Raw genomic sequence first — 143,798 nt, forward strand, 5'->3', positions numbered from 1 at the left:
TCCTGAACACCTCCAATGACAGTGACTCCACCACCTCCCCAGGCAGCCCATTCCAATGGGCAATCACTCTCTCTGTATAGAACTTCTTCCTAACATCCAACCTGAACCTCCCCTGGTGCAGCCTGAGACTGTGTCCTCTTGTTCTGGTGCTGGCTGCCTGGGAGAAGAGACCAACCTCTGCCTGTCTACAACCCCCCTTCAGGGAGTTGTAGAGAGCAATAAGGTCACCCCTGAGTCTCCTCCTCTCCAGGCTAAGCAGCCCCAGCTCCCTCAGTCTCTCCTCATAGGGCTTGTGTTCCAAGCCCCTCACCAACTTCGTTGCCCTTCTCTGGACTCGTTCCAGCAAGTCAACATCCTTCCTACACTGAGGGGCCCAGAACTGGACACAGTACTCGAGGTGTGGCCTAACCAGTGCAGTGTACATGGGCAGAATGACCTCCCTGCTCCGGCTGTAAGAGAGGCAGAGACGAAATCTGGCTGAACATTCATTACTTTCATAAACTAAAACTTGAGAAGCTAATAATCTGAAGCCATGATGCAGGTCTTCCCCAGGGAAGCAGGTGACAGGTGGATTCTACTGAAACAAGGGAAAATTATATTTTCTTTCTTTTTTTCCCCCTCTCATATATTTACAAGATTATGAACATACATGTCAGCACTATTAGTAGAAACATAATAGCATGGGTTTTGGTATGTGATTTATAAAGGTGGTGGGATTAAACCTCATAATTTCTTTGAATTAATCAGGGTTAGAGATTGCTCTGAGAAAATGTAGGTTTAAAGTAGATTAAACAACTGGATCAGTTTAGATTTCCTTGTTCATGTTGTTGTATTTTCAGAACACAATTTATTACTGGCAAACACCCTCACAGAGTACATGGTAAACAGCTGTAAATCTAGGGAGAAGCATTATGCATATAGGAGGCATAATTTTAGTTCATAGAATCACGTTATTACTTTCATAGCACTCGAAAATGCCTTAGCAATAGAGAGTCTATGGTCATTGCCACCAAAATTGCAACTTCCACACGACTTACAAAACCAATACTGTTATGGTATGACAGCAGTGCAAGAAGATGGATATTACTGGTGTGAACACCAGAAAGACCTGAATTTTACTCCTACTTGGGTCATACACACTTTGCACAGGCTGGTATTTAATTTCCCCTCTTGGTACCTTTGCTGCTCCTCACACCATTTTCTTAGGTTGGCTACTCAGAACAGCATGCCCCCAGGACAAAGCAAACGCCAGTTGCCTCCCAAATGTTTGCAAAGCAATGCAACAAACCTGATCTTTTCAGGTTCATGACAAAACCTTTCAGTCGTCTCACAAAGGAGAAATGCTAGCACTCGGTTGTCTCCCAGGTGATGGGATTTCAAGCTCCTTTGCCAGAAATGCAGGATGGAATTAGAGAGTTACTTGTTCATTTTCTAAGTTACCAGCGGAGCCTTAATATTTGTTTTTCACCTGCAACAGGACACTGCTGCAGCAGTAATTTGGTCATCCTGGCTCAGCCTTTGTCTATTTACAAATGTAGGAGGTAGGTAAAGACCTCAAGAAATTATCTAGGGGTCAAAAACTTTTTGAAGTTTGCATGTCAGATCTGCTTTCTTTATCCCTGCTTTGAGGTTACATGTGCTGGAAAGAACTTACTGGTAGCTGAGAGACATTCACTCAACGATGACACCCTCATGGTGCCACGAAACCCAGCTCCAGATGCCACATATGCCTTTCAGATATGTGTATGCAAGTTGTTATGTACACTTGGCTCACAAGCTGTTGTCTTTGGGTGTAGTACCCCCCCTTTTCAAACACACTACACTCAATTATGCGTTTTTAAGCTGTGTTTAAAACCATCACTGCTAAAGACTCAATGACTTCCACTAGCACCAGGGCCCTCTTAGCCTTCTAGCCAAGAAATTTTTCCTTATATACAGCAGAAATTGTAACTCTAGATATTACTTAAGCTCCCTGCTCTCTCCTAAGCATTGTTACCTACTGCCTTCTATTAAGCATCTTTTCTGTATTTGAAGACTGTTATGTTTCTTCTCAGTCCTCTGTTCTCTAGATTAAACAAATCCAGTTCTTTCAGATTTTCCTTGAGTGTCAGTTTTCAAAGACTTTTGGTACTTTCTGTTGCCCTCGTGAGTTTCCCTAATTGCCCAATCCTCCTTTGAGTTCAGTGGCCAAAGTGTATCACTGCATTTTCCAGTCTGACACCTCACCAGTGCTAGAGAGGAGTGGAGAAATAATTTCACCTATCTCACCCAGCCAATTTACACATTTCAGCACAATACTTGCCTTTCCACACCAATATGACATTGCTCCTCCAAATCAACCAGGGCACTTTTTTGCAGGTCTTTTCTCTTTCTGGCTGCTCTCTATTTGGAGGTTTATTCTTACCCAAGTGTAATTAATAGTTTAACACCTGTTCTTACTGCACCAAATTCTATTCTTTTCAGAAATGTCTTCAACTGGTCAAGATGATAACCCTGCCAAGGTGCTTGGTGAACTTTATCCACAACTTTAGCAGCCATACTCAATATGCCATTTTCCAAAACAAAATGAAAATAGTGAGTGGTATGAGTCCCAGGAAGTGCCTCTATGGAACTGCTTTCCATAATTCTTCCCCTTCAGCAATAAGCCTGCATCTGCATCGGTCCTGCATCTGGGTCGAGGCAATCCCAGGCACAAATACAGGCTGGGCAGTGACTGGCTGGAAAGTAGCCCTGAGGAGAGAGACTTGGGGGTGCTGGTGGACAAAAAGCCCAATATGAGCTCTCAATGTGCACTTGCAGCCCGCAAAGCCAATCAGATCCTGGGCTGCATCAGGAGAAGTGTGGCCAGCAGGTCGAGGGAGGTGATCCTCCACCTCTACTCAGCTCTGGTGAGACCCCACCTGGAGTACTGTGTCCAGTTCTGGAGCCCCTATTACAAGAGGGATGTGGAGGTGCTGGAAGGTGTCCAGAGAAGGGCCACAAGGATGATCAGAGGGCTGGAGCACCTCTCCTATGAGGACAGACTGAAGGAGTTGGGGCTGTTCAGTCTGCAGAAGAGAAGGCTCCGAGGTGACCTCATTGTGGCCGTCCAGTATCTGAAGGGGGCCTACAGGAAGGCTGGGGAAGGACTTCTCAGGATGTCAGGTAGTGATAGGACTAGGAGGAATGGAATGAAGCTGGAGGTGGGGAGATTCAGGCTAGATGTGAGGAGGAGGTTCTTCACCATGAGAGTGGTGAAACCCTGGAATGGGTTGTCCAGGGAGGTGGTCGAGGCCCTGTCCCTGGGGGGTTTAAGAGCAGGCTGGATGAGGCTCTGGGCAGCCTGATCTAGTGTGGGGTGTCCCTGCCCATGGCAGGGGGTTGGAACTAGATGATCCTTGTGGTCCCTTCCAACCCTGAATGAAACTATGAAACTATGAAACTAAGCCAATGATAATTCCTCTTCTAGTACTTTTTTTTTTTTTTTAAAGCAGCTATGAGTCCACCTTACAACAGTTTTGTTTTATCTCACTTACAAGAAAGCACAAAAGACTGTGCTGAGAGCTTTGTTCACATCAAGATATGTAATATCTATTGTCCTGCTACATGTCAGAGAAGGAAATTAGCTTGGATCGGCATGATTTGTTCCTGGCAAATCTTTCTTGGCCTCTACTTATCATTTCATTATTTCTCATACACAAAAGAAAACTTTGTTTAATTATTTGTTTCAGTATATTTCCAGCAAGTCACATTATGCTGTTTTCTCCAGCTACATTCCACAAGCTGCTTTTCTTCTTTTCTAAAAACAGTTAATGCAATCACTTGTCACCACTCTTCTGTTCCCCAGGTGCTGCTGGAAAGGATTCCTCATGGCTCTAGGATTGTTTCAGCCAGTTTCCCACATGATCTCAGTTGGTTTCTGTCAGGTCTGGCTGACTGGGAAAGAACTGACTTACTGCCTTACTCTATTCTGTTCTTTCTGTTATTTAGCCTTAGACATTGATAGTCAGTCAACTGATCACAGGTAATTCTTTCTGCAGAGGAGTGAGGGGAAAATTACCTTGGCTTCTTCTGTGTTGCCTCATACTAGCTATCCATATTTGCCAAAGGGTAGATAGTGTCTTTGCCATTGTTTTGTGCTAATTTCTAATGCACCAAAGTCCTATCTTGTTATTCTCTCTTTCCTTTGCTAATAGTACTGCTCTTTTTGCCTTATCCTTTCTGACTCTGTTTTCACAGGCTCCTTTTATGTTTTTACTCTTGTCCTTAATTTGCTGGAGTGTATAGTCACATTGGAGGGCTAATGAGACACTTAACTGAGATTTAGCCAAGTTCCTGCCTGTAAACTGGAGCATAGAAACCAACGGAGGGCCTGCTCCAGGTCTGCAGCTTTCTTTCTGGAGTCTTCCTTTACCTGCTATGCATTTAGGGATGTTTCCTTGTAATCTTGTATTCCTCATGAACTACAATTTGTTACAGTTACTTTTGTACTTGTATCACTTGCCAGCCTACTTCTTAGTTTAAAGGTTGAGCCCGCTCCTCCCATATTTTGCCCCAGAACCTTCGCTACTCAGCAGTTCTTGAAAATTCACCCACACCCTCCTGGTGACTCCACCTTCCCAACCATACACTAATTTCCATTGTGCCCTAGTGCTTTTGCCTGCAAGAACTGGACTCTGTCAAAGCCTGTGACCCCTGCCACTGTCTCTCCCACCACTACGCAGCTATATTTGACTTACTCATCGTCCTATCAGGCAGGACCATTAATACATATACAAAGAAGCAGTGAAGGGTCTCTGTGAGAGAGGCAGGTGAGTCACAGCAACATTGCTGCACTATCTTAGTCCAGGCTTAGTCCAGAGAAGGGCAACAAAGTTGGTGAGGGGTTTGGACCACAAGCCCTATGAGGAGAGACTGAGGGAGCTGAGATTGCTTAGCCTGGAGAGGAGGAGACTTAGGGGTGACCTTACTGCTCTCTACAACTACCTGAAGGGAGGTTGTAGACAGGCGGATGTTGGTCTCTTCTCCCAGGCAGCCAGTACCAGAACAAGAGGACACAGTCTCAGGCTGCACCAGGGGAGGTTCAGGTTGGATGTTAGGACAAAGTTCTATACAGAGAGAGTGATTGCCCATTGGAATGGGCTGCCTGGGGAGGTGGTGGAGTCGCCGTCATTGGAGGTGTTCAGGAGGAGACTTGATGGGGTGCTTGGTGCCATGGGTTAGCTGTTTGGGTGGGTTGGATTGGTTGATGGGTTGGACTCGATGATCTTGAAGGCCTCTTCCAACCTGGTTTATTATTCTATTATTCTATTCTACTATTCTATCTTGTATTTTTTTTTTTTTTTTTTTTTTGGGGGGGGTGGGGAGGGGTGAGGATAAGACACTTCCTGAGGTATGAGGCTACAGAGCAGATTCTGGTTACTTGGTTTGAGAGTTACTACTTCAGGTGAACATTTCAGGAATTTGTGAGGTTCTTCATTTAGAGTGCTTTGTATGTCTAGCACCAACTGAATTTAGTTTCATCTGGGATCATTCAGCACTTCTGCAAATGAAACCACAAAATACCAATTCACATACCCAGAAATGAGGAGCATGAAGTTCATGGCCACCTGCAAGTGTGGCTTAACTGACTTATCCAACATCATTCAAGAAGTGTGTGGCGAAGGAATGACTGAATCCATTCCTAAGGCCAAGCTCAGCATCTTTTAACTAAGAGCTCTTCCTTTGTCATATGATCCTGTACTGTCATTCACTGCATATCTTCCAGTCGCTGAAACAAATATGGAAAAACTCCCGTAGACAGCGGCCTCCGCCCCTGTGCAGTCCCAACACAGCTCCACAGCAGTTCCACCCTCAAAAAGAAATGTGGCAGTGATCCCACGGAAAGAAAACTATGCAATTATATACTTTGCATATGCATATGCAAAGGAGAGGAAGGAGAAAATAACACTCCTCATTATGTACTATTGATTTTACAACCTAGTCCTCATTTAAAGCAGATTTTATATGTGCAATTATCTAGCTTTTTGAAAAAGCAAACAGTAAAAAAATTCAACCCCCCTTCCATCATGCAGCCATAGATTGCTGTAAATGTCATTAGGGTTGAAGCCTTTAGCTTTGCCACAGAGCTCCCTGCCACTCTGAGCTAACTGAAATTGATAAGAGAGGTGGGCTGTCTTCTGTGCCTGGACAGAAGGAGTAGTAGACAAATTTACTTTGTTTGGGGATTCATGGGTATTTGCTGACAGGATTGGCAGTAGGGGGTGAGTAGAGATTCCTGCCATGACTACCGAGCCATGCAGGTATCATAGAATCATAGAATCAATAAGGTTGGAAAAGACCTCAAAGACCATCAAGTCCAACCTGTCACCACAGACCTCATGACTACGAAACTATGGCTCCAAGTGGCATGTCCAATCCCCTCTTGAACATCTACAGGGACAGTGACTCCACCACCTCCCTGGGCAGCACATTCCAATGGCAAACGACTCGCTCGGTGAAGAACTTTCTCCTCACCTTGAGCCTAAACCTCCCCTGGTGCAGCCTGAGACTGTGTCCTCTTGTTCTGGTGCTGATTGCCTAGGAGAAGAGACCAACCCCCACCTGGCTACAACCTCCCTTCAGGTAGTTGTAGAGAGCAATAAGGTCTCCCCTGAGCCTTCTCCAGGCTGAACAACTCCAGCTCCCTCAGCCTCTCCTCGTAGGGCTTGTGCTCCAGGCCTCTCCTCAGCCTCGTTGCCCTTCTCTGACACGTTCAAGAGTCTAAATGTCCTTCTTAAATTGAAGGGCCCAGAACTGGACACAGTACTCAAGGTGTGGCCTAACCAGTGCTGAGTACAGGGGCACAATGACTTCCCTGCTGGCCACACTATTGGTGCAGGCCAGGTATTCCCATGCAGGCTCCGAAGTTCACCTGCTGTTACCTCAAATGTGTAGTGCTTAGCTGCAAACCCTGCTGAGATGAGTAAATACTTGGGAGAATAGGCATGTATCTGAAGCTATCTATAGACCTGTCTATAGTCTATAGACAAACACCAGTACAAGCAAACAAAAATGTACTTGGCAGTGTAATTACTCTTTCTAAAGCAAATTCCTGTTTTTCTGCTAACACTCTGAAAACCTGTCCTGATCTGAAGTTCAAGACAGCCAACATCATAGTCCTAAACCTGTGACCAGTTTTGATTTTAGTTTGCTATTGTGCAATGTATTACAGCTAGAAATTAAATTCTTTATTAAGAGGAGAGAATTAGCTTTTCTGTGGTGCACAGAGTACTTGTTTCAAAACTAGGTATATGCCATCATGAGACAGAGATTACTGGAATGCAATATAGTTGTGCTTAGAGAGGCTGTTAATGGTAATTTTTAAGTTATAAAAGTGCAGCTGATTTTTTTTCTTTCATTTTCCCTTTAATCCTAGGGACTGGACTAGCTTCTTTGTCAGGAGTCTATGTGATATTCCCTAAAACATTTCCAAAAGGTTTTTCACAGAATAGGCTCTGTATTTACATATGCATGTAGAATGCATGAGAACATATCTTTATCTTGTGCTTGATCAGAAAGAGAGATGTTACACATTAGTGCTGTCTGTGCTGCTCTCTGGCATACACATGAATGTGAAAGACACTAAGATGCAGAGAGGACAGTTTGCCTTTGTAGCATGCCCAACACCCAGCAATTAAAAAGCTATAACTTGAGCCTCTCAAAACTCAAAAGCTTACATTTGTTACTTTAAAAAAAGTAAAATAAAATCAGTATTAGGAGAGTTTATATTTTATTACTGAGTATTTGTGGCACATTACTCAGACCTTTCTGAAGAACCATGTGCTTTTAAATATTAAATGAGAGTTTCCTGTGATCTTTGTATACTGGTGGTTAGTGCTCTGAGGAAAGAACAAACTTGTGAGATTCAAGGTAGTTCATACCTGGTAGACATATTACATCAGTATAGAGAAAGCACTAGGAATTCCCACAAAGGTAGAGGATATCGCAGATGTATGCAGTGGTCAGTCCACCAGCAAATGTGCACAGCTCTATGTAGGCATGATGCATGAAAACAGACACTCATAAATATGTAAAATTCAGACTCAGATATGCTCACTCTCACCTGTGTTGCATGAGAGACCCTCAGGCACACAGATCTCATTCAGTGAATGTATATAGGAATGCCTGTCTGGGAGTGTGCTGATAGAATCTCATGCCCAAATGTTTCTGCATGTGTGAGCAAATCCTAGGTGCAGATATAAGTGGACTCAGGCTCAGCATTACATTTGTGTGGTCTTGAGACAGAGTGTTAAAGCATGGGTGTAGACAGGATTCACAAAAAAGACCAAGAGGGTTTGTTGGCAACGTGCAGATATGTATTTGAAGGGCTTGCATTTGGAACATAATATGAACAGTGAATATAAATGTACATCCAACTGAGAATCAAATATTGGCATTTGAAAGCAGCACCAGATATTTCAGTATATAGACTTGGGATTTACATAAAGTTCTCTGTGTGAGAAAGGCTTCAGAAAGAAGGATTGAATGTGTTTCCTTTTTTCTGGCAGAGGAGTGTTTCAAGCAGGTAGAGTGATAGTAGTACATCAGGGCATAGGGGTTTCACATAGTGGGAAGAGAACAGCAAGGCTCACATGTCAGTGTGCTACTGGCAGGGTACACTGGGTTGGAGGGTGGGGACAGCTATTCAATCGTGTATGTTGCAAGGATACCTGAGCAATGTCACCTCCATTGGGGACCAACACTTAACAAACAATCTGGACTTCCTCTGGATCTGATCAGGCACCTGTTTAGAACAAGGAAGATGCTCAGGCCAGGCAACACCACATGACAAAAAAAATACAGAAAAGAAAAGGCAAGCAAAGTAAACCAGGGTGGGCTTGTTATGTGGTATGCACCAACAGGCAGAAAATTACACCTGTCAACTGCCTGGCAATTACTGCCCAAGCTCTTGGAGGGGTGGGGGTGGGAGTTAGAGAATATGTGCAAACACCTCTGCATAGGCAATTTGTCTTGAACAGCTGATAACTGGGCACTGCACACAATTCAGCTCCTAGCACCCACATAGGCTTTCTTGTGCCTGTAGGGCACAGTACCTATAGGGAACTACCTAGAAATCACAGCTGCTTACAACAAGGAAGGCCCACAGCACTGTCTGTGCTGGCTGTGCCACAAGTCATGAGGAGAAGCGCTGGGAACGTTTCCGGTTGAGCAGTATCTGCACCCAAGATTCATTTCAACAACTCTGGGTGCACGCAGAGCAATAGAAAGCAACCATGCTTGTTGGTGTGGAAGGGCATGGCTGAAGCCCCTCTTAATGGCCTTGCACTGGTATTTAACAGATAATGCATTTCATTGAACTTTTTAATGAAATCTTGAGATCTGCCATCTTTCCTGCTTCTCCTTCCCCTTGAGCGTGGTGGCTCTACTATCTCATCCTGCCTCTCCTGTTTTTGAGAGCAGACAAAGCCATGCAATGAGGGGTTCAAAACCTTGGGCAAACACTCAGCATTAGCTTTCCTTAGGTGGACAGTCTAGGGTACAGGAGAATGTAAGCCAATACTCTCAAAGCGTGGAGGAACAAATTCTCTTGAGAGGAGCCTGATTATGCCACCAGGCTCTCCACTCTTTGATGGATACAAGTGGTTGTAAGCTTCTGGCACAGCCATGGCTAGACACCAATGTCACATGTGCTGCTGACAGAGGGTATCCTCTGCCACTGACCTTGATGGCTGTGTGCGAGTACCATGTGTATACAAAGCCCCACTGGTGAGGAAATGCTTACCCGCAATCTTCCTTGCTTGGAGCACTTAGGCATCAAGGCCAGCCATCTTCTAACCCTGCACTTTCACCTTAATCCTACAACCCCTCGGGTCCCTACACCTAGCCTGCTGTGGGTGGGTCACATCTACCTACACCTCCATCAAGGGGCCAAAAGCACAGAAGGGCCCTGAAACACTGGGACATGGAAGGTTGTGGAAGGTTCTGGAAGAGCTGAGGATGCCCCATACGGGAGGCCCCAGCCACGACAGCAGCCTTGCCTTGCTTTCTGTCAAAGTGGCTCTTCTGCCTCGGTGTGCCACCTTCTCTGGTGCCAGCCCTGCCAGGTGCGTGGGGACGACGGCAGCAGGCCCTCGGCCATGGCGGACGTGGGCAGCGAGCCAGGCGTAAAGGCCCCCGTGCCCCCGGCACTGTCCTTCCCCCCCCCCCCCCCCAATGTGCGGTCTCGGGTGCGTGCGTGCGCGGAGGGGGGGAGCGAGGGGGCGGACACAGTGGAAATTTCCACTCCCTGCAGCAGCCACAGCCGCCGCCGCTGCGGCGGGAAGGAGGAAGGCTGGCGCAGGCCCCGAGCCGCCGCAGGGGAGAGGTGGAGCCCGCGCCGAGGCCCGGCCCGGCCCGGCCCGCTCGGCTTGGTCCCCCTTCCCGGCGGCTGGTGTCCCCCCTCCCGCCGCCCCCCACCCCACTGCCCCCGGACCAGGACGGCAGGGTAGCCCGTGGGCTACCAGCAACGACCCCCTGGCGGGCGGGCGTGTGCGCGGCGAAGGCGGTGCTTGGCGCCGGCAAGGGGCGGCGCGGCGGAGCCTGCGCAGCTGCCGGCGCCCTTTAAGCCGTGCCGCCCGCCCGTGTGGCTGTGCAGCTTGGGAGCCGCGCGGGCAGGAGTCACCGCCAGCAGCGCCTGCCGTCGGGGACGCACTTTTCTCCTCCGGTCCCCCCATCTCCGGCATCACCACCTTCCCCTCCTCCCTCTCCTCCTCCGCTGCATCCCCGCTCCTCCCGCCACATACAGCTCTAAGATGCCTCGCTATGAACTGGCTTTGATCCTGAAAGCCATGCAGAGGGTGAGTGAGGGAGGGAAGGCGGGAGGGAGACAGGTGGCACTAGACATATTTCCCCCTTCCCCAGTCCTCGGCGTCCCTGCGTTGCCTCCTCTCGTAGCCGCCGCGTGCTGCTGTCCCTGCGGCAGCCGTCCCCGGGCGCTCGGTGAGGCGTGGGGCGGCCCGGCCGGCCCCTTTCCCTGGGGCGAGCCCTGCCCTCCCTACTTTCCCCTCCGCGCTCGGCAGCGGAGTTCCGCAGTGTGCTTCAGGCTCCTGTGTGTGTTTTCTGCCCTCTCCCCCCTTCCTCTTTCCTTGCACCCCCCTTGTTCCTTTGGCGAGTTTTCTTAGTTGTTCCCGGAGAGTCACAGTCCCCTTCTGTCCTCCCTCCCCTTTGGTCCACAGGTAAGCAGATCCCACATTTAGCGAAATAGATGCATTTCTTCGTCTTACCCTCTTCTGCGATTTGCTTGGTGTGAGTGAACTTAGTCCTTTCCTTCCCCCTATGGCATTGATGTTAGCACTTCCCCCTCTTCCTCTGCAGCACCAACGCTTTCCATTGCCGTGTGCTTTGCCCTCCCCCACCCCAGCACCTGCGGTGGTTTGCTTCTCTGGGTACCTTGCTAGGTCGCAAAAGCCCCACACTAGGTCCCCTCTCGCCTCTGGGAGTCCTTGCTGTGAACCTTGGTGGGGGAAAGGAAGGGCTCCCTCGGACAGGCTTCCCCTCGCGGGGTGTCAGCCCCGTGCCTGACCCGGCCCCCTTTGTGCCAGCGGCGTCCCATTCTCATTATTTTTTCCCCTGCTGTTGCAAACACCAGTTGAACTCTGGTGATAACGGCTCGCTGTATTGCCCACGGGAAACGTTGCCAGCCGTTAGCGCTGGATTTGCTGGCATGATGATAAGCCGTGGCGCGAGTGAGGTTATGATGCTCTTTCTGTTTTACAAGAGCCGCATCGGTGCGGGAGGTGCGTATTCTTATGTGTAAAAAAATAAATAGAAACATCCCTGATTAGATGAAAAATAATAGCTGATCCTAGTCCGTCTCTAGTACCTCCTGTAGTCTTTATCTGCTGCTTACCAGTTTCGTATGCAGTGCTGGTATTGGAATGTAGCAGCATTTCGGCTGAGCTGTAACCCTTCTGATCTGACCCAGCGTGGACCATGCTTGCTCTCACATTTGATCACTGTTTACATGAACATGTATCTTTGTCATACGATAGCGGGAAGCTAAAGAGCGCCACGGGTTTTTTTTTTCCCGGTAGTTACGGGAGCATGTCTTCATGTATTACATGTGCGACACATACTAGTACATTTCCATTCATTCTACATGTACCATCCACATGTCAGGGCTGCCCTTTTCTTTTCTTTTTTTTTCAAATGAACTTGCCGTAACTGCAGAAGCAGTAGTAGACTTCTCAGGTGAGTCCTCTAGTGGAGAAATGTAGCAACAGGGGGAAAAAAACCTGATGACATTGCTGCACCACCTCGCAGAGCAGCGGTTGGTCTGACAAAACACGTTGCTTTGGACTTAGGCTGTCAACATGTGGGGTTTAAAATTTATTAGTATGCTGTTTGGTTGTTCATTTGTGGGTTGTTTTTTTTTTTTGTTGTTGTTTGCTTTCCTCTGCAATCCTTCCCATCAGTGTATAAGCCATAGGTAAGGTTGATACATTTGGTATACATGCTGTTAATGTGAGAGATGCATTATGTCATGCAGATGCTATAAATACAGAGCAGGGCAGAAAGCATGACAGGTCTGACACGATACTGAGACATGAATAAACTAACTACTCTGTAAGGATGCCACGGAGTGCTGCCTAGTGGAAAGGATCTTTGGGATAAGCTTTTAGCTGTATGATGCTTCTAATGAGCATCGGTGCTTTCCAGATTTAGCATCTACATTCTTTTCCTCTCTGGAATTTGACTCTAGTATGTTCTTTCCTGATAGATGTATCTTAAGGTGCTTTTTAGTTCTGTGATTTTGGTAAAACACTTGTGTTTTGGTTCAGGTGTAGTGCTGGTTTTAACCTGCCACAGTTGTAACTGTAAAATTTAGTATGTCTATCTTTAGATGAGTTTATTTTTGGTGGTTGTTGCTGTTGACTGTACACCAGATCTAGGTACTTTTTTGTGTTCCATTATCTTACTACTGCAGCCTTTCTAGTGTAATAAAGACACTTGGTGGGGGGGGTGGTGAGGGGGGAAATTCCTGTGGTGGTTATATGCAACATGGTGTTGCTGAATCGTGGCAGAGGGGTTGCCCTAACGACCCCCATAGCAGTGCATAATCTCAATCATAATGCAAACTTAAAGTAGCCAAAACCTGGAGAATACAAAGCTAATGAAACAGTCTGAAATTACAGTGATCATTTAGTTGCTTCCTGTAGAAGCTGGAGATATCATATACAGTCCTGAATAAATTACAAGGCTGCTTTAACACTAGTGCTTCCAGATGAAGCTACCTGTGGGCAGGGATTCTCTGTCCTGCCATGTGTGGTGACTGTGTGCTCCAGTGCATATTTTGGTCTTAGGATTGAACAAGTGCTGATGCTTCTCTTGGTGTCTGTGGCATCCTTCCTCATCTTTGGCAGCTCCTCTGCCTTGCAGAAAAAAAACCTCACACCAACACTCCTGTCTGGCTTTCTTACGCTTTAGGGCTGTTGTTAGCTCCTGTGAGCTCTCTGGCAGCTTGAGTGCAAACCTCAGAGCTACAATATGGTAGGCTTCCATGACTGTCTTCAGAGTCAAATTTTGTAATTTTGTGGGGTTTCCCCCGCCCACAGTTGTTTTTAATAGTTACCTTGGCATTTTCATAGATCTAGGCAGAAGAAATCCCTCAAATTCACTTTTGTTGCTTTAAACTCTGTTGCTCTCCCTAGTACCATGTTCAAGTTTGGGGTCCTTCTTCATTCTTTTTGTGCATGTGGCTTCTGTTGTGAACCATGTAGTCTTGTGCAGCTGGGCTCCCCTACCTATCTAACTTCGATGTGGTTACAGTGTGAACATGACCCCTGAGTGCTGCCTGATGCTGCCATGTCCCCTTGCTTCTTTGCAGACTTTCTCGGAGTCTCTTCAGCTTTCTTTTTGCCTTCAAAATGTAACACCCAAGAGCTTGGCGTGGGGGGCACAAGGGTGAAAACTTTTCCACCAGTGCTCTGCGTATATATGTCACAAGAGCTTCTGACTTTGTTCTGAAGCCATAGCTGAGCAGCCATTCTGTGTCTTGTTTTCTAGGTAGTGGACAATCAGGTAGTTAACTTCCACTAGAAATACTGTATTTATAAATTGCCTGTGGATGGAATCCTTAATCAGAGGAGTGAGTCTTGGGGGGGAAAAAACTGATGAATCCTAAAAGCACTCCCAAAATAAAGTCATCTTAAAAAACCCCACCCTACTTCTCTGTGGTATCACTGTGTTTGAAGAGCAGCTGCAGTGGACAACTTGGATTACGTTACTCTGTGTATGCAAGTATATGGAGGACACACTTTAGAAGAAGGAAGACAAGGGGCCAATGAAGTGACTGCATCTTAGGGTGGAAATAATGAATCTTGTCCACATGTGTGGCTTTCTACACTCCCAAGTAACAAGTAGTGGAATGAGCTTGGTGAGTTTGATGCAGACTTGTTACCAGTAGCATACAGATGTGTGCAAACAGCACATTGACTACCCTCAAGAGCCTGCGTCAGAGACCACAGTTGTGGTGAAGGTAGAGGTGCAAAATGAAGACACAGCTGTTCATGCTCTAACCTTTACTATTTATAGCAAAATATGAATTTCTAGTTATTTCTAACTGTCTCCCAGGAGAGTCATCTGGCTGCTCAGCAGCAGGGGAGGGGGGTAATTATGGCAGCTCAGGACCTTCAGCAGGAAAGGGTAGTGAGCCGCTACTGGATTAGCAGGAGAGCTCTTCAGGGAGGTTTCCTCTTCCTACCCTTTTCGTCCTGCCGAAGCTCTCTTGAGAGCCCGGGGAAGGAAATTGGGGGGAAAGGGAACAACGGCTGGAAATGGCTTCCTATTGCTCTGATGCTATTTTTCAGACTGACCACAGGGCGGCAATGCGAGACACCGTCCAAGGATAATTGGCAGCCTGGGGAACCTAGGATAGACAGAGAAGGTGGCGGTATTCCCATGCTGTTCTCGCTGCCGCTCGACTCTTGCGAGCTGGGACGCTGGTCTTCAACAAATCAACTTTGTAAACGGAACTGAAGTAAATAGACAGTTTGAAAATACTTTATTAGAGTTTTTCACTAAAAATGAAGAAAAAGACTTTATCAGCAGCATACTCTTCTCCACTTCACATGTAACGAGGAGCAAATATATAATATGTCATAGTTGGAAACCTAATTAATAGTAGCAAATACCTAGACTTGGGGACCCATCCACCCACCTCTGTAATACTGCAGTGAGTCTGGGCTCTCAGTTTGACTGGCATGTTCACACCATGTAAGTTGTCTTCAGCATATGTTTGTTGCCTTTGGAGTGGGTTGCCATATTTCAGAAATTCCCCACCCTGCTGGGGACATTTTTAGGTATTTTAGGAAAGCCAAAGTAATGGGCAGTAGTGTTGCTTGACATCTTGGCTATTATACTCTAATTGCTGTGTAGGCAGTTGCAGTAATTGGGCTCTTGATTTCTTACTTGCTGGGAAGAAAGGGGGAAAGAATGAAGATGGCAGTAAGCAGGCAGATACTGGTTTTATTTTCTTTGTGTTCTGCTGAATCTACCTGTTCTTACAGTTGAATTGTTCATCTTCCCTGCACATTTTCCTACTTAGCAGGTTAAAATTACAGAAGAGTTTTCCTCTTACTTCCTTTCACTTTTTTGTAGGCTGAAACTGGCTGCTCTTCACAGTATTACGTCTAGCAGGGAAGGACCCTTGTGTCTGAGGTGGTGCTGGAATGAAACAGTTGGAACTAAAAGGCAAGAATGGAAAACCACAAGATCTAACATTGACTTTCCTGTAGGAGTCAGCTTTTTGGTTTTGTAAGAATAACTGGATTTTGAAGTGTGTGGTACAGACAGCATTTGAGAATGATGCCCTCTTGGCTGACATTTGCCACTTTTCAACCTGAAGACTTGAGAGTGGTCCTTTTCTGAGTTTTTGCCAAGTTGAGATATGTGCCTGGCTTGAGTGTGGGGCAAGGTAAGGAATTAATGTGTTTGGTTTTTTCCCCTTTTTTTTTAAAAATACAAAACTGTTTGAGCCTTGTTAAAACAGATAGTTGTTAGCTAGGTAAATCTGGACAACTTTCCCAAGTGAGTACTAAGATGATGACAAGAATAAGGGAGTTATAAACCAAGAGGCTTTCACAGGTTTCTGCAGTGTATCAAGTGATATGCTTGAGTGAGTATAGGTAATGGGATGCTCTGGTTAACTCTGTCACTCTTGTTCCCTGAGCTGCAAGCCTGAGCACTGAAGCAGATCTATGGGCAGGCTCTTGAGCCCATTCTGGGACTGGCAGAGTTCAGTGGGATTTGGCTAGCCCTTCTTCAGGAGTGGCAGCTTAGCCTTTAAGATGCACCTTCTCTTTGTCTCTGTTACCTGTTTAGTAATGTGCTCTTCTCTTTTGGCTGTGTATCTCTTCCTGTTTGTTCATTGCAGACTGTCTGCCCTTTAACTCCTGAAAAATAAGGGAGGAGAACCTGTTGTGAGAAGATAACATTTTCTCCTTTGTGAAAACCCTCAAAAGTGGTTCTTTTAAAGATGTCCATTATGGACATATAAGATGGTCAAGGGAGGTGATCCTCCCCCTCTGCTCTGGTGAGACCCCACCTGGAGTACTGCATCCAGTTCTGGAGTCCCTATTACAGGAAGGATCTGGAGGTGCTGGAGCATGTCCACAGAAGGGTCATGAAGATGAGCAGAGGGCTGGAGCACCACTCTTAAGAGGACAGACTGAGAGAGTTGGGGCTTCTCAGTCTTGAGAAGAGAAGGCTCTAAGGAGACCTTGTTGTGCCCTTCCAGTATCTTAAGGGAGCCTACAAGAAAGCTGGGGAGGGACTTTTCAGGGTGTCAGGTAGTGATAGGACTAGGGAGAATTGACAAAAAACTTGAAATGGGTAGATTCAGATTGGATGTTAGGAAGAAACTCTTAACCATGAGGGTGGTGAGACACTGGAACAGGTTGCCCAGGGAGGTGGTGGAAGCCTCATCCCTGGAGGTTTCTAAGGCCAGGCTGGATGTGGCTCTGAGCAGCCTGATCTAGTGTGAGGTTTCCATGCCCATGGCAGGGGGTTTGGAACTAGATGATCTTAGAGATCCCTTCCAAGCCTAAAAATTCTATGATTCTATCACTTAAAATAAGCTGTTAAATTACTTGAAGTATGAATGTGTGTATATGTTTGCTTTCTTCTAGTTTGTCATGTATACCATGTTTTGTAATGATGGAAGTTCTTGCTTTCTTTAGATATTCTTTCAGGAGCTGACTTCCCCTTCTCTCTTACACTAGAGCCATCGCACTGTCAATTTCCACCCAAAAATTACTTTGGTAGTTGTTGATTATCGATCAAGTAACTTATCTTGCCTTTTTTGGTCACATTCCTGCCAGAGCTGTTTGCTACTTTTTTTATTTTGAGCCACAGATACCCAGGTCTCTTCTGGGAGCATAAGAGTTGCTTATGTGGAAGCAGTTGCTTGCTACAGCTGCCTGTGCCAGCTCTGTGGTGCTTATCCGAGGACAGCAGAAACCACTGGGCACCATGTTCCCTTCAAAGCTGCCTGCTCAGTGGAGCAGCAGGAATATCTCTGGTGTGCATTCTGTAGAAGAGCTGATAAGAAGGTGAATGGGGTGGAAATAAAAGGGAAGGTAGGCAGGTGAAATATAGCTCATTATGTGGAATGGGAAAGATAGGGAAAGTAAGGTGAGATCTGTGCAAGTGAAGGCCAATGTGGGTACTGAAAATGAGGTACCAATAAAAGGCATTACCCCTAGTGAGTAGAGGGAAGGAAAAGTAGTAGATAGTATAAAGGAAGGATCATGAACCCTAGAAATATGATTATGAGGATGTTTCTTGTTTTGTTTTCATCTTGGTTTGTTCAGTTATCAGCCAGTCCTTGTGCTTCAGTTATGCAGATGTCTAAGGAGTAATAATTTAAAGCACAGGTCCATGTGGAACATGGATGCAGGAGGGGAATGTGTTCAGTGCAGTTGTTTGAAACTATTAGAAAAACAGATTAGTGTTTGCTAACTTTTAATGTAGGTAATTGCAAAGCTTGATGTAGAGTAGCCCTAGTTGTTTTATATCCAAGATTACTTAAAGCCTTGTTCTGGTGTCTTAAAATCCCCAAGGAGGATGAGAAATCTTGCAAGAGCACCCAGCAGGCTAGGAATCTTGGAGGGCCTCATACTTAAATTCTAGCACTATGTATGCCCCTGAAACTTGCCTTGTGTTTTAGTAAACCTTGTGATGCTTTGGTTTTGGAAAGATTGTGGGCACCCATAAATGGGAACTTGGGGAAGTCTTAAATAAGCTTAATGAGTCTGTTTTGGTGTGGTTTTGGTTGGGTTTTTTTTTCTCTTTTTTATATTCTCCTTAGAAATTCTAGGGATAATTTTCTCCTAGTATTTCACTCAGTTGCTTGTTAACTGACACTTCCACTGCTCCTTTCTCGCTCCTCAAGTGACTTCTGAAGTCTTTACAGTCCCAGTCAAAATCCTTTTCAAATCACAGAATGATCCTCTAGCCCAGCCCCCTTTCCAGAGCAGGATGGGGTGAACCAACACATCTTTCTAGGCTAGGAGGAGATACATCATTTATGGCTGAATGGTGATAACCACCAACTGGATCACATCACCTTACAGATAAAGAAAATGGTCATTTTCATTTGTGGTGGGGATTTTACGGCACTTTCTGATGGTGCGCTTCTAGTATGGTGAGAACATTAGTCCTTTACATCCAGCAACTAGACTGTGGTCTCAGGTCCTCTGCAGAAATCAAATACTTGGATGTTTATGCTTGTTTTACACATTATTTTGCTGTTGCTCTTAGAGACTAAGTCCTTTAAACTAATTCAGGTAAATAGTATTTGCCAGTGGCAGTAACAATATTTATGCTTCTGAAGTTTAGGTTGCCACAAGAAGGTGTTTGATTCTTTGGGCTCAGTATCCCTCTGCAGCTTCCAACTTGGTTTGTCAGCTGACATCTTGACATACTTACTTGGCAGGAAAAATGCTGCCTGATGCCAGAATCTTCTATTTTTTGCCATCCTTTGGTGGACAGACAACCTCCTGCCTCTATTAAAATAGCTTGCTTTCCCTGGTTTGCCCTCCTGTGCTCTTTACTTAGTTACTGTTGACTGTGTCTTCTCAGTACCCTCTTTCCTCTTCTGCTTCCAGTTCTTGTTGAACAAAGAGTATCATCTATCTGAAGCTGCAAAGATGAGCATGGGTGGCTTGCTGAGGGATGGAGCTGCTTATAGTGACAATCTTTGAGCATCTTGAGTTTCTGGTAGTTACCTGCTTGAGTTATGGCAGACACATGAGTAATTGTGTTTATTTGTGAGGGAAGAGTGGCCCAGTTGATCAGCAGTTGTACTTTCTGCTCTCTTCAGAGAGCCCAGGTAACATCTGACACCCCTGTAAACATAAGCCAGTTCTTTGGGCTGGCAAGGGGAAAAGGAAGTGCTTACATGCTTTTTTTTTTCAAATGAATAGTCAATAAGCTTAAGTTGATGGACTACTCTTAGGACCTGAGTGAGATGACTACAGCATGTCTAGATAGGTGTGGAGAAGGTAGTTTTTCTTCATGGTATGTCTTCATTTTAACAAATAGAAAGGACATTTCTATCTCCTTTCTTCTGTCCTGGCTTAACCTCCCCCTTTGCCTTTAGGTGTTGGGAGTTTTTGGAAGAGCAGTGGAAGCAAATAAATCCACTATTCCTGACAGAGTACTGGAGGGTAACTCATGGCAAAGGAAACTATTCAAATGTGAATGCCACAGGCGGTGGCATGAAGTGGCTTGCTGAGGCACTGCTAGTGATGTAGGTTTCAGAAAATAAGCCATCTTGCTTTGCAATTCACCAGTACTGTAGCTTCTGTTGTGTTTGCAGAGTACTGAGTGAGCACTGCCATGAAGCTACATTCTTTCTTCTGCCTCCTTCCTGCCACCCCCCACCTGCTTCCCCCTTCTTAATTTGTGATTTGGTGGGAGACCTAAAGAGGTGTATACACCTGGGACGGGGAGTGGAAGCCATCAGCTAAATTGATCTGCTGCTCTAGTGCTGCCAGTCACAGTGCCCTTCAGCTTCAGTCAGACTTAGAGTACTCCAGTTACTGTGTCTGTAATAGACCACAGTAGCACTACAATTCTGCCTGGCAAACATAGTGTAGTTCTGTCTTCTGCTGAACTGCATGCTGTGAGGTTACTTATTTCTCATGTCTCCTTCAGCAGTCCTTTAGAAAAGAATGGAGAAGAATGTATTGTGGAGCAAGCTTCTTTTTCTGATGCTGCAGTAAAATGAAGACCAGAGCTGGAGCAATTCCTGAAACCTCAGACCTTATGTGTCCAAAACAACTCCTTTGAGTGACTGACTTGAACCTTGCACCTCAAGTTGGACTTTTGTGGTAGTGATGATTTATTGAGTTGCCCCGCAGCACCCGTGTTCTCCAAGGCCAACAGAAGTGTTGATGCAGTACCACTTTGGGGCAGCAGAGCACGTGTGGCAAACAGGTTAGTCAGGTCACTGCTGATTCAGGTAACTCAAATGTGGTACTCTCCTACCCCAGCCTACTGAGCTACTGGGAATACCAGTCCAGCCCTTAACTTGAGTTATTTATTAGATGCTACAGGTCAACCTCTGCCTCCGAACATTCTTGCTTCCTACGGCATACCCAGTTTGTTTGAGGTGGGATTCCTGTCCGGCTCCTCTCACCCCAGCTCCTGATACACAAGGGAAAGTCCTGAAACTTCAGTCCTGGATGTTTTGGGCTCTGAGCAGCTAGCAAGGATAGCCCCTGCTTTCTCAAGGGCATGTACTACGTAAGGATAAGTTGATGTGTATCAGTTATTCCATGAAGAACATTTGTGCTCCTTTTTGTTCCTTGTGTGTTCTAGAGTGCTGTAATAAATGGAATGAAGCTTTTGCCTTTTTCCCCTTTTCTTCCTGAGATAATAGGCTACCTCAGACAACCTTGTATTTACTGTGGAGTAGTGGACAGGTAGGAATTAATTTGCATCAGTTTAGCAGGTGGCCTGCAGTGTGAGCAGGCCAGACAAAACATTTGAGGTTTTCAATGTCACCCAGGCCTGCTCGAGTTATGAGACTGACTTTGACCTTTTTTTTCCTCTAGGAGAGAGATCATTAGTGTTTACTGTGTAGGTGTTGAGCCTGGCAATCTGGGTGCATTTTTTCCATGCAAATGAGGTGTTCAGTAGGTAAAATGCTACTGGTGTGAGTTGACATACCTTTGCTTGAAGAAGGTGCAGAAGAAAAACATTGTATCTAAGACAGAACTCCAAAACTACTATGAAGTCTATGAATAAATTTAAATATGTACTTAATTTACTGAAAAATAGTAGTAGTGGATGCTCCTTTGTGATATGTGGATGTCTGCATCCTCATATTAACCCATAATGTGTTGGCCATTGGGACTGACTCTTTTAACTGTAAGAGACTTCCCCATTTGCTGAGAAGAGAAATAGACTGAGCAGAAAACAAATAGTTGCTTTAGGGCTGGAGCAGTTTGATTCTGGCATACTTTAAATCCCATCTTATTAGGAAAGCACTGTGGAGAAAGTTTTGCTTTAAAATAATCATATTGCTCAAAAAAAAAAAAATCCCACCCTAAATCTGCTTCACATTATCTAATATCTCTTCAGGGAGTTGTTTGAGACTTTCCCCCCCTCCCTGAAAGGACAGGCTGCCTGTTGGAGAGACATATGCATTGTTTCACCAAAGCTGCAGCACTCTGTCTTCAGACAAGAGGGAAGCACATTGTTTTGTGTCTTTGATATGATCCAGCCAGAAAACAGCCTTAGGGGACAGAAATTCACAGTCCTTGGCAGCAGCACTGTCTTTCTGTCCCCCCCCCGCCCCGAGTTAGTGCCACAATGTACGCTGTTCTAATAACTTGAGATTAAACTCGCACGGGGCGTCTCTAAAGTCCTTCTTAAGACTTGAGGTCACAACTTGCTGAAAGTTCAGAGGGATGAGTCTCATTTTTGTAATGAAAAAAGAGTTCCAGGGTTATTTTAGAATTAGGTCTAATAAGAAACTGGTACAAGAAGCTACTTTAGCACAGTATTTTAGTACCACTGTAGCAAAGTTTGTAGCAGTACTGAAAGCTTTTCACCTTCCTGCTCAAGCAAGCAGCAAAATTCAGATGTTGATTTCAAAGGTGACGATTCAGATCCCTGTAGACTTCAGATGCATGGTCTGGCAGTACCTTCTGGTGGAAAATGCTCAAGAAACTTCATGTATTGTTTATTTTGGTTAGGATGAGCCCATTGTAGCTTGGCAAGTATCCTAATTGAGAAATGTCACAATCTATCCAAGGGCAGCTGCGTCTCCTACTTGCACACTTTTCAGGGGGATTGAAGATGTTTGTAATAGTGATACTATGAGCTGGATCCCTCTTGTAGCTAATCAACTTTAACAGATATTTTTGTGATGGATGTGTATTACGCTCCAGTACAGTTTTGCAAGGTCATTGATTAACTTCCAGGGCAGATGGTAGCGAGTGAACTAAAGTTAAGGTCTGACTTTTTTTTCCCCCCCTTTTTTTAAGTCAGAGCAGGGCAGCAGAAGAGGGAAAAGGTTATTACTATTTCTTTAGCTTGCCTATTACTCTAATTTCCTCTATAGTAGTTCTTCTTTTCACTGTGTCTGAGTAAAATAATTTCATCCCTTTGCCTTAAAATATTTATGACTTTGGTATGAACATAGTGTAGCTGAATTTGAAGAGTTAGTTGGATGTAGCCAAAGGCACAACACTATTAAAACGTTACCCAGAAGTGCTTAAACCCAAGAACACTACATTATCCTTCTATCTGGTGGCGTCATACGATCTGAAAGGTTTATAATTTTGTGTTGGATTAAACTAATAGAGCATTTAACTGCTGCTGCATTTGTGGGTGGGGATGAATGTGAATTCTTCTGTGGAAGAATTTAAAATACATCTGTGGTTTGAGGCTTATGAGCATGATAAATTTAGCACACGACTGTAATAAGTCCGTTTTGTGCCATGCTTCCTTAGTCTCTCACTATTGGCTGTAACTCCAGCAGAATGAATGTCTGTACTCTCATGTGAGGTGATGGTGGGGAACCCATTTCATCTCTTGATTCTGAACTAATCCTGAGAAGCAGCCAGCCCATACAAATATCACGAGTGTGAACTTCCTTAAGGCTAAAGTTGTGGTTTGTAAACTATACATTTGGGTTAATGAGATGTGCACTGTTGCTGCTTTCAGTGATGCACAAAGTAAGCCAATGTGTGCATTTTCAACACTAACTGTAGTTTTTATTACTCAGTCTACCTGAGGACTTTTAAAGTTTGTATCTACTTATTTTTTTTAGCCAAACAAATGTGCTACCACCCAAATATTAGACTATATCATTTGGATGTGAATCATAGGTTATTACTGGACTGTGAGTTTCAGCATAGTGCCAAAGCACTTTTTGCAAGTAAGTGTGAGAGGCAGTGGCTGAAGCTGATGCTTGTAGGACTTAGAAGGCTGGTAGATCTTATGGTCAGAAAAAAAATCAGTGATTTTTTTGGTGTGCCTACGTTATCTTTACCAGTGGTTGGGAAAGAGGAATGGAGTCAGTCCCTGTGCCTTAGTCTTCTGTAGTAGTATTGAATACTGAAGATCTGTGTTCTGATCTTTAGACCATCTCTTTCCTTTGGCCTTCTCATTTTGCTATGTCCATTTGGCATAGGAAGTAGAAGAGTCTAATAGCCATCACTCTAAACCCTTAAAAAAGGCTGTGGGTAAATAACACCTCCCAAGGCATAAATAGGAGATAGCAGCATCCTGTTGTCATGGCAGAGGTAAGAAGCTATTGTGCAGCTTTTCAGTACCCCTTCCTTTCTCACCTGTCTGGTTGTCTGCCAGTGAGTCTCACTATTATCCATCTCCCTCTACTTTGATCAGTTCTACTCACCTAAATGAGCATCTGTCTCCTGACATGCTTTGGTAGAACTGGGCATGACTGGGGTCAGGAATAGTGACAGAGTATGCTCTTCATGCTTGAATGCAAATGGATGGTGCTGGGAACAGCACTTCGTGGCATCTTGGCAACTGTGACTGCTACCAAAATCCATCCAGTTCTCCCTCCTGTACTTTGAGTGCTCCCAAAAAATCCTGAAACTGGGGGGGTATTAAAAGTTACATGGGAAACAGAAATATTCTGATGCTGGATGTCAGGTGTAGTTCTGCTTTTGTCACTTGCTTGAGTGGGACTTTCTTCACTTAGATTACACAGAATATGTATGAAAAGCTTTCAGAGTAAAATGTAATCCTGTAATCATCTGTACCTCAGAAAGCTACAAGCTCATCTAAAACCTGCGGAATAACCTTGGTTCTCCATCTGATCCTAAATGTGTGTTTCCCAGCATTGTGACTTGACTTTGAGCACTAGCAGCCAGCTGGTGTCTCAAGCGCATGCATGTGATGCTAGGATCTATCAGGATTTGTGGGGTGCAGTGCTAGTGCAATACAGGAAATGACTAGCCAGGTTGATGCTGTTTTGTTTAGTTTTGTGCTTTTTTTCCCCTAAGATTCCTTGAAAGAGGAAGACCTGTTTAGTAGTTTGAGAAGCAGGCTTTTAAGTCTCTAAAGAAAAATAAAATCCCTTTCTTGCATAGTTCTGGTGGATTTGATACTTCAGAATTGCTGCGTCCCTTAAGGTACTTGTAAACATTAAAGTTGACTTGTAATAGGCATTGCTGTTTAGTTCTACAAATGTTATGTGTATTATGGATTGCATAAATGCACCAGGAGATGTAAGGGGGAAAAAAACTGTGGTGTTCAGTCATTGTTTTACTAGACTTCAAAATTTTTCTCATAACTTCATGAAATTCTTCTCTAATTCAATCTTTGTCTTTTGTCTTTGCTGCCTTGCAGGGTTGGTACAGTAGGCCTCACTAAACTTAGCTGCAACTAAGAATTTCTCCTACATCAACTGAGTTAAGGCTGATGCTCTTGTGGAATGTGGATTAAAAGTGCGTGCTAAGTTCCAAATTTCCATTTGAGAAGCGGAGAAAGTAAATGTACCACAACCACCAGCATCAGGACAGCAAACCCAAGGGACAAAGAATTTGATCCGCAGTGTTGATATATGTTAACTGGTTCACGTATTGCTTAAAAGACGGTTGCTGGGGGGCGAGAAGTGGACGTCAGCTGTGCGAAGTCATTTTGTTTGCAAAAATGAGGGCTTCTTTGGAAACGGCAGACATTGCCATTGTGGCACTGTACTTCGTGCTTGTAATGTGCATAGGTTTTTTTGCCATGTGGAAGTACAATCGGAGCACCGTCAGTGGCTACTTTTTGGCGGGGCGTTCTATGAACTGGGTAGCTATTGGTGCATCTTTATTTGTAAGCAATATTGGAAGTGAACATTTCATTGGGCTCGCAGGATCCGGAGCGGCGAGTGGATTTGCAGTAGGCGCGTGGGAATTCAACGCCTTAATGCTTTTGCAGCTTTTAGGATGGGTCTTCGTCCCAGTCTACATCCGGTCGGGAGTGTACACCATGCCTGAATACTTGTCCAAGCGTTTTGGAGGGCATAGAATTCAAATATATTTTGCAGCGTTGTCTCTAATTCTTTATATCTTCACCAAACTCTCAGTTGACTTGTATTCAGGGGCACTTTTTATTCAAGAATCGCTAGGTTGGAACCTCTATTTGTCAGTTATCCTCCTTATTGGAATGACTGCGCTCTTGACTGTGACTGGAGGTCTTGTGGCTGTCATCTACACAGACACCCTTCAAGCTCTGCTTATGATTATTGGTGCCCTCACACTTATGATCATAAGTATAATGGAGGTTGGTGGGTTTGAAGAAGTTAAAAGAAGGTACATGTTAGCATCACCAAATATTACATCTATCTTGTTAACCTACAACATTTCCAATACCAATTCCTGCAATGTTGACCCAAAGCCTGACGCTCTGAAAATGTTGCGTGAGCCAACAGATGAAGACATTCCCTGGCCTGGATTTCTGTTGGGACAGACCCCGGCTTCTGTCTGGTACTGGTGTGCCGATCAAGTTATAGTTCAGAGAGTTTTAGCTGCAAAAAACATTGCTCATGCCAAAGGATCCACTCTGATGGCAGGCTTCTTAAAGCTGCTGCCCATGTTTATTATAGTTGTCCCAGGGATGATTTCACGAATACTGTTTGCAGATGATATTGCCTGCATTAATCCAGAACACTGTTTCCAAGTCTGCGGGAGCAGAGCTGGATGCTCTAACATTGCCTACCCACGTTTGGTGATGAAACTTGTGCCAGTTGGTCTGCGGGGACTGATGATGGCTGTGATGATTGCTGCACTGATGAGTGACTTGGACTCGATATTCAACAGTGCCAGCACCATATTCACGCTTGATGTCTACAAGCTCATTCGAAAGAGTGCAACGTCTAGAGAACTGATGATTGTAGGAAGAGTCTTTGTTGCGTTCATGGTAGTCATAAGCATTGCCTGGGTCCCCATAATTGTAGAAATGCAAGGTGGTCAGATGTACCTTTATATTCAAGAGGTAGCAGACTACTTGACCCCACCGGTGGCAGCTCTCTTTCTTATGGGTATCTTTTGGAAGCGTTGCAACGAGCAGGGGGCTTTCTATGGTGGAATGGCTGGGTTTGTGCTTGGAGCAATACGGTTGGTACTGGCGTTTATCTATCGTGCTCCAGAGTGTAACCAGCCAGATACTAGGCCAAGCTTTATCAAAAATATCCATTACATGTATGTTGCAACGTCTCTCTTCTGGATCACTGGGATTGTGACCTTTGTAGTAAGCCTTCTCACTCCTCCACCTACAAAGGAGCAAGTTCGGACGACCACGTTCTGGGCCCTGAAAAACAGGCACGTAAAAGAGGATGCTACCACAGGGGAGCTGTACAAAGTACAAGAAAAGAGCATCCTCAAGTGCAATGAAAATGCAAACCATATCATGCCAAATGGCAAATCAGAAGAAAACATTAAAAACGTGAAGCCGGAGGATATCAATCTTCTGGGTACTTGCAGAGATGACAGCACCCCAGTGATGAGTCACTCTGAAGTTGAGACACCAGTTGATTGTTATTCGAATGGACAAGCAGCTTTGATGGGGGAGAAAAAGCGTGAGGAAGAGACTGATGATAGAGAGACACATTTGAAATTCATAGATTGGTTCTGTGGCTTTAAGAGTAAAACCATGAACAAGAGAGCTGTTCGGGAGGTCGAGGAAGAGACTGTTTGTTTACAAATGCTGGAAGAGACTCCAAAAGTTAAACTGTTACTAAATACTGGACTGGTCTGTGTCTGTTCACTTGGAATATTCATGTTTGTCTATTTCTCTTTGTGAGTGAATAGTGAACTTCTAAGGGTATGACTAAACATACAGAAGTTGATAAAGGTCTCTGGAGATTTCTTCATTTTGTTTTTCCTTTTCTAACAACATAACTGCAACCCAGGCATTGTTTACGCTATCATTGTAAGATCAACTCAACTTTAACCTGTTTAGAGACAATGTGAGATGTTGTCCTAGCTCTGCTCCATGTCAGGTGGTGTCTCTTTTGTTTCCCCCCCCACACACTTATTTTTTTGTTTTTCCATTTGTATTACTAACCTTTTATTTTCCCCGTGTATAAATATACCAAAGGCAGGCAGCTGGCTTTGTTTGAAGTCAAGCAGTTCTAGAGCTCAGTCAGCATTTAAGTGAAGATAATGAGTAATTATTTATTGATCTGTAAAATCTAAATGTGCAAAGCTCTGTTGAAAGGTTTTTAAAGGTAGGGTTGTGATGCACATCACCGTGTAGTCATTCTTTGTAACATAGCTGTACTACCTGGGCCAAATGAGCACCTTTTAATTTTGCTCACTCTTTTGGTTGGTTTTTTTCCTTTGCTTTTCTTAGTTGCTTCTCTTTCTTTTGGCAACAACGGGAACATATTTTATATTACCTTGTAGCACTTAAAACATTGATGGCTGTTAGCATTTCCCTCTCTCTTATGTTTTTTTTTTTCTCTGTGAGAAGATTTTTCCATTTTGATTTGTCTACTGTAAATTCCACTACTGAAAAGTTGCTATATGTGGAGGAAACAAAAGAACCAACAAACAAACACAAAAACACAAACAGGACCTACACACACAACCAAACAAACCAAAAAAGACCCCAAACAAAAGCTCCCACAGGACCAAACAACAAACCTGAAACAACTTTGAAAGTAACCAACTTGCACTGAAGGAGAGGGGGAAATGGGAAACCAAAAACTACTTTCACTATACTGTACAGTCCAAATAAATAGAAGCCTCTCTTTAGAGGAAAAAGAAATGTGAGACTCTACCTGTGTTCAGTTTGCTAAGCACAAAAACTACGACCCCTTTCCCTTCCTCTGCTCTTTATGTCCAAAAGGAAAGATGCTGCAGCCCTACCCTTGCTGCATACTGCATCTGTAAAGGGAGAAAAACAATGGGAAGACAAGAGGAAGGAGAAAGGGGGGAAAGAGGTGGAAATGGTCCTTGTTTTCCATAGCCCTTTTGCCTCGTGTCTTCTCCCACTTTCACCCTGCCAAACATTATTTTTTAAGGAACTCCTGAGGGATTCTGTGTCAGGAGATGAGGAGTGTGTGCTGTTGTAATCTGTGTTGGCAATTGAGGTCTGCCCTTAGGAGTCTTCAAAAAAAAAAGTGCATCTTTTCCCAGATGGTCTTGAGGTGCTGAGTTTCTTTTCTCCTGAAGGATGGATGCCTGAGGCAGTAAGGAACAGTTTTAAGGGTTTTCCTGGGTACTCTTGCCTTTACACTAAATCAAGCAAGGACCTGTTACTGGGTGTAGGGGCCAGGTGATATCATGTGGATAAATTTGTAGTGTTACATTCCCTTGCTCTCCAGGACAGAGTGGTCATATCCAGGCTTCCTGTGAAAATAATTCCTCTAGTTGTCTTTGCTCCTGAGCTCATCTTGGGACCTATTGGGGAGAGCATGAACTGGCTAGGCAGAAAACAATCTGAGGGACCATGCTGGCAGTTCAGCAGCATTAATTCAAGGGGCCAGTTTCCTTGGCTTAGAACCAAGTACAAGAACCAATCCCTATGGGGGAAGTAGTTCTGTAGAGATGACATAAGGGTTATATCCTGCCTTTGCAGGAGGAAGTGTATTTTCTAGTATGGTGGTACCATAAGCTGCAGTCTGTCCAAATAGCTTTTAGTAGTATGATATATAATACGTGTTTTCAGATCAAATTAACTTCCATTTGTATGGCATTTTTGTTTTGGTGGTGTTTTCAAGTCAGTTGAATCCCATTTGTTCTGAGACTTTAAACAGGCTGAGGTGCCCCACTTCTCTCCACTTTGTTTAGTTGTTGCGGTTGGAGAATAGACTGCTCTCAGCTGGAAAGAGTGATAAGGGTAGAAGTGATGCTGCAGTATCTGTAGAAGAGGCAAGTTACTGTACCTGAGTCTTGATGCAAACACCAGTGTGACAAGACACATTTTCTCATGGTTTATGTGGCTGCTTTATTCAGAAAAATATTTTGAATCCTTTTTAATGGCAAAATTGTAGTGTGTGAAACATTAATGGTATCTCAAGTTACTTCATTAGTGGGCTGAGTTGGGATGACAAAAGAGGAGGTAAAACAGTTAATTGTTTCTATGCAGGCAAAACTTTGCCTTAGCAGGATCGAAAATCACCGCTTGTGGAGGGTAACAATACATCTCCATCCAACAGTATCTTGAAAAGGCTGGGATCTGGCTCATATGCCTGATTTGGCACCAGGAAACACAAACTCGTGTCAGGCACTGTCCCTTAGTAACTTGGCATGTGTTTCTATGGGTGACTGGTAGTTGGATTTTCCAGACCAGTCATCCTTGCTCTCAGTGTTAACAAATGCATTGCCACCTAGCCTGTGAAGCCAGGTTAGCTCAGGGACCCTTTTATTTGGCAGCCATTGCTTCATCTGTGCTTGCTTTTTTCCTCAAGGTGCCTTACATGGTTACAAAGCTGAAGTATTGACACCTGAAGAGTGGTTTGCTTATAATGAACTTTTCCCAGCTTGTTTCTCCTCACCTCTTACCCTCCCAACTCAAAGAGTTAACACACACAATGCCCATGTCCTGTCCAGTACGACTACAGTCAGAGTTGTGGTGAAATTATCCTGTGACTGTGGTAGGGAGTCAAAATCCTTTGCAAATGTATGGTGCAGCCTTTGACTGTTGAATCTGAGATGCTCCATCTCCCAGTTAATGTATTCTCATTTTTGTTGAACTAACAAGTTGCTGCATTAATCGCAGTGGTACTTACTATCATGGTGTCATAGTATCAGTCAGGGTTGGAAGGGACCACAAGGATCATCTAGTTCCAACCCCCCTGCCATGGGCAGGGACACCCCACACTAGATCAGCCTGGCCAGAGCCTCATCCAGCCTGCTCTTAAACACCTCCAGGGACAGGGCCTCAACCACCTCCCTGGACAACCCATTCCAGGGCTTCACCACTCTCATGGTGAAGAACCTCCTCCTCACATCCAGCCTGAATCTCCCCACCTCCAGCTTCATTCCATTCCCCCTAGTCCTATCACTACCTGAGATCCTGAGCAGTCCCTCCCCAGCCCTCCTGTAGGCCCCCTTTCAGATACTGGAAGGCCACAATTAGGTGACCTCGGAGCCTTCTCTTCTCCAGACTGAACAGCCCCAACTCCTTCAGTCTGTCCTCATGGGAGTGGTGCTCCAGCCCTCTGATCATCCTCGTGGCCCTTAGCAGTCAGGATCTGAATAAAGGAATACTTTGCATCCCCTCATCTTTAGATCTCTCTGTTATTCTGAAGATGCTTTTAAGCAAATGACTTCTCCAGTGCTTTTTTTTCTCTTAAGTCATTTAAAACCCACATTTCTATGCTACTCTCTGCCTAATGCCAGCCTCTTTGGTTGCATTCTGTTTTCACGTCTTAGAGGTTATAGAACTTGCCTGATGTTCTTTGCTGCATATAACCACTTAATAAAAGGCCTTTATCAGGAAAAAAAAATAGTAGTATGCAGTTTCAAGTAACCTGTGTGTTGGTGAGCAAGTACTGTGGCCCTGTGTTGTGGACCTTCGTATAAGAAGTTGTCTGAGGATTTTGTTTTCTATTAATAGCGTAAACATGCCTTTGCTAATCTTCTGGTCATGATCTACATGGAAGAGGAGGTGTTAACCCAGGTTAATAAGTTTTGGTTTAAACACCAGCTTTTTTTGGTCTGGTAAAACCACAGCACGTCTCACGTGATGGACGGTCAGTTCCATTGATTTTAACGCCTGGCCTCCTCCACCACCTCAGTGGGACCGGCTAGTCATGCAGGGATAGATCCAGGACACGTGCTTCTGTCTTGGAGTGATTGGTTTATTTATTGCCTTGAGCTTAGAATGACCCTCTTGAAAAACTGATTTTGGAATGACATGGGTTTTTTTTTGTTGTTGCTATTTTCCCTTAACTTATTTTTCTCTTTAAGATATATGATTTTTTTTTGTTCTCCTAGAAATTTGTTAGAAACCTTTAATTTAAAATTAAAACAAGAAAAGGAAGAGGCTTCTTGAGTGCTTAGTAGCACATTCTGGGAGATTATTGTTATTTAAGTTGTTTTTTTTCCTGGCTGGTTTCATGCTGTTTTCTGCCAAAGGTTAGAGAAGTTTTTGTTATTTTTGTAATGTTTCCCATTAGCTTGTACCGATACCTGAAAGGAAATGGTGAGAGGTTGTAAGATATTAAAATGGCCTTCAGCATACCACTTGTGTATCTTCTACTGCTCCACTTCTGTGTTCCCCTTTCCACCCTTACCCCAAAAGGGCCAGCATGAGACTTCTGATGTAAGTCACGGGAGTGCTGTAACTGAGTAACGAAAAGGATTTCCCCCAAAGTTACAGTGCGGCGGGCAGAGCCGTCGAAGGATCTCTGTGTGAGCGCTTAAAGCAGGAGATGCTTCTGACTTTAAAACATACAGCTTTATTTTTTATATATATTTTTTTAAATCCTAAGATAAAGGAGATGCTGGGAGATGCTCCCTTTCAGAGAACAGGACACGTGGAAGAAGTTGGAGTTTCTAAGCTCTAGCTTGCTCGAGGAAATCTTTGGATTTAGCATGTATAGCCAAGCAAAACTACTCACCTGTTAATTTGGTATTCTGTATGTTCTGTGCCCTTAAATGTAGTTGTTTTGAAAATAAAACTAACCTTGTCACGTGATGTTGAGGAAGCAGACTTGTGTGCAATGTTTTAATTTGTTTGGTTTTTTGTTTTGTTCTTTTTTTTCTTAAAAAGAAAATGTTTGTATATAATTAAATGGTTTAATGTGCTTTAATTGGCCTAAGGTAAAGAGTAGTCCTAGAATGTAAACATATATAATTAGGATTTCTGATTTCACTGTGAGATCTCTGAACTCTCTTGTTTTGCAAAGTGGTTTGTTTTGTTTACAAAACACTTTTTCTTTTCCTATTTTTATGGTGTTGGTTTAAAGGCATTTGCTTCACTTCTGATACTGAATTCATGGTATAGTGACATCTGGTGACAGCATTATCAGTTTCACTGTGTAAAGTCAGACACTTTGAGCAAAAAAATGGTAATGATATGACAATTCTCTGTGTCTATGAATACACGTTTTTAAATGAGGTGGTTATAAAAATAGTTGCTGTGCAAAATGTTAGTAGTCTTCTTCAAGAAGAAAGCAAATTTTCTAATCTCACTAGAGCAGTCTCTTCATTCATCCACTTATTTTTAAAGCACAGTGTCAAAGTGATGCTGCTTTACCTTGTATCTCTGATAGAATGGGTTTTGTTTTTTTAGGTATCTGTGAAGTATTTTGGGGTTTTGTTGCTGTTGTATTTTTCTGCAGTTTTTATATGAACTACCAGTTAATGAACTGCCTTGTTTTATTTTCTTTTAACTATTAAACTAAAATACATTTCAGACCAAAACCAAATTATATCATATAGCATTTGAAACTTGCCTTTTTTTCTTGTCCCTTGTTCTTCTTTTCTTTCTCTCTTCTGTTCTTTTCTTTTCCTTTTTTAATAAGCCAAATGGGCATGTAGATAAGATCACTATAATGGATCCAGGTCTCTTTTGGTAAAGTGTTATTTAAAGGTCTGTTAAGATCTTATAAGACAATATACTGAAAAAAAAAATAAAATATTGTAGTAGGAATATAGATTTAGAAGTGTTAATGAGATTAATACAGCTTAATTATATTGTAAGTTGCTACTGTCCTTAATGACAAGCTTTTTTTGTCATAGAAACGATGTATGATAAATTAATTTTGGTCTAGTGTATAGAATTATCATATTGCTATAAATCTTTGAAGTAAATCTGATGCAAAATTTTCATAGTTAGCATTGCTGGCCCTGTGTATACTGTTCTTTGTATACTGTATGCATATTATTTCGCCTACTGCATTGGTCTTCAAACTAAAACTCTTATTAGAGAGTATTTGGATACTTCAGACTGTGTTTCTTGCAGTTTACATTCCTTTACCATGGCATTTTTGTCCTGTCTCAAAGTATTGTATGGAAATGTTTAAAACTTCTGTACAAAGTTTCAATAAAAATAGAGAAAAAAAGAAAAAGCAGTAACAGAATAGATATTTGTGAAGCTGTTTTGGAGAACTTGTCCATAATTGTCATATATATTCTTACTTACAGTAAGCCTTGCATCCCTATATATAAATATACTTCCCTTTTCCCCTGTTATTAAAAGGCAGACCTCTTGAAGCAGTGACTGGGCATTCAGGTAGTCAAAAACCAAACCAAACCAAAAAACCACTACAACAAACCAAACAATAAAAACCACAAAGCCAAACAAAACCCACAACCTCCCTTCAAACAACCCAACACCAACCCCCCAAACCAACAAACACCCCCCCCGCCCAAATCTGAACCCCAGCATCCAAAACCTCAACAACCTACAAGAAAACCTTAAGGATCAAAAATATTGGTGCACAGTTTGGCTGCAAAACTTTCAGGCCAACTCAGAGCATAGGGAGATGATGGGGCTGGGGTAGGCTGGGTTGGACTGATCATTGTATGACCTTAAGCTCAGGATGCTGGCAGGACAAGAATAGCCACCTGAAGCACCCTGCAGAGCAGCAGCTTGCATGCAAAACAAAGTATGGATGAAGCCTCATTTAACAGAGCAGCCTTCTTTAACCCACCACGTTCAAAACTGTTACTTCCCCCTTCTCCCCACCCTGCTTCTTTAAGTGCCCTGTTCATTGTGCCTCCTCCTTTGAGTGTCCAGTTCTTGATAGGCACCCTCTTCATTCTGGAATATCCCTAAATACCTCCAGTTGTACTTCGCCATTTCTCCAGAACTGCCCAAGCCTGGATGCCTCAGTGTCTGCCTTGTATTTATTTTTTAGTGTGATTGAGAAATCAAATGAGTCCTGATGCCTAAGTCCTCCAAAGAGTCTGTGCCAGCAGTCACATTCTGAGAGTGATGTGTACAATGCTCCTGCCTTGTAGGGAATGGTTAGAACTTACAGTCGTCAGTACTTAAATAGGTAACTTTGAAGAGGGAAAGATACCTCTTCAACTTTTGTTTGAACAAAGGATTAAAATGTTAACACAATTCTAATAGGGGAGACCAAGCACATCTCACTTTCTTCTTTCCCTAGTCCCTGTCCCCCATAAGCACATGTTTGAACTGGTAGCCATGGAAAGCGTGGTGTACAGCGTGACTTCTTTATTGTCCAGTGATGCTGGTTCAGCAAGGAAGGGAGGCAGGCCTGTGGGTTTGGGATTGAGATGTTTAGTGATGGGTTGTTGGCAAAAGCTGAGATGAGGATGCTATAAACTGAGATTTTTCAGCTGCAGTGGGAAAGCTGGAAATTATTCTTGATATTTTCTCACTGCTGCATTGTAAAAGAAAAGTATGTTCTTTGTTACTGTCTGTTCCAGGAATGGGTAAAAAAAGTATTTTTTGAGTGGGAATTTTGGATGGAAAAACAAGCAGAATTTTCTGCCTCCAGGCACAATCTCAAGCTATGCCAGGGGATGTTTAGGCATGAGATGAGGAGAAAGTTCTTCATGGAGAGAATCATTCACCATTGGGATGTGCTGCCCAGGGAGGTGGTGGAGTTGCCATCCCTGGAGGCATTCAAGAGGAGATTGGACGTGGCACTTGGTGCCATGGTCTAGTCATGGGGCCTGTGTTTATAGGTTGGATTCGATGATCCTCGAGGTCTCTTCCAACCTTAGTTATACTGTGATACTGTGAGAGTTCTTCACGGAGAGAGTCATTCGCCATTGGAATGGGCTGCCCAGGGGAGGTGGTGGAGTTACCATCCCTGGAGGTGTTCAAGAGGGGATTGGACGTGGCACTTGGTGCCAATGTCTAGTAAGCATGAGGTCTTGGGTGACAAGTTGGACTTGGTGATCTTTGAGGTCTTTTCCAACCTTGCTGATTCTATGACTGTATGATTCTATGATTTGGTTTGGATTTGTGCTTTCCAGGAGGGAGTGGGACTCGTGTTTTCTTAAGTTAGCTGTTAATTAATTGTCTAATTAGTTTTTTAGGTGATTATTGGGTTAGGAGCTTTCTGTTTCATTGACTGTGAAAGAGGTTCAAGAAGCCTCTTTGTCACTAGCTGGGTTCATCTGTATGAGTTAGCAAGGACTCTGTCAATCTCTTTCAGACTTCAGCGTTTCTTTGGTTGTGGAGCCCTGGCCCAGGCCATTTGTGGGCAGGTTCAAGAAGTGCTACAGCAGCGTTTATTTTGAGGGTTCACTGGAAAAACCCAAGGCAATGGTGGTAATGAGCACTCTTTGCCTGCTGGCGCCAAAGCGAATTCTGCCTCCTTGGATGTGGCTGTCCTAGTTTGCCCTGTGCGTGATCTCCTGCCAGGAAAGTGAACAAGCCAGGAGGTCCTTTCTTCCTGCCCATCTCGCAAGCATGTTTAATCAAGTGGTACTTAGTGATTTGCTTTTATTTACTCTTTTTTTCAGATGCTTGTAGGCTGCTAGGTGACAATTTGACATCATGGTCGTGATGCTTATAATCCTTTAATTTGTCAGCAATTATTTCTAGTACTTATCTGAATCACCAAATTAGTCTCGTGTGCTAGCTTTGAGTATCCCACGGTATATGTGCTGTAGTGTGCAGGAGAATTGGAGCAGGAGGTTGCCAAGGTTGACTTTCACTTTTGCACACCAGTTGGTGGAAACAGCATGACTTCCACCTTAAATGCCATGTTGGTTCAAAGCCAAAGATTGTTTCTTTTCTGCAAAAGCATGAGAATCAGAAAATGTGACTATGGTTCTCACACCTTTCTGGAAAGTTTTTGACTACCCACACTCAGCTTTTTCTTTCTCCCAACTCTTCTTTGTTCTTCTTTGTCGGTAAGGATGTGCATGATGAGTGTAACAGCTGCATGTTAGAAGCCAGATCTCTAGTCCTTCGAAGATTCTCTCATAGAAAGGAGCTCTTCAATGGTTTAGACTAGTCTGGATGGTGCTAGTGATGCACACTAGGTGTGGAGTGTTGGGGATTTGGTTGGAATATATCCTGATACCCAGCTGCTACAGTTGATGGTTTGTACAGTTGCAGGCATTTCTCCCAAGGGTGGTCTGTTGCTGGCACTTCCAGGCAGAAGCCTTCAACCCAGGGAATGTAAAAATTAACTCTTTGGCATTTTACACCTGTGGCTCAACCAAACTAGTGCTTGTCTTCTGGAAGCCATGCATTGCCCATTTCCTTTGCTGCTGCACAGATTTTCCTCTGTTACAGAGATGGTTTGAAAAATGCTGAACGCATCCAGAACAATTGCACTGGAAGAACTCCTGCAAGTTCAGAGCTGCCTCCTTGTGTCTCATGTTAGACAGTGAGCTATTCCCTGTGGGAAAGGACCAGGCTCAGTATTGTGTGGCTTGTGTTGTGAGCTCTGGACATCTTGTGTACCATTTGCAACATGCTGAAGCCCTTCTTCTTTGTCTCTGAACCATCCAGGGAAGCAAGCAGTAGCAGCAGCAGTAGTTTGATTTGTGTCCCTTCCCCACCTTGCAGAGAAGCTAGTTACTAGAGGTGCCAGGTAGCCTTTTCCTTTTGAAGGCTTGGGGCAAGGAGATGATGGGCTTCAGTTTATCCTGGAAGTAGTAGCCATCACTTTTGGACCCTTTCTGTCTGTGTCTGTAAGTCCTCTGAGCTGCTGTTAAATGTGTGGGTGAATAGAAAAGCATAAAAGAAGTTGCTGAGAGAAAACACTAGGGAAATAATACATTGTATGAAGATGGGAAACAAGGCTGAGCTAGAAGGGAGAAATTGAAAGAAAGCTGATTTGAGAATAGAGATCTTATCTAGAATTAAAAAATCTTACTTAAAATGAGTCTTGCTTTGAGAAATTTTTATAGTATAGATAACATTCTTGAGAAGTAAGCTTCCAAAACTGAGTTCCACCTTAAATCTGGTGCAGGTTTGCATGCATTGTTTTTCATCCACAGCCTGTTTTCATAGGAATTGCATCATACTCAAGATCTTACTAGGTAAAATTACACCACAAACCCTCTTATCTAGGGGGGGCATGACCAACTTTCTCAAGAAAGCCGTACACTGTAAAACAGATGTAATCTTGGAAGATGAGGGGGGAGGTGAGACACAACTTCTGCTTTCTGTGGTGGTTAAAATCCTGAATACACTTAAAAGTACTGTTGTGCACAGAGTTGCTTTTTTAAACTTACTCTATGGACAACTTGATACAGATCTTGATGAGATTAGACTGTGCAGTTAAGTGACTTTATATATTGCTTATCTCAGGGTCTTCTGAAGGTGGAAACTGTGAGGTTGGGCAATTATAGTGCAAAGGCTTGAGGTGTTAAAGGGCAAGTTTGAGAAGTTCAAAATGTTCCAGGTTATCATAAAACAGGGAGCTCCTTGCTCTGAGGAGAGGAATTGATGAGCTGAATTGGCAAACTGAAACCATGTTTCCCCTCACAATATGCTCAGGAAGGGGTTTACCAGTGAGAAGTAAGGAGATGGTGAAAGAAGCACGGGCTATTTTGACTGGGGTTCCAGCTTCTGTATCACAAGATTGGAGCAGGCTTCTTTGACTTGCCTTCCCTTTCTTTTCTGCTCCTACTGTTATCTTTTTGTTCTCTTCATTGGAATGCATTCTGTTTTCATCTTGTGCACGATAAAAGTGAGAACAACAGGAATTAAATGAGTGTGTGTGCGCGCACACCAGGGAGCCCAGGGAGCAAAGGAGTTTGGAAGTAAATCCCTCCATGTCTTTTACTTTTCTCTTTATTCCCCCCTTTTCTTTTCTTGATTATTTAAGCTTAATGAATATGCAAAGTAAACTTGATGAAATGTATACACATCTAAAAGTCATGAGAGCAACAAAACTTACTTGCAGTTTCTGGTAAGCTTGGTCTTGGCAAGTTTCTGAGAGGTAGACTTCAGCTGACCAGGAGTGCTACATTGAAGTCCATATTACAATTTATTGTGGTTGATAAGGAGGTAATTCACTACGTGGAGTACTAAGTAAGGTGTTTAATGGGTTCTTGAGTTGTGGCCAATTGTTATGTTAGCTGTTTCTAGTAGTAAACCCTCAAAACTGCCCTGAATTACGGAGCATTTGGCTGCTGTTTACTTCAGATGTAAAAAACACCTTCTAGAGTTATTTTTAGAAAGTATCAAGAGTATCAGTTCTCTAAAATGAATTCAATTCAGCTAAGTTCAATGTTGAGACTGTTTACTGTGACTTGGTGTTTATGGGGTACTTCAGTTTCTTTTAGTAATTTCCTTTTGATCTTAAACGTTGAGAAAGAGGAAAAAGGCATATGGCAGAATTCAGATTCTCTGAAGCAGAAAGGTGGATTTCAGAACAGAAGAGATATTAGCACCACTTTGACTTTACAAGTTGCTGCTTCCTCTTCATCCAAGTCCCCAGGCTTCATGTTAGCATCAGGTGAATCTGCTAGTACATTGGTTTGTATCCTGTTAAACTAATAATTAAAGCTCTGTTTTGAAGATGGGCTATTATTTTTAATTCAGATTGAGTCAATTTTGATCACTTTGTCAAACTTACTTTTGGTGACTTGGCCTGCTGTAACTTTCTCACTATTTGCCAAATACATTTCCAGAGTAGTACCAGGCCTTTTCAGTCAGTGTTTGATGTAAATACACAATCATGTTATCATGTACATCAGCACCTGGGTTTCTCCCATTTTCCTTATTCTATACTGGGAAAATTGTGCTGTCCCAGTTGTGCCTATATAGGGCTGTCCTATATTGAGCTTTCCTTAGACTGAGCCCTTTCCACCCTTGCCTGGATCTAAACTTCAGAGCCCTCACATTTTTGTTGCTCAGTTTTTGGACATCCTGATTGTGCTCATGGATCACAGGCAGCTTGTTTTTCGCACGGGTGCAGCGGTACTCCCACATCTTCTGTTGGCTTGATGTACCGCTTTTATCTTCAGTGGGATCTTTCTGAGCCGTGCGTATCCTTCAGTGGTTGTACCCTACTTGAGACTGATTTCTGTGTTGGTTATGCATTTATAGTAATTGCAGCTTGTTATCTTGTACCAGGAATTCAAGTTTGTGCCTTAGGTGCCTACAGAACAACCTTGCCACTAGCTGTTTTGTGTGCCTGGCTTAGCGCTGATTTTTTTCTTTGCTGTCCGTTCTTAATCTGCTGATTATTTTCTTACTGGTTTGCTGTGTCTTCTTGTGTACTAAAATGCAGTGTGATGACTTAAATTGACTCTTTCCAGCTTTTCCTTGTTTCTCATTGCAAAGCTCTTCTTTCATATGTCAGTGTTGATCTTGGCTAGTTCAGAAACGTCTGCGTGCTTGCTCTATCTTTTTCACTCATAAGTTTTTAGTGTTTTATTATAGAATGATAGAAACAAGGTTGGAAAAGACCTCAAGAGATCATCAAGTCCAACCTGTCACCCAAGACCTCATGACTACTAGACCATGGCACCAAGTGCCATGTCCAATCCCCTCTTGAACACCTCCAGGGGAGCTGGGATTGTTTAGCCTGGAGAAGAGGAGGCTCAGGGGTGACCTCATTGCTCTCTACAACTACCTGAAAGTGGTTGTAGGCAGGAAGGGGTTGGTCTCTTCTCTCTAGCAACCAGCACCAGGACAAGGGGACACAGTCTCAAGCTGCTCCAGGGGAAGTTTAGGCTCGAGGTGAGGAGAAAGTTCTTCACTGAGAGAGTCATTTGCCATTGGAATGTGCTGCCCAGGGAGGTGGTGGAGTCACCATCCCTTGAGGTGTTCAAGAGTAGATTGGATGTGGCACTTGGTGCCATGGTTTAGTCATGAGGTCTGTGGTGACAGGTTGTACTCGATGATCTTTGAGGTCTCTTCCAACCTTGGTGATACTGTGATACTGTGACTCCCCCACCTTCCTGGGCAGCCCATTCCAATGGCTAACAACTCTCTCTGTGAAGAACTTTCTCCTCACCTTGAGCCTAAACTTCCCCTGGTGCAGCTTGAGACTGTGTCCTCTGACACAGTAGTAAGAAGTTGTTTTTTCTTCCTAGTTTTGCTGCTTTTGAATTGCAGACTTCTTCTAAACATAGATTTTGTGTTCTTTGGTTTCAACCTCAGTAAACAACCTCAGAACAACCTTTTGTGGCTGTTTAACAACGAAAAGATGACATTATTTTATCCTGCTATGACTATGTTGAGGGGTAATCAAACTAATTATGATGGATTTGTTTCTGTTTATAATTTAGGGAGATGTGCTCACTGACTTCTGATGCTTCCTGTTGAACTGAATAAGCAGCCAGAAGAACTTGAGTACAGTTGTAGCCCCAAAACAAAGTATTTGGTGTCTGCTTCCACATCTGTCTTTAAAGAGACTCTTTGGAGGAGCTTTGGTGGCTTTAGAAGACTTCTTTTTTACCCATTTCTGGTTGGTTCTGTTGTTCTTTCTTTTTTTTCCTATTTCTTTAACTTTCTGTCCTCTCTTTAACTCCCTCTGGCCAGCTAATGAGATGGAAAATTGAGCAGTGGTGCAGAGTATTTTCACATGGCTCTAGTTCCAGCTACAGTGTTGTCCTTCCCTTTAGGACTCAGCTGCTGACTTCTTGTTTTTTATGAGATTTCAGCATTACCAAAGCTTTATTCCAAGCTCTTGCCACGTTTCTGGTCTGTCTCCAAGCTGTTCCGTGGAGCTTTATGGCTGAAAAGTTCCTGTTAGTTTAGCCTCCAGTAGAAGATGCTTTGCCATCAGACTATTCCCCATTTCTTTTCTTTCTTTTTGGCTATTTTTATGACACTTGCTGGTGCTGTTGAGTTCTGTTTGATTAAAACTGTGCTATGGTTTTCACTCATGCTGGTGGTATGTAGGCTCCCCTCAAAAAGAGGTTGTTGTCACTGTGTTGCGGTACTTGCTGCTTATTACCATGTGTTTGTAGCTTTGGTCCTGGGCTGTTAATTGATAATGCACCCCCATCCATTTCCATTGGTGCCATCTGGTGAGGTGCTGAAGAAGGCTCTGCATGAAACAACTTTCTGCTCACTTGGATGATGATTCATGAGGAGAAGGGGAGAATCCAGAGGTGTGAGGTGCTTAGGGCATGGTGTTCAGCTGTAATTTGTGTGACACCTGGAGCTACATAGAACTTAATGGACATAGTGAAGTTTCAAATGAACTGGACTGGACTTTTTGTGGAAAGCTGCCTGGTGATACCTATTCATGTAGTTCCTGTGGCACTGGCAGCAGCTGTTCAGGGTCTCCCTGGCAGTGCAGTTGCATGGTAAATGTGGCTGCAGCGATCCTTACCTGTGGAGAAAGCAAATGAAGTATGTTTTGTAATGTTACAATTGATTGCCTAGCAGATACAAGCTTTACATGCTAGTTAGCATGTTTCTTCTGGGCAGCTCTAAAGTATAAAAAAATGTAGGGGTAGAGGAGTGGGCAATTTTGATCTGTAGACAACAGTCCTCCAGTTACTTCTTCCAGAGGCAGTTTCCCAAGGGAAACTTCTTGGACAGTCTGCAGTGAGCTCCCTCTTTGTCCTTCCACATCATCATCTGGTATACAGGGATGTACCTTTCTGAGAACAAGTTTCAACTCATGGTTGAATGATAGTGAACCTAGTTTCATTGATAAAGTTCACCAAGTTCACTAAGGGTGATGCCAGTTGAAAGGGCTCTGGCTTGGCTATGCATGTAGAAGAGGGAACCTAAGCTAGAATTACACACCACAGTTTACGTGCTCTTGGTCGTGCTCCCTGCTACCCAGCATGGTATCCTGGTGCCAGCTTCCATCTTCTCCTTTTCTCTCCTTCATCTTTGCTTCCCCACATCTGTGGTACTGGAATTAGTGCTGGCTGTTCAGGAAAAAATGTTGTGGCTCCTGGATTGGGAGCCAGGCATTACCATTTCCTATGTCCTCAATTGGTCTGGCTCTGAGGCAAACCAAGGAACCTGTGTCTGTGGATATTCTGGTTAGCAAAGGCTAGCCTATATATAGTTTGGTCGATGGCTTTAAGCAAGCTATGATAAACCGTGATCTTTTTTGGAGAGGAAGAATGAGAGGGATTACAGTGACAAGCTTTCCAAACCAACAATTAGTTTATGTTTTCAAAGTGTGTCCACAAGTGGGGAGGTTGCAAAAACGCATGGCATTGTACAGTCCTTCATGTAGAAATCTGTGGCTTGCTTTTCTTGTTCATTTTGTTTGGCTTTTAAATACATGGGACTTGATCTTAGGCTCCATTGTGTTTAGAAACTGCACAACACGTTGGACATGCAGCCACCCAGGGAATGTGCTGATCTGTTGGCATGTATAAAAGAGGCAAAAAGCTTATGTGTCGTTTGAGGGTATGAGGGGTGTAGAGGAATAAGGTTGCACAATAGCATTTAACGTGAATCGGCATGGGTGTTAAGAAGGGTAAGTCAGACAGCTCCACTGTTGGGCATACAGCTGTTTGTCTGAAGGTCTCAATCAATTAAGGTCTCTTTTGAGCAGAGCTCTGTTTATAGATCAGTACTTTTTATGCTAGTAGGAGACAAGTAACAACAGCAGCGTTAATAGTATTTTTATTCACTGACCTGGCAGGTTTCTCCTGTCACAATTCTCTGTGCACTGTGGAGGCTTCTGCAATGTAACCAGACAGAGCAGGCACAGTGGTAGATCCTATTGCCTTCCAAGAGTGTGTTTTCAAGACAAGGGTTGGAAGCACCACAGGTGTGCTGCAATGCACAAAATATGAAAGCTGGGAGGTTAGCTGCTTTTTCTCTCTAAAACAGCTCATTTCCTTTTACTAATGTAGGTAAGTAAAATCCTATCAGTATGTGTCAGACTCTTGTTTAAAAGGCAAAACTTTGTAGATGGTAATGCATACTGTGGTGCCAGCCTCATTAACTCAGCAGTTCTTGTGTTGCTCTGCTTATTGAAGCCAGATTTCTGGTGTAGTTCTTAAAGCAGTAAAATTTGGATATCACTAGCAGCTCTGTTACCCTAGTGTTTGACTTGTCTGTATGGAGTTACAGCTTTTCAGCAAATGAGGGTGTCTCACCAAATAGCTCCTGATCTAGATGGGCTTGATCTTTGAGATCTTGCATTGATGGAAGCAGCATAAAGCTTGTCCAGTGTTTGGACCAGCTTCTCTCATCTTTATGCCATGTAAGTTAAGCTAAAACACCTACAGGGAGCTTGCATAGAAATTCTTCATGGGGAAAATCTTAAGAAAAGACCTTCTACTCCCCTTTCTTCCCTTTGCTTTTTGGCATTTGTGGAGTGTGGAGGATGGGGTCAAGTAAAGTGGAGCTGCTTACTTTCTCTGGCTGTTACTAATGCTTCTCCTTCAGCAGAAGTGTGAAAGACCACTTTCCACTATGGCAAAACAGCACACAGATGTGATGCAGATAGGACTTTGTTCTATGCTCTTTCCTAGTTGCTAGCATTGTTGTGTAGATACTACTAGATTTCATTACTTGGCTTTTCTTGATCCTCTTCCTCACTTTGAGTGCTATCAGCTCACCCTACAGATTTCCCAGTCCTCCTTCCCACTCCTTGAGTACTGCTCAATGTACTGAGGGAGTGACATGCCACAGCTGCTGGTTACCAGTTCTTCTCTAATAGTGTTTCCTTGTCCTTCTGCTTGGGTTTATGGGCAGAGAGAGAGAAAGGACAGAACTGGACTCCTTGGTGGTAGTTGTCAGGGGGGATTAAAAGTAATGCAAAACATGAGCATATAGAGAAGACTAAGAATCCATTCTTGGAAGAGAATCCTTGTATGATGGGATCCTCTCTAGTATTTGAATCTAGTAGGCAGAAGTATTTGAGAGATAAGTAGGCATGAGGTGTTGGGTGACAGGTTGGACTGGATGATCTTTGAGGTCTCTTCCAACCTTGGTGATTCTGTGATCCTCAAGAAAATGAAAGAGAAGCTTCACATGACAAAGCATGGGCCATGCTGTGTGTTATGAGATTCAGATACCAGCTTTTCTAACCAATTTCCATTAAGGGATCTGGATATTGAACAGCCCTTTTTTTTGTAGTCAAGGTGTTGATCTGTACCTTAGACTTAGGAAACTAACTTTCAGTCACCTTAAGTATAAGGTTATTGAAGGCTTACCCAAGTTTTCTTGTGGGTGAGAAAGGGCAGTGACATTATTATGGTGGTCTGATTCAATGAAATCTGAGTGAAGCTGAAAATCAGCTCTTTTATTGCTTTTCCATTTACAGCTGTTGCTATCTCACTGGGTAAGTAGACTTGAGAATGCATCTTGATGTGAAGTGTCGCAAGGAAAGCAGAAGAAAGATATAGTTTGGTTTGTGTTCAGCTGGACATCCATTTAGCTTCCTTTCTCTGTAGGAGATCTGTTTCTTAAAATACTTCTTGTTGCTGAGAGAGTGTAAGTCTGTAGTTGTTTCCAAAACATTCTAATTTGTACTTGATTAACATTTTCATAGATATTGTTGAGTGTCATTACTGAAATGATTCAGAGCTCTAAAGAGCCCTGATATGCAGTGAGAGAGAAAATGCTGCATCTGTTTTACCTACTGTTTTTTGGCTGCCTGTCCCTCAAACTTGTTTTTCTAAGGAGTGAAATCTCTGCATGTTAGGCTAATTACTGCACATCAGTTCCTGAACTCTTTAAAAGGCTTTGGTGTCAGCTGTGCAAAAGTGCAGTGATTTAGTCAAGGCTCCAAATACCTATTATGCACGTGCAGTAGAAATGATGTAAAATCACAGAATCACAGAATGGTAGGGGTTGGAAGGGACCTCTGAAGATCATCAACTCCAACCCCCTTGCCAGAGCAGGATCACCTTAAGCAAATCACACAAGAACACATCCAGATGGGCACTGAAAGTCTCCAGAGATGGAGACTCCAACACCTCTCTGGGCAGCTTGTTCCAGTGCTCTGCCACCCTTAAAATTTAAGTTCCTTCTCATGTTGTATGTTTAACTTTATGCCAATTACTTCTTGTCCTGTCACTGGGGACCACTGAGAAAAGTCTGACCCCATCTTACTGACACCCACCCCTTAGATATTTGTAAGTATAAATAAGATTTCCCCCTCAGCCTCCTTGAAGCTGAACAGACCCAGCTCACTCAGCCTTTCCTCAAATGACAGATACTCCAGTCCCCTGCACTGGACTCTCCCCAGTACTTCTTTGTCCTTCTTGAGCTGGGGTGCCCAGAACTGGACACAATACTCCAGGTGAGGCCTCACCAGCACAGAGTAGAGGGGGAGGAGAATCTCCTTCTACCTAATGGCCGCACTCCTCTTAATGCGTCCTGGGATACCATTTGCTTTCTTGGCCTCAAGGACACACTGTCAGCTCGTGGTGATCGTCTTGTCTACCAGAAGTCCCAGATCCTTTTCCTCAGAGCTATTCTTCAGGTCAGCACCCAATCTGTATTGGTACATGGGGTTCTTCCCCACATGCAGTACTTTATACTTGCCCATATTTGAATTTCATTACATGCCTCCCCACCCACCTCTGCAGCCTGTCTAGGTCACACTGGATGGCAGCACAGCCTTCTGGTGTGTCAGCCGCTCCTCCCAGTTTGGTATCATCAGCAAACTTGCTGAGAGTACACTCTGTCCCTTTGTCCAGATCATTAATGAATATACTAAATAGGGCTGGACGCAGTACTGATCCCTGGGGGACACTGCTAGCCACAGGCCCCCAGCTAGACTCTGCCCCACTGACCACAACTTTCTGAGCTCTGTCCTTCAGCCAGCTCCCAATCCATCTCACCAATCCAATCCACAGTTGTTAAGCTTGGCTGTGAGAATGCCATGAATATAGTGCTAATTGTTGTCTCTGTAGCAAGCCACAGATTAGTTTTCCCTTCACACCATTCACTTTAAATGGAGTAGTGAACAATATTGATCAGCCTTGACGGTCCAGAGACCTTAAAACTGTTGAGTATTTATAATTACTCATTACCTCTCCAGGTGAATTTACCCCATTACCTATTTCCTTTGTCCTGCTGTTGTTGGGGCTTGACCTTGGAATTGGCTGGAAATTTGCTGTTGCCAGAATTCACAGAGGAATTTGCCTGTTCTTAAAAATTGTCTTTCTTGGGAGGTCTGCTTCTGCTTCCATTGTGCCCTCTTAGGTTACAGAATGATCTCCTCCAGCACTGAACTGCGCAAATACAGGTGTCCCTTCTAATCCCATGGTAAGAATAACCAGATTTGTGTACATGTCCCACTTTTTTTTGCCTTTTTTTCTCTTTTCTTTTAAAGCCTGAGACTGCAGCTGCGCTGAAGCGCACTGTTGAGGCTCTCATGGAGAGAGGAGCCATCGTGAGAAACCTGGAAAACCTGGGAGAAAGATCTCTGCCTTACAGAATCTCCAAGCACAAGGAGCGCCACAGAAGAGGAGGGTATGCACGATGCCTTTTCCCTTAAAATCCCTTCAAATGTACACAACTAACTCCTAGTTTACCCTTCCCTGTGATTTCTGAGAGTATGCCTGTATTGTCTGATCTCAGTAAGGGCTTGTGTGGCTCTGTGTGTATGTGCTGTGCTTCAAGTGGGGTTTTTTTGTCTTTTATTCTTTATGGCATTTTGCTTTTTGTTAGTATTTAGTTGTGGTGTTCCAAGCAGCCTGAGTCCAGGCTTGCAGAACTCCTTTCTTAAGCATACACAGTGTGACTTTGTTTTGCCATTTTTATGTAACTGTTTTCCAAGGCAGTCAGGCTGTTTACTGATAAAACTCATACTTAATCTGCTAGTTCCTTATTGGCAGGATTGATTCTTTCTCTCTAATGCATCTGAACTAAATGTTGATTAAAATGTGCGCTCTGCAAGATTTTTGCTTGTGTTTCTGATCCAGCTTTTATTAAGGATGTTGAAGAGGACCATGTGGCTTACAAGGAAGTATGATAAATGTAAATGAAGCTGTGAACTGGCATCTCGAATGTCTGGCTTGCTCTGCAGTGCAGGAGGAAAGTGATGTGGATCTCACCCCCTGCTCCCTTAGACCAGCTCGTTGTTGCAGCTTCAGGCTACCTCCAAAATGGACGATGGCTCTTTCTGGCTCTTACGAGGAGTGAGAAATGTTGCTAGGCAACCCACACTGCTGGGGCTGCCTGTGGTAATCACAATAACAATTAGCAACATGCTCCTCCTAATCCCTGTAATGCAACTCTGCCGAATCAAATGGCTGGTGAACCTGCCTGCCTACCAACTTCCCTGAGGGTTGTCTGGCGCTGGGGAAGGTGAGGTGATTCCAGAGGGGCACTTTTTGTGAAGCCCTTCTTGGATCATCCCTCTGGAGGTGGCTCACAGTTTCACTCCCTCTTCTGAGGACTTCTTCATTCTCCTGTACAAGTAGGAGTGGTAACAGCTGTCAGTTAAAGTAGACTGACAGAAAGGGTAGGGGATGAAATCTCTACCACATGCCTGTAACTCAACAGAAAGCAATAGCATTGTGACGGTAACTGTCTTGCACTTGAGCTCTATGGTTTTCTTCACAACTGGCCTGATCCTGTCAGTTTTTGCATCCTAGGATGAATTCTTGTTGCCTACATGTGGGAGCTAATCAAAGACTTGCCTCAAACAGATAACTACTTCATCTTTTGTTGGAGTAGAAACATTTTATAATCATTAAAGCCTTTTCTGATGGTTTAAGCAGAACAACTAGCTGGCATTACTCTCATTGTAAAGGAGGGGAGCTGAGGCACAGGGACTGACTTCCACTAATATTGGATGATGAAGTTGAGACTTCTGGTTCTTGATTATTTTTTTTCTCTAGTGTACTTAAGCACTCTAACATTTCACCACTTCAGATGACAATTTCTGCTTGGCTTGGGAGGCAGTGCTTCTGCAGATCAGGTCTTGGGTTCTTCAAAAAAACAGGACAGGAGGAGAATAGTAACCAGAATCACAAGAACTATGTAGCAGAGATTAATAGAAGCCATTTCTCTAGAGGATCTTTCAGATATGTAAACTAGCTGAACTCATTTACTGCAGCAGATTACTTACATAGTAAGCAGGATGAGGGAATCTCGACTATATCCCTCTTTTTTTTGGAGAGTCCTCAGAGCAGATGCATTTTGTGTTCTGAATGAAGCAAGGTTGCAAAGATTTAGTAGCAAATAATTGCAGTCATGTCTTGAAAAATGGGCAGGAAGCCATCAGATTAATGTCACCATCACTGTTCCTCCTCTCACTCCCAATTCAAGTGCATCTACATATTTAGAGGCCGTTCTGCTTGCCCTTCATTTGGAAGTTCTGCATTTGAATATGGTAGCTTCCTCCCCTAAACTGCTTGACTTCTTGAAAGGGAGAAGTGATGGAGAGAGGGTGCCACAGGAAATAGTTGTTTTGTGTGCTTCTAATTGGAAAACACAAATTCACAGGAGATACTACAGAGGGGACCAGAAGGCAGTTTCAGTACCTGGTAGTGAGGGGGAATTGGTTTAGTGTAGATTTTGCTGGGGAGGTTGCAGTTCAGTGTGTGAGTATGGAGGATTCCTCTACACCACCCAATGTTTTATACTATCTGTAGAACAAATTAGTTGGGATATTAAACATAAACTAGGAATAGGAAGTGAAAAGTCAGGTTTTGATCCACCTTATAAAATCAGTCAGTTCTACTTTTTTATGTTTGTTTGTTTTAACAGGACAGAGTTGAAAAAAAACCAAAGAGCTGAAAGGGCTTCTGTGAGCATGTAGATGATGCTCTATGACTGTGGTGGGGAGAGCATTGAAATTTTCAAAGCTTTTTAGTCTGGAGGGTTTTTATTGTTTGATTTTTAAAATTTCATTTATTGATTTTCACTTGTTTTGTGATTCTTGGGTTCCTTCCAACCCAATGCAATCTGTGAAACTCAATATTCGTAGCAATAAATGATATGAAAATGAGTGCAATACAATAGTTGTGGCACGGGTCACAGCTTAATATTGTGTGTCTTAGAGATGGCTCTTCTCCTAGTGACAGCTGCATAAACCTGTCACTCAGAATGGCAAGGAATCCCCCCCACCTGTGTGAGGTGTTTGCCTGAAAATCAGACCTCACTAAAGCAATCTTTCTGATCAGCATAGTGAGCCTAGCTTTATGCCCTTCTAAAACTGCCAGAGCTATCCAGGCCAGTGCTCTGGCCAGCACCAGCTATTCACAGGTTAACTGAGGCCTGTTCTCTGGCATGCCTCGTAGTCATCTGTCTCCTGTGTATTTTCTTCATTGAGTTAATTCTGGTTTTAACTGCAGTTCAAGTCTTTTAATATAGAGCATATCATAAAAGGGAGTGATTGACAGTGAAAGGACCCATGGGCATGTGACGTCCATGGCAAAGCTACTGCTGGCCTTAGGTTTTGGTAGTGTCTTTAGTGATCAGTAAAGAATGAAACTTAAAACTGAGTATTCCTAAGTCAATAGGGAGGATGGTTGGATTCTTAATGGGGGGCTTTTTCTTCTCCCTCTGAGTTCTGTAGTGCTTCAGCATCATCTGTCTTGGGTGTACTGTATTACAGGCACATTACTCATTTAAGAATATCCAGGAGGCCTTGTGGAGAATGAGAATTTTGCTGCCAATTGATCTCTTAATCTGAGATTGTTTCAAAGCCCATCACAGGGGATTGTGGCCCACAGCTGTCACTGGAACGACCAGTTTTACTTTCCCAGGCAGATTTGAAGACCTCAGACGATAACAAATGAGTGACTTGTTTCTTTTCAGGAAATTATATTCTCTTAGCAGGTGGTGCATGGGGATTAAGGGTCTATTAAAACAAATTTAGGTCTTTCTCTTAAATGCACCTATTTTGGCAGAAAACACTCCCCTTTTTCTAGAGACCAAACACTGACAGCTTTTACATTCAAGTAATTACAACAATAGTGTGTTTCAGGAACGTTGTGGGTATGTCTGAGGAATTAAACTTTGAAATCACTGGCTTACTGATGTTTTAAACTGAAGCTGAATTAGCTACTAATTCAGTTGATGCTATTAATTACTGTAGTAGAACATTAATATTTTGGTTTTAAAGCCTTTAAGACCGTGATTCGAGTAACATCTCACAAAACTATAACAACTACTATTTATCTTACACATTAATAAACTGTGTGAAGGACAAATAGGCTCCAGTGTGGGTTAGATATGTAAATTTAGTTGAGGCATTGAGCATGAGGGACTTGCCCATGGCCACCCTGTCTCTGAAAAAAAAAAACAACAGTGGAAAAATGTAAATAAGGATTACAACCTTTATCTCCTAATGGACAGCAGATTTGTGCCAAGTATTTGTTTTACTGGCCACTACTTGTTTATAGTTACTAATGAGTTGTATTCACATTACTTTTAACATTTAGTACTGCACTACATGCATCAGGAGGTGCTTGCTTCTTGGAACAAGCAAAAGTGAATCCATTTCAATAAGGTGTGTACTGGTATTTGAACTCAAGGAATGTTAAACTCCGGATTTGTTGGCTGTTTAAGATGATGCAGAAGCACCGAATCCCTCAAAGCAGCCTTCAAATAAAGGATCCAGCCTGAGGCTGGTTGATGACATTGCAGAGCCATTGCACATATTTGGTCAGAGCTAAAGTGGAGAGTATTGCAACTGCTTGTAAAATGATACATCTCAGTAGCACAGTCTGTGGGTTTGCACTTTTTGGCATACCTGTTTTCTTTGGCCTTGCCAGGCTATGCCTTAATCATATGCTTGTGACACTTCATGCTTTGGGGCACCAGATAAAGGAGGTGGTTTTGGGGGCTGTGGTTGGTATGTAGGGTATTTTTACTTTAGGGAAGATGGCACAAGGGTGGCTGCAAAACAGATCTTTGAAAAAGAAGGTTCAGACACTCCTCTGGGAAGGTAATGGCTAAAACTTTTTGCAACCTAGGAATCTATTAAACTGGAAGGAGCTATGACAGAGGCTTTAGAAAAAAAGAAGGGAGGGACTTCTCAGGATCTCAGGTAGTGGTAGGACTAGGGGGAATGGAATGAAGCTGGAGGTGGGGAGAGTCAGGCTGGATGTGAGATTCAGGCTGGATGTGAGGAGGAAGTTCTTCACCACAAGAGTGGTGAGGCACTGGAATGGGTTGTCCAGGGAGGTGGTTGAGGCCCCGTCCCTGGAGGTGTTTAAGACCAGGCTGGATGAGGCTCTGGCCAGCCTGATCTAGTGCGGGGTGTCCCTGCCCATGGCAGGGGGGTTGGAACTAGATGATCCTTGTGGTCCCTTCCAACCCTGACTGATACTATGATACTATGATACTATGAGAGTGGCCAGGTGTGACTGGACTTTGCATACTGTGTATCTTACTGTACTCTAGAGATTTAGAATCATAGAATGCTCTGGGTTGGAAGGGACAGCTTGTCCAGGTCCTTCTGGATGACATCTGTCTTTCTGGCATATCAACTGTGCCACTCAGCTTGGTGTCATCTGCAAGCTTGCTGAGGGTTCACTCAATCTCACTCTTTATATCATTGATAAAGATTTGGTGTTAGTGATGCTATTCTCCCACTCAGTGTTGCTTCCATGCTTATTTTTATTACCTTTGTTGTAGAAACCCCCCCACACTTCAGCCTGAGCAGTGCTCAGATCTAACAGGGTTTTGTAACTTCACAGAGCATTGTGCCTTTCCCCTTCTGCTTTGTTTTGTGTATGTGTGTGCTTTCCCCTACGAAACCTACCTGCAGTACAGAAACGCTTGTAGACCTTTCTCCCTGCATTTTTATTTCATTTACTCTATTTGTGAGTTCTGCAGCGAAGCTGTGCATAGTTCTGATTATTAATAACAATTTCCATGTTCTATTTGCCAATTTGTCAATGCCTTGTGTGGTTTTTATATTTTTTTCCCCCCTTTCAAATCTGATTTTGAAAAGATGGCAATTTTCTTTTGTTGTTTGCGTTTTTGTTTAGCTGTTCATTTCCAGTTATCTCATCAGCCCACTTGTTTTCTGAAATAGCAAACTCAGGTCTTACTTTTGTTCTTGCTGAATTGTATTTTTGAATCCCACCTTAATGTGTGCATGGGGAATTTTCTGTAGGAGTTGTGCAGGGGCCCTGGTGGTTGCCAGAGTCTACTGAGGAGCACAGGATTTAGACTGACAGCTTCTCGTGGGTCAGGAATTGGAAAATCCAGGTTGCACTTTCAGTTATGCTGTGAACTTGTTTGTGTGATGGGGGAAAATGGCAGGGCAAGGAGGTCCTTTTCCAAGCACACAGCACGATGAACTTGGCCTCCAGGCCCTGTGGCACTGTGATTACTCACTGGGAGCACCAAGCTTCAGTACAAGGTTCCTCACTTGACTGCAAAGAGGGAGGCTGTCCTGACCTTCCCACAGATCATTCTGACCTCCTCTGGGTTGCGTAGGATCTGAAGTGATTTTGCCCTCCTGCAGGAGCACCTTGTGTTTTGCCCTCTTTATGGGGTGTGTGATGCAGCATTGCTTTGCCAAAGCATGTGCTCAGGAAACGGGGCATGACTGTCTCAGTTCTTGGTGCCTCAGTGATCTAGTACACAAGGAATAGATAGTTACTGAGGGGAGTATTTCAGTACCTGAGCATCATGTTAAGATATTTGAATATTTTGGAAGCATAGCTGTATAAGTTGTGTGACATCTTCAGACTTTTCCTCTTTCCATGAAGTACCTGAGCTTAGAAACTGTACTTAACACAACTTACTTTTAAAAAGCAGCTTGTGGCACAAGTAGGTTGTGGCAGAATATTATTCCTTGTGGACTAGAGATGCTTGAGGTGTCTTCCAGTAACCCATGATGCCTGGATACAATTTTGTTTGTCTGTAAGAGTAGAATAACATCTTCCTATCAGAATTGTTCTCCAGGGTGTCTATAACTTTTAACAAACCTCCTCCCCACCCCCTCATAAAATCCAAACTACTGCATAGCTAAAGGACTTCATCCTGCAGATAAATGTTCTGACATGTTTAGCTTCACTCACGGTAGACTCCTGATGACCTGAGAGGAGGAAAGAAAAACAGATGAAATAGTTTGCAAACTTTCCCTTTCTTATTGCCACCAAGCTAAATTGATAGCTAATGCACAGCCTGCATTGTTAGTTTCTGTTCAGATTGTAGAGCCTATTGATATGTTCCAGCAAAAAAAAAGGAGTTCTGGATCTGTAATGCACTTGGATGAGAACAAACTCAGTTGGAATATTGGAGCCCTATGCACATTTGTGGTGTTTTCTGCTAAGCTGATTATCTTCTTCCACTAGATGGGGCTTGCTTCTTGAACCATGCCTTTTTCTTCAAACGCTTTTGTCAACATGCACATACATGTAAGCCTGGATGGGCCTCAAGTATCAGAGCCCTGAAATACCTTTTTTTTTCCCCCTTACCTGAGGGAGTGCAATTTGCAGTTTCAGTGCTTTCCAGAAGCAATGGCACCGTGTAATAAATAGCTTGTGGTGTTGAGGCGCCAGTGTCGTTTGCTGATGCATTAAATTCTGTAGAGTCCTTGTGCAAGGGAAAAAAAAAATGATTAAATTTGAAGGCTGCTTTCAAATAGTGGGCTTGGTGGGATGGGAATCAGTCACCATTATGGGGTTTGCTTTTTTTTTTAAAGCTGTAAATTATACAGAAGGCAGAGAACTGACACAGGCAAAATTAATACTTGCTGTTGGAACTTCAGCCCTGCTCGTAACCATTCTGCAGACTTCTCAGCTGCTGTCCAGTGAGCTTGACTTTTCAAACACTCCAAACAGATCAGGCTGGTTTCTCTTCTGCAGGCTAACAGTGTCTTTTTAAAGGCTGTTTTTCTGCAACACTGCAAAATGTCTTTCCATCATTTAATTAACTTCATCGCGGGCATCCCTGCATACAGTTTGACAAATGATATTTCTGAAGACTGTGGATGGTAAAATGAGTTTTTCCTCAAAGTGCTAACTCACTGTGGATTGTTTGAGTCATTGCTACAGCACAGTCCAGTTATTCAGGTACCAGCTTTTGATTTTGATCTGGCATTTCCCCAGCTGTTGTCCTTGTGATTTTTCAAGGGGCTTCCATCTATTCCCTATGTACTTTTCTTAGAACTGAAAGTAACGAGTGTGTTGGTCCTTCCAGCTACAAAATGAGAATCCTTCTGAGTATGAACTTGCCTGCCTGCTATGCTAAGGGTAGCTGCCATCAGAGTCGAGAAATGAGCAAACAACCTCTCTTCAGTGGTCCCAGAGATGAAGAGATCATTCAAGTAGCAAAAAAACCTTAATTTGTGTATGATTACCTTAATGAGAATGAAAGCTCTCACACAAGTGCTGCAGCTTGCTTTCCTCCAGGTGTTTTCCTGTTTCCCTGTTCAATGCCTCACCTCTAACTGTTCATCAGAGCATTTTCTTTCCTTTGTATCTTCCACATCCCCGCTGGGGAGACTTCCATTCGCTTACTGCCACTGTGTAAAAGAGAAATGTAAGCATAGAGACATTTTTTTGGGCACAGCCATGGGACTACACAGCCTCTTCCAAGTCTGCCATACATGTGATGTTTCCTCAGCTCTCCAGGGTGACAGAGATGTATTCTAGAAGGATTTAAAAGTGCATTTTGATGCAGATCCTTTTCAGGGTTCTTTGAAGTCCTAAACTGTCAATTTGAAAGCAAAATATTTGAGTATCCTTAGGACTCAAGGTTCAAACAATTTCTGGCTTGAATATGTTAAAAAGGAGAAATGAAGCCTGGAATTTTTTTCATCTCCCCCCCCTTCCCCTCTCCTGTGCAAAGACATGTCCTCCTTTACTTGAGAGTCTATGCTATTGTAATTTTTGTTTCAGTTAATGCATTGTTTTAATACATTTGCGTTTGCTCTCCTGCATTTAAATCATCCTTCTATTTACAGTCAAGCAGGATGACAAAAATAACTCTGGTCTCATATTGAATCAGTGGAATTTTCCTGCATTTCTCCCCTGGTGACTGACTCCTAGAGAGCCTAAATGCTTTTGCATTTTTGCTTGAAAAAAGGAGGCGGTTTCCCTCCTGCATTCCTGTGTTTTCCCCTGTCTTTAAGTCTCACTGGGATGTGGTTTCGTTTACTACACAAACAGTAGCTACAGCATCGGGTATTGGGTCACAGACCACTGCCTGAAATGAAGGTGGCTGTGTGCCTTATGGAGGGTGGATTAAAAGCCCCACAGCCTCGTGACGGTTGATTTCAATATGCATATTCTGGGGGGAGGGTTTCCAGATCTCCTCAGGGATTACGCTATCAGTTGTGTTTGCTTACGGCTCTCGCAGCTGTTGGATTCTTCTCTTTCTTTAATGTAGAAACAATATTTTCTACGTGGGCCCTCCTTTTCTTCTCCCTTTTTTTTTTGGCACAGGAAGGCAAACGTTGCTTGTTAAGGCTGACATGTGGTGGTTGGTTTTAATAAACCTGCGTTGTGCCCAGTTACAGCAGTTTTGTGTTGTCAGATGAAATACCTATTCTGTGAGGAGTCATAAAGATATGCTGTAACAGCTCATCCTCCCATCCCCCCCCCTTTCTCCTTCGGTTATCAACAGTGCGTCAGTGGAAATTTCCACCCTTTGCTAATGTGAGAGAAAGCACAAAGTTGCAAAGCAGCCTTGGGAGGGGAAAAAAAACAACAACACTGTTGCTGTTTTAGGAACACAATGGAAGGCAGCATGCAACTTGCGAGCAGAAATTAAGTCCTTTTTGAGAAATGGTGGGACTGAAGTGGTGCTGCAAAGAGCACAGATGGGAATAGGAGTGAGTGCCCTTCCTGAGGGAATGGGCCATGGAAGTGGGGGTAGATGACCAGCTAGAAATTCTTGCCCCATCTTCCTTTTGGTTCGCTGCCACTGTGCGACGATTTGGAAGGCTTCCTCCCAAGGAGAAGAGTTGAAGTGTCATCTGTTAAATTTACCAGTGGCTTTTAATAGCTTTAACAGAAAATACAACTTGCCCTTTTTAAGGGCTGTACATCCTTCAGATGTTGCTGGGCAGTATTTCTAATGAATTATCCAAGCTTAAAAACCGTTTCTCTCCCTAAACTTTTAACCAGGTGGCACCTCTTAATTCTGGAGACCAGAAAACGCTAGGCAGTTCAGTCTTACAACTATATTAAGCCAAATCCTGTTCCCCATTGAAGCCTGTGAGGTTTTGCAAGGAGGACTGACCTCACCAGTGTTCCTCCATGTCCTGCTCAAAGAAAGTTATTCCTCTAGCTCCTAGCAGCCCTGTTGCAGTCAGAAGAGCAGCACCCTTGCTGACATGACCTGGCATTGGTCCCTTGGCATCAGCTATGCTCAGCCACAGATAGCACCAGCTGGGCATCTTTTCTAGAGGACTTATTGCTGCAATATAGGCTTCAGGGAGACTTTTTTTTTTTGCTATCAGACCCTTCACATTCAAGAATTCAGTGCTTCAATCTGGTCTTTCTCAAAGAGACTTCAGAGTCTTATTGTGGCTATTTAAGTAGAGGACTGTGTAAGGGCTTTGGATTAGGATGTCTCTGGCTAAGGAGAAGCATCTTCACCAGGCTTTCTACAAGTGGGTTCCACCTCTGTGTAGTAATCCAACATGTGCTCCTTGAGTAATTTCTGGCCCACTGGGTCTTCACTGTGTGTATTATTTTGGATGTAACATATTTAGTTGGATGACAATGAACCCTGTGCAGTGTGAATAATGTGAATGTGTCTGTTGTTCATGACCTCATCTCCTCTATTTCCTCCTCAGACTCCCAGTTCAGCTTCTAAACCTGGTGACTTGTGACTTACCCTCTGAGATTACCTTTATGGAAATGGATTGTGATGCTCATGTTAAGCTGATTTAGTAAGAATCCACTGCTCTGTGTTAGGTAGAGTGTTTAAATCAAACTGGGAGGCATGATTATGTTTGGGTAACGTGACTATTTTAAGGGCTATCACTTTCAGGTTGTACTGGTAAGTGGACTACAAGGAAAGGGGCACATTAATAAAAGGATGTATAAAGATTATGATGAGATAGGCAGGAAGAGGAGTGCTGTACATTTAGGCTTTAAATTACTGGTAGTCCCTGCAAACAAGGTGAGTGGTTAGCTCTCTTCAGTAGGATTTCTAAGACAGTTGCAATGTCTTTTTACTGTACTGTGGTTGGTGTGATCCCAAATGCAGACAAAGCAATTAAGAACTGTTCTGGCTCTCCGTTGACCATCTTGGTTCATTCACAGCATTTCAAGGGAGGAGAGATGGCCAGTGGCATGGCTCACTTGGTTTTTGCATTAGCATGATAGCTGGTAGTAGGTTGCTCATAACTTGGAGGGAAAGCAGACATAATGTTGCTAGTGAATTTAAGGTATGTGTTATGTTAAGAAATGGGTCTAGTTGATGTGCAGTGTGTGGCTGTGTCCCTTGTCTGAAATGGGGCTCATGAAGTGCAGTAGACCTCTTCATTTGTTTGGGTGTACTGGATTTGTATAAGCCTCTTGCAAAATTGTAATTCAGCTCATGTACAAGGTGTAGTTCTTCAGCAAAGGAGTTTATTGCAGAAGTAACCTTGCTGACCTAAGATATTAATGGCATGGTCAACTTTTTCATTATAGATGGTCAAAGATAGCTATGTAGTGAACACAAAGTGCTTCCCTGGAGCAGTGCAAGTAATAGAGGCTGTGCACATGGCAAAGTAAGACTTCTTCAGTCCCACCTAGGTCAGCATGACAGTGTCTTGTCAAGTGCCAACTACACAAGTGGGCATGGCATGTATGTGACATCAGCTCCCACCCTTCAGATTGAAAATGTAAGCCATGTTCACATCAGCAATGTGCCTAACTTGGGATAAGTTCACCTCCTTGGGTTTCTTTTGCTGTTGCTGTTGGTTTTGTTTTGAAATTTCCATTCAGCTCTGAAGCAGAACTTTAACAGAAGAAATGTTCCTTTATGTGTATAAGCTTAAAATCACAGAATATTAGGGGTTTGAAGGGACCTTAAAAGTTCATCTAGTCCAACCCTGCTGCCAGAGCAGGATTGCCTAGAGTAGGTCACACAGGAATGCACCCAGGTGGGTTTTGAAAGTCTCCAGTGAAGAAGACTCCACAACCTCTCTGGGTAGCTTCTTCCAGTGCCCTGTCACCCTTACAGTGAAAAAGGTTTTCCTTATGTTCTTGTGGAACCTCCAGTGCTGCAGCTTTCATCCATTGTCCCTTGTCCTGTTGTCAGACATCACTGAGAAGAGCCTGGCTTCACATATTTATAAACATTTGCCCTTCACATATTTCTAAACATTAATGAGGTTACTCCCAATGACCTTCTTATCCTTGGTATGCCCAGGGACAGTGCCATGGATAAGTTTTTCCATCACCTTTCCAGGAGCAGAGGTGAGGCTGATCAGACTGTAGTTACCTGGTTCCTCCTTCTTGCCTTTTTTGAAGACTGGAGTGACTTTTACTTTCCTCCAGTCCTCAGGCTCCTCTCCTGTTGCTTAACTGAGCCCAGTCTCCATCAACTGAGGCACCTGAGGACAGTCTCCAGCAGTACAGACAGTGGCATTCAGTAGCTCTGTGTTCTTTGTACCTCTGTCATTAGGGCATCCGTCTCACTGAGCAGTGCACCTGCATTGCCTCTAGTGTTTTGTTTCACACTGGCGTCTCTTCCCCAAAGAAACAATGCTGTGAGTTTGGAGGGGGATGTGTGTTGCAGCTGAAATGAATGTGCCACCCTACCTTTATTTTAGGATTATTCAAATCAAGGTGTGGAAATGAATGGAGCAGGTACAAGAAGAGTAAGCTCTCTTTCATCTCTTTGGGTGAGCGGTGCTGTACAACAAAGGAAAGTGTGGGCTGAGTCGGCTTCATTTGAACTTCTGTTTGAAATCAAGAGCCGACTGAGTTTTTATTTCAAACCATTCTGGTGCCAAAATTTAAGAGAAAAATTACAAAGTTTCATGTGAGAAATCCCACAAAGCAGTTGCTTGAATGGAAGTTGCTGCAGCACAGGTATTGTTTTGTGGTTTTTACTGTGCGTGTCTTTCCTTGCAGGTATTTTTTGATAGACCTGGAGGCCCCGCCTTCGATCGTGTCAACCATGATGGATCACTTAGGACGTGATATCGATGTAATTAGACCTGCCTTTGTAAAGCATCGTGTATCAAAGCCTGAAGAATGCAGTGGCATAAACCCAGTCAACTATGAAGACAAACTAATTGCCAGGAGGAAGTGAATATGAATGGTTGAAAGGTTTTTTTTACCACCTTTTTTATTCCTGCTTTGGAAAACAGTTGTGATACCTAATGCCCGCCAAAGATCAGTTTGGGCCGTGTTGCCTGTGTGGTTACAATACACTATCTTCAGTTACTGTAAAGTTTGAAGTTTCCTTCTGTTCAACATCATTTGAATAGGCTTAATCTATATGTTTATCTTCATATCTGGCAAGTGTGAGAATTGATTTAGTTTTCTCTTAGAGCATTACTTTGATGATGATTTATCCAGCGTCAGACTGCTAAAAATAGCCTCCTGCTCCAAAAAGACATGACTTCAGAATACGTGCCTTGACAGGAGAGATCAGGGAGGCTGCAGTACAAATATGGGAGCATAGGATGTGATTGGTTGGAGGTTTTCTGATTTGTTGGAGGTATTCTGATTTGTTGGAGGTGAGGGTGGGTTTGGTTTTTTTTTTGCTTGTGTTTGGGAAAATGGAATAAAGCATGATTAAAACCAAAACTTGACTCATTTTGTCTTTAAAAGCATTAAAAATAACTTAGGTTTCCAAAAGCCACGTCATGCTTCTTTCTTTAAGGTAGTAACTCCCTTCAAAGTACAGGTAAAAGATCACTCTCTATGGAAATGGCCAGAAACTTCCAGCTGGCAGGGTGGAGAGTAACCATGCTCATATATGGACAGAAGAATAAAAGGTGCTTTGTTTTACCATCAGCCAGCTGCAGATGCACAGTCAAAACTGCAAAAAGCATCAGGACAAAATCCTTAGTGTGTATTTTGTCTTTCTTTTGCTCTTGGGGAAACCAAAGGAAAAGCAGTACACGTGGAAGATGACATTAGTGTCGTGAGGGCTCTTGCAGGTCCAACATAAACTGAGTAGTTTCCAGAGGATCTTCGTATTTCCCCCATGCTGCTGAAGACATGTCCAGAGAAGGAGAACAAAGATGGTCAGGGGTTTGAAGCACAAGCCCTATGAGGCTGAGGGAGCTGGGGTTGCTTAGCCTGGAGAAGAGGAGGCTCAGGGCTGACCTTATTGTTCTCTTCAACTACCTGAAGGGAGATTGTAGCCAGGTGGGGGTTGGTCTCTTCTCCCATGCAACCAGTGCCAGAACAAGAGGACACAGTCTGAAGCTGCACCAGGGGAGGTTTAGACTGGATGCTAGGAAGAAATTATTCATAGAGAGAGTGATTGCCCATTGGAATGTGCTGCCCAGGGAGGTGGTGGAGTCGCCATCACTGGAGTTGTTTAGGAGGAGACTTGATGGGGTGCTTGGTGCCATGGTTTAGTTGATTAGATGGTGTTGGACGTGATGATCTCAAAAGTCTCTTCCAACCTGGTCTGGTTCGGTTCTATTCTATTCTATTCTATTCTATTCTCGCTGGCCATTTCTGGTTCTGAAGGAATGTGTGTGTGTTGTTATTTCTGTAGCTGACATGGATGTGTTGTTATGCAAAGAGGATATTCTTTACTTGAATGAGCTTCATCCAGAAGCTGCCTCCTCTGGCACTCCAGCTTTGTGTGTTGCCAAAGGCAAGGCCAGCCCAGAAGTCAAGGTCTTGCTGGTGTGACTACACTTCAGCACGCTGTTTCATCATGAGTTGGTCTCACCTTTGCATGGTTGGTTTTGTTTGGGGTTGGTTTGGTTGGTTTATTTTGGTTGGTTGGCTTTGTTTGGGTTTTGTGTTGTGGGTTTTGTTTTGAGGGATGCTATTTTTACCTTGGATGCAGAACTTCAGGGGAAAAGAAAGCATCATTTTCTTCAGTACCTTCTTTTTCAGATGAAAAAGTGAATTAGAGAAATGGAAGAGGAAATTTTCTTCCTGTAGCTCTTTTATTTAGGAGATGTGAATGTTTGTGGGTTTCTGTTGGGGGTTGTTGGTTGGTTGGCTCTTGTTGTTTTGTTTTTGTTTGGGGTTTTTGTATTCTTCCTTTCCCCCACCCTCGGTTTTAACTTTTAAGAGAATATTGTCACATTCTGTCTCTTCTTTCCTGGGAAAAAATGTTGGGAGAATAGAAAGCATGGGCTGCATGCTTACTGAAGCTGGATTTATATTGGGTGTGGGTTTTGGATTTTTAAAAACCACAGTTACTGCCAGTTTTGTGGTGTGCACTGGTGCCTGCTCCAGGCAGAGCTTTGCTTATCAATGATTTATTTAGAATTTATTTTTTAGAATAAACCAAACCAGGTTGGAAGAGACCTTCAAGATCATCGTGTCCAACCCATCAACCAATCCAACCCACCCAAACTGCTAACCCATGGCACCAAGCACCCCATCAAGTCTCCTCCTGAACACCTCCAATGATGGCGACTCCACCACCTCCCTGGGCAGCCCATTCCAATGGGCAATCACTCTTTCTGTATAGAACTTCTTCCTAATATCCAACCTGAACCTCCCCTGGCGCAGCCTGAGACTGTGTCCTCTTGTTCTGGTACTGGCTGCCTGGGAGAAGAGACCATCATCAGCCTGTCTACAACCTCCCTTCAGGTAGTTGTAGAGAGTGATAAGGTCACCCCTGAGTCTCCTCTTCTCCAGGCTGAGCAACCCCAGCTCCCCCAGTCTGTCCTCATAGGGCTTGTGTTCCAAACACTTCACCAACTTCTTGCTTCCAGGACAGACCCTCCCCCATGAGTGTGAGCTGAGCCAGGAGCAGCCACAGGTTTGCAACTAAGCCATGAGTTCGGCTTCCTGAGCTGCCCTTTCTGATGGGCTACTGAAAAATGCAGATTTGTGGGATAAAAAAGCACGAGTTACAAACGGAGATATGGAATCATTTCAAGCATGCTTTAGAATTCTGTTTCTCAGAAGTTTTCTTAAATGGAGAGTAAAGTAAAACGCACTTTAAAGTCACTTTGCCTTTGGCTAGGACTGTGGGCCCTAGATTTCATCTGAGTAGAAAGGAGAATATGTGTTTTTTCAGCATCACAAAATGACCAAGGTTGTGAACAGAGTTTGACTTTATTCAATTTCCTTTAGTGTAGTATTAAATTTTGCAATTAATTTGTTCCACTTTCTAATTTGATGCCTGCATTCACTAGGAAAATTCTGGATGCTCATTAGAGGAATTAGAATCTTTGGTCAGTCAGATGTTCATGCTCCTCGTTTCTGTGGGGCTCATTCCTAATTTTAACAGAAGATTAATCATATAATCAACAAGGTTGGAAAAGACCTCAAAGATCATCGAGTCCAACCTGTCACCCAAGACCTCATGCCTGGAGAGCAGCCAGGCAGAGAGGGACCTGGGGGTGCTGGTTGATGGTAGGCTTAACATGAGCCTGCAGTGTGCCCAGGCAGCCAAGAGGGCCAATGGCATCCTGGCCTGCATCAAGAACAGTGTGGCCAGCAGGAGCAGGGAGGTCATTCTGCCCCTGTACACTGCACTGGTTAGGCCACACCTCGAGTACTGTGTCCAGTTCTGGGCCCCTCAGTTTAGGAAGGAGGTTGACTTGCTGGAACGAGTCCAGAGAAGAGCAACAAAGTTGGTGAGGGGTTTGGAACACAAGCCCTACGAGGAGAGGCTGAGGGAGCTGGGGTTGCTCAGCCTGGAGAAGAGGAGACTCAGGGGTGACCTTATCACTCTCTACAACTACCTGAAGGGAGGTTGTAGACAGGCTGATGATGGTCTCTTCTCCCAGGCAGCCAGTACCAGAACAAGAGGACACAGTCTCAGGCTGCACCAGGGGAGGTTCAGGTTGGATGTTAGGAGGAAGTTCTATACAGAGAGAGTGATTGCCCATTGGAATGGGCTGCCCGGGGAGGTGGTGGAGTCGTCGTCATTGAAGGTGTTCAGAAGGAGACTTGATGGGGTGCTTGGTGCCATGGGTTAGCTGTTTGGGTGGGTTGGATTGGTTGATGGGTTGGACACGATGATCTTGAAGGTCTCTTCCAACCTGGTTTGGTTTATTCTAATAAAGGTTTTATTCTACTAGGCCACGGCACCAAGTGCCACATCCAATCTCCTCTTGAACACCTCCAGGAGCAGTGACTGGGCAGCCCATTACAATGGCTAACAACTCTCTCTGTGAAGAACTTTCTCCTCACCTCAAGCCTAAACTTCCCCTGTTGCAGCTTGAGACTGTGTCCTCTCGTTCTAGTGCTGGTTGCCTGGGAGAAGAGATCAACCCCCTCCTGGCTACAACCACCCTTGAGGTTGTTGTAGACAGCAATAAGGTCTCCCCTGAGCCTCCTCTTCTCCAGGTGTGGTAGTGAGAAAAGTTCAGTTCTCCTGCCCCACAGCTAACTCAGTCAGAGAAGCAAACTGAAAGGCTGTATTTTTACAAGCAGAATGAACTGCAATGAATATATACAAAATATACAGTATTTACAGTATATACAAAAATACACAGGAAAGAACATAACACAGAAAACTCCCTCCTGATGGAGGAGGGTTCCCCCCAGAACCCCCTTTACCCCCTTCCTCCTTTTTTTCCCAAAAAGGATTAAAGAGAGAAAATGGATATTAAGGGAAATTCTGTTAGCTCAAAGCAGGGAGAAAAAGTTAGTTTTCTTATCTCATTAGTCCAAGCTCAGCACCACCAAGAACAGACCAGAAAGACAGCTGCACCGACTGAACTCCAGCTAAAATCCTTAAAGATACATTTCTACTGATCTACCAATAAAATTCATTTAGAATTATCTTTGCTTTCCTTTTTTTTTACACCAAAACATTCAGCTAGAGTGTTCAGTAGCTGCCCTTTCCTTAAAGGCACAGCCTAAAACTGTCACACCAGGCTAAACAATCCCAGTTCCCACAGCCTCTCCTCATAGGGCTCATAGGACGTCAAGAGAAGACTTGGGCTTCTGGGTCCAGTTCATCCAAAGACCATATTGGCAGTAGTGCATCTTGGAGCTGCAGCTGATCCCGTTTTCTGAGGTACTGACTGTGCAGAAAGGAGTAGCAGAAAGTCTTCTCTACCTTTGGGATAGAAAGACTCACCAGTGAAACAAGTAGCCAGAAGCAGAGCCATGGACTGGTCTGTGGTTACATAAGCACTGGTGCCTTCTCAGCAGCCCCATGTATTTATAAAAGAGCTGCTGAATAGCTGGCTCTCAGCTGGATGTACTGTTTCCTTCATAATTGATAGTTTCTAATAAGAACTTCTTAGTTTTTGTTTTGTTTTAATAGGGGGTGGGGTGGGAGAGGCTAAGGAAGGAGTCTTGGGTTGCAATTTGTTTAGCCCCGGTCAGCCACCCGGACTGGTAGTTAGCTATTTTGGGAAGCTAATACATAACAGTGTGAGCCTTCTCTCTCCATGGCTGTAAATGTGGGAATGGACACTGGAGTGTATCAGAAGACTGCACCAGTTGTGGGTTTGAGCAAAAAGTTTGAGTTGTGCCATGGAAGAAGGCAAGTGGCTGTACCCTGAATGATTGTAAATTCTCCCTGCAGAGGAAGGGAAACATCAGCAAGGCTTTCAGATGTGCTTGCCTATTTGATCATCGATAGCCCGTTTGTCCCACTGGGCTGTGACCGACTTGATCTCCAAGAAGAAAATTTCAGGGCACTACAGTGTGGCTGGAGAGCCAGAAGAGTCTCTGCAGCCAAACCATGGCCAAATACCTAAAATGTCCAACTCTCTTGGCATTCCCAAAGCCCTAAACAGATTGAACACCAGTATTTTAGTTTTGTTTACCAAAGAATTGGATGGTGAAGCTCTTCAACCCTTCCTTAGATTATGTTCCCAAGTGTATAAAATAAGTAGTTTTATGCTCCTAGATACTTTGGTTTTCTTGTTTGTGGATTGTGGACATACAGAGTTGGGCAAGTAATAAAATAACAACTGGCAGTTCTCCTGGCTCTGAAATGTTCTCTTCTCTGTCTTAACCTTCAGCAAACAAATAAGCACAACTGGTTTTGTGGTGAAGATCTTGGATATGTCTTCAGTCGCTCCTTTATCCTGATCTTGTTTCTCTTTCTCAGCTGAATCTTTCATTCTGGAGGTTTATTCAGCATTCTGAGGGCTCAGCATCATCAAAGCACTCAGCACTCTGCTTGCAAAGCAGTCTCTGTGGCCACTGCCTTCACCCCAGGAGGTTTGTGTATGCAGTAATGTGCTCCATGGACCAAGAGCATATCTTCCATACATCTGACTAGTCTGTCAAAATCCTCTTTGTTTGTAGCTTAAAGAACTTTGGGATGCTCAATTGCAGCAGAGCATGAGTTGTTGCTAAGTGTTTTAATGGGACTCTGAAAAGAATTTTGCTGCTGCACAGCTACTTTGAAGTGAACTGTTGGAGCTGCAAGCCTGAGCTAGGGGTGCAGAGAGGTACTGGTTTGGAAAGCATCCAAGGAGCAGTTAGAATGACAACAGTCGACATGACTCATCTGCTCCTCCTGTTGAAGCTAGGCTGGGAGCACTGAAGCACATCACCTGTCACTTCAGGGGATTGTTTCTGTTTAGTAAGTTAACATACTGTTATAGAATCATAGAATCATGGAACTGTTTAGGTTGGAAAAGACTTTCAAGACCACCCAGTCCAACTTAAACTTGCACTGCCAAGTCCACCACTAAACCATGTTCCTCAGCACCTCACCTACATGCCTTTTAAATACTTCCAGGGATGGTGACTCAACCACTTCCGCGGGCAGCCTGTTGCAAGGCTTGGCATCCCTTTTGGCGCAGGAGTTTTCCCTGGTATCCAATCTAAACTTCTCTTAGTGCAATGTGAGGCTGTTTCCTCTTGTTTTATCACTTGTTGGGGGAGGAGACCAAACTCTGCCTCCTTTCAGGTAGCTGTAGAGAGTGATAAGGTCTTCCCTGAGTGTCCTTTCCTCCAGGCTAAATAGCCCCAGTTCCCTCAGCCGCTCTTCATAATGCTTGTTCTTCAGCCTTGTTACTGGCTGTGTTGCCTTTCTCTGGGCATGTTCTAGCACCTCAATGTTTTTATTTTACTGAGGCGTCCAAAATTGAACACAGGGTTCAAGGTCCAACCTCACCAGTGTCAACTACAAGGGCATAATCACTTCTTTACTTCTGCTGGCCACAGTATTTGTCATTCAGACCAGGATGCTGTTTGCCTTCTTGGCCACCTGGGCATGCTGCTGGTTTGTATTCAAGCAACTGTTGACCAACACCACACCCTGTCCTTTGCTACATGTCAGCTTTCCAGCCACTCTTCTCCAAGCCTGTAGTATTGCATGGAGTTGCTGTGACCCAGGTGTAAGACCTGGCACGTGGCCTTATTGAACCTCATACCACTGTCCAGATCCCTCTCTGGAGCCTTCCTATTCTCAAGCAGACCAACAGTGCTAACCAGTTTGGTGTCATCTGCAAACATAAGGTGCTCTTGATTCCCTCACTCAAATAATTGATTAAGATATTAAACAGAACTGGCTGCAGTGCAGAGCCCTGGGAAATACCACTTGCAACCAGCTGCCAACTGGATTGAAGCCCATTCGCCACCACTTTTTGGGCCTGGCCATACAGCCAATTTTTTTACCCAGTGAAGAGTACATTTTTACAAGCCATGAGCAGCTAGTTTCTCTAGCAGAATGCCGTGGGAAACAGTGTCAAAGGCTTTACTAAATGTAGACAACATCCACGTAGTTTCCCTCAGCCACTGGGCAGGTGACCTTGCCATAGGAGATCAAGTTAGCCAAGCAGGACCTGCCCTTCATGAACCTGTGCTGACTGGGCTTGATTGCCTGCTTGTATATGCTTGTGCATACATGACTGTACATGCTGCTTAATGGCACTCAAGATCATGTGCTCCATAACCTTCCCCAGCACTGAAGTCAGACTGACAGGCCTGTAGAAGTTATGAAGGAAGACTTTGAGATATAAAGCAGCCCTGTTGGAGTCACAGAAATTTCTGTTCAGACTTGACCAGTCTGCCACACATTATTTTTGCTCAGGGAGGCTCCTAGGATCTGTCCAGCACTGCCAGCGTCTACAGCATAAATGTTCAAGCATCATAAGGCCAACCCCCCAGATATTTGCCACGTAATTATGAGTTTTAAAATCATGAGTATTGCTTAAGATGAGAGCTTCTTTTTATTGGCCTTTTGGATTTTATGATTCACTTCTTTCAAACTTTGTTGCTGGCATGATTTTGACACAGCATTTGCCTGAAGAGCTCTCAGAAAAACACAGCTATAGCAAATGAGAAGCCTGATAAATTCATTAAGGCTGGTGCTGTGTCCCTCCACCCACTAAAACTGAACAAGAGAATTTTAAAAGGGAATAATTATTGTGTCCTTTTCTAGAATTCTGAGGTTCAGATAGGATGGAAATGAGAATTGATGTGGAGCCAAACACGTTTTCTCAACTGCTGCACGAAAGGAAGATTAAAAGCGTGTTGCTCCCTGTGACCTATGTAATGTGTTGCTTCCTTAGAGCTACTTCAACAGACCTTTAAAAACACACAGGCTGCAGCTGGTGGACTACCTTAGGCTAATGCTGCTCCTCTTTGCACAGCTATTTGTGCTTTGCTGCGGAGGAGTGGGAGAGTCACTGCTTATTGAATGCTGGTTAAGAGGGGGAGTGATGCATTGACAGATTCGAGTTCTGGAGTATTCAAGGTTGCCTCCTAAAAGTGTTTTTAATGGGAGATAATGCTCACTGTAAACCTGGGAGAGTTTTTGTCCCTGTTATTTTCGCATTGTGCTTAGGCTGCCAAGTCACCCTTGTTTGGAGAATGTGAACTGGCACAGAGAAAATTTGCCTCATTAAAATCTTCAACATGTTTATCTTGAGGATACTTTGGGGGGGATAGTGTTGCTTCACTGAATCCGTAAGAGACCTCTGGCTGAGTTCTGTAGGAGCAGAAGTTTCCTGACACTGTGAGGCACTCTCCCAAGCAGAATCCTTAAGTCACCTTGGCAGGATTTGCAGACTTTTGAACTTTTTGTTGATAAAGACTCACATGATGCCTTCATGCAAGGGCTGGTTGGTGCACCTTGGAGCACTCATGGAGCTTCTGACTGTAGCAATGAGGTAACTTCATCTCAGTTTTCTGCTAAGGCCTGACATGAAATTTACTTGCAGGGAGAAAAAGCCTTTAATTTTGAGTTTCCCTTTACAATTCACCTTAGAAGCAGCAGCAGTGGGGTGAGGCAGGGTGGAGAAGGCTTGTTGCATACTCAGTGTTCTTGCAGGCTGTTTTCTTCACTGTTTTTTGTATGTGACAAGCATATATAGTCTGTTCCATCTGTGTGCATTGCTACCTGGGAGATATATGACTGAGGAAAACGTAAAGAGCAGGATGTTTATTATCTTATTATGCACAGCCATCATTCCCATTCTCTTGCTCAGTGAGTGGGAATGTCATGAAAGTAATATATTCACTCATTAAATGACAAGGAGGTAGGCACCTTGCAAGTTCTAGGAGCCACAGCAATGGAGTAAAAGGGTGAATGGGGCCAAGCATCTCTTCCAGCAATGAGTGGCTGCAGCCATGGTCATAACAGACCACACTGGGTGAAAAATGTGATGGAGAAGGGTGTCAAAGGAGTAGAAGGTCCTTGTGGAGACACTGAAGGGACCCACACTAAGTACAGGTCATAGAGACATGTAGGAATGTTGGAGAGAGAGAAAACCAAAGTGCCCTGAAGCAATCAGTGTGTTTGCACAGAGGAGTGCTGGAAGCAGCTGGTGGGTATAGGTCAGTGCTCAGCGTGCTCCAAGTGTGGACACAAGACTTGTGCTGCGTCAGCATGCTGGAGAGGAAGCAAACCAAAACTGTTTGATCCTCCAACTTGCTAACTATGAGGCAGGACTGGATATTGCAATTTGTACCAGTCACTAGAAAGTGCAAAAGGTTTGCTTCAGTAATCCTTGTAATCTCCTATAAATAATGTCCTCCCCTATAGATAATGTCCTCCCCTATATTGATGAAAAAAACAAATTACATAATAACTAAACCCAGCCAAAAGGGAAAACATAAATGAAATAAACAACAACAACAGAAAAAGAGCTAGTGCACTCACCATTCTGGTCAGGTTCATCTGAGCTGCAGTAGGAGACCTTAGGATTCCTGCCAGGGAAAGGAGAACAATTATCAGAAAGGAAAATCTGCATAATCTTGGTCTGGAAAAGTAGTTTTGGAGAAGTTCCAGACCCTGAGACTTTGTTAGGCAGGATGCAGCCTGAGCTGTAAGGTGAGCATCCGAGGGGGAGTGCTATGTTGGGTCACTCTCAGCTACTCATTCTCAAGGGTTTTCACCCAGAGGTTTCTACACTGACTGTCCTCCAGGTCAGTAGCAGCTGCCTCTGCTTTGAAGCAGTGGCTCTTCCATGTTCCACATGCACAGAGACATCATTACAGACTTGCTCTGGCACTCTTGTTAAGGTTTGCTAAAAAGTGACTTTGTGGATAGAGAGCTGTGGAGGGTTTCCCTCTCAGCTGGATACACTGGCAGAGCTGCTGGGATAGATCTGCTTAAAGAATTGCAAAGGGAGCATCGATTGCTGAGTGGTGGGCCCACGATTTGACTTTAAAAGGTGTGTGTGTATTTGGGGTTGTCCTTATCAGTGATGAGGGAATTGAGTGCACCCTTGGAAAGTTTGCAAGTGACACTAAACTGGGTGGGAGTGTGAGCTGGTACAGTGCTGTGCTTTGGAATTAGGATGAGAACAATGTTGACAACACACTGATATTTTAGTGTTCATATTAAGTCAAGGCCTTTGCAGGCTGGGTGTGCACAAGAAGCTGGGAGGGGACACAGCCAGGACAACTGACTCAAAGGGATATTCCATGCCATCTGACATCACTTTGAGCCAAAAAAACTGGAGGGAGTTGGCTGGGGGAGGCAGCCTACTGTTTGGGCAGTGGATGGTGAGCAATTGCATTGTACATCACTTGTTTTGGACATTCTTATAGCATATTTTCCTTCTTTTTCTGACCTATTAAACTGTCTTTATCTCAAGCCATGAGTTTTACCTTTTTTTCCAATTCTTTTCCCCATCCCATTTGGGGCAAGTGAGCGAATGGCTGTGTGGTCTTTAGCTGCCTGTCACAGGTTAAACTGCAACACAAGCCACAATGAAGTGTGGGCAGGTGGCCTGTGGCACAGATCATATGTGTCACAGGTGCTGGTGAATGGGTAGACCAGAGCTGGAATCACTTCATGGATCCTCATATGTACTTCCTTCTCCATCCCCAAGACACAAGTGCATCGCTTTGGTTTGGCTTGGCTGGGTGATATTGAAGGTCTTTTCCAACTTAAGTGATTCTATACCTGGGATCTCCATGTGCTGGGAGGTGCATTCTCACACAAGGTGGCTGGTGCCTGCCTGAATTGAGACAGCAGCACCAGATGGGCTTGTCTCTGCTGCACCTTGGATTTACAGCTTAGGTTCAGGGGTGGGTGGAGAGGGCTTGGCCAGAACAGGGAGTATGGGGAGCAGCAGTCTTGCAGGTGACAGAACGGTGTCAGGCCTGTGCATGTAGTGCTGTGCCCAAGCTCACTGCATTGGCTGGTGCTGCCTGGGCTCTGTGTGGTTGGAGGACCTGGTGGCAGGATGAGTAGCAAGTGGGACTTGCCTCTGGTGCCAGAGCTTCCTGCAGTCCCCCCTCACTGGTGCACTGGGTGACATGTGACCTTGGAGGAGACAGAGTGTCTGCGGTGGGGCAGGGGTCAGTTTGGGTGTGCAGTGGTTTGGCAGGCACTGTGTTATCCTGTGGGTGTGTAAGGGGTTTGGGTATATCTGAGAATGCTGCTGCTGAAGTTCCAAGCCTGCCATAGCGACTGAGGGGTCTCCTGGCATCCCTGACACGAGAGGCCAGGGGAGCCTGGAGGGCGAAGGAAGGGGGCAGCCCTTCTTTCTGGCTGAAGAAGGCTGCAACAGGTTTCTCTGAAGACTTTCTGTGCTGGGAGAGTGAATCACTGCTGAAGAGCAGGGCACTTCTTGCGTAGGTCTGTGCTGCCAGCTTCTCTGCAGCCTCCGCTGGCACTGAATAATTACTCGGAGAGGAGCGAGGCCACTGACTGTGAAGAGGACTGTAAATCACAGCGCTATAATCGTTCCCACACGTAACATTCCTCTTGACCTCTGAGAACTCTAAAAACAGCTGTGGTCTGAAACCCTCAGTTAATTGCACTGTGAAGAGCAAGAGCCCCCTCTGAGTGTTATTACGATTTGAATTACATGGTCCTTAAATGCTGGCGTTTAAGAAAGCACAATAGTGGTCTTCCTCATGTGAGAATCCACAGAAATGTGGTGGGCTCTGCTGATGGTAAATGTGGCCAACCCGCTGAGGCCAGTGGGAGTCCATGGGAGATGGTTACACCAAAAGTATTTGCAAAGGTATTTTTTGTGAGGATGGAAATTGAGGAAGTCCAGATGGGTCACCAAGGTATCTCATTCCTGCAAGCACATGCGCAGGCTTTGTTTTATTCCTGTTGTCTTTGCTTTCTCCTTGCATCTGGGAAAGAATGCGTGTTTATTTTGCTGGCCCTGATGATTTCAACCTGACTGCTTGCGTGCACAAAGCTCAGCACATACCTGAAAATCTGCAGGATCAACAGCTTGCTTGGTGTCACCCAGGCTCAAAAATCAGAGCTTTCTGCAGAGACCTCCTAAAGGGTTTCTAGCAAACATTGGGGCTTGTTTGTTTGTTTGTTTTTAATCCTGACACAAGACCTGGTGTGTTGCCTACATACCAGCTATTTACTCATTCAGATGTAATTTTTTAACTCATACCTGAGTGAAAGTAAAAATCTTGCAGGATTTTACTGAGTGTTCAACTGTTTTGACTTTGATCAGTGCTAGCAACAGAGTTCAGAGAATCACAGAGTCACAGAATTAACCAGGTTGGAAAAGACCTTCAAGATCACCGAGTCCAGCCCACCATGGCGCTGAGTGCCTCATCTAGCCTTATTTTAAACACTTCCAGGGATGGTGACTCCACCACCTCCCTGGGCAGCCCATTCCAATGGCCAATCTCTGTCTGTGAAGAATTTCTTCCTCACATCCAGCCTAAACTGCAAAGTTGTTTTAGAATCATAGAATTGTTTGGGTTGGAAGGGACCTCAAGGATCATCTAGTTCCAACCCCCCTGCCATGGGCAGGGACACCCCACACTAGAGCACGGTGCTCAGAGCCACATCCAGCCTGGCTTTAAAAACCTCCAGGGATGAGGCTTCCACCACCTCCCTGGGTAACCTATGCCAATGTCTCACTATCCTCATAGGGAAGAACTTCTTCCTATCATCCAACCTGAATCTATCCATTTCTATTTTTTTTCCATTCCCCCCAGTCCTATCACTCCCTGATACCCCAGAAGTCCCTCACCTGCCCCTTTTTCCCCTCAAACCCAGATCACCTGGGCTCTGTTGGAGTCTCCTCCCACCCCAGGTGTGGCCACTTTGCCCTCCCCACCCACTCCCCTTTATAATCCTCCCCAGGAAAGGCAGAAGCCCCTAGCTGAGCCCATCTGGGCTGAGGATCCTCCTCTCATCTCTGGTGAGTGCCCATGGTGCGCACTGGGTGATGGTGGTGGTGACAACAAAGGCCGGGGGGCCTGGTGGCCCCCCGGTTGTTAGGGCAATGATTGATGACTCCTCCAATACCATCCACAGGTGCTGGCTGGGGCTCCTTACTGGGGCTGAGCTCCTCTGGGTGGTGTTTTGACTGGTGAAGGATCTTGCCCCTGGCTCTGGGATGGATGCAGGAGTGGTGGTGGAGGAGCAGGAGCTGTTCAGTCAGATGATATTTTGCTAATTACACTGTTTTTACCTGAGGCCCCTGGAGTCTGCTCTAATAAGAGAGTTTAGATTAATAAAAACGGATGGGAAATGTTTCTCCACCATACTGAATTCTGTCATCCTGTATTCTCCATCAGAGCAGTTTGCCCTCAGGTCATTCTGATGATCAGGACATGGGCAGATGATCTTGGACAGGGAATGGCTTCCTCCCCATTCTCCTTACACTCTGTGGAAGAGCTGCCAATAGGTAACAGCTGATAGGGAGATCTTGTAGAGGGTACTGAGGGATGGATAATGAACAGCTCCTGCAGGAGACACCTTCCAATAATGGAATCCCCAGAGCAGAAAACCTCTTTAACAGTGAGAAGAAACTTCAAAGCTCACCCCTGAAAGAGTGTGAAGCACTTCACAGACCCAGAGAATCCCTGTGGTAAGTACTGAGGCTGACCACAGCTCCTTGTCCACTCTGGGTGATGCCTGTTCTCCCCAAGGTGCTGTTCTTCACTTCTGTCTCTGTTCTCTGGGAATTCTGTGCTCTACTTTTTACAGTCTTGCCTGTGGCCATGTACAGATCTGTCAGGGAGCATGGCTGCAGGTCACCAGGCACCTGTCCAGTGTCTGCAGTGCCTCAGCCAGGTACACTGATGAGCCTAATCTTGTAAGTAAACTTATTCCCAAGCTTGGCACAACCTTCACCGAAAAAAAATGAACCAAAAAAATCATCTTCAGGTCATAAAAAATTCTTCCTATTCAGTTTTGGAAAGGTTAAGTCAGGAGAGTTGAACCAAAAAAACCCACAACAACCCAAACCCAAATGAAATAAAAACACCAAAAAGATCACCAAACAAAACCCAAAACCCCAACAAAAACAACCCAAAACCAAACAACAAAAAACCCCAAACTCACAACAATTAAAAAAAAACCAAACCAACCAAACAACACCCCCCACCCTCCCCCAAACCAACAACCAAGAAGAAACCCCAACAAAGCAAGCCCCAAGCAAACAGCAATGTATTACAAATGCTTATGGCTGCAACCTTAAACCAGTCGGTGCCTCAGTTTGATACATCCTAAAGGAACTTCTGGCTGGTGTAAAGTAACTCTGACTCCAAAGCCAGGCCAAACACAGAGCTACCACTAAAATCTTTAAACAACTCTGAACTTAGACCTGGGCAAATCTTTCCTTCTTTTACTGAGCTTTAAAAGTAATTTCTTTAATGCTCTGATGCGTGCAGAGATGTGTTTAGTATTTGCCAAGGGTATCACAGTATAACTAAGATTGGAAAGGACCTCCAGGATCATTGAGTCCAACCTATCAACACAGACCCCATGACTAGACCATGGCACCAAGTGCCACGTCCAATCTCCTCTTGAATGCCTCCAGGGTCAATGACTCAACCACCTCCCTGGGCAACCCGTTCCAATGACCAACGACTCGCTCAGTGAAGAACTTCCTCCTCACCTCGAGTCTAAACCTCCCCTGGCACAGCTTGAGACTGTGTCCTCTTGTTCTGGTGCTAGTTGTCTGGGAGAAGAGACCAACCCCTTCCCAGCTACAACCACCCTTCAGGTAGTTGTAGAGGGCAATGAGGTCACCCATGAGCCTCCTCTTCTCCAGGCTAAACAATCCCAGCTCCCTCAGCCTCTCCTCATAGGGCTTGTGTTCAAGGCCTCTCCCCAGCCTTGTTGCCCTTCTCTGGACATGTTCAAGTGTTTCGATGTCCCCCTTAAACTGAGGGGCCCAGAACTGGACACAGGACTCAAGGTGCAGCCTAACCAAAGCAGAGTACAGGGGCACAATGACCTCCCTGCTCCTGCTGGCCACACTATTCCTAATGCAGGCCAGGATGCCATTGGCCCTCTTGGCCACCTGGGCACACTGCTGGCTCATGTTTAGGTGGCTGTCGATCAGCACCCCCAGGTCCCTCTTTGTTTGGGAGCTCTCCAGCCACTCTGTAGCTCTGCATGGGATTACTGTAGCCAAAGTGCAGCACTCGGCACTTGGACTTGTTGAATGCCAATGAAGTCCCCCTTGCTGGTTTTAAAGGGTTAAAGTTACAGGAAGGATCTGGAGGTGCTGGAAGGTGTCCAGTGAAGGGCCATTTTTTTAACAAAAAAGAAAAAGAATAAAAAATAGCAACTCTTGGCAGAGAGAAGACTCTCCAGGTGTGCCCATTAACTTGAATGATATTTTTCCTCTTTGCTATCTGTGCCCATTATTTGACAATACCTTGCAGCATTTGGTTGAGAGCCTTCTGGAGTTTATGGCAAGCCACTGGTTTCTCCAGGCTGATGTGTTATAGGCATGCTTAGGGATGGATTTTTTTTCCTGACTTCAGACAAATGGATGCCATTTGTTCCTGACATATTTCAGATTTCTGTCCCTTACTTGGAGATCAGAGAGAATTTCAGTGTCTTTCCTATTAGCCCTTGTGGTGGGTTGAAGTTTCCCCCCAGCATTAACTTCAGCCAGACTAACTCAGAAGGAAGTGAAGCTGTACTTACAAGCAAAACCTACGCTTTACAATGGAATGCAATGATTATGTACAAACTACACAATTTTTACAGTGTTATACAGATATTTACAATTAGCTAACAACATGAACCCCACCCCGGTCAAAAGAGCAGAGAAGCCTGTTCTGCTGCCCCCCACCCCCTCTCCCAAGAGAGAGAAAGGAGTTGAGAGAAAGCAGTGGGTCAGACTTATCCCAAGGCCAGCCAGAAGCACGTTATCTCACAAGCAAAGCAGTAACAGCCAAGATCAGAAGAGAAAAGGAATGGGGAAATGTGAAATGAAATGTGAAGAATTGGCTATGATACAGCTTCTTTTATCCCAGACATTTATCCAATGAATGTGTTTAGAGTAATCTTTTGTTTTCCTTTTTAAACCCTATAGTGACTTATTTATATCTTTCTACTTTTCTGCTCAAAATCTGCAGCTGCTTTTACAGGCATAGCCTAAAACTACCACAGACCTCAATACAAGAAGGACATGAACCTGATGGAGAGGGTCCAGAGGATGAGCATGAAAATGATCAAGGAGTTGGAGCACCTCTGCTACAAGGACAGGCTGAAGGAGCTGAAGCCTGGAGAAGAGGAGGCCCTGGAGAGACCTAATAGCAGCCTTCCAGTAGCTGAAGGGGACCTACAAGAAGGATGGAGAGAGAGTGTTTACAAAGGCCTGTGGGGACAGGACAAGGGGCAATGGCTTCAAACTAGAGAAGAGCAGGTTGAGGTTGGATGTCAGGAGCAAGCTCTTTACTATGAGGGTGGTGAACACTGGAACAGGCTGCCCAGGGAGGTGGTTGAGGCCCCTTCTCTGGAGATTTTTAAAGTGAGGCTTGAGAGGGCTTTGGGCAGCCTCATCTAGTTGAGGATGTCCCTGCTTACTGCAGAGGGGGTTGGACTAGATGGCCGTTGGGAGGTCCCTTCCAACCCAGACCATTGTATGATTCTGTGATTCAGAGGAAATCCCAGAATCTTTTTTTTTTCCCCCTTGTACAGCTACATGTAAGTTTTCTACAGCACCTTTTACTATAAAGTAGTTCATTTTTAGTTTACTTTTTTTTAATTGAAGCCTCATTGTCAGGAAGAGAAAACATTTCAAACAGAAATATGCCTACATCCCATGACTGGGATGTAGGCATAGATGGGTATAAACTCTTTAGGAAGGATAGGCAGGGAAGGAGAGGAGGAGGTGTTGCCCTCTATGTCAATAGCCAGTTGGAATCAGTGGAGCTCCAACTGGGGAGGGATGATAAGCTAGTTGAGAGTGTATGGGTCAAAATTAAAGGCAGGACAGGGGAAGAAGATATTACTGTGGGGGTCTCCTACAGGCCACCTGACCAGCAGATCCAAGCAGATGAGGCCCTCCATAGGCAAATAGAAGCAGCTTCCAGGTCACAAGCCCTGGTCCTCATGGGTGATTTCAACCACCCGGACATCTGCTGGAGGGACAACACAGCAAGGCACCAGCAATCCAGGATGTTCCTGGACTGCATAGAAGACAACTTCCTCCTCCAAATGGTGGAGGAACCAACAAGAAATGGTGCTATGCTGGACCTTGTTCTCACCAACAGGGAAGGGCTGGTAAGCAATGTGAGGCTCATAGACGGCCTTGGCTGCAGTGACCATGAAGCAGTTGAATTTAACATCCTCAGGGCAATCAGGAGGAAGTATTCCAAGCTCATGACCCTAGACTTTAGGCATGCAGATTTTGATCGCTTCAGGGATCTGCTAGCCAAAGTGTCATGGGACAAAGCCCTGGAGGGAAGAGGGACCCAGGACAGCTGGTCAGTATTCAAGGACCACCTCCTCTGTGTCCAGGAGCTCTGTGTACCAACAAAGAGAAAAGCAGGTAAGAATGCTAGGAGGCCTGCCTGGATGGGCAAGGAGCTACTGGACACACTGTTACTTAAAAGGAAACTCTACAGGAAGTGGAGGGAAGGACAGGTAGAACAGGGGGAATACAAGGAAGCTGCCCGAGCAGCAAGAGTCCTGGTCAGGAAAGCCAAAGCAGAGTTTGAGTTGAATCTAGCCAGGGAGATTAAAGGGAATACTAAGAACTTTTACAGGTATATTAATGGGAAGAAGAAGACTAGGGAAGGTGTGGGCCCCCTCAGAAAAGAAAATGGTGACATGGTCACCTGTGATGAGGAAAAGGCTGAGGTACTTAATAACTTCTTTACCTCAGTCTTCACTGCAAGGGCCTCTAGCCACACTCCTGATGTTATGGAAGTCAAAGCCAGGGACAGGGAGGAAGAACTGCCCATTGTAAGTGCAGATCAGGTTCGTGATCATCTGAAGAACCTGAAAGTGTTCAAGTCCATGGGACCCGACGGGTTACACCCACGGGTGCTGAGAGAACTGGCAGATGAGGTTGCTAAACCCCTCTCTATTATATTTCAAAAGTCCTGGCAGTCTGGTGAAGTCCCCACAGACTGGAAAAGGGGAAACATTGCCCCCATCTTCAAAAAGGGCAAGAAGGAGGAACCAGGGAACTACAGGCCAGTCAGTCTCACCTCTGTGCCTGGAAAGATCATGGAACAGATCCTCCTAGAGTCACTACTCGCTCAAAAGAATAGTGAAGAGGTGATTGGGAACAGTCAGCATGGCTTTGCCAAGGGCAAATCCTGCCTGACCAACCTGGTGGCCTTCTATGAGCAGGTGACAAAATTAATAGATGAGGGGCGAGCAACTGATGTCGTTTACCTGGACCTGAGCAAAGCCTTCGACACTGTCCCGCACCACATCCTGGTCTCCAAACTGGTGACACATGGGTTTGATGGGTGGACCACTAGATGGATAAGGAACTGGCTTGATGGCCGCACCCAAAGAGTGGCTGTCAATGGCTCCATGTCCCAGTGGAGGCCAGTGACAAGTGGAGTCCCTCAGGGATCAGTCCTGGGACCTATCTTATTCAACATCTTTGTGGGGGACATGGACAGTGGCATTGAGTGCACCCTCAGCAAGTTTGCTGATGACACCAAGCTGTGTGGTGCAGCAGACACGCTGGAGGGAAGGGAGGCCATCCAGAGGGACCTTGACAGGCTGGAGAGGTGGGCACGGGCCAACCTCATGAAGTTCAATAAGAGCAAGTGCAGGGTCCTGCATCTGGGTCGAGGCAATCCCAGGCACAAATACAGGCTGGGCAGTGACTGGCTGGAGGATAGCCCTGAGGAAAGAGACTTGGGGGTGCTGGTGGACAAAAAGCTCAACATGAGCTCTCAGTGTGCACTTGCAGCCCGCAAAGCCAATCAGATCCTGGGCTGCATCAGGAGAAGTGTGGCTAGCAGGTCGAGGGAGGTGATCCTCCCCCTCTACTCAGCCCTGGTGAGACCCCACCTGGAGTACTGTGTCCAGTTCTGGAGCCCCTATTACAAGAGGGATGTGGAGGTGCTGGAACGTGTCCAGAGAAGGGCCACGAGGATGATCAGAGGGCTGGAGCACCTCTCCTATGAGGACAGACTGAAGGAGTTGGGGCTATACAGTCTGCAGAAGAGAAGGCTCCGAGGTGACCTAATTGTCGCCTTCCAGTATCTGAAGGGGGCCTACAGGAAGGCAGGGGAAGGACTTCTCAGGATATCAGGTAGTGATAGGACTAGGGGGAATGGAATGAAGCTGGAGGTGGGGAGATTCAGGCTGGATGTGAGGAGGAGGTTCTTCACCATGAGAGTGGTGAAACCCTGGAATGGGTTGTCCAGGGAGGTGGTCGAGGCCCCGTCCCTGGGGGTGTTTAAGAGCAGGCTGGATGAGGCTCTGTCCAGCCTGATCTAGTGTGGGGTGTCCCTGCCCATGGCAGGGGGGTTGGAACTAGATGATCCTTGTGGTCCCTTCCAACCCTGAATGAAACTATGAAACTATGAAACTATGAAAGAATATGCCAATCCTCTTTCTGTCGTAGGAAATTGCAGTTTGGAGGCACTTGAAGTCACTTGACTTTCAAGCTGTTTCAAGTGTCTTTCTATAATTAGATTAATTTTCACATATTCTTCTACACTTACATCGTCTTCAATGCATCCCTGAATCAATGTCTTCTCTTCTGAGCTCTTCTAATTGAGCACTTTCATCATTGTCCTTGACCAGAAAGCTGTCTGAAGAACTTTCTATTATGTCCTCTGCAGAAATTATGGAAGAGATCAAGCAAGTCCCAAAACACTTTTTTGGAGCTGGCTTCATATACTCATACACACCTTAAGGGCTAAAGGGTGCCTTAACTCATTTGGTTTAATCTTCTGGCTGTCACAAACTTTACTTATTGCCATACTCCAAACTGTTTTGAGCTGGCCCAATGAGTTCAGTTTGGCATAGATGTTCTTAATTTTAAATTTGGCTACCTTTCAAAGAGATTTCAAGTGAAAGTTAGTCCATCCTCTGGAAAGCCTCTTCCACTGGTTAATCATTCTCACTGTAAAATATGAATGCTGTTTCTGCCTGGCTTCCTACAACTTGCCATCTGTTGTAGTGAGGCAGGTTCCCACTTCTGGGATTTACTTTCTGAAATGCATCTTCCCCTTGCCTCTTGGACCTTAACAAACAAAAAGAAAGGAAGCAAGGGGAAGATGAGACTTCTGGTTCTCCACTCTCATAATGACATGATAAAAGCAGACAGTCTCTTTAAACATTAAATATTGTTAAAGCAGTGCTGTTTAGATGCAGACCTTCAAAGGCAACAGGCAGATCTGATAATGTTTATACCATCTCTGGTGCTGCTGTTATAGACAAGCTTCTCCACATCCTCCACTGTAAGAAGAGTGAAAGAAGCACAAAGTAGAAGGTTTAAGTGCAGGAAAAGGGCAGCATGAGGCATTGTGCCTGTCACCTGGAGAAGCAGAAGGCATGCTCATAACAATGCTTGTTTGTAAGACTTACACTGCTTATGATTATATTTCCCTGATGTACAGCATCCCTTTAGTAGGAAGAGTTTTATGAGAGGCTTTGCATAAGTCATCTATATTTATATAGCTATTATGTTTATTTTTACCTTTATCTATATATTACCAGCAAGTTTAAGTCTATTCCTTCCAAGAACCTTTCCCTGGAAGATGAGTAGGAGGCAAGATATCCCATTTAACAAGAGCATCTGGGGAAGTAGAAGGTACTTACAGTAAGGGGAAAAAGAAGAGATGGGCAAACTTGTTATTTTTCAGTTGGGGAAAAAAAAAAAGAGACTTCAAGGAAGATGATACAATAGTTTGAAAGCACACTTGACAAAAGAACCCCCCCCCCCCCCCCCCCCTAAAAACAAGCACCACAAAAACCCAGTGGTCTGATCAGGAAGAAGAAAAGTCAGGAGAGACTGAGGAGATAAGTGAATTTTAGAAATAAATAATCCAAATGGTGACCTGCATCACACTTCTGTTTGCCCATGAAGTGTGTGAGATAAAAATGTATAGAACCATAGAATTGTTTCAGTTGGAAAGGACCTCCAAGATCCTTGTCTCCAACTGTCAACCGAAGACCACCATGGCCATTATACTATGTCCCAAAGTGCTATGCTACACATTTCTTAAGCACCTCTGGGGATGGTGACTCCATAATCTAAGTAAAGACAGCATTTAGTTTGCTGCTGCTTTATTAGGCTTTAAACTGAAGCAGGATCTCCTGAGTTGATAGAATTTCTTTTGCTTCCCTCACACCCATCTTTTCCACATTCTGTTTTCATAAAACCCTGCTGGAGTCAAGGTGTATCCTCGTGTATAAACACAGAAAATGTGTGTGCTGTTATTTTTAGGCCATGTGTTCACAGTTTAGCCTGAAACTCCCTGTGTGTTGGTTTTCTCTGGCTGTTAGCTGTCCAGGTAGGATTGGGTAGGTATAGGAGGGGATTAACTTGCATTCAAGATCTGCTCCTATGGGCACTTTCAATTCTACCACTTAGCTCTGCAAGCTCAGGTCTGGACTCCAGACAGCTTGACAGTGTGGATAAAGTCAAGGTGACTACAGATTAATATTTACTGCTGCAGCTGAGAGATCTGCCTGACTAATGTGGCCTCTGTGGTCCACAGCTTCCAGCTTGCTGGCAAAGAGTTTTGACAGCCTTCAGGATTGACTGCTGTGTGTGTGGCCTGGCACAGCCAAAAAATACCCCTGTCCTCTGCAGATAGGGCTGCTGTGGGTTTGGACTAAAGATGATAGGAACACAGAGCAAGGCCTGATGGCAAGAACTTAAATGGTCACAAAAGGGTAGAGCCTTGGTTTTCTAATCAATAACTTTGTATTTGAACCTAGGAGCCTCAGATCACATCTGCTTACACAGGAGACTTTTCCCTTACACTGAACTCCTAGCACTTTTCTGAAAGCTTAGGCTAGCTTACTTGCCTGGTAGCAGATACTAGGGCTTTAGCTTCACCATAAACCAGAGAAATTCCAACTCTTTGCCTAGCAGTGAGAGGTTAACCAAAGCCCATATACCAGGTTGTGATAGCTTTCTAATGCTGTCCCACAACAATCTGGTCCACTGTCAGCATACTGGGACAGCATCTTCTGCAGTAGGCTACAGAAAGCAGAGCAGTGCAGAAATGAAGTCTCACGATACAATACTAGGCAGGTGTGCATATGCCAGCAGGCAGATTTAGGCATACAGGCAGCAAATGGACAGTAAGTAAAAAAGCCAGAAAACACAGACCCAGAGGATCACACTCTCTGTTGTACCTAACTACAACTGGGAATGTCCTTTTGGAAGGATCGTTCAGCTTCCAGACCTGTGTGTAAAATTGCCTGGGAAGGACTGGCAGCAGGATGACATTAGAGGATTGTGAAGCTAGAGAGTATCCACTGCAAGGCAAGCAATGGCAGCTATAGGTTGCGTAATTCTCTGCTTAATAGCTTCTACTACAGGCAGTTTTTTTCCCCACCTGAAGTCCATAAGCTGTTCACCCTGGGATATTTGGAATTTAGAGCCTCAGAGGCATCCAGGCGCTTGGCTTTCACTGGAATTTCTGCCTACGTATCTTACAGGACCTGAGCACTCTCTCAATCTCTTCATGAGATCTGGGTCAGTGCAGTTCCAGAATGGCCATTGATTTTTAGCTAAAAGGTGTGTGTTGCTCTGCAGATGAATACTCTGTGTCCCAGCAAGGGCAATGAAGATGCTCAAGAGCATGATGTTACGTTACTGAAATTATCTCCTGCTCTGCACTGTTGCTTTAAAAAATGGTTTTATTTTCTCTGCTGGGTAGCTGCACCTCAGGAGCAGGCAAGAATGTGTTAACATGCATGTGCATTCATACAGTTTTGCAGAACCAGCTGAGTTTGTAAAACACTTTGAAAAACACTTGGCAATAAAAGACTGCATCTAAGCATGTGTCATTGTAACCCATATGAGCTCTATAGACATGCAGAAACGAAATTAACTGCTGATTTTAAAAGCAGGTGCCAGAGTTTCCCTTCATCTAATGCTCTGTCATTCTCAGGTTGTGAGAAAAATCTCTCTTGTTTCTCCTCGACAGCTGTGCTCAGAGTAAGATTTGTAGGGAGATGTTATGACATGAACAAGTCTTCTCCCGTCACACCAACACCTTTTAATGAAATGGTTTCCTGTTAAATCAGAGACAATTTTAAGATACAGAGCATGCATCCTCCAGCTTCAAATATTTATTTCCCTCTAGAAGATATGAGGTTTTGTTGTCACTGTCAGGCACTGTCTCCAAGCTCAGCCTGCTGCAGAGTTTGTTTGGAGCAGGTTCTTAAAATTCACAGTGTCACAGTATAACTAAGGTTGGAAATGACCTCGAGGATCATCAAGTCCAACCTATCAACACAGACCCCATGACTAGACCATGGCACCAAGTGCCACGTCCAATCCCCTCTTGAACATCTCCAGGGATGGGGACTCCACCACCTCCCTGGGCAGCACATTCCAATAACAAATGACTCACTCGGTGAAGAACTTTCTCCTCACCTCGAGTCTAAATCTCCCCTGGTGCAGCTTGAGACTGTGTCCTCTTGTTCTGGTGCTGGTTGCCTGGAAGAGAGACCAACCCCTTCCTGGCTACAACCACCTTTCAGGTAGTTGTAGAGGGCAATGAGGTCACCCCTGAGCCTCCTCTTCTCCAGGCTAAACAATCCCAGCTCCCTCAGCCTCTCCTCATGGGGCTTGTGTTCAAGGCCTCTCCCCAGCCTTGTTGCCCTTCTCTGGACACGTTCAAGTGTTTCAATGTCCTTCTTAAACTGAGTGGCCCAGAACTGGACACAGTACTCAAGGTGTGGCCTAACCAATGCAGAGTCCAGGGGCACAATGACCTCCCTGCTCCTGCTGGCCACACTATTCCTAATGCCGGCCAGGATGCCATTGGCCCTCTTGGCCACCTGGGCACACTGCTGGCTCATATTCAGGCAGCTGTCAATCAGTACCCCCAGGTGCTGATGTAATGTATCCAAAAGACAGTTCCTAATCCAGTGCAGAGTGCTGCTGTCCAAGCCATGTGCTGACAGCTTGGCCAGGAGTTTGCTATGGGGGACAGTATCAAAGGCCTTGCTGAAGGCCAGGTAGACTACATCCACAGCCTTCCCCACATCCATCAGATTGCTCCCTGAATGTCTGTCAGATACTGTCCAGTGCAGTGTAAGGGAATGGAAAGTGTTGACAAGCCAAAGTCCTTTGTATACATGGGATCCAAACAGATGAATCCTTGCATCTGCCAGGACCACAAAAGTTTGCCTGACTACTTCTGAGCGCTGGGGCTGTTACCTGTCCCTGCTTGTCAATGGTGGGAGGATAGGGGTGTTACCTCAGCAGCCATGAATGTGCTGTGGAGTTTCTAGCGACTGAGCATTTTACCCATGGGTGCTAACAGCTGGGACTAGTCACAAATACCCTGCAGAATGTCAAAGGAGAGATTTAAATAAGAACATGATCTCAGTTTACTCTTCTGGATCCCCTCAGCTTAACAGATACCACACTAGGTCTGGAAAGACTGATTCAGAAGACCTGTACTCAAAACATTTTATCTACCATCACATTAAAATGCATTAAATGCCCTTACAATTAATGGTGCTAGATAACTGAATAACCTCATTGGAACTGCTTGTCATACTTGGGTACAGTCAGTCCATCCTGTCTCTGGTGCTGCAGTTAGCTATTGCTATATTCTTTTCCCCTTCATAGTCCTCCAAGCTTGTCTCCAGCAATTTCTCACACCTCACTGCATAAAGAACTTATTTTGTCTCTGACATGGTGGTGTAACTGCCCATGTGAATACTCCATAACCTGTTCCAATCAAAGTGAGTCTGCTGTGGCAGCAAGACCTTGCTGTACAAATTGTTTAAATTAACTTATCTCATTTTGATTGAGTTGGCAGATGGAAAAGGACAGCAGGAGGTCATTGATCAGTAGTGACTTCTGTGGCACCGACTTGGAAATCAGGTGACCAGTGCCTTTTCCCAGCTGTGCCTGCACCTCCACTCATGTAGGAAGCTGAAATGATAATCTCTCTGCATTGTTCTGCAGGACATTTCTTCTACAGCCAAAATACTTTAGTTCATTCAGATCCTGAGTCAGGGTACCCTGTACTCATTTGAAGTAGCACCCTTTGCTGAGCTGATGTGGTTCTGCAACAATGAAAGGCAGTTTTCCCCTGCACTGTGCAATATTTATGTGGATTAAATGTTGCTTGGCATCTTGTAGATACTGTACATCCCTTTGGAAAATGTTGTTGCCTGAGTAACCTAAAAAAACTGTTAAGAATCATTACTGCCTTCCAGGTCATCAGTGCCGGTGTTTAAAGACAGCAGACCTACCGTGGTACTGTAAGGATATCATTGCTGCATTTGGCCATGAGGAAAATTGTCTATTGCCTTTCATATCATGACTTCCTGATATTGAGATATTTTTTTTTGCCACAAGAGAGTCCCTGGTCTCACAGCCTAAGATCAATTTGTATCTTCAAAGCATGAATATTTGAGTGAACGTCACTGTGCCACAATGGCATGGAGAGCCTTGGCAGAGCAGCTGAATGCTGCCTTCTTCAACAGCACTGACTACCACATCCACTCCACACACCTGTAGTGACTTCTACAGGGTCTTTGTTGAGAGTCTTTTGCATGCCTGCAAAGTTTTGTCAGATGGTTCTCCAGTGTCTTTACCAGCCTGTTCTAGAAAACCTGTTACAATGACACACAATCTTCACAGGACAGGAACAGCATTTGCTAGAAATGATTATGTCTGAGTGATCTTCTGAGGACACCTTGCTCTCTTTTAAAAAGGTTTTTTTCACTGAGCAGTGTGTAACTAGTGGTGTGTAACTCAGCTCTTCAGCCTTCTGAAGGAAAAAGGGAAAAAATAAGGAAAACAAAAGGGGGTGCAAACCTGTGCTGTCTTTCCAGCCATTAAATTGGGGAGCATTTTGAATGAGTTTACTTCTTTGTGTAAGAATGTGACTTGATTTGCACACAAGTTTCACCCAGACTCATGAAGGTAAGTGTAGACAGTGGGTGCTTTTTACACCCAGTTTTGTGCTCTGGCATGAGCTGTTATTACCAACATATCTCCTAGTCAGGCTGTGTTAGGAGCTAAAAAAGGCACACGTAGGTATTCCCTCAGTATCTTTAATGCTGAAGATGGGTGCAGAAGAATTTCTCAGCTTTGCAGAAATGTAGCATCTGCAGTGATTGTTTCCCTAAAGTCTCACCAGTCTGGTGAGAGTCCAGATTTCTTCACACATTTCCAGGTTCAAATTTCATTTCAGATCCTCATTTCAAGTTTCGTAGGCACGGAAATTGTGTGTATTGAAGCACGTGGTAATAGCCATCAGGAGAAGGCTCCCAAAGCAGAATGGTTGATAAAGGGAGGTTGTGGACAGGCAGAGGTTGGTCTCTTCTCCCAAGCAACCAGCACCAGAACAAGAGGACATAGTCTCAAGCTGCACTTGGGGAGGTTTAGGCTGGAGGTTAGGAAGAAATTCTACACAGAGAGAGTGATTGCCCATTGGAATGGGTTGCCTGGGGAGATGGTGCAGTCACCATCATTGGAGGTGTTTAAGAGGAGGCTTGATAGGGTGCTTGGTTGCATGGTTTAGTTGATTAGGTGGGTTGGATAATAGGTTGGATGTGATGATCTGGAAGGTCTCTTCCAACCTAGTTTCTTCTATTCTAAAACTGCTGAAGATGCAAGATGCACACGCTCATGTTTTTGTTTGAGATTTGTTCTGTCCTAGTCCCATAAAGTGACCACCACTCAGCAGCTGGAGCACATTCTCAGAGTGCATCTTCTGGTTTAGTGTCATCTGAGAAGGATCCAGTTTGTTTGCTCTCAGACATGAACAAAACATATTAAGTGAAGCTGATGAGATTTGCTTCTAAAGCATGCTCCTGGTCTGAATCGAAAGTCTAATGTAGACAAATCCTGAAATGACCTCTGCTTGATTTGTTTCAATACCTCGGGCTATTTATTTTTCAGAGTCAGTTTTGGCTCATCTGATTTCCCTCTTGTTTTTCCCCCTCTTTGTTTTTCTTTCTTTCTTTTTTTTTTTTTTCTCACAGTCATTTATCATTGCCTTCATTATCACTGGGTTTCCAAACATGCAACTGCATGCTAGTCCAGCCTGTAGAACCTCTTAATTTTTCCCATTTAGCCATATGTTATTTCCTCAGGGCCTTTTATTAATGATCTACCATTGGTGATGATTCTGTGTTGGCCCCAGGTGGCTTGTCCCTTTTCCTTCTCTAATTTCAGTGATTTGTGAGTCTGAACACAGTACCTCTCTAGCTCCCCCCTCGCCACTTCATGTAACAATTACACATTTATGAATGCATTTGTCATAGCTGATTATCTGGGACTTACAACATGCTTGTTTCACAAGTGTCATTTCTACTCTATTGTTCCTTAGGTCCTTCTTCTTATTTGCTTGGAAGCAAGACAGAACAAGCAATTACTGTCAGCTGCTTTATGACTGAAATGAGAGGACCAGCTCTCTGAACTGTTCCAGGAGATGGAGCAGAGCTCATGCACTTCACCTTGACAAAGAACTTTATTGAGGTTTACATATGGTCTCGCAGTGGTGTGAGGGATGAGTGTAGGTAAGGCAGTTTAGTATCTAGGAAAAGTCACCACAAAGTCAGATGGTCAGAAATGGATTGAGAGCTACTTAACTCAATGCCATTTGTTACAGAAGACATTTGGAACTAGGTCTTGCTGGCTGCCTTTTAAAGTTCACTTTCCAGAGTGAGCATATTCATTTTAAAGATGAATTTGCATATTCCACCTTGGCAGTTGCACGCACAATTAGATGGCTGATTACATGTGAACAATTCACTGAGTTATTGTCTCTTTTGTGCTCAGCAACTGGGAAACTGCAGGCAGGTATCATTAAGAGTTGGTTTCTTTGCTGAAAAACTCTTTCAGTTCTGGCACTGTCCCAGTCACCCTTTGCAGACTGTGACATGAAGAAGAGTGTTAGCTGTCTAAAAGATTTTGACTCCCAAATTCAGCCCTGTTTAACATCAAATCAAAACTATTTAATTATGAACCTTCCTACTACAGTGGCTTAGCTGAAGTCCTGCTTGTGTGCACAAGAACAGTTTTGTGAGCATATGTGGTCTGGTTTTCATGGACACAGAGCACCAAAAAGACAGTTCATGAAATTCTGGGTTTGTCCTGCCTTAGCCAATTTGTACCACAGTGAAAACACCCTCAGGCTGACAAAAATGTGCTCTGGCAATTCCTCATGCTGGTGAGTTTGCCTGAGGTGAGGTGCCTGTCTTTCAGGAGCCACTTCCTGAAATGCTTTCCCTCCTTGTTTTCCTTGTTTCACTGATGCCAGGGTAAATGCTTCATGTAGCTTTGTGGAAAGGTGAGACTTGCTGCTGTAGGATTATTTGTGTATCTGCTAGTGCAGGCTGCAGGGCAAGGTGGGTAATTCTGGCTCCTGTGTTCCTCCTTGTCCTCCATAGGTGCCAGTGGAATGCTGCCTGAGATAACTGATCCCAATTTTCTTGAATATGCCAATTAAGGCTCAGCAGACAGAGAGATCTAGTGCAGATAAGGTGTGCCTTGTTTACTCCTTAACCAAATGGATGTACTAAAGGGAAGTGGTGTTGCTTCAGGTAATGCAAGCTACTCCTCAGACCCAACCAATTCAGAAGCTTCCATCTTGTCTGACATTTTCACATAATCATAGAATGCACTGGGTTGGAAGGGACCTTTAGAGGTCATCTGGACCAACACCCTTTCAGGTTATTGCAGTGACATCCCCAACTAGATCAGGTTGCTCAGAGCCCCATCAAGCCTGGCCTTGGATGTCTCCATGGATGGGGCCTCCACCACCTCCCGGAGCAACCTCTTCTAGCCTTCCACCACCCTCATAGCAAAGAACTTCCTAATGTCCAAGAGTTCTTCATAGGATTTCACATTGCTCTGTAGGAAAACTATAACAAGCTCAGATTTCCCTTACAGCTAAGCCTTTACTAAAGCAAAGCTGAATTAGTTTATTCATTGCTTGTTTATGCTCTGATAAATAGCTATCACAGCAAATGGATTAGGGCTTGCTAATGCTGTAACTTTGGTCTTTTGGGGTTTGTTTGTTATGTGATACATTGCCTCTCTTAGCTGGAGGTTTTGCTACATGAATGAGGTATCACTTGAGGTTGAAACCTAAACTACTGCTCCCCTCCCTTGCCCCCAAGGAGAGGGGACTAGTTGCATTAAGCTAAATCTCTTGACTCGAAACCTCGTTGATTTGGGTATTAAAGGATATTCCAGATGGGACCACACCAGGAGCAATGTGCTCTGTTCTGGGCATCACAATACCGGAATGGACCTCTTCTCGCTTCAGTTTCTCTTATAATGTGGGCTGTGCGGTGCTGTAGGGCAAAATTTGACCTAAAAATGAAGGAATTATTTTCATATGTCCCCAAGAGTGGCACTTTCAGCCATGGTGAAGTAGTGCCATCTTAAAACAATTGATTAGAAGAAGCAGTGGCATCTTTCCCAGAAACTGTACTCCCTGGCATGAAACTGTAGGATGGTTCCTTGATGTAACAGACTGCATGTGGTAACTGTGAGGGTACAGTGGGCAAGTGGAGTTTGGATTGCTGTCAACCAGATCAACCTAGGAAATTAACTGGGAACTGACTGTCTCTGATTTCATCAATGCAAGCAGTGAGTAGAAATGAATGGAGAGGGACTACAATCTTGCTGAGGTTTTCTTTATTATTTTGCTTTAAAAAGCTTTTCCAGGCTCACCTAATCACATGCTCTGGACACCCATCCAGTCAGGTGACCTTCTTATCAAGTGTGGGCTAATGGAAAGGGCAGTGAAGGTTTTAGCTCAGTAGCTATACAGTCTGGGCCAAATGGCACAGGGCTGTGTGGCAGACTCTAGGCATAAACTGTAAGGTGCTTAGGGCAGGGATGTAGGCTGAAGCTGGGACTAGTGTACACCAGCAGTTTTGTGGTTGAAACCAGCAGGGCTCTGCTGCCTCATGATGGGGATTTCCTGAACCAGAGAAGCAGACCTTCCTGTGTTTCACAACGTGCTGTTCCCGTTTATGGTGGCAAGCGAATAACGCAGACCAGCCCCTTCAGGTGTTTTTGTGGGGCTTGTGAGTGCTGGAGTAGATGCAGGCAAACAGCACAAAGAGCTGTTCTGCTCACCACACCCACCAGCAAGTTGGTGTGAACTCACGTCAGTGCATCTGGGCTGCTGCTAAGGAGGGGTAATGATTTTGGCTGGGAGAACATGGTACATGCAATCTTTTATGATTTGCTCTGCTGAACATTTAGATTCTCTTATTGGGACTACTGGGAAAACAAAAGCTTAATCTCCAGGGAATTGCCATGTTTCCATGGGCCTCAACCACCTTCCCTCTTTCACTCCTTCCTTCTTTGCTCCCTGGAGGTGTTTAAGACCAGGCTGGATGAGGCTCTGGCCAGGCTGATCTAGTGTGGGGTGTCCCTGCCCATGGCAGGGGGGTTGGAACTGGATGATCCTTGTGGTCCCTTCCAACCCTGACTGATACTATGGTACTATGATACTCCCTCTTCCCTTCTCTGCTTCACAACGTGCTACAGAGCAAGTTCAAAAACACACACTGTGCAGAGAAAGTGAAACTGTCAGTGCATTAAAGTGGATAGCCCAGCACAGTAAAACATGGCAAAGCCTAGCTTCAGGCAGCAAGGCAGGGAGTTAGCCTCGTGCTGCTAAGAAAGAGATGTGTTTTCCCACAAAAAGAAAACTATAAATCTCTCCATGATATGACAGAAATCCTCACTGAGCTGGAAATAGTTGCTGGGGTGGCACAGTATTTGTGTTCTTCCTCAACTCTGGCTCTTAGATATACCACAGTGATGGGAAACAGGTTGTGAAAACCAGGTGTGGAGGGCTGGATCCCTAGTTTGCTTTGCTAGGGATGTGACCGCCCTTTCTGGGGGACTTGGTCACTGCACCCAGATGCAGGAAACCTCCACACTGAGCTTTCTGGTTTGTTTTTATTCCAGATGGTGGGGTGGCCAAAGGAGGAGATGTCTGGGGAGCTGTGCTCAGAGAGTAAGGTTAGCCCTCATATTCTACCTGGATGTAGCCTTCAGCTCAGGGATGACAAATCTCTGATGGCTTATACACAGAGTGTGTTGCTGTAAGTGTTTCACAGATCCTGAGATAAATGTGAGCAAATTTTGTACCTGCTTCTCATTTTGTTTAGCCAAAGAAGAGAACTGGCCTTCTCTGGCAGCAGAGCTAGACTCAACCTTGCCCCTCCAGTGTGGATGCTATTTGCTATCAGTTCAGTACTATATGCTATCAGTTCAATGCTATTTGCTATCAGTTCAGTATCAGTGCTGTTGCTAATCAGCTGTTTGCAGCAGTGTTGGGGCTGAATAATGCTTCCTAGTACCAGACTTGTCTGTCTGGGCTTTGTGTTGCATTGTATTCATAAATCTGTTTTCACATGCCATTACAGCCCAAGATGGCACCAAGTTTATATGTAACATGATCCTATAAGATTTAACATTTACACGAACTCTCATCCAACTGATTACGGGATTTGCAGTGCCTGAACTCTGTAAACATTGTAGCTCTGATTCAGGCTTGACCTAAAGCTTGTCTAGAGGCCTGAATCCTGCCTTAGGCTAGCTCTCTGCCAAGCTCAGGCAATGGACATTTATAGTAGGTTGCTTAAAGACTCAGACATGGATTTAACCACAGCAGCAGACCTGTGCTTTTATTTCTGGAGCTGCCTCTTTTCATTGAAGGACACAGCCTGAAAAAAGCAGGGCTGTCTTTGGAAAGAATGTGTGTGTTTCTGTTTGTCTTTATCTTCACTTGTGTAGTTGCTAATGTCCACAAAATGACCCTGTTCTTCTCAAAAGGATGGCTGTGTTATTTATCACAATGGCTTTCTGTTGCGGAAAATTCCCTACCCTGGCTCTGGACCTCTTTCAGAAGTATTTCCTTTTACTCATTCCAAATGTATGGAACTGTAATCTCATCAAATGTGTGCTTGTTGCTCTTGTGTGGTATTATGGTGCTCTGTAATGTGGGTATTAATACGGGTATTGCTATCTTCTGATCATCAGCAAAGCACAAATCTGTTGAGTGGTGAATTATTTTCTCCAGTTGAATGGAGTTTTCAATCTTTCTGTAATCCTGCTTTTAAATCTCATCAACCAGAATGATTCTATATTTTAATATTGATTGTATCTAGAAAATTGAAACCTCAAAAATAACAGGTTTTTTTTCAGGGAGAGCAGTAAGTTAGAAAAACATCGTCAGTTTGCTACCTAAGGTGTGGCCATATCATCATGCAGAATCACAGAACATTAGAGGTTGGAAGGGATCTCCAGAGATCATTGAGTCCAACCCCCTTGCCAAAGCAGGATCACCTGGGGTAGTCCACATAGGAATGAATCCAGGTGGGTTTTGAATGTGTTCAGAGAAGGAAACTCCACAATCTCGCTGGGCAGCCTGTTCCAGTACTCTGTCACCCCCATTGTAAAGAAGTTCCTAGATTCAGGCTAGATGTGAGGAGGAGGTTCTTCACCATGAGAGTGGTGAAACCCTGGAATGGGTTGTCCAGGGAGGTGGTCGAGGCCCCGTCCCTGGAGATGTTTAAGAGCAGGCTGGATGAGGCTCTGTCCAGCCTGATGTAGTGTGGGGTGTCCCTGCCCATGGCAGGGGGGTTGGAACTAGATGATCCTTGTGGTCCCTTCCAACCCTGAATGAAACTATGAAACTATGAAATCTTCTATATTCAAGTTTGTACCCCTTGTTCCTTGTCTTATTACTGCACACTACCAAAAAGAGATTGTCCCCCTCCACTTGACACCCACCTCTCAGATATTTATAGACATTGATCAGATCCTCTCTCAGTCTTCTCAAGACTAAACAACCCCAGGTTTCTCAGTCTCTCTTTGTAAGGGAGATGCTCAAGTCCCCTAACCATCCTTGTAGCTCTCCGTTGGACTCTCTTCAGCAGGTCCCTGTCTCTCTTGACCTGGGGAGCCCAAAACTGGACACAGTATTCCAGGTGTGGTCTCACTAGGATGAAGTTGTGGGGGAGAAGAACTTCTCAAGACCTGCTGGACACACTTTTCTTGATGCACCCCAGAACATACTGGTTCATACTCATACTGCAGTTTTCAAAGTGTCTGAATGGGAGGTCTTTATTAAATTACTCCTAATGTTTAAATTTGCAGACAAATCCCTTTCTGACCAGTCTGTAAAAATGCAAGAGGATGAAATCCGTGGTGGTTAGAGGCAGGCAAGTTCTCTGAAGATACTTTGCATTTCAAAAAGGTGATCAAGAGCTGATCTCAACTGGCTACAAAGTTCAAGTGCAGTTCAAGTGTCATTTCAATGTCAATTTAATGGCATGGCACACAGCTTCTCACAGCTTCTCTGCTGACTCTGAACAAGTCATGGGGGAATTTCAACCATGGTATAAATGTCAGGTTAGTGGTGGGTTAGTAGCAAAACTGGCACAGTGATCACAAACCACTGATTTTTCTTGCATTGTTTTATGTCTTTCCACCAGTTGTTGTTCTAACTCAATCCTTTCATCTTTAAAATATGATAGTTATACTCATTTTGAGATTAAGGCATCAACTTAAATGTGTCTCTGTGTCCTCAGACCGTGGAATTATGATGATGAGCTGCCTGAAGACCTGAATCTTGGGTTTACCAGCACTGGTTTGTTTAGTTTCATATGTCACCTCCAGAAGTCCAAAGGCCACATGCAGAAAAAATGCAAGTATGTATTACACATAAAACCTGCTATGTGCAATGACAGCGATGATGCCTGACTCCCAAAGAGTGCCTCCATCAATACTTCTCAAAATATTTTGTAAGTGATGTCAATATTAATGTCCTTATTTTGCAAACAGGAGAGGGAGACCTCAGAAAGTGGACAACCTAGCTACAGTTGCCCGGCAGACTAGTGGTATAGCTGACACCAGAACAGGCTGTCCAGCATCTCCATCCTATGTCCAGTCTCTAAGGTGCACAGCCCTGAAAAAAAGATTAAAGCTGAATAAAGTGCATAGGCTCCTGTTCATTCAGAGGTTAGGCAAGGCCAGATTCACCACTACCTTGACATGCCCATATTGTCAAAGGTACAGTGGGATTACAAAGGGGTTTTGATGTGATGCAGTCTGCAGGGTAGGGTTATTCCTCTAGAGATGAATCACAGTGTAGTAAAGGGGGTGCTGCCTGGCATTTTGTTGCTGAAGCAAAAATGTGTGTAAGGTACAAAACACAGTCTTGCAGGAGGCAGGAGGACAACCCCCTGATAAATAAAAGCCTTCTGCTGTCCTGCTCCAGAGCGGGCTGTTGTCCACATTCTCTGCCACAGACCTCTGTGATGCTGGGACAATCATTTATGCAGCCACAGGTGGTCATGAATGGTGTGTTCCTTATTTCCTGAATTACTTGCAAGCCTGGGGGGCTCATTCGAGGCGCATGCAGAACTGCTGCCAATATTGTGCTGTTGGCATTGCTGTTGCACAGAAAGCAGTGCCTGCCTATTTCAAATTGGGCACCCACTCTGACCAGACACTTTCATTGCTTCAGTTTCCTAATGAGGGAATAATATTGTCTGCCCTGCCCTCCGGGAGCTGTTGTGCAAATAAATGAATTGATGTTGTGCAAGCACAGAGAGGCAGATTTTCAGAGGTGTTTATTCAAATACAGACAAATATGTAGGGCAATATACCAAACACTCCCAGAGATGCTGGTCCTAATTATTTGAAACTCAATTTAAACATCTCTCTGCATTCTTGGGCTCCTGAAGAAACTATGGAGTCTTTAGGCTTGGAAATGCCAACACTGTGAATAAGTGATGTATTTATGGATATAAACTGAAGGAAATTTACTGTGAGAGATAATGACTTCCTTCACAGATAATTTGAATTGTATGCTGTAAATAGTGTTTGCCAATGCTCAATGGTTATGGGAAAACAAGCTATTGAATAGATGTTTGTTAAGAGAGTGTGGTCCATTCCACGTGTGGATTGAGGCGTGGGGCTGAAAGAAAAATGGCATGTGATCGTGTCATTAAAAGCTCTTATCTGAGCATACAGATACGAGAAAGGTAAATGAGGGTTCTACAGCAACGCTGTGAGTTTTGAATGCAGTAATTTTGCATGCAAATTCCTTGGCTGTGTGGAAAAAAACAGGATCCTGTGTCCAGCCCTCTGAATGCTAAGACTGGGGCATCTAGCTAAGTAAGGTATCTTTAGAGCACATGCATACACTTCACTAAGAGTGCAAGGCAGCCGCTATTCCCACTTGTGACCAACAGCAATAGGCCTTGTAGGTGCACTGGTGTCCTGGTTTGAGGCCAGGCAGATCCTCTCTTGCCCCAAGAAAGGGGCAAAAGAATGACACTCACACAAATGGATTGCAAAAGTGATGGAAAGTTTAAATGGAAAAGCAATTGGTGTTTTACAGAAGCTACAAGCAGAGTGACAAAAGAATCCCAAAGCATACAGAGTCCCCTACAGCACACCCAAAAGCCTCCCAACACTTCCCTTCTCCCCACCTGAGGGTATACGCAAAACCCCCAGGGCTCTTCCTTCCCCCCACCACTGCTAGGCTGGTCTCAGGCTGGCCAGGTCTGAGACTGTACCCCCCCCTTCTCCTCCTGGCATTAGGCCTAAGAGGCTTTGAGATATTCCCCCACCATTACCTGATAGGGAGCATCTCCCATGGGAGCAGAGAGGGAAGAAATAGGAAGAGAATGACTTTTCAAATGGATTTGTAGGGCACAGGATTTATGGGTATGAAATACACTGTTTCCTGTGTCTACTTACTGGGCTGGACCCTTGGGACACTGGAGGTGTAACTGATGTGGCAGTAACAGGAGGCACCCAGCCTAAACTACCACAACTGGAAAGGTGGACTGTGAGCACCTTCAATTCTGCTCAGTGATCAGATATATGACAGCCTTTCACCTTTCCCTTGTCCTTCCTTGAGTCCTTTCCTCGCCAACCTATCCTTCTGCCCTGTCCTAGTGTCAAAGGTCTTGACTCTATGGCCTTGCTTGTTCTCTTCACTTGGCAGTTTTGTAGGTGTCCTCTTCCCTCTGCCACAATTTCTCCTATATTGTCTTGGGATCTCAATATTCTCTTTTCCCCCTCTCAAATCCTTTTTCTCTTTTCACCATCTGAATCACTCTACTTTAGATGCCAGCAGGAACAGCATCAGAGTGTAGCAAAGCAGTTTCCTGCTCTCAGGTCCAGTACCCGCTCTCATGACAGCCTGGAAAAGTCAAAAGCAGCTTTTGCAAGATTTCCCAGAGTTTATCTACAGACTGAACAACACTAGGACAAAATCATTAGCTGCTGAAATTGAGGAAGTCTCTGGTAAGGATGTGTGAAGTGTGGTTTCTCTAAGATCTATAATTAAATTCACTTGGACTTTGACAGCAGAAGGTAAAGCCATAAAACAGGCAAAGTTTCAGGCTACTGCTAAATTTTAACGTTCTCTCTGATCATGCGGGAGCAGTAAAACTCTTCAGTTGATTAGAGTGAGATAATCTTTCCGCTTCAAATCTCCTTCTGGGAACAGCACAATGATTTTGGCTGAGCATTTGGAAACAAACAGCAGATAGAATAGGATAGGATAGGATAGGATAGGATAGGATAGAATAGGATAGGATAGAATAGAATAGAATAGGATAGGATAGAATAGGATAGGATAGAATAGAATAGAATAGAATAGGATAGAATAGAATAGAATAGACCAGACCAGGTTGGAAGAGACCTTCAAGATCATCACGTCCAACCTACCATCCAACACCACCTAATCAACTAAACCATGCAACCAAGCACCCCATCAAGTCTCCGCCTAAACACCTCCAATGATGGCTACTCCACCACCTCCCAGGGCAGCCCATTCCAATGGGCAATCACTCTCTCTATGAAGAATTTCTTCCTAAAATGGATAGAATCCCACCTGAGTTAAGTGCTTGTCATACAAACGTTAATCCCCAACTGTTAAAGCTTGACTAGGTGCACAAAAGCAAGGTGCTGTCACAGACACCTCATGCTGTGTCACTGGTTGACTGTTCCTGCCAATCCCAATGGGACTTCATTAATATTGTTTCATTTTCTAGCTTTCCCCCTTCACAAAGCTGCTAACATTAGAAAGGCACTTCAGAATGTGGCCTTCAAAAATCACGACACTGAGTGGTGCTGGCTGCCTACCAGGCTATGTGTGTGAGATTTATTTTTTTTTGTTCTCCTGTTTGGAATTTGGTAAATTTTATAAGATCGCCCCACACCCTTTCTCTGCAGGAGTCACTTAATTTCTTTGTGAGCTTTGCTGCTAAACTGTGCATAATTTGGGGTTTTCATTGTTCTTACCCTGCTTTTGAAGTTGCTTTGTGATTTTTGAAAAGATGTTAATTTTCCTTTTGTTGCTTTCTGTTGGCCACTTAATCCTTTCCCATTCTAATTGTTATTCTTATTGGTCTCCTCAAACTTTTCTGTTGTTTGAAATGCCTGTCATCTAAAACTTGCCTTTATTCCTCCAACAATGATTTTGGGAGCCTCCCCGCTGAGCCGCATTCCAAATATGTGTGTGGCGGCGGACGGGGGGATTTTGGCCTTCCTTGCTCTTTGACGCCTTTCCTTCCTGTATCTGGTCTATCAGAAACTACAAGCAGCTCAGAGAAAACACTCCAGCTCTGCCTCCTTTGACACTGATTGTCGGACAGCGGAGAATCACAAGAAGCCGAGTGTCACTTTCCAAACCCTGTTGCTGTTGCGTTAGACTTGATGAATGCATCAGGTCTGTTTAATTCAGCAGTTGTGGGCTGTAAAGTCTGACTGCACCTTAGTTCAGATGATTCTGTTAGAAAATGAATTTCTTTTTAAGTCTCTTGAGCCTCCCAGCTGCTGCTCATTAGCTCTGCAAACATTTAAGAGCTATGCACTTATCTCTGCTATAAAGTGGAAGCAAGCCAGAATTATGAATCATTTCTTCAAATACAGTTTGGACTAGGATGGAATACCTGAAGTTATCTCTGGGGGTATACAGAGGGGAAGTCCAGATGTTTATCATGGACTACATATTTTAATTTCATTTCAAAGTATTTCACTTCAAAAGACCTTGGACCCTAATAACCATCTTCAGAGACACAGGAATCACAGCTGTGGTGACTTCTGAGAAACTTGGGATATTAAGGTCCAGATTCTCAAGCTGCTTGAGTACCACGAGTTAAATACAGCCATCCAGCAGTAATATTAGCTACCTAAGCCTAAAATAGAGATCCTGGACAGAACTTCTAGTGAATAACAACTCCATGGCCTGGAGGAGTCCAATAACTGAAGAGCTGTTGGATGAAAATGGGACATGGATTCTTCCTTCCTTGACAGATTTGTTTTGGGTTTGTTTGGGGTTGGTTTGTTTTTAAATCTCCAGATTCATGAGTGTGAGTGCCAAATATGAGGGAAAAGATTCAGGGCTGTGACTTCTGTGGGAAGAGAGACACCTCATTGTCACTATCAGGTTTCAGGTTTCTAGAGGGGAGTGAGATTTAAAGAACCTCCTAGTCCTTGGACCTCCATCACTGTCTGACTTAGGTAACTCTTAACTATTTGTAGTTTTTTCCTGTGGATATAGAAGCAGCTCTTCCCCAAAGGCCTCCATGCTTATGCCAACAAAAGGGGCTCCAGTCAGTGACTTAGCATCTCACTCAGCGTCATGGTGTGGAAGTCTCTTCTGGGGATCTGACCCTGAAATGCATGTGGTCTGTTACATTTACACATCTTTTGTCCCAGGTGGAAATGGCTTAGGAACTTGAGTCACCATGGTGCTCTGAAAAATGAGTTCATTTAAGAGAAGTTGCCCCTTGCTGAACTTCAGGTGACTGAACACGGTGGAACTGTGACAGCCCAGTGACTGTAATGTGTCCTGGCACCAGCTGGTTTGGTTTGAAGTTATTTGTGTTTGCAGAGCTGACTTAAAAATACCAACTATTACTAAAGAGAGGGCAGAAGTGTAAGGAAATAGACTTTGCATACAAAAAACCCAAACAACAACAGCAAAAGGCTGGTATTCTTGATCAGTGTTAAATGCTTTCTCCCTCACTAACACTCATTTTTTACAGCAGAAATTTGAAGCATGCATATACTCATAAGTCATGCTCTGTTTTGCTGACTACAGTCATACAAAGACTACTCAATGGCTGTTTCAGGTCTCTTGGAAGTCATAAAGATTAAGACACCCTCTTTTCCACTTCCACTCTCTCACTGTTAAGCCTCACCTTTAGGCTCCCTTTTAGTCTCAAGCTAGTGCTGTGACCTGGCTTTAAATTTGGTAAAGAGGCTAGTGTCTTGAAAAGGACAGTTTCCTGACTGGCTGATGGCCTGCAGCAACATTAGAATAAACCAAACCAGGTTGGAAGAGACCTTCAAGATCATTGTGTCCAACCCATCAACCAATCCAACCCACCTAAACAACTAACCCATGGCACCAAGCACCCCATCAAGTCTCCTTCTGAACACCTTCAATGACGGTGACTCCACCACCTCCCCGGGCAACCCATTCCATAGCGCAATCACTCTCTCTGTATAGAACTTCTTCCTAACATCCAACCTGAACCTCCCCTGGCGCAGCCTGAGACTGTGTCCTCTTGTTCTGGTACTGGCTGCCTGGGAGAAGAGACCATCATCCACCTGTCTACAACCTCCCTTCAGGTAGTTGTAGAGAGTGATAAGGTCACCCCTGAGTCTCCTCTTCTCCAGGCTGAGCAACCCCAGCTCCCTCAGTCTCTCCTCATAGGGCTTGTGTTCCAAACCCCTCACCAACTTTGTTGCTCTTCTCTGGACTCGTTCCAGCAAGTCAACCTCCTTCCTAAACTGAGGGGCCCGGAACTGGACACAGTACTCGAGGTGTGGCCTAACCAGTGCAGTGTACAGGTACATGTCCTGGGCTCAGAGATGTTTACAGTTCAGAAGATACTATCTGGCCTGATGGCACACACTTTGACAATTTCCATCCAAAATGGTTGCTAAGAAAGCAAGCTTGGGATTGACTCTGAGGCTTTGCAAGTGTATGCCTTTTGACCAAAAAATCCCAACCTGCAGAGCATCAAGCATTTAATTCAGCATCTGCCTAAGTATGGCTGGTTGAAACTGTGCTAGGTATTGCAGGAGCAAGCTTCTCTCCCCCACCAAAGGAAACTATCAATCATGGGAGATGTCCAGTTTTGCCAGAGTAATTAGGTCAACAGCTGGGCTTGCAGCAACTGAAGTTGTATAGTTGGACGCCACACCTCCTTGTCATCCTGACTATCTCAGATGGCCCAGAGCAAGCTTGCATGTCAGTTTAGCCTTACTTCAGCCCCCCACCCTCTCCACATCTTGAGACAATGTGCAGATAAGCCAAAATCCACTCCATCCTACCTGCCACATCAGGTCTTCTCCTCTAAATGTGTGCCAGTTTCCTAACGAATCTCCCGGCTCTTATTGGGGTAACATTCTTTACTCAGTTCCAGGTGAGGAACAGCTATATTTCCTACATGAAAATTTTAAAACTTGACAGTGTCTCTAAAGCTAGTGACAAACTGTACTTTCATGAAAATTAATCAGTAAGTTTTCAGTGGTGCTGGTTTGCCTGGAGGTGATTTGCCCAGAACACATTGCCGGGAACCAGTACACCGCTGTAGATCAGTAGTTGGTCTTTGTCAGATACGATCTTTACTTCAGTAAATTCATTATCCTTACAGAGCTGCAGTAACAGAAAGACTCCCTTTTGACAATTAGGACCACAAGGGAGGGTTTGGGAAGATGATTGCTCCCTCCTGGGAAGAGATGAAAGACTACAAGTGGTAAAGAGAAGAGATTTTTCATTATAGATCTTAGGATGAAACCTGAGGGACGGCTTGTGCTGGAAGCCTGCCTTATGTTTTATATCAATAAGTGAATTTCAAATGCTTGGCTCCTAGTCATGCTTTTAGGTAATGGTTCTCTAGTTTAGCTCACTCTGATTTCTTGGAGGTGGATTAGTGCATAATTAAATATATGGAACGATGTAATGAAAAACATGATTCTATCAAAGCAGGTTAATCGTTAGGTCTGGTTTTGAACTTAGTAGAATCACTGCAAATGATGGATTTGCTTCATCTTTCCCAGGTACTTTCCTATTGCCCTGCCTATTTACATTGTAGTCTTGGAATTTACAGCAAGCAAACATAAAGGTAATTTTTTTTTCCGGGTGCAAATGAAAAATAGAGGGTGAGACCTGCTTTTTGTGTCTATTAGAGGACACAAGCTGCATCGAGGGAAGTTTAGGCTTGAGGTGAGGAGAAAGTTCTTCACAGAGAGAGTTGTTAGCCATTGGAATGGGCTGCTCAGGGAGGTGGTGGAGTCACCATCCCTGGAGGTGTTCAAGAGGGGATTGGATGTGGCACTCGGTGCCATGGTTTAGTAGTCATGAGGTCTTGGGTGACAGGTTGGACTTGATGATCTTTGAGGTCTCTTCCAACCTTATTGATTCTATGATTACTACTTCTGTGTCATCTGGTGGAAACTAGTTGCTGTAAAGTATACTTAAACCACTATTAGACTACTAGACATGTATAAAGGAGCCTTCTTGGAAATGAAAACCAGGACTTTCATCCTCTGTTGCATCTGTGAACAGAGTTTGTCTTAAATGGCACAGTAACTCTTAGTGCCTGTCTAATAGTGCATCATCAAATACTGGCTTTTGTGCTAAGAAGTTCATGTAGAGATGGAAATTTAGGTGAAATGTGAACGAGAGGTGGTTTTGGTCTATGCCTCCACGGTAAAGACAGACTTTTGAATGATGTGAGAAAACCTGAAACGTTAAGCAATGCTGTCAAGAATCTTTATGCTAAGAGCCTGATTTGAAGGTAGATGAGTGTCCTTCTGCCTTGTACACCCTTTCCCTGAACTCAGGCCCAGTCCTTTTAGGATTGATACAGAACTGGGGGAATGGAATGAAGCTGGAGGTGGGGAGATTCAGGCTGGATGTGAGGAGGAGGTTCTTCACCATGAGAGTGGTGAAACCGTGGAATGTGTTGTCCAGGGAGGTGGTCGAGGCCCCCGTCCCTGGAGGTGTTTAAGCCCAGGCTGGATGAGGCTCTGGCCAGGCTGATCTAGTGTGGGGTGTCCCTGGCCATGGCAGGGGGGTTGAAACTAGATGATCCTTGTGGTCCCTTCTAACCCTGACTGATACTATGATACTATGATACTATACTATGATACATGTGCTAGAGGGGCTGGAGAGTAGATGGAATGGCAGAGAAAAGAGGGTCTGGCTATCTAAAAGCTAGTTCTCCTCTGCTGCTGTGGTTGCTGGAATTATGTATGAACTTAGTACGATTTTTAAGTCTGAGGTACTTATATCATGTTAAGGCAGTTCTCTGGTTTTGTTTTAATTTCCATTTTAACTGTTTCAGTTATTTAAATGAGAGGGAAAATGTTTGCTTACAACAATGTGAGTCCTGTAACAGGCCTGTTCAGCCCTCTGCACCTTGTCCATCACTGCTGTGAACAAGGAGAGAACAGTCCACCTTGGCTGCTGCTGTTTGGCAGTTCTTGGCATGGCTGGCATTCCCAGAGGAGCAGCAGCCCAACTATTTACACTGTGCTTGTGTCTACAGTACCATGTGGTGGAGTCACCATCACTGGAGGTGTTCAGGAGGAGACTTGATAGGGTGCTTGGTTGCATGGTTTAGTTGATTAGGTGGTGTTGGATGATAGGTTGGACACGATGATCTTGAGGGTCTCTTCCAACCTGGTCTCGTCTCTTCGCTTCGCTTCGCTTCTTTTTTGTTTCTCTTTGCTTCTCCTCTTCTCTTCTTTCCTCTTCTCTTCTCTTCTCTTCTCTTCTCTTCTCTTCTCTTCTCTTCTCTTCTCTTCTCTCTTCTCTTCTCTTCTCTTTCTCTTCTCATTCTCTTCTCTTCTCTTCTCTTCTCTTCTCTTCTCTTCTCTTCTCTTCTCTTCTTCTCTTCTCTTCTCTTCTCTCTTCTCTTCTCTTCTCTTCTCTTCTCTCTCTTCTCTTCTCTTCTCTTCTCTTCTCTTCTCTTCTCTTCTCTTCTCTTCTCTTCTCTTCTCTTCTCTTCTCTTCTCTTCCTCTTCTCTTCTCCTCTTCTCTTCTCTTCTCTTCTCTTCTCTTCTCTCTCTTCTCTTCTCTTCTCTTCTCTTCTCTTCTCTTCTCTTCTCTTCTTCTTCTCTTCTCTTCTCTTCTCTTCTCTTCTTCTCTTCTCTTCTCTTCTCCTTTCTCTTCTCTTCTCTTCTCTTCTCTTCCTCTTCTCTTCTCTTCTCTTCTCTTCTCTTCTCTTCTCTTCTCTTCTCTTCTCTTCTCTTCTCTTCTTTCTCTAGGAAATCTCCCATGGCTAGACTGCTGGCACAGATAATAACAGTGAGAACACACCTGGAATACTGTGTCCAGTTTTGGGCTCTCCAGTTCATGAGAGACAGAGACCTGCAGGAATGAATCCAACAGAGAGCCATGAGGATGATTAGGGGACTTGAACATCTCTCCTATGAAGAAAGACTGAGACAACTGGGGCTGTTTAGTCTTGAGAAGAGAAGGCTGAGAGGGGATCCAATCAATATCTAAATATCTGAGGGGTGGGTGTGAAGATGGAGGTGCCAGTCTCTTTTTGATGATGCCTCATGATAGGATAAGGAACAGTGGGTATAAAATAGAACACAGGAGGCTTCACCTCAACATGTGGAGACACTTCTTTATGGTAAGGGTGACAGAGCACTGGAACAGGCTGCCCAGAGACGTTGTGGAGTCTCCTTCTTTGGAAGTTTTCAACCTGGAAGCTTTCCTGTGCAGCCTGTCCTAGGTGATCCTGCTTTGGCAGGGGGGTTGGACTCAAAGATCTCTGGAGATCCCAGCCAACTCCTAACATTCTGTGATTCTGTGAAACCAGCTGATACTCTGGGTATTTTGTGCCTCTTGAAGTGAAAATGAGGGCAAGCAATCCAATCTAATCCAATTCTGAGCATGGCTTTACTTTTCTCAACTTGTTTGCACAGTCCACTTCACTGATTCCATGCACACTAGTGCATAAGCCTCACTGAGTTCTCAAGGTTTCCTATCTCTTCAGGCAGACTGATGGAGATTTACTACTGAATATTGCATGAGCAGAATGAAGCTTTAATACTGAATTATCAGCCACTTATAAAGACAGAAACCAATTTTATTGATTGTTTCCACTTTGGCATAGCCTTGCTTTATGCTAGAAGTGCACGCAGTTGTTAACCTAGTTTTCAGAGCTGTCATGTGTCCTCCAGCATAGAAAGAACCAGTGCTGCAGTGGTAGTTTTTCCTGTTTGCAGTCAGAGGGTTTTGGTTTTTTGCTCTCTCAAATGCAGGCTGAGAGAATGAAGAGCTAGAAGCATTGAATTGTGAGAGATTCAGACATTAAGTCAGTCTTACTCGAGCTCACACTTTTCTGTTCATCTGATGTTTCTAGCTTGATGATATCTTTCTATCTTTCAATAGTTTAAGGACTTATAAATCAGCTTCCTTTAAGGTAATATATGAAAGCAATTCTAAAACTCCCTTGGATGGCAGTAAAAGCACTTCACAGGATCACAGGATGTTAGGGCTTGGAAGGAACCTCTTGAGACCTTCTAGTCCAACCCCCCTGCCGGACCAAGATCATATCATCTCTAGATGTCGTACTTTCAGTTAAACTAGGTCACTTCAGAGTTTTTCTTATATGGTAGAGAAGCCATTAGTGGCTGACTAATAATGCATCACCAAATATTTGCTTTTGTGCCAAGGAGTTCACATGGAAATAGAAATTTAGGAGATCTCTGAGAGAGAGGAACAGTGGTTTTGGTCTATACTGATCTGCAGGGCCAGAGAGGCACCTTTGGGTGAGCACTTGCCAGCCTGCTCCCTTAAGTCCCTCTAGACCGGTTGTGACAATCTGAGCAGTGTCCAGCACTATTTGTTCTGTTGGATGTCTCTTTCTGTAAATCCAGCTGGCTTTGCAGGCTAGATGCATCAAGAGTTTCTACCCTCATTCTCCCTAGGTACTACACCTTTCTAGACATTCACTTGCTGAGGGCTCCACCTGTGCCATTCCTTTTTCCTGCCTCTATTCAGAAGGCATCTTCCTGGACAACCATTTGCTGATACTGTTGGTCTGATCTACTTTAAAGAGAGAGTCTGCAGGAAAACCCTGTAGATTTAAAAAGAAGCAGCCTAAGATTTCAACCTGCCTCCTTGGAGGAGTGATTTCTGGGGCTAGAGTCCTGTATGTTGTGCTTTGTTCTCAGTTTTTGTCTTACAAGATAACTTTAAAATGATACTCTGTATTTTGGAAGCCTTTCAAATTTTGTAACTCTCCTAAAATGTATTTCAAGAAGTTTCTTCCACTTGATGCCTGTTGCACTTCATAGGTGGGAAGAAGAGGGTTCCACACCAAACCCAGCGCAGTGCTGTGGGATTGGGCTGTACCAGAACCACTTTTTTTTGGCATTAACCATGACCAACTTTGAAATAATTTCTTTAGTTGTAGTTGTATTGATTAATCCAGATCCTGCAGTAGTCATTGTCCATGTGAAATATAGCAGAACACAGAGTGATGGGACTAACATAAGTCTAAACAATATCTTAACTAAGTAGCTATTCAGCTTTTATTATTCCACAGCTAAAGTTAGAATTGCTGAAGCTTTGCTTCTTTATGTGCACATAATGTTCTTACTAGCTACAAAAACATCTCCATTCAGACTGAAAACATCTTTACTAATGAAAATGATGTACTTTATCCTAATTTGGTTGCTCTTCTTGACATTAAAATTATATTTTCACCAGTGAATTGATTACTAATTCCCATTGCAAAGCAACTGATCTGCCTTTTTAATACTCTCCAACCATCAGCTCGGTTTGTCTACCTAACAAAATGAATGTGCATTTTTCACAGCAGACTCCTCATTCATTTGGCATATTAGACTTGAGAAAGTGTGTAACTAAGTGACAGCATGAATCTGTGATCGTCCTTTACTCAGGTCTTAGTGAAGATTTATCATCTTAGACAAATAACTGGCCACTAGATGAGCTAGCCTGCAACTGTAAGCCAAGGCAGCATTTTAAGCGTGGGAACTGGCAGTTTCCAAGTACAGCAAATGCAAAGATGTTTGTGCCTTATGTTTTGATTATCTAGTGCAACAACTACAGTGTTCTGCAGTGTGTGTTCTCAGCAGAACTACTTGTATGGTCAGAGTTTACTTGTGTTTAGATAGATTGCCAAATCAAAGCATCTATTTCTTTTTCTCCTGTCCAGTCTAGATATTTATGTTACACCATTGCCTGCAATAGAAATCTAAGAATGTCTTTTCAGTGGGATTTTAAAGTGACTTTTAAAATGAAGACTGAAGTGTTAGCCAAAATGGAGTTCTCCTTGCTTAAAAATATCTCATTTAATTACATTTTCATGTTGTCCATTAGGAAAACTGAGAGCTAAAACAAATCTTCCTGTGTCTGGCAATCTAAACTTAAACTAACTGGCCAGTGGTCATCTGACTGGCTGAATTTTTGGGGCTATGTTTTTTTGATTGTAGAAAACTGGAAAATAGTTTGTGGATGGGTTTTAGTTTTGGGGCAGAAGCTTGAAAAATTCTGTGGAAGACTGGAAATGAATTAAAAGATTTCTATTTAGCAAGTATGTTTTTTACATAAAAAATGTCCTGGACTTCCAAGTGCACTCTGAAAGCAATCACTGACTTTATTCTATTGAAACATATTAGTTCATGCTTGCACTAATTTTAGGTTTCTAATTCAGAAGGCTGGCTCCTAGGCTCTCTGTGTAATCCAGAGAGAAAACCTGCTACACAGCATGATTCTGGACACATAAATCAGGCTCTTGCTCTCAATTTCCTCTTGGAGGAACCTCTTTCTGTCACTTAACCATATGGTATGCCCAGGGAGAGCAGCTTCAAAGTTTGATGCCTTAAGATACCCTGTGTTGGTATCTGCCTCTAACCAAAACCAGATTAGATGAAGAACAAGACATTTTCTGGGACCACTGTGATAGGCAAGACTAGCTGTATGTATTTGTTAATGTAAGGAGGCTGGATGGTGTCTGTGTGCACCATGTGTGTTTTTCTGTGTGTGAGAGAAAGAGAAGGAGAGATTGCATGAGTAGCTCAATGAGGTTTCCAAAAATATTCCCTCCCCAGGAATGTGTGTCTGCTGGCTGTCTTTCCCTACCCATCCTCTTGAATTCTCTATCATTTCTGGCATTTTTGTGTCTCACAAGGCATCCTCCTCGCACAGCACCATGATTCTTCTCTTAACCTCTCTTTATTTCGTCTTAGAGCCTCATACTTCTCTTGGCACTGTGAGAATCTCTCCTTCGTGCTTTCTCTGCTACCCTTCAAGCCTTCTTTCACTAGTTCCCAGCTACGCTATTGCAGAAGCAAAGCTGTGTAAGGATGCAAAAGACTGTCTGGTTTCTAACTCAATTGATTGCCTGGCTATAATCTATCACTGACAGTAATGTGAGCCAATACAAAATGAAGAGGATCTCAGCTGGCATGGATGATACAGAAGGTGCTTTGCTATAGAAAGCAAAAATGGCCCTGTAACACCGAGGTAGACCTAGACCATACCATCTTTGCTTGTTGAAGAGAATGTAAGTCAGCATTTGATGGTCAAACAACAACATAGAATGGAATGGAATGGAATGGAATGGAATGGAATGGAATGGAATGGAATGGAATGGAATGGAATGGAATAGAATAGAATAGACCAGGTTGGAAGAGACCTTCAAGATCATCATGTCCAACCTATCATCCAACACCATCTAATCAACTAAACCATGGCACCAAGCACCCCATCAAGTCTCCTCCTAAACACTTCCAGTAATGGCGACTCCACCACCTCCCCGGGCAGCCCATTCCAACGGGCAATCACTCTCTCTATGAAAAATTTCTTCCTAATATCCAGCCTAAACCTCCCCTGGTGCAGCTTGAGACTGTGTCCTCTTGTTCTGGTGCTGGTTGCCTGGGAGAAGAGACTTGTACTATAATGTCCCCAAACACCCTATGCCTGTTGTCTTTTATAAGGAGGCAATTGTATTAGTTTGGCACAATTTGTTCTCCACAAACTCAGGGTAACTGTTATCATCTTCTAGGTACTTGAAAAATGGCAGTTTTATTTAATAAAGAGCTTCTGTTTTTCAGGGATCCCTGGTTTGCTGACAGGTCTGTAATTCCCCCACCATTTTCAAAGAGACGTAGTGTTGTCTATCTACCAGCCATTCCAGGTGATCCCTCAGGGCTCTCAGATTACTGTAACTATCTCCTTATCATCCAAGGGAGGATGTGCTCAGCCCGTAACTGTTTGAACATCCTTAATTTATTGAAATAGTTTTAACCTGTGTTTTCTTCACTGTGGCCTACCTGGCTATTTCCCTATTAATGCTAGGTCATAGTAAACGTTTTTTGTCAGTACAGAAAGAGGTATATACTTTACATTTCTGTGGGCTCTTCTCCATTGCTGCTTGGGAAAGCAATACTTCTACACTTCTAATTTATTTCTTATTGCCTTTATATCCCTTGTCACTTGACATTCATTTATATTCCTGTGTGCTTCGTCTGTTCCACTTCACCCATCCTGTTACGTGCTTCTGCTTTCATTATTTGCACAAGCCCTTTTTGATAGTCTGGTCACTGAGGAACTCAGCATTGCAGGCTCAGAGGTTGCATCAAGACCTTTCTTTTGAATCTGCACATTTGGTATAGCAGCCTTTGCTAACTCACAGCTATCTGTAATTATTTTCCTAGAAGAAGACTTTACCAGCCACTTGCTCAGCTGGTGAAGTCTGAGCTCCTGAGACCTGTTATTCCTTTGCTGCTGCTTTCATGTTTCCTTTTTCTTAGAATACTGAAATCTGTCACTTCATTAAAATTATCTCTCAGTTTTTCACTTGCCAATCAATTGGAATTGGTCAAAAGGCATGGTCAAGGCTTCACACCTACCTCCACATAAATAGAGATCTGCACTCAGCATGTCACAGACACTTGTCCAGCTGAACTATTTGTCCAAGAGATGTCTGTGTACCATCAGATAGTCTCTGAGTCCTTCTAATATTTGCTCAAGGAAAAAATAATTTGTGTCCCTCTCCCTTTTTAAGTGGTCTTTGGTAATTTTCTAACATGGTAGTGATGTCACTTCAAAAACCATTTTTAAACCTGATGTTAAACAAAGCCAGCATTTTTTTTTTCTTCTGGAGACCCATATCTGCTAGAAGATGGAGAAACCTCCATGTTTATTCCTGCCTTTCCTTCCTGTAGTGATGCTCCAGCCCAGAAATTTGTCCTTATAAGAGATGATCACTGCACTGTGCCTAAATCCTGCTCTATATCACGTCCCTGAGCTATCTATTGGCTTCCCTGGAGTTGCACAAGCACAGCTGAAACTGATACTTAGCCAAATTAGTCTCTAAAACTTTCATGTCTTTCTATTTCATTTTTGCTGGCTTAGAACTAACAATAATACAAGAGTGGACTATTTCATCAAATTTTCTGCAATAAAGTGTAACATATACCAGCCCTATACTACTTCTCTTTTAATAAGCACATTCCTAATCTGGGGGAAAATGTCTTTTGCTTCTGGTTAAATAAGTTCTTGGATGCTATGAAATGGCATCTGATTCCTAGTTGAAATGGTTTACTTTCCACTGTGAATTTGCCAGTTTGTTATTGCAGAGTTGCCTGTGATTGCCAGGCTCTGGTACTGCTGTGGATAGTGAGGGTTAGGGGGGAATATCACTGAAATATTTCATCTGAGGATAATAGTCATCTTAGGCCTTGAAAAAGGCAAAGGGAGTTCAGCCTACTCCACTATATTGTCTTCACTGGGAACTGCATCCTGCTCAAGGTTATAGATTTGGGCCAAGTAATTCTTCTACTGCCTAATTAAGAAATCAGGTGATTGGTACAGATTCTTCTCTGCTAACAGTCAGAGCAAGAGCACGTCTGAGTAGGTGTTTGATCACATCTCTTTCTGTGGGATGATTTTTGACCTCTTTTCATACACTTCTTGTAAATAGTGTTGGTTTTTAAAATATACTTACGTTGTGCCTGTACTGGGCAGACTTATAAGGACTCAGAGATGTGTTCACTCCTTTTTCATCCTCTCGATTTGTTCCCCAGTCTTCCAGATTTGTGATGTCAGGGTAAGAGAACATACCACCTTTTGTTCTGCATTGAGACTACATTCAATTCCTGGTCTCCATGGTCACCTCAGAAATGCTTCAATCTGAGTATTCCTCATCCTGGGATTACACTTGCTGCATTTACTATATGCTTTTTCTATTAGCTACAACAACTGTGTAATACTGGCATAAGAATAAAGCAAATTCATAGCTTTTCTGTCCCAAACAGATCATTGATGGTTTTCTTCTCACCTGCACCACCAAGCTGAGCTGTGTGCTGCTGACCCTCTTCCCTGTTTGAATCAGGGCTAAAGAACAGGGAAATGAGGAAAAGGTTTGCTGACACCACTTTCAAATCCCAGGGGAAAGACTGTTTAAAGACTTTATACCCTTCACAACTTTCTCTTTGTGGGATATGTGAAGAGAGGACTTCCCAGATGTGTGGAAAAAAAAGAGATGAACGTGGATAAATGCATTCTCTATTACAACATGCAGATATTCCCTATCTACCTGAAGGCAGAGTTTGGTAACTGCAGATCTGAAAAAGAAACCTCATGACTCCAGGTGACCCCTTCTTCATAGGAGAACCAAGATGAAAGGAAAACTTGGAGTAAGAAGGCCAGCAGTGGCAAGACATGAGCTCAGAGCGAGGGTGAAAGTTCAGACTTAGCTCTGTGTCCTACTTAGGAGCTACCAAATGTAGTCTGAGTTGGTACTTCTTGTTCCCCCTCAAATAGTGCCTAATGTTCTCTGAATGGAAATTTCAAGTCATAACACCTAAATGTGGAGGCATTACACAACTGTGCCTCCTGGTTGTAGCCCTAGAAGCTGCCCTAGCAGGCTTTGGGCATGATGATTTTTACCTGTTTCTGTGTTGTGAGAGTGTCTAGAGATCCCAGTGTGCCAGACATTGTACAAACACCTTGAGAAAAGCCATCCCTGGCTGAACAAGTGCATGGCCTGAATAGCCAAGGCTGACAGAGTATTGCTCGGGACATGGAGATGTGAGCAGATGTATTGATTTTCCCAGCTCTGCAGCCTGGGAGCAGTGGTTGGAACACAGTGCCAGTCTCCTGTAGTTCTCCTGGAAATAGGAGAATTTCTTCTTCCCCCACCCTCCTGCATGCTTACCTTCAAGCTAGTTCCACATGACCTGTTTAATACTTGGGGAACTCACCTTCCTGAAAAGGTGGGTGCAGGAGTGATGTATGATGCTGTCAATGCAGCTCCTTGCCTGTCTGTGGAGACCTTCTCATCCAGTGCAGCATGGCTGTCACATGTATTTAGACTGATGCTGTAAATTGGGTGAATATTTCTATAATCAACAACAGTTTTACTGTCTGCTAAAAGTTTTATTTTCATGCATAGTTTGCTGATACCTAGAAGGCTCCTTTCTTTGTGGCAGAGTGTATCTCATGAACAATTCTGCTTTGGGCTGCAGGACATCAAAGTTAATCTTTTTTCTTCTTCTCTCCCAGAAACAATGAAGTAGACTCCCTTGAAACAGAGCTGCCTTCAAGGCAGTGCATGTTCAGTTTAACATGCTAAAACACGAAAGAACAAAGCAAACATAATTTGATTGTAAAAGCATTTTATTTTTCCTAGTCTAATTTTAAAACAGAATGAAATAATGGCCGAGTCCAAATGTTCTAAGAACCACTTGTTTCAAAGCTCATAGCCCTCCAGCTTGCTCACTCTTAATCCAGTTTGGTTAATTTTGTGGGTGTTGTGCAGCAAAGACTTCAAATTCAGAAGTTTGCCTTTGGCTTCACTGATCTTTGGGCTGGGAAATAGGGATCAGACCTTGTGGAGGCTAAAATGAGTGGCAAAATACCAACACTGTGATAAGTGTCAGAGGGTACTTTAATAAACAGTTAACTCTTCAGGTACTTCCAGTCTCTGAATTCATGGGGACAATCAGGGTTCATACCATGCTACTGGAATGACCTCTGCAGCACAATTTGTATTGTCTGAACAGAGGCTAACAAAAAAGACATGAAACTGCAGTCTGATGTTTCTGGAGAGAGAAGGGAGTATTATAGGAACTGACTTGACCAGTCCTGATCTGCTCTGCCATTCTGGAATGTAGGCCTGTTTCATGTCTGAGTATGTATTGACAATGCTGTGCTCAGAGCAGGCATTGCTTGGTGACTGGTAAAGGTTTTGGGGGACTTTTCAGCAGCATATGGCATGCACCCCAGTAGCATATTTTGAGGCTTTACGAGTTTATTTGGATTCTCAAATGAGATTACTGGAAAGAAAATTCACATTAAAATGTCACAGAAACATCTGGAAAGAGACTGATAGATGAGAAAGGAGCCACATCCTTAATGACAATGGGTTTTACTGCTGCTCAGCTCATAACTTCAAACTGTGATAGGAGCCATAAATATTTTCCAAAGCACTAAATTTATCTTTAATTCTCACTGGAGTTTGCATTGCTGGGTGTTTGCAACAGCTGTGTGCTGGCCACCTGCAGCATGTATTACCACCATGTCGTTGAGCTTCTGCTGCCTCTTGAATGACAAACCTTCACTGCTGTTTCTTCTGAGGGTCTCCTGAAGCATCAGTGGTTCCAACAGGTGGTGGTAATTTTGCCATTACTTTTGGGAGGAGTAGGTTTGGGCCTCAAAATTGCACCTTTGTATATATAGCATCCAGAACTATTTTGCCTGGCAAACATTCAGAGCAAGTGTGGTTCCACGTGGCTCCTCCCTCAGTGCTGTGGGACAGGGCTCTTCATGTGCATGTGAATATCTCCCAGATGTTGTGTGTTGGACAAATTTAGCACTCGAGATGGGATGTGGCATCACAGCACGTAGACGGGATTTCCTAGAGGGAATGGAGAAGCTCCTATTATACTTGAAAGAGTAGGTTGCTATGCACTTCACTTGGGTTTGTGCTGTGAGAACTAGTTCTTTTTGTGTGACCTCCAGAATGCTCATGACAGCTAGGCAGGAGTATACAACATCTAAATTTGGCAGAGACCTTTAAAATGTATCCCATTTTGTTTGACACATGTCCACTGAGAAGAGAAAGAACTTTCCCCTGCCCCTCAAATTCACTGAGGACTTAAGCAATTCTTCTCCACAGGAATCCTGATAGCATTCTACAGTACTGAAGTCAGGTAATTTCTCCAGGGGCTCAAGTAATGAATTCATATCTTCATCATTTGCTGTTATATTTTTAATATGTGTATCCCTCAAATCTGATTTGGAGATCATATCATAATAACCTACTTGAAGTTGTTGCTTTGAAGTTGCACCTGGCATTTCTGAGTTGGGAAAGATCTGGAATGTACATCTCATTAGCTTAACACAAGTGGTTTTGGTATGGTGTGGAAGAGGGCAGGAGCAGACAGCAAAGGGAAATGCCTTTGAGTGTGTGGAGGTAGCCAATAGTGGAATCTGAGTCCTTACTGATATATGGGTTTTGTTTTTTCATCTCAGTGGTGTAATCTCTAAGCCTCCTTGGCCATTCATTTCTACTGTGTTGGCTTTGCAAAGGGGACAGGCTGTGCCTCAAGTCTACTCCAGTGGCTTTGTGGCTAGAGCCACCATTTGTATCTTCAGCCGTGGCTGGCACCACTGTGGGACGAGCGGGATCCATGCTGAAAAAAGAGGGGTCTAAACCAGGACACCTTGGCTTTATGTACATCCACATCTTTGGATATAGGCCATCACAGCAGCAAATGAGACACTTCTGCATTGAAGCCAAGAGTTATTCCAGTATTAGGAAAATAAAGACAACAAGAGCTTGATCCCAAAGCACTGCAATTTGATTTTCCCTACTGCTTAATTGTTAATGATTTAATAGTTCCGGTGGTGTCAGTGCCAGTGCCAGGGCTAGCCAGCTCCCTCAGTACAAGGACCATTCCTAACAGTCAGTTTGAATGCATCTACCCTGATTTGTAGGCTAAGAGAATTTAATAGCACAGATGTGACCAGTCTGTGCCAGCTGACCTCAGGGTCAGTGTGTGGGCCTTGCCGCTGTGCAGTCTGCTAGGACAGCGATGCGAGGTCTGTTTCTATACCTGAAATAACAGCAGCAAGCCTGTCAGTTACTGTCATGATGAGTATTTTTTCAAGCTCTCTTCATAATTGTCTCCTCCATCACAACCGTGTTGCCTACCACTCCCTTCAACTGGCCTGCTTGTCTGCCAGCATTGAAGATCAGGGCTAGTGGTTTCTTCTGTCTAAGATCTCTTTCTGCCTTGGGAAAGCAGAAATGTGTGAATTATAACAATTCTAGCAATGCTGCAGTGACTTCACAGCTGTTCAGGACTGGACCACAAACTACAGCATTTCTGGGATCCTTCAAGATGAAAAGCACTCCACGTGGGTAAGTTATCATTATTTATTATTATCCTCTCACTGATCCACTTTGGAAGACAGATGTGCATACTTTCCCCACCCCCCAAGAACTGATGAGACATGGAAATCACTTTTTAGATAAAGAAAAGTCCACAAAGTCAGCACAATACATTGTGAGTTATTTGGTTTCTAATCTCTGAAAATGAGCCAGGTCAAACAGACACAGCTCTTCTGATAAATTGTTATTCTTAGAGATCTCATCCTTCCATGGAAAAGTACTGAGCTGGCTCTCTGATCTCCTCTTACACTGTCATCAGCATACAGCAGTGGGCCAGTGGAAAATTGGAGAAAACCAGCTGCATGAAGAGTGTTAAGGGCATTATTTTTAGATGCTTCATTTCTTTCTGACTACCCACACTTCCCTGTGGAAAACAAGGCCGTCTATCCTAGTGACTTACTGGCAGCTGCTGCATTATGCACGGTGAAGCCACTCCTTGGAAAGGAGATACTAAACAAAATAGTAGTGTGCAACAGGAGAAATGAGGGACATTTGAGAATGCATGCATGGGAGTCTTTGGAAAGCATGCAAGTTCTCTCTGCAATAATGGTATGAGTTTGAAGGGTGTAACTCCAGTGGAATCTCTATCTTTCTCTGACTGGGGTGTTTGCTATTGTATTTCCAATACCAGTTGTGACATTTAGCGAGTACCAAAGCTGAATGCCAGCTTTCCTCACGAATACTGATCTGCTGTCACAACAGGGCTGCTAAAGAGAGGGATTCTCAGTCCATCTCTGCTGAGAACTGTGATAAGAACTAAATGCATGATGATTCCATTGCAGGTGGTAGTTTGAAACACATCCATACATGAATTGCTCCACTGCCTCCTGCTGACAGCCCACCCATTTTCTCCTAATAGTGGTTTGCAAGGTAAACTGGACATGGCTAGATACACCATCTGTTACTGTTATGAAAAGGCTCAGGCTTCCCCTTTCTTTTGGCCCTGTGAGGTCTCACCTGAGTGGGAGAAGGAGGCATCTCTGGCAGTATAGCAAACTAACACCTCTAAGTGTTAGGTCATCCTCTGCATAGTGAGAGCAATGCCTGGTATGAAGAGAGGAAAAGCTAACAGTGTGTTAGACCTCTCTGGTTTTCCAAGCAGTCCTTCCTCCTAGCTTTTGGGGCACTTCAGCTACTCCTAAATTGTTGGCTTTGGCAGCATGTTTTACCTCTGGGTACCCATCCTTGTAAGCATCCTGACAGCCAGTGGGGGTGAAACTTGGATGCGCTCCAATCTGTTTTGCTACCCCAGGAGGTTGTTTTGATGCCAGGCAAACTCGTGAAGAGCCCAAGTGGTGCCAGAGCAGGACGATGCCTGTAACTGAAAAATGTCTTTTTTTCTGCTCATGCACAAGTACATGCATGCACATGCATAGCACAGGTTCTTCTCCTGCATTGGCCAAACTTTAGACCCACACATTTTTGACTTGGTTTGACAAGGTATTTCCTGGGTCAGGTAGCCGCACTGATGTTTTGGGGGGAGATTTGCCTGGATTAGTTCAAACATTTCCAGGAACAAGGGGATTGAAAACTGTTTGGATATGGAAAATGGTTTGTCCTCACTGCATTTGGGGGAGAACAAAAATAATGAAATAAAAAATTCTGTCAGAGCTTTTGCTGAGAAACTTTGGTGTTTCCATGCTCCTGATTTCGCAATGGGATGCCACAGTGTCAGGGGCATGCCTTTTGCTATTTTTCCAAGATGAATTGCCTCTATTTGGCCCACTTAGCAGCTTTTGAAATTTGACAGGCACACACAGTCAGTAGACAGATTTAGAAAGTTTGGCACTGAGGCGTGCTTCAGACCACAACTTCAGAAGCTAGGCAGAAGTTTATAGGTGACTGCTTGGGAATGCTGTAGGCACAGACTGAGAACAGAGAGAGTATTTTGTCTGCTCTTAGTGCTCCAGAAAGCAGGCCAGATAGCAAGATGGAGGAATTTTTTGGGGGGTTATTACAAAAGGAATATAAGGGCAGTACAAGTGGCTGAAAAGGAAGAGAGAAAGATTAGGATAGAATAGAATAGAATAGACCAGACCAGACCAGACCAGGTTGGAAGAGATCTTCAAGATCGAGTCCAACCTATCATCCAACACCATCTAATCAACTAAACCACAGCACCAAGCACCCCATCAAGTCTCCTCTTAAACACCTCCAGTGATGGCAGCTCCACCACCTCCCCAGGCAGCACATTCCAAGAGGCAATCACTCTTTATATGAAGAACTTCTCCCTAACATCCAACCTAAACCTCCCCTGCTGCAGCTTGAGACTGCGTCCTCTTGTTCTGGTGCTGGCTGCCTGGGAGAAGAGACCAGCCCCCACTTGGCTACAACCTCCCTTCAGGTAGTTGTAGACATCAATAAGGTCTCCCCTGAGCCTCATCTTTTCCAGGCTAAGCAACCCCAACTCTCTCAGCCTCTCCTCATAGGGCTTGTGCTCCAAACCCCTCCCCATCTTTGTTGCCCTTCTCTGGACACACTCCAGCAAGTCAACATCTTTCTTAAACTGAGGGGCCCAGAACTGGACACAGTACTCAAGGTGTTGCCTAACCAGTGCTGAGTACAGGGGGAGGATGACCTCCCTGCTCCTGCTAGCCACACTGTTCCTGATCCAGGCCAGGATGCTATTGGTCTTCTTGGCCACCTGGGCACACTGCAGGCTCGTGTTCAGCCTACTATCAACCAGTACCCCAAGGTCCCTCTCTGCCTGGCCACTCTCCAGCCACTGTGACCCCAGCCTGTAGTGCTGCATGGGATTGTTGTGGCCAATGTGTAGAACCTGGCACTTGGATGTGTTAAATCTCATGCCATTTGACTCTGCCCATCTGTCCAGCCTGTCAAGGTCCCTCTGCTGAGCTCTCCTATCCTCTAACAGGTCAACACCTGCCCCCAAATCAGTAGATTCAGTCAGTATTCAATCAGTAGAGCCCAACAAGTAATGGAGATCTGTTTTCACAAAGTATATACTGCCTACAACTGCCTACCAGACTCAGCATGGGAGATGGTAAGAATTAAAGATAAGTCAGCAACTCCAGTTTAATCGCTGTTGTTTTATGTAAGCATTGGTGAGGTTGGTACCACCTGTATTTACAGTGGCTGTTTGGGCATGCTCCCTTCCTCCAAGACTCAGCCCCCTAGACCATCTGGAGTTGTGCACAGATTGAACCTAGTGTTGACTGTAGCTGCTTGGAGAGTTGTTGAGATGGAGAGATGCATTGCCAATGATGCAGAGGGTACAGAGCAAAGTAAAATTAGTTTGGCTCTGAGCAAATGAACATGGGCTTGGCAATATGAATTCTTTCCTTGCCACCTGGCAGGAGTGGCCAAGAAAAAGTTATGTAGTTTTTGGATGGAGAAAAGTAACACTGGAAGAGGTCTTTGCTACTGTGGGTCAAAGTCCCCTGGTGCTTATGCTCTCCATGACAGAAGCCAGCATCATCATCCCTCTAGCCTCACAATGTCTTACTGGAGGTCCATGCTATGCTCAGTTCCCCTCTTCAGCCTGCAGGAAAAGGGTGGACAGACAGAGCCAGAGTTCCCAAGATGGGAAAGTCTTGTGAAATGAGCAAACTTGATCAAAACACACTTGAAACAGTTTGTAGTTTAGTCATTCTGCAGTTACTTATTTGACATACCAGGGGTCTTGTGGAAGTCACAAGCCATACAAACATCAAGTCCATTGCATGTGTGGATAAACACAAATGGTTCTAATATTTGTTTCCTGTCTGTTTTCCCCTTATATAGGTGTCCTTTCACTCCTGTTCCCTTCCTAATATGAATACAGGTGTGGACTAGAAGTCCTTGTGAGTACCTGGAAGGGTCACCCACTATTCATCCTTCAGTGACAAAAAGTAACCTGGTAGCTATTTCCAAACCAGTCAAAATCCTTCTTTCTTGATGATTCTGGGCAAATAAATCCTCTGATCATCATCTTGAGTTTGGAGAGGACCAAAAGCTGTCTCTGAGGAAGAAAAGTAAATATCACAGTATCACAGTAAAACTAAGCTTGGAAGAGACCTCGAGGATCATCAAGTCCCACCTGTCACCACAGACCTCATGACTAGACCATGGCACCAAGTGCCACGTCCAATCCCCTCTTGAACACCTCCAGGGACGGTGACTCCACCACCTCCCTGGGCAGCACATTCCAATGACGAACGACTCTCTCAGTGAAGAACTTCCTCCTCACCTTGAGTCTAAACTTCCCCTGGCGCAGCTTGAGACTGTGTCCCCTTGTTCTGGTGCTGGTTGCCTGGGAGAAGAGACCAACCCACTGCCGGCTACAACCACCTTTCAGGTAGTTGTAGAGAGCAATGAGGTCTCCCCTGAGCCTCCTCTTCTCCAGGCTAAACAGCCCCAGCTCCCTCAGCCTCTCCTCACAGGGCTTGTGTTCAAGGCCTCTCACCAGCCTTGTTGCCCTTCTCTGGACACATTCATCATCTTACATATTAAGATATTGTATCCTTGTCCTAGTATCTTAGATAGTGGTGTTTTGACTAACTGGGAATGTTCTGGAGCTCTCCACATCAGAAAAGGACTTGAAAGTGCTGATGTAGAGCAAATCAGTTAGTTTAGAAAAGTTGAAATATAGAGGAGATTTGCTTTGGTTTTGATCTTATAGTGGCCAGTGAGGTTAAGACTGAACAATGTTTTTGCTCTTCTCTCTCCATGATAAACATTGGAAACCGCTCTTGCTGATAGAATACCTGGAAACTGCTTTTATACTGAACAGTTTCAGAGCTTTGCAAGTGGAGCATGGGCAGCTGAGAAGCTGAGAAATATCAGGGAGGCCTTCATGTCTTAAGGTTATTCTGATTTGTTTAGTCCCCTGTTTTATACACACTGGGGACTGATAGCATTTCCCTTTCCCTTTTTGGTTATTTTCTGAACCTTAGTCAAATCTCAGGAGCCTCTACCATTGTGTCCCAAGGGCAGCCTCTTGCCAAGAGTCTGGGTTTTGTGTTTGTGCCATTATTTACAGGCCTACTGGCTACTTAATATGTTTAAAGCCTGATTTATACTTCCCACTAATGTAAATTTACACCCCAATCTTGATTAATCTCTTCCTGCCAGGCTCACAGACTGGATGGCATAGTCACAGAATAGATTTCTTGTTATTTGATCACATTAGGCTCTGCAAATTCAGAGCTTTTTCCTATTCAGCACCTTCTTAGGGCAGACCCAAATAGCTGGCTGGATAGGGAGATGCCAAATTACTTGATACTATGATTTCAAAACTTGTTTTTCTGCATTTTTGCAAGAGCAGGTTGGATATAAGCTCTTGTATGAAGTCTCTGCTAATAAGCAGATGCAGGAAAGTGCTTTATCATACTTTGAGGAGCAACAGAGGGTATTACACGTGAAAAAGCCAACAATGGCCTAAGTCTTACAGGACATACTGTAATTTGGGAGATTCATCTAAATCTTTCTTTCCTTACTGTGCTGTTCTCTGCTCTGGTGTGCCCAAACAGTAGAGACAGAGCTGCCATTGCAGTATTTATGTCTGATTTCTCACAGTGAACTAAGAAGAGCAGGCAATAGTAGTGCTTTATTGTGAATTGCCTGTGCAGATTCTCACTCTTGGGAAAATGCCTCAGCACAGCCTATAGAACATCGCTTGCATATCACCGGGGGTTGCTTCATGCATAATGATAAAGCACTTAGGTACCTCCCAACAAAGGTGTGAGGCATGCATTGTGTTATTTCTAAAATGTGGTGAATAGGCTTCTCCCAGCACTGCTCACTGCCTATGCTAGGCCTTTGAGTGCACACATTCAAAAGCAGCTAATAGCAGGCAGTAAGAGGAGGTGCTCAGAAGCTCTGAAAACCGGTCAGTCAGACCAGAGCACTGGTCGTGCACATGCATAGGATGTGTGCGTACATCGCCAGAGTGCTTCCAGGTTTGCTCACCTCCGCTCACCTTGAAGGAAGCCTCTGGCTATTTCTTTTACTTCCTTCCTTCCTTTATTGTTTTATTTTTTTATTTTTTTTAAATGCTGTCTCAGTCATTGGGAAAGTGCTGGCAATGAATGGATTCTGAGCACAAGTGGTGTCAGTGTCTGAGGCAATGACATCACTCATAAAGTGAGGATGGGGAGTTTAAGAAGGACATCAAAACACTTGAACCTGTCCAGAGAAGGGCAACAAGGCTGGGGAGAGGCCTTGAGCACAGCCCTGTGAGGAGAGGCTGAGGGAGCTGGGATTGTTTAGCCTGGAGAAGAGGAGGCTCAGGGGAGACCTCATTGCCATCTACAACTACCTGAAAGGTGGTTGTAGCCGGGAAGGGATTGGTCTCTTCTCCCAGGCAACCAGTACCAGAACAAGAGGACACAGTCTCAAGCTGCACCAGGGAAGGTTTAGATTCGAGGTGAGGAGAAAGTTCTTCACCGAGCGAATCATTCGTCATTGGAATGTGCTGCCCAGGGAGGTGGTGGAGTCACCGTCCCTGAAGGCGTTCAAGAGGAGATTGGACATGGCACTTGGTGCCATGGTCTAGTCATGGGGTCTGTGTTGATAGGTTGGATTCGATGATCCTCGAGGTCTCTTCCATCCTTAGTTATACTGTGATACTGTGATACTGTGAGATGAGCCCTTAGTTTCTCCAGTTGTTGGTCAATGGGTGATGCAATCCAAGGGCTGCTTCTGCCTGGCTAATAACCATCTTGAGCCAGGTGTCCCATCTCTTCAGCTATGTGACAACCCCGGATGTCCTGACTGTTCTACGCTCTGTGCTGAAGTATGGAGCTGAGATCTCCCACTGACTTCTGTGCTACTGGGAATATGTTACACACAGCAAAATTGCTTTCAAGAGCAAGTGACATGCTGCCTGACAGGACTTTGAGCTGATCTTTGTCAAAACTCCCCTTTTTCTGACCCTGCCCAGAGCTTTGCACCCATAAGGGAGCCCTGTCATCCATGTGACCTCCAGTGAGCTACTGAAAAGGGCTCATCTGACTAAAAATTTAACCTGAAGATGAGATCACAGACAGGTATGAGTTCAGGCAGTTCCTTAAGCTCTCTGCTTGCTGGTTAATGCTGACAGGAGAGGTTGGGAAATTGAGACTCACTGGGGAAAAGACAAGGCTTGTACTGCTGGGATTTAAATAATATTGCTACTTTTCTTCTGTAGAATTTGTAGTGGCACACAAGGCCAGGTTTTAGTCCAATAGTTCAGATGTCACACTCTAACTTTTCCCTCGTGGAAGCTAAACGTGAACATCTAAACTGCGCAAAGTGGTGCCTGCTACCCCCACAGATGCAACAGAATCTGATGTGAGACTGAACTGCTGAGTTTTGCAAAGAGCTCACTATGCCTTGTGGAATACATGTTATTTTTTAGCAATATGGCCCATAAGAACAAATAGGATTTATATATATGTTTGTGTATGTGTGGTAATACGTAAAAGCAATATACACATACATAAACTTAAAAGTGGCATAAATAATACAGTTGTAATTAACTGGCTGGCTAGATTTACTCTACATAGTGATACTGTTACATGCACTTTCAGATTTTAGTGATGGTAGGACAGAAATTAAAGCCACAGTTGCTTTGAAAATAGATTTCCAGCATTTGGGGGCACAAGCTGGTATGTTGCTCGATTTAATTTGCTTATGCATCACAGATCCCTAAGTGGTTTCCCTATATCAACCCCTCTTTGCCACTGCAAAGCACCACTGCAAAACCCAAGTTTAGCTTGGTTCTAGGCAGCTGGTGGGAGAACTAAAACCTAAGCAGATCACTAGAATTTTGCTGTTGACAAAAGTTTTTGGATCTGTTGATCTCTGAGTTCAGTGCTGGTGCCCTCTGGTATTTTTCTGTTGTTGCACTCTGTATTCTCTACTAGAAGGAGGTTTTGCAGAATGTTTATGTTCCTGGAGGATGAGATTTAATTTTGAGCTCAATTAGGAGTAAAGGGCTACTTCAGCAGAGTCCTCAATAAAATCTTGATTGACTAGCAGAAGATTCTTCTTGCTCTGAGCCAAAGGGCTGATGTAGGAGTTGCGTCAATAGAAGACTGACAAGTAGGAGCTGAAAGAGACAAAAACTCAAGCAAGACTGAAGAATAAGGTTTTGAACAGTGAGGGTATGAGCACAGCCATTCACTCACTGCATAGACATGTTTTTGGCTCAGGTGACAAGCTGAAAACTTTATAGGCCTTTTCTCCACCTCAAGATGAAGAAGGAAGTCCCTCTTCGTTTCAGGCTTTCCAATGTTTCCAGGCTCCAGGATGCAAAGCTGGTCAGCTCAGTGCAGATCCAGGCTGACATCTTCCCCTGGCACTGCTCTGTGCTAAGGGGACAGATCAGCTCGAATCACTGTGCTGATGTTGCGATAGCTACACCAAAATCCCTTCTCGAGAGGAAAAATGCACTTGCAGAGAGAAGTCTTCACATGGGGCTTTTGTCTTATAAAAGGCCTGTCCTGCCCCTTTGACTGACCACTGGCCACAGGCGTAGGAATCCTGAACAACAGGGTCTACTTGAAGATACCCTTGCTCATTGCAGAGAGGATTGGACTAGATGACCTTCATAGGTCCCTTCTGACCCATACTATCCTACGATTCTATGATTCCTCTGGGCCTGACGTGCTGGCAAAACAAGCAGTGTGTGTGTGGGTGTGCAGAGCCTGCCTGTGAAGGTGAAGAGGCATGTTCTTGCACTCCCATTTGGACTTGCTCTGGCAGAGGCATGGACTTGCATTTGACCACGTGCCTGATGTGAATCTCATGTACCAAACAGGTTCTCCAGTGCCAAGGACAGAGCAGTATTATGCCTTCCTTTTTGTGCAGGACCTACAAAGAAAGCCATGTTGGGGACCATGTTAGGCACTGCTGAAGGCAAATCAATTTTCCTTATTAACAGGAAGCTGAGCTGTTGGAGATATCACTGGTTTAGGTATTTATGTAAGTAAAAAGAAATCTGAAAACATAGAGGACCTTATAGTTTAACCAGAAGACCAGAGGACAAATTCAGGCTAGAAATAAGATGCTTGTTTCATGCAGTGGGACTTGTGCTTTAGTTGTGAGATCATTTTATGCTGACAGAAACCAGTGCCAGAAAGAGCCTTGCCCTTTCACTGTTTCACAGTTCTCCTTTCTGATACAATAGCATAAGTGTTTTGAAGACCAGAGACAGAACTGGACTGGGGACCAGTTCAGGTTAGTCACCCTGTCAAAAAAGACAGTTTTGTTTTCATCCAGATCAACATCCCAATTTGATTCCCCATGGCATTTCAAACATGTAGGATAACAGGAGGAAGTGAGCAGTACGGGATACCACTGAGCAGCTGAGGGCTAAGGGCAAGATCCCTTTTTGGGGTTGATTTTGTCTGGCAGTAATAGTGAAACAATGGCATAATCCCATCCCAACTACATCACTTGTCTTGGAACCAAACCAAAATCTGTAAGAAGTGTGCTCTATCTCAACCAGGTGGAGCAGTTCTGTGATAAAAGCACGGATTTTCTGCTAACTGATAACAAGCCTCAAGCTGCTTTCAAAGAGGTGCCATTCCCAGTGAGTTCCTATGGGGTTCACAAGCAGAAAACCAGCAGCACGCTGGTGACAGGTTCCACCTCATCCCACAATGGAGGACTGCGCTGGAGAGATCACGTCTTCTCAGTGGGTAGAGGAAATGACTGTAGTTTGAGGTGTTTAATATGATCCAAAGTGGAACACTCGAAGATGTACCATTTTCTGACAGGCAAAGTGTAACAGGACTGTAGTAGTCCACATTTTCCTGATAGTCCAAAGTGTGGTTTACGATATATTAATTTGTGGATAAATGAAAATACTTATCTACTTTTCTGAGGGGGGTAGGAGGGGGAGAATTGGGGAGGACAGGATGGAACACACAGATGAGTATTGCTTGCAAAACAAACCTAAACTCTTTAAACAAAAAAGGCCAAGCCTTCTGCAAACTAAGAGTTTCAGAGTAATAGTTCTGTGCTCAACAATGATGTACTAAGAAGATTTTAAGAGGTTGGGAAATCAACATATTCTCTGCTCACTTATTCTTTTAGATGAAGTCAATTGTAGCAAAAAGGGGCTTGGGTAATGAATGGTAAGTTATTCATGACTTTTTTTTGAAGAAGAAATAACAATGTGACTTCTGTGAATATTAAGTGAAAGTAACCTTAGGGGGATGGGTTGGGCAGTGTGAGTCATACTCAGGTTTTGAATTATTGATGTTCTACAACTGCCAGCCCTTAAAAACTTGCACTGTGTATATTGGTCCCTTCAAGGCAGGTGGAATAAGTTTCTGCAGATCCATATATGCTTTCACAGTAAGAGACTGTGGCAGCACACAAAGGAATTTGTAGTTATGCTGCAGAGTACAGCCCCTCTTGCAAAGCAGTGTTTAGCCATGCTTTTCCCAAGGGTTATTCAGGCATACTTTGTATGCTCCAGCTCAACGCATTTCCATGAACTACTTCTTGTGCCCATTCTGAATACTCCTTGATTGCTTCAGGATGTGGTTTCACTAGTTGTTTCTCAGGGCTGAATTTGATGAAGGTAATGCTGATGTTTAATAAGTTTTGGGCCTATGACATATCCATACCTTCAATCTAAAGAATGAGAAATTGTGAAGATTGGGACATAAAGAGCTGAAAAGTTACAAAGAAGAACTAAACTGCTTGTGTCCATTCCAGCTGCTTGCATGTATGCAGTGTGATGTGGTTTCCAATTACACGCTCATGTGCTCTATTTTCTGTGACACAATGGCCCCTTTAGCGTGATGTTGGGATGGTGCTCATTGACTGGGTAACAATTCATTATTACTGGTTCACTCTCAGCATTCAGTGTGGCCCCAGGCCTTATTTACTGCAGACCATCTAAATCCTACAGTCACTCTACTCTAATTGATTTCCTCAGTTCCATTTCGATGTAATTTATGCCTCTATAGGGTCTGGGAGCAGTAGAGATAGTGCTTGCATGCTCTTCAGTGCGTGCATTCACTTTTTTACTGCCAGCAGATAAACTTACGCTCTGCTGGACACACTCTGTGAGCTCTCTGAAGAGAGGTTGAGGGGAATTATAGCTGTCAATAGTCCTTGGACTACTGAGGAGCTTCATCCCTGTGTTTTATGGATAGAAGTATCGGGCAGGCACTACTAGACTGTGACTATCATTAGGGTGATTGTACCAGAGTGACAGAGCCTGTCACTGTTCCTGACAAAAGAGTATGACAGTGGTTTTGGCAGATGTGGGGAAAGGGAATATGGGTCATAATCACAACACTGGCTGAAGATAGGACCTCTTGCATGTGTGCTCTCTTCTTTTAAAAGGCAGGTTGGATATTTTCTTGCTGGTGCTGCCCCATAGCTAGTAGTCAGAGATTCCCCAATTCCTTCCATTTCATGTTAAACCCTACTGCAGAGACATTTCTGGTACTGCACAAGTTTCAGGGCATGCAGGCAGGGATGGGTGGAGAGGGAAAGCTGAGGGAGTTATCACCCTACTGTGCTTGTGTGCAGCAACATATATACATGAACAGCTGTCTAATGGGTGTGATATCATTTAATCTTAACTGTCTTTGTGGGCCTACATTCAGAATTTAGCATGAAGTGATGGAGGGAATAATGTTTAATTACTATTAAAGACACATTATGGCAGGAATAAGAACAGTAATTTAGGATGAATGAGTAGCTTTTGCAGGCAGTGTGTATCAACATAGAATTAAGTATATTAAACAGAGGGTTGATGATCAGGCAATATTGAAGGTACAGAGAAGAGAGATGAGCTGGGTCACAATGTCAGAAGAAATTCCCTGTTAGGGAGCCAATAAATAGATTTTTAACCTTACTTATAGCAGGACAAAATCATATGAGCATATCTAATGATTGTATTTAGGCAGAGATATTTTACATTATTAATTAAAATTAATCAAAATTATTGTTATCTTGCTGCAAAAGACAAATCTTGCCAACTGTTTGGGCTTCCAAGCTCAGTGTTAGCAATAGGAAAATTGCAAACCACGTGTATAGCAGCTTTGACCTCCACGCTTGCCTGGGCAGTAGCCTGCTGGAACTGCCTCAAGCTGCATGGGAAAAGTAAGCAATCCCACCCTCTGTGCTACAGGTGCCCTCCTTCTCATATAACACTTCTCTTTCCCCTTTGTAGCAAATGATGTAGCTGGCTGTGGGGCTCAGATGGCATGGCTGGGTAGTAACTGAGAGCAGTAATGGACAGGGCTGAGGCCTGAGCACTAGTGACATTCCCCACTGCAGAGAGCTTTGACGTCCCCTGCCAGCCTGGCTCCCTCTAGTCTCCTGCCCAGCAGGGCAGAGAAATGTTGCCCAGAGGGATCAGGGATCAGCCTGTGGGATTACAGGGAGAGAGACAGCCTTTGTTGGTTTGGAGTGGTTACTCTGCTTCTCCATGCTCCTTCACCCTGAGCCATCGAGATGCAGAGAGAAGCAAGAGGTGCAGGGAGGAACATTGACATGCTCCTGTAATGCCTTTGCACATCCTCCCAAGGCTTGTCTGTGTCTGGCAAGGCACCTCCAGACTTCTGTGCCTGGCACAAGCAGTGTGCCATACTGCTGTGTCTTGTCTGCAGAAGTGCAGCAAGCAGAGAAGTCTTCCAACATCCTTTCCTCCTCAGCCAGGCTTGTCAGTTATGAAGAAACAGAGTGGGCTCTTCCAAGGAAGACCTGCCAAAGTGACCTAGGAGACAACCTGAGAGGGACTTGTGGTCAGCATTTCCTGGATGCTAGCAAGATTGGAGAAAGCTCCTAAGAGTTTGAATGCCCAAGTACATTGATAGGGAGCTTAAAAGAGAGCGGCAGGGAGTTCGCAACAGTCCAGCAATCTCTTGGGAAATTCCGGTGAAGCAAATGGTTTATGCAAATAAAAACAGACAAGTCAGGAAGAAGGTTTTCAAGCATAAAATACCAGTGCCAGGAATACCAACAGAAAAATGTGCACACTTTCTTCTCTTTTTTTATAAAGTGAAGTCTATACCAAATTATCCTTGCTGGTTATAGCCATTTCCTCAGCCCCCACACAGCAGACTGCCTTCATTTGCTGCTATGTTTTGTTTAGATTCAAAGCTTTTATGGACTGGGATCTCTCTGCTTTATGTGTTTATAAAAGCTCCATATATGTCTTGGGAGTTGTTTGAACAATAATAGTAAGTAAATAGAAGGCAATGGGGGCTGAAATGTTGCAAAATGCTTGCTTCACAGCCCTGTTTGATACTTGATTAAGTATATATTTCATTTGAAGATGCAGCTATGTGTGAAATCAGGTGACAAAGGTCCAGGTGAGATCTCAGACTGGAAGTCAGCCACGTTGTGAAGATGTTTCCATTCTTACTAAGCCCTCAGTGCTGTCTGAAGGGCCAGTTTTCCCCAGATGTCTACAGCAAAAGCCTAGAGTTTTCAATGGAAGTACAGAAATAGAAATACAAATGAAAGTGTCTGCTATTTTTTTTCTGAGATAAATGACAGTTGTTGGTAAACTGGGTCAGCTGCAAAGTGTCTGAAGGTAGGATTCATGTTACTGAACTTTAGATGTCTGGGGGTAGATGTCTACATCAGAGCTGCTTCCCTGAGGTCTTTCTTGCCCTAATTTAGATACCTGCTTGAGGTTTGGATGAATCATGCTCTGCAAAGCACCTCAGTTGGCTGACTACAAAGGAAGCCTAACTCCATGGCTGATGATTGCATTGGAGGGAAGCCTACATCTGAGGTAGATTAATCCTGACTTGGAGGGTTTTATGCACAGCAACAAGCTGATGAATCTTGTGAAGGGAAAATAAATGTTTCAGTTTACCTTTCCCAGCAAGATGAAGGAGATTGCACCTCTGGAAAATGCAGGACGTTTTTTATTTTCCTAAGAGGTTTGTGGAGTTTGTGCTTCTGGAAATGATACTAGGGAGAACTGTGCAAGGCAAAACTTATTTTCCAGTTCTGTATTTGGGAGTATCAGAAAGCCTGCCAGAAGGAATATCTTCATAGGCAAGTACAGGCTAACTTTTACCCAGAAATCAAATATCTGACTTAGCACACTGGCCATGAAGCCATCCTGGAGCATACAGGCCTCAGGTCTGTCTATATGTCGATGTATCTGAAGCAGTTGTCTGAAAAGGACAACAAAAACCTGTTGCTGTGCTTGAGAGAGAGGTTTGAATTCAGCTTCTTTGAGGTGCAAGTGCCGGTTACACTGAATGAGATACTGGATAATGATGAAGGTCCTTGATGTAGCCCAACGAGCTAAACCACAGGAAATGTTGTAGGGGCAGGGGAGGAAATAAGTATCTAGAAATGGTAGAGCTGTGGAAATAACAGAGAAACAGTCTTGGAGGAGTTGTTATGGTTTATAATAGCTATGACATTACAGCCAGAATTAGTGCAGACCAGAAGGTAGAAAGCCAACATTGAGCCCCCTCTCTTTCTGCTGGCATCCTACTCTTCTTGGGAAAAAACAAGTAAGGAACTGAGCAAGAGGCACTCCTGACAGTGTGTCCATGGCACCAACTCACTGCTGTGTGATCTAGCTAAGAGTAGTGAACATTCACAGCCTGCCCATATGACCATGCCTTCAATCCCTACGTGACCTAGCAGCGCAGAGCTTTCACATGGTTGAGGGGTGAACTGTGGCCTCAGAAGATGCAGAGTAGAATATAGCATGTGATACAGAGCTGTTTATAGCAAGCTGTTACTAGTTGCCTTGAGGCAAATTCTTTGCTTTGAAGTAAGCTCCTCACACAGTGAAATAGGAGGGAAAAAGAAATAAATGAGGCTTAGCTGATGCTAACAAATAAGGTCTGAGATATTGCAGAATGGAGGGTCTACAGTCACTGGCAATCCCTGTACCTGTGTATTGGGTTGAAATGAGCTGGAGTTAATTCTCCTCACAGCATGTTTCTAGTGATGTGTTTTTGCAGCAGTAGTTGATAACACAGCAGTGTGTTGGCTGCCGTTGAATCCAGTATCCAGGATGTGTCCTTTCAACATTTCCCTGCCCCAAGAGTACATTGAGGGGTGGGCAAAATCTTGGGAGGGGACATGGCTGAGCCAGCTGACTCAGGCCAAAGAGGTATTCTATACCATATGATGTCAGCTCAGGTATAAGAAGGAAGTGAAAGAAGGTAGTGTGGGGATTCGTCCATGGCGTTTATCCTCCCAAGGAACCACCAAGCTTAGAGAGCCCTGCTTCCCGAGACCAACCACCATCCTGCTGATGGAAAGTAGAGACTAACAGCTCTCTCTCTCTCTGCTTTTTGCTTCCGCGTGGTCTATTGCTGTTTGCTTATTAGTGTTATTAAAATTGCTCCTATCCTATTCCTGGCTTCTGTTATATTTTTTTTCCCTTCTTCCCCTGTTCACTTAAGAGTGGCTTTGGAGGGCACCTGGCCTCCAGGCCAGAGCCAAACCACCACAACCTGAGATAAAGTAAGCCAACATAGAGAAACAGTTAAGTATGTGTCGAGGGTTGAGGGGAAAGGTCAGGCCTTCTCCCCCCCGCCGCTGTAAAGTGAAGGGAAAGAAAAATGAAAGGAAAAAAACCACAGCCAGATTAGCAAAGGGATTGTGTGCTGTATTTACAAAGCAGTTTAGGGAATTAAGGTTTGTATACAGAATTTACAATATTTACAATATATACACAGAAATATGCAACAAAGTAACACAGAATGAGATTCCCTTCCCCTGTCTGGAGGAAGGGTTTCCCCCTGTACTCTCTTCTCTCCCCTTTTTCCCCAAAGAGGGTTAGAAAGAGAGAAAAAAGAGCAAATGTTAATTAAAAGCAGTTATGTGTCAGAAGAGGCCTTATCTGTTCCAAGGTCAGTCTGGCCGAAAGCCCAGAAGCTGTGAGCTGCAGGAAGGAGGGGGAAAAGTGAGTGAGACCAGTCTCACTGGGAATCAAAACTCAAGGCAGCGCTTCTGCTTCTCCACCAATGAAATTAGTTTAGACCTGTCTTGTTTATAAAACATTCGGCCACGGTGTCCCTTTGTTAAAGGCACCGCCTCAAACGGTCACCGTATGTCATCGTGAAAAATAGCAGAACTCACGGGAAGGGAGAGACTTGGTAGCTGTGAGCAAGAAAATGTCCTGCTGGCATTTGTTTCTTTTTTGTTTTTCTTTCTGGGAAACAGGACTTTGTGGGCACACTTTGTAAACAGGATCTCACCAAAGAATCTCTCTGATGTTGTCATTAATTTTTTCCTCCCCTCCATAAACAAGCCTAAGAGCAGCTAGCTCTAATAGTGTGATAGAATGTCTTCCTCAGGAAAAAAAATAAATAATAAAGTACTTGAAGAAAAATATCTTAGAAATATGATTTGTGGCACAGTTTATATTTAGATCCGGATGTAGCATAAGATGTATCCATATTTGGTTCAAACTCTTGACAGGAGACACAGAGAAAAAAAGAGGTCCCTTCTGAACTGAGGACCTGAGAAAACTTAGGTTCCAGGCATATCCACATGAGACTTTCCAAGATAAATTAACAGTGGGCCAAATTGTAGCTGTTCAGCTGGATTTAGATTTACAGACCAAGATGTGAAATGAGGCTAAGAACACTTTACACAGCTGTGGAATTTGCCAGGGAAACTGAACCTTTATTTGTGTCAGCTCACTGGGAAAGGGAGCAGGCAAGAAGGTTGAATTCAATTGCTAGAAGCCCAATTAGTCAAGACTTGCTTCTGGTAGACATCAAAGGCAAAAAGCAATTGTAGCTTGGTCTATGAAATCTTTCAACTCCTGGAAACATTATTACATTTGATTAAGAAAACAAAAGGATAATCCAGAAATCCTGGGAGTCTGTTCAGCTAATTGCTGGTGTGATGGTCGAGAAAAACTTGCTAGAAGAAGTTTGTTGTAACTTTAAGGTTGGCCAAGAGATAGAACTACAGCTGCCCAGTGAAAGCTCCTTCAAATCAAGATGCTAAAGTGCAGCTTTCATATCCAAAGTTAGCCTACATGCTTTTGGCTTATACCTGAGAGTGGTGTAAGAACAGTGAATGTTTGTCTACTGAACAGGCAATAAAGCTATAAAATGTACAGCAGTGTTGGACAGCAGTTCAAACATAACAGTTCTTAAAGCTGTTAGTAGTTCAAGAAAGCACTGCTTTCAAGGCCTGGAGTTCTTGCCTGCATCCTGAACTGCTGGAGTCAGTACAATCCATGTGAAAGAGCAGGAAGGATTGTTCAAGTTCCTTAATAAAGCTTTAGCCTGGAAGAGCTTTTTATTAATCTGTTATTCACTGTGGCTTCTTTTTATTGGCACACAGATGAAACACCTAAGATTTGGGAGATGAAAATGTCCTGAAAGCCCTGGTTTCTCCCAGGGTATGCAGTTTATTTCTGCCCATAATTGAAAATTGTCTGTGACATCTGCTGTATCTGTCAGATGTTAGCATAGACACCAGCAATTAGCACACTTTCTCATGCAGTGGCTGAACTCACTGGGCTTCACCACAGCTGAGTTTAGAACCATGAACCACATGCTCTAGAGAAGCAACCTTACCACTACATGATGCATGAATTCAGGGAAAGCTTCTTTCTAACCTTGGCAGCACTCAGCTCACAGAAGATGAACTTCAGCTATTTTCTCACATTCAGAAATCTTGACATAAGTAGATTTTCTTGTAGGAAGTGGGAGGTCTAGACACACGAATGATTTTAGGCACTCCTATTTGGGAAGCACCCAAGGGAAGGATGGTTTGAGTAATTTGTTTGTACAGTGCCTAAAGTAAAGGAGCCCTGGTCCACAGTATTGAGGGAAGAGAAGTAATATCAACAACATTTTCTCCTTTTTTCAGAGGGGACTCCTCACAAGATGGACACAGAATACAGTAGGCTGGGATTTGGCCTAAGAGAGACTTTTAAAGCTTTTTATGTAAGCTCCCTGTGGATAGACCCTTTTTGATATCTGAGTATGTCATGACTTATCAATGTGACAAATGAGGAGGAGGAATGCATAGAGGCAGATAGGTTTCCATTGAAGATGGAGGATTGGACAAGTGCACATAAGTGCGGAATCTGAAGTACCAAAAATACACCTTGTAAGTTCTGAGTACATAATGAACACACTACAGGTTGTTGTTATCCCCACCTCTGTTATACCTAGTGGTTTTCCTGTGACACACAGGAGCTATCCTTTTCCAAGCACTCTGGCAACCCTGACTTTGTACAAATGCTACACATTCAGATGATTCCTGCATTTCAGGGCCATTTACTGATAGGTGTTAACTTGTATGAGAGCTAAGCACTCAGTGTTCCCAACCCAGCTTGGCTCCCCTCTGGGAGATTTAAGGCACACAGAGGGAGGGAAGTCAGCTGTTAGGATCTTCCTTTTTGTTCATATACAACTACACAGAAAAGTATACAAATGTCCTCTTTCTCGTCAGTAATGAAGATGGCAGGATGGGCAATTGTCTCAGGAGAAATATTTGACACTGCTATGATTTAGCAGTAATTCAACATTTATTAATGGTGAGAGGTAGATCAAAAGGTTGAATTTTAGCAGCACTTAATCATTAGGCTCTTTAAAATTGGCAAGGTGATTCAGCAGAATATTCTTAACTGCTGGTTCAATAATGACAAGATTCACACTAACTTACTACGAGGTACCCTAAAGCAAGGTATGTGTATGGATAGGTGTAATCACCAAACATCCAAACACACAGAGTTGTTTAGACCCAGTGGAATATATTGACCCCCACACTCATGAAGGCAAATGAACAGATGGATTGGGAGAGAAGTGGATGAATTGAGCATACACTTGAAATTTCCCTCTTCTTGAGTTTAGAGTAAATGATCACAATGCCCTGGCGTCCTCAGAGGACAATAACTGTGCCTTGAGAAGTCTGACTTTGTCTTGGCTCATCATGTAATTTGTACCTAAAAGAAGTCTCACTTAGGGGAGATGCTAGACAGACCACTGTGATCCAGGAGAGCTCAAAGGGTCTTGCTTTAGATCACTGTTCATAGAGTCTGAGACAATTGAATTTTGTCAGGTATCTTTCAGCTCTGGTCCAACTTGAATGTCAAAGTCTTATGACACTTCCTACCAGATATGCAGACTGAGAAATTGCTACTTTTTGAAGCTTTAATATTGCCCCAGTGTTGACCACAACCCAGGTAGAGATGTACGAGGTTGTCAGGAGGTAACTGATTTCCAAACAGGGAAAGCACTAGGCTTAGGAAAGCAGAGACCCAGCATACCAAGGAGATGTCTCAATGTTCTGGTCCACTGTCTTTCACAAGCCATGCCTGACTTACCCTAGGTTGGTATGCTGCCCAGGAAGGGGATTTATTGCATGTGGCATTGAGTGACAGGAAAACCATGACACCACAGCAATGTGATGTTTTTTTCCCTTTACCCTGCTAGCAGCTCAAGCTGCTGTGGAAGCTGCTGTCTGCCGAATTTCACTTGAGGGGCTGTTGCTTTTCACATGGTAGAGTCACCAAGAGTAGCAGCTGGCAAAGCAAGCTGGACTCATTAGCAGTAGAAGTAACTTTTGACATGTTGTTGTGATCACCCCCTTTGCACCACAGCTCCTGGGTAATGGTCAAATAAATGGCCTCAGAACCCCATCATCATCTCTTATTGTAGGTGTTAATTTAGTGGGAGCTACTGTGGGTTGATAAGGATTAGCTGCTCACCTAGGATGCTAGAAAGGTCAGTGGTGCCTTTGGCAAAGAAAAGTCGCAGCACTTTGAAACAGCACCTTGCTGTTTCATCCTGCAGTTTGTTCAGCTCTGATTCCACAGAAGACTTCTCTTGCCTTTTTCTCCCCCCGATTGTTCTGTCACTGAATTGTGTAATTAATGTCTTTAATATAGCAATCATAATGTGAGACAGTACCAGAGACACTGGCAATCAAAACAAGTGAAAACCCTTGTAAGATTAATGCTCTTGTTCTTTCTCCCATGCTAAAATGTCAGTATTTTAGGAGGGGAAATGTTTTCAGCTGTGCACAGAAGGGTTTTTATTTAAGTGACCACAATTTCAGAGTTTCCATTGTGTTCTCATTCTCCTTCTCTCTTTCTTTATGAACAAGCTAGTATCAGTTATTTAGAGTTCTCCCTGTTTTCGTTGGAATATAGTTAACCAACTTGGAAGAAGTATAATCTCTTGAAGAAAAACATGCTTACCATGTAAACAGCTCCTTCTCAAAAGGTTTGCAGAAAAGCAGATTATGTACAAATTCTAATACAAGTGCTATGTTGAGCCAAACACTGTTGAGTTCTTTTGAACTGGGTGAGCCCTGGCACCAAAGCATTACACTTATGTGATTGTTTATTGTGTTTATTACCTAATGTATAGCTGTGATAGTCTAATTATTATTGCTCATAGCCTGACCATGTAAACTGTTCACAGCAATAGCACAAACCACACACAGTTTGGCTGGTTTCTAGTTTAAGCAGGGAAGTAAAAATTACTGGGTTTCATGCAAAACTGTTTGGCCCATGAACCTTTCATCAAATCTGCAAGAATAACTTATTTGGTTTTGGTTGTCCCCCTCCCCATCCCCCTCCACACACCCCTATATTATGGAGAAGCTTAAATGAATGTTGTGTTTTTGTTACATAACTTCAGGTCAGTGGCTGAAAATCAGGCATATGATAGCTTTCCTTGCTACCAATTAGCCATAACCATTGTCTTTGAATATATATAGGAATAGCAATGCCTCTGCTGTGGCCTGTCCTTCATGACATGATGAAGCAGTCCTTGACACCACATATATCACACTTCACAGTATCACAGTATCACAGTATAACTTAGGTTGGAAAGGACCTCCAGGATCATCGAGTCCAACCTATCAACACAGACCCCATGACTAGACCATGGCATCAAGTGCCACGTCCAATCTCCTCTTGAACGCCTCCAGGGACGGTGACTCAACCACCTCCCTGGGCAGCCCGTTCCAATGACGAATGACTTGCTCGGTGAAGAACTTCCTCCTCACCTCGAGTCTAAACCTCCCCTGGCGCACCACTTAGACCTGGTGGGCAGTCCCACTGAACTGGTTGATACCTGAACCAGTCCTATCAGGTATTTCTGTGTGTTGGATCACAGCTGTGTTGGTAGTAACAAGGTCTGCTGTGCTCTGGGATGGGCAAGGTAGGTGCAGTCCCATGCTCAGCAGTGGCAAAGAGCTTCGACTGGCACCAACCTGCACCCCCTTGGCTTGGGCAAAAGCTAACATGGTTGCATGCTGCATCTAACTGTACAGATGTGCCTTGTAACTGCCTAGCCCAGCCATTAAGGCTGTATTTAGAAAACAGGAGCCTAGCTGCAAATTGTGATATGATTGTGTTAGGCCACACCTTGAGCACTGTGTCCAGTTCTGGGCCCCTCAGTTTAGGAAAGATGTTGACTTGCTGGAACCTGTCCAGGGAAGGGCAGCAAAGCTGAGGAGGCGTTTGGAGCACAGCCCTGTGAGGAGAGGCTGAGGGAGCTGGGGTTGCTTAGCCTGGAGAAGAGGAGGCTCAGGGAAGACCTTATTGCTCTCTACAACTACCTGAAGGGAGGTTGTAGCCAGGTGGGGGTTGGTCTCTTCTCCCAGGCAACCTGTGACAGAACACGAGGACACAGTCTCAAGCTGCACCAGAGGAGGTTTAGTCTGGATGTTAGGAAGAAGTTCTTCACAGAAAGAGAGATTGGCCATAGGGATGTGCTGCCCAGGGAGGTGGTGGAGTCACCATCACTGGAGGTGTTTAAGAAGAGACTGGATGACGCACTTGGTGCCATGGTTTAGTTGATTAGACAGTGTTGGGTGATAGGTTGGACTGGATGATCTTGGAGGTCTATTCTATTCTATTCTATTCTATTCTATTCTATTCTATTCTAAAATACAATGAAAAAAGTCAGGCTAGGGAAAGAAATTTACAGTGTTTGAGTTCTTGGTCTTTGACAGATACATGGTCATACAGGTTTTGTTCCCTGTTTCTTCAAAGTAGGTTTACTTGACCATATTTTCACTGTACCATGGTATCACAGTACATTGGACGTTGGAAGGGACCTCTGGAGATCATCGAGTCCAACATACAATTTCTTTTAAGCCTCAGGGAAAAGAGTGGATGGCTCAGAGGGGTGAATTTATTGAAAGAGATGGCAGAGCAGGGGTGGGGGAAGGGGGAATGAGAGCACTTGTTCTTTGGTTCTCCCAGATCAGAGGTTTAGCTGAATTCTCCAGTTTCACTGTCCAAAACTACAGAAACAAACATGTTTTATTCACTTACAGAAACACTGTTTTTGTGCTATTATGGAGAGAGGCAGGCAGGGAGTGGCTGGACAGAGAAGGGCTTTTTGTTCTCATTTTGCCTTTGGCAAATACTCCACCACTGGACTCCAGCAGTTTGCAAAAGAGTCGAGATTCTCTGCTGAAAGGGGCAGAACATTGGGGCATTGCAGCCTGTTCTGCAGGCGTGAAGCATCATGGGCCTGGTTCTGTTGTAGAGCCCTTCAACTTCTCAGACCCTCAAAGCACTGACTTGCTGATTTACAAGTGTTGCACAGGGAGCATAAAATGTCCTTTTGCTGATCCCCTTAAAGGTAGTGAGGAATGCTTCTGTCTGCAGACAAACCTCTCAATGGGGTCTGCAAGCCACAATCTGAACACTGCTGTCCGTAACAAACATGCACCAAAAGTTGTCAGAGCACAATACGTGGCTGAACAGCAGCAGGTCCAGCCTAGGGGACCATCAACGTTCTTGACTTCTGCAGCAGTGGGGGCTGAATATGATAAAAGCAACCAGATCATACTGAGAAGGGGACAGCCTTTGCTGGGACAGAGGAATGGAAGAAACTGGCTCCTGCTTTCTGGGGAGAAAACTCCTTAATGATTTCAAGCCTAGGGGTTGAGAGCAGATGTGCTAGGCATGCCAGTTAGGCAATTCTGATCTGCACTTTGCTTGTCACCCCACTCCTAGCAGGTGAAGGGTCAAAGGGGAGTGCTTGAGTAAAGAACATAAGCAAAACAGCAAAAGAGGGACAAGTACTTAGGGTGGAAGGGTGAGTGTTTTATTACAGAGTGGTGGGAAACAGGACTGAGGAGAAAGGCAGGGACAGCTGAGCTAGCCAGGTTGTTATGGGGACCGTAAGGTTGCTGTGGAAGGAGAGCTTGGGATTGCTCCTGGGACCTGAATTTGAGTTCAGCAATATGTTCACGATTATTTATTAGGAGTGTTACAGGCATGCCCTGGAGCCCTAGGCTGGGACCAGGACTTTACTGTGCTAGCTGCTGTCTTTTCCTTCCAGAGCTAACAAATCATGTGAGTAGCCTTTTCTCCTGCATACTTACTGTGCCTCTCTCCCCTTCAAAGCCCAGTGTCTGTGGGAATGATTCATTTCTAATGTAACTAGGATTTTTATTATTAGGTATTTGGAAGGAAACAAACTGAAAAAAACAGCAGTATCTTGATTTGGCTTTTCTTTTAATGAACTACTGAGAATGTGAATAATGTTTGCTGTCCACATACTACAAGGCGCTGGGGATCTGCGCTGTCTGACCAATTTAGTGAATCATTTCTTGTGTAGGTCTGTAATGACAGCTCTGCCACACTGGTTTTGCTCCCATGGGAGGAAGAGGAGCTCATGTAGGAGGAAGAGGGATGATGGAGCCAAGCAGCTTCCAGCAAGGCCTAAAGTATTCAGGAGAGAAGGGATGTTAGCGTGAGCCCAGTTCCGTCTTTGGACTGCTAAATCCCTGCTCTTTTCACAGGAGCCTGTCAGTAGGCTTTGATAAATCAATTAATTTTTTTTTGTTTGCCAGGCTACTGGAATGTGAAGGAACCTTCACATGGTCTGGAGCTTTTGAACTGCTCCACTTGGTCTTACTTCTCCTCACAAGTCCCTTGTCCCTGCCTGAAGAGGGAGAGCCATCAGCTTACTGTGGGAAAGGGATGAACTGAAGCAAGTGTAAGAGGCCAGACAGGCAGGGAATGAAGCAAGTGTAAGAGGCCAGACAGGCAGGGAATGCTTGATTTGCTCTTGTCCAATGGTAAGAAAAGAAGATCAGTGCTGCCAACGTCCCTCCCAGTTGCTTATCTTGGTCATATTTGCAACCTTTTGTGGCAATCACAGGGAGATGCTTCTTTTTGGAATGGCTTGTCCCTTTTTCATACATAAACTCACAAAACGGGTTGGATTGGAAAGGACCTTCAAAGATCTAGTTCCAACCTCCTACTATGGTCAGAAACATCTTTCACTAGATAAAGTTGCTCAAAGCTCCATCCAGTCTGACTCTGAACATTTTCAATGATGGGGCACGCATGTCTTCTCTGAGCAACCCGTTCCAGTATCTCACCACCCTTGTTGTAAAACAAATTATTCCTTATGTTCAATCCAAACTTCTTCCTATCTCTACAGACCTTGGTAAGAAGTCTCTCTCCATCTTTCTTACTAGCCTTCTTTGCATATTGAAAGGTGAAATAAAGTCTCCCTGTATCCTTTTCTTCTCCAAGCTGAATAACCCTAAGTCTCTCAGCCTTTCTTCATAGGAGTGGGGTTCCAAGCTTTCCTAAGGGGAGGCTCCAATTTTTGTGCCTCTCTTCTGGACCCCTCACAGGTTCATGTCTGTTTTGTGCTGGGTACTCTAGAGCTGAATGCAGTACCCCAGGTGGGGTCTCACAGAGTGCAGCAGAAGGAGAATGACCTCCCTCAAGATGTTGACCATATCTCTTTGTTATGCAGCTCAAGGTATGACTGGATGGATACTCTGGGCTGCAAGCTTGCCCTGCCAACTCAAGCATAATTTTTCATCAACCAGTATCCCCAAGTCATTCTCTACAAAGCTGTTCTCAATTCCTTCATCCCTCAGCCTGCATTGATTCTGAGAATTGCCCCAATCCAAGTGCAGGACCTTGCATTTGGCCTTGTTGAACTTTGTAAGGATCAAATTGGCCTTTTCCTCAAGCCGGTCAGGGTCACTCTGGATGACATGCTTTCCCTCTAGGATATCAGCTGCATCATTCAGTTTGGTGTCATCTGCAGACTTTCTGAGGTTGCAGTTAATTCCACTATCTATGTCATCAATGGTGATACTACATCACATATTGAATAGTATATAAGCAAGGGTATCTGTGCACAAATTACACATGGGCTATTAAGTATCTGTCATTCTTTATTTACTCATCTGGGGTGTAAAGCTGGGGGGATGAAGGCAGATTTGTTCCCTTTTCTGAAAAATTTCATCCTGGAATCAGGAGCAGACTGTTTAGGACCTAGAAAACACTTCCAGCTGCTGGACAAAAGTTCCCATGCTTGTTGAGTTGGGATAGCACAGCAAATCGTTGTAGAACTGCTATGCTGGCTGTTCCTCAGTAAGAGCTCTCCTGTGAGAAGTGAAGATGCTGAACTAGGCAGTGTATTCTGATTCATGAGACACACTGGTCACTATGGAGTCCAATCAAGAGAAAAGGTCTACCCTACAGCTTACAGTGGGAGCTGAAGTCCAGGTGGATGATAATGAGGAGCAATGAAGAAAACCTGCCACCACAAGACTTAACCAGCCTTTATGGGCCTCAGGAAATGATGAGAGAAGTTGCTGAAGGGAAAATTCACCGAGGGCCTTAATAAATAAAACCCCCAAACAATTCAGCAGTGTCTTTAGCTCTGCAGATGCAGATCGCTGGAGTCTGGGAAGAGCATGTCAAGGAGACACTATTTGTGCTTTGTTTGTTCTGGTAGTTCTTTCTAGTTGTATCTACTGTATGCTGCTCAGTTCAGGGCATTGGACTAGAAGCACAAGTGCTCTAAGCTGGTACATTTTGTTCTTACGTTTGTCCATCTTCCAAGTTTTCTACTGTATTGTACAGTGCTGCAGCAAATCATTATTAATTATTACAATAATCTGAGTGGAAAAGCCTTTGAAAGATACTAAGATAAAGTTAGCTTCCATATATCAAACTAGGCAAGCATTTTAGAATAGAATAGAATAGAATAGAATAGAATAGAATAGAATAGAATAGAATAGAATAGAATAGAATAGAATAGAATAGAATAGACCAGGTTGGAAGACACCTTCAAGATCATCGTGTCCAACCTATCATCCAACACCACCTAATCAACTAAACCATGTAACCAAGCACCCTGTCAAGTCTCCTCCTGAACACCTCCAGTGACGGTGACTCCACCACCTCCCTGGGCAGTCCATTCCAATGGGCAATCACTCTCTCTGTGTAAAACTTCCTCTTGACCTCCAGCTTGAACTTCCCCTGGCGCAGCCTGAGACTGTGTCCTCTTGTTCTGGTGCTGGCTGCCTGGGAGAAGAGACCAACCTCTGCCTGTTTACAACCCCCCTTCAGGTAGTTGCAGAGAGCAAAAAAGTCACCCCTGAGTCTCCTCCTCTCCAGGCTAAGCAGCCCCAGCTCCCTCAGTCTCTCCTCATAAGGCTTGTGTTCCAAGCCCCTCACCAACTTCGTTGCCCTTCTCTGGACTTTTACTTTCTCTTGCAAAGTACAAGCCAGCTTGGCTTCACTCAAAAAAGACGATCCCCAAACGATGACTTATAGCAATCTCCATTTATTTCATTTCATCTTTATACTCATGTCAAATCAGAGGAGGGTCGTAGCAAAACCCAAACATTTTTCTGAAGCGAAACCAAAGTCATTATTATGATAATTGCAGCATCATTTACCCATCAATCACATAGCTGTGTGGCTTTGGGTTTTTTTTTTTCTCCTAAAAAAAATTAAATTAATTAAAAATAAAAACTAAAAAAAGGAGGATAAATGGTTAGAAAGCCAGGCAAAAACAAAGCAAAACAAACAAATAAACAAAACCCCAAACCCTCAGGAATCTTTAGCCAAGTGTTCGTCTGTTGTCAATTACAAGAATGTGAATTTGCTGGCTGACTTAGGGCTATCTTTCCACAGAGAATAGCAAACCATGTGCCCCTTAACTAGTACTAACCTGCCAAAGTTATGTTCTTTGCTGAAAGCAATCTGGAGTGGCCAGCACACTCACTGCATCTGTTTTGCAGATTAAGAAAGAGGAACACAAAGAAAACTATTGTACTTCTGCTTTTTTTCTTATTGGCATGTCATGGCCTAGCCTGGAGGAGTATCACAACCGTTAAGAACCGAGATGAAAGCGGTGGAACCTGGTAGGGCTCATTTGGTTTTTTGAGGAGTGTGCTAATTATAAGCCTATTAAACCAGGTACAAATATCTGGAAAATATGGGACTCAGAGTCTTTTCTCCAGCCTGCTTTTGTACCTTGATGAGATTCCTACAATATGTACAATAAAACGTGTATTAATTTCCAACCCTTGAATTTGTGCCCCTTAACAGAGGGAAAACCCTCATTTTTTTCCCCTGCAGATTTTATTACTTTACTGGTTCAGCTGCCTTGTATAAGGCTATGGGCTTGACTTTTCATCTGTAACACAACCCTTGCAAGAAATTACACTGTCTCCCTAAGAAGTATTTCTTTGTTATATTTGTCCAAGGGGGAAATTGCAACATCACTTAAAAAAAATAAATCTCTGTTAACTTAATTTTCTAGAACTGCTGCTAAGCATCGTCTGTTCATGACAACGCAAGGAGGACGGCCCTGGAAGCTAAGCCTGCAATGGTATCCTTGTGAGTGATCCCCCTCCACATATCCATGGAACAGCAGAGCTTCACTTATCTGGAAAGTGCTATGTGCAGGACTGAGTGTGGGTCCCCACTCTTGCACTGGAGCTTTATGAAAGCCAACCATCTCTCCAGATAAAGGAGCTCTTCATAGAAATGAAGGGCAGTACTGGGCCAGGGATGTACATGTTTGGGTTCTGCTTACCCATATTCCAGCCACTTAGTAATGTTTTGCTGAAAACTGACTTGCATTCTTCATTAGCAGTCAGTCTTGTTTTCTTAGCAATATCACTGTTCTGCTTTTTAAGCTTTTTTGAGTCTTTTACTCTTTTACCCTTCCACGTGGGTTAGGGGCACACTCACAAACTTGTGCACTTTAAGCACCCTGATACACTTACAGTTCAACTCCTGGTAATGTGCACAGATGGATAGATTTTTCAGGTTTGTATCAGTGAAGGGAGAGTGAAAGCTAATTTTTCCCTGACAGGAGCCAAGCAACTGGGTAGCTCTTTGGCTACAGGCATTTATTTTATAGTGTCATCTTTCTAAGGTTTTTTGGTCCCCCTTCTATTGATGCTTAAGCATTGCATGAATTTATGTGATTGAGCACAAGGCAGCAGAATAAACATCATTCCACCTCAGTCTCTTCTTTCTCTTCACTGTGGCTGTGAGGGGATTTGAGACATTCCTTTGAGAAACTCCTTTAATTTTAGTGCAGACCTTCTTTCCTATTGCTTCTCTCTGGATAGGCAGATCCAAAGGATATCTGACCTGCAGCAAGTATCCCTGCACTTCTGTAGCAGCATCTCACAACCTTTAACAAGTTGCTGAGGAACACTTTTTACACTGTTTTCTCCTGCACTGAGAGGGGTGGCAAGAAATTATTTTGATGCCTCTATGAAGTGTAGAGTCCCAAACCCTGACAGCCTTCTGCCTGAAGCAAGGGAATACCTATCCTCTGGTTTGCTGCATCAACCTCACAGTCTTCTCCTCTGGTCTGTCTTAAACCTCCCTCCCCTGGTCTTTCATGACTTCTTACTTATAATTTATTCTTTCCTGTATACTGTGTTTTGCCAGCAAGAAGAATACTGCAGGGCAAGGCTTATTTTCACTGTTGCTGTCATTATTGTCTGGTGAGCATCTTCTCAGGGACAAAACATCTCAGTATATAAACACAGATGTCTCATCAAACATAATAAGCCTCCTGTCCAAAAGAGTTAATAACTAAAAAGTAATACTAGAAACTCCAATTGGAAACTGGAGTAACTGGTTAAAGGAGCTCAAGGTTGTTCTAAGGCTATATTAAACAGTGCTAATGATCTTGAACTTGTTGGTTGTTCTTAGCAGCTTGATTAAAGCAGATGCTCAAACCTCTCTTGTAAGCTTGTAAGCTTACAAACTCTCATGTCAGTTTACCTGTTGTTAAGGAACTCATCATATTTAGAAGCTCCCACTGGGGTAAACACCACTTGAGAAGGTTCCCATCATTATGACAACCATGACTTAAGTGTGCCAAGTGCCTAAACTCTATGATACCTTAATCTAGTACTTTAGAGCTCAAAGGATGTTGGAATTAGGCCTGAATTTAATCTTTCTTTTTTTAAACCAAGACTTCATACACTAATCCATGCTGTACAATTAACCTGGTCTGCCCATGGGGCCTCAACAAGCTCAAGGAAAGAAGCAGTATGGAACT

General features: G+C 44.0%; 2 protein-coding genes across 5 annotated transcripts; both read left to right on the plus strand.

Annotated features, from left to right (window-relative positions):
• Positions 1 to 10,470: 10,470 nt before the first annotated feature.
• Positions 10,471 to 59,957, plus strand: MRPS6 (mitochondrial ribosomal protein S6). The gene is made up of 3 exons (XM_068144570.1): positions 10,471 to 10,817; positions 46,616 to 46,755; positions 59,277 to 59,957. Exons 1-3 carry the CDS (start codon positions 10,773 to 10,775, stop codon positions 59,455 to 59,457), a joined length of 366 nt encoding a protein of 121 aa, XP_068000671.1. The 5' UTR covers positions 10,471 to 10,772; the 3' UTR covers positions 59,458 to 59,957.
• On the plus strand, positions 10,730 to 34,127 carry SLC5A3 (solute carrier family 5 member 3). 4 transcript variants are annotated; one of them, XM_068144566.1, is made up of 5 exons: positions 10,730 to 10,817; positions 15,619 to 15,934; positions 20,179 to 20,460; positions 20,571 to 20,769; positions 24,856 to 33,532. In XM_068144566.1, the coding sequence occupies exon 5, from the start codon at positions 25,159 to 25,161 to the stop codon at positions 27,292 to 27,294; it is 2,136 nt and encodes a 711-aa protein (XP_068000667.1). In that variant the 5' UTR covers positions 10,730 to 10,817; positions 15,619 to 15,934; positions 20,179 to 20,460; positions 20,571 to 20,769; positions 24,856 to 25,158; the 3' UTR covers positions 27,295 to 33,532. The 4 variants fall into 4 exon arrangements, with proteins under 4 accessions (XP_068000667.1, XP_068000668.1, XP_068000670.1 ...); XM_068144567.1 differs by having other exon boundaries at positions 20,182 to 20,460; XM_068144568.1 differs by lacking the exon at positions 10,730 to 10,817 and adding an exon at positions 10,933 to 11,195 and having other exon boundaries at positions 24,856 to 34,127.
• Positions 59,958 to 143,798: the final 83,841 nt, after the last annotated feature.

Source organism: Melanerpes formicivorus, unplaced genomic scaffold (assembly GCF_026170545.1).
Source record: "Melanerpes formicivorus ecotype bairdi unplaced genomic scaffold, bMelFor1.0.p_v2 SCAF_11, whole genome shotgun sequence".
Lineage (NCBI taxonomy): Eukaryota > Metazoa > Chordata > Aves > Piciformes > Picidae > Melanerpes > Melanerpes formicivorus.

Coding starts and splice junctions, on each gene's coding strand:
- SLC5A3 (XM_068144566.1), top strand. CDS start 25,159: ATGAGGGCTTCTTTGGAAACGGCAGACATTGCCATTGTGGCACTGTAC.
- MRPS6 (XM_068144570.1), top strand. CDS start 10,773: ATGCCTCGCTATGAACTGGCTTTGATCCTGAAAGCCATGCAGAGG. Junction 10,818..46,615: donor TCCTGAAAGCCATGCAGAGG/GTGAGTGAGGGA, acceptor TTTCTTTTAAAG/CCTGAGACTGCAGCTGCGCT. Junction 46,756..59,276: donor GAGCGCCACAGAAGAGGAGG/GTATGCACGATG, acceptor CTTTCCTTGCAG/GTATTTTTTGATAGACCTGG.